The sequence below is a fragment of the Crotalus tigris genome, unplaced genomic scaffold (genome assembly GCF_016545835.1).
Source record: "Crotalus tigris isolate CLP2741 ecotype Arizona unplaced genomic scaffold, ASM1654583v1 scf7180000018553.2237530, whole genome shotgun sequence".
Classification (NCBI taxonomy): domain Eukaryota; kingdom Metazoa; phylum Chordata; class Lepidosauria; order Squamata; family Viperidae; genus Crotalus; species Crotalus tigris.
This window is the reverse complement of record NW_024097074.1, coordinates 1,645,739-1,767,911: the sequence shown is the minus strand read 5'-3', so window position 1 is coordinate 1,767,911 and position 122,173 is coordinate 1,645,739. Positions and strand designations below refer to the sequence as shown.

At 42.1% G+C, this 122,173-nt stretch overlaps 1 protein-coding gene across 2 annotated transcripts; it reads left to right on the top strand.

Moving 5' to 3' along the window:
- The first annotated feature begins 23,029 nt into the window (after positions 1–23,029).
- On the top strand, positions 23,030–120,931 carry LRRK2 (leucine rich repeat kinase 2). Of its 2 annotated transcripts, XM_039354498.1 has the most exons (51): positions 23,031–23,539; positions 23,677–23,762; positions 26,748–26,857; positions 31,490–31,578; positions 35,511–35,645; positions 38,447–38,581; positions 40,498–40,629; positions 42,863–42,982; positions 51,206–51,336; positions 52,608–52,687; positions 53,991–54,097; positions 54,965–55,094; positions 56,491–56,615; positions 57,948–58,072; positions 59,748–59,892; positions 62,221–62,360; positions 62,596–62,724; positions 63,504–63,674; positions 64,917–65,175; positions 67,472–67,648; positions 68,429–68,541; positions 69,844–69,913; positions 71,084–71,304; positions 73,474–73,724; positions 75,292–75,440; positions 76,676–76,769; positions 78,607–78,793; positions 79,588–79,769; positions 80,871–81,100; positions 86,186–86,313; positions 88,113–88,331; positions 91,049–91,250; positions 92,101–92,189; positions 92,899–93,086; positions 94,554–94,708; positions 96,865–97,011; positions 97,165–97,356; positions 100,105–100,251; positions 102,242–102,342; positions 104,239–104,429; positions 105,324–105,484; positions 106,129–106,299; positions 107,077–107,177; positions 107,754–107,948; positions 108,999–109,192; positions 109,765–109,837; positions 111,299–111,483; positions 112,466–112,618; positions 114,584–114,792; positions 117,171–117,242; positions 119,656–120,931. In XM_039354498.1, the coding sequence occupies exons 1-51, from the start codon at positions 23,374–23,376 to the stop codon at positions 119,775–119,777; spliced, it is 7,584 nt and encodes a 2,527-aa protein (XP_039210432.1). In that variant the 5' UTR covers positions 23,031–23,373; the 3' UTR covers positions 119,778–120,931. The 2 variants fall into 2 exon arrangements, with proteins under 2 accessions (XP_039210433.1, XP_039210432.1); XM_039354499.1 differs by lacking the exon at positions 40,498–40,629 and having other exon boundaries at positions 23,030–23,539.
- Positions 120,932–122,173: the final 1,242 nt, after the last annotated feature.

Sequence of the window (122,173 nt, the reverse complement as noted above, 5' to 3'; positions counted from 1 at the left end):
TCTTAATTTCCTATTACATTAACCAATCTTTGCGCAGTAAAATTCTGCTCTTATCTGTTCCACAGTCAGAAGGGGATTAAAAACGGGCGTGAGCAATAAAAGGGAATCCTTACTCAAACAAATAGTGTTGTGATTGCACCTCATAATATGCCCAGGTTGTTAAGCACGGTTTGTTGAGGAAAAGAAGTCGAATTTGCATACTGTATTAAGTGAAGTTTTGTCTAAACTCGTTACATAGAATGAATCCCTAACAATTGGGTTGCATGATATGCCAAATCATAAATCATGGTTATTAAATCACTTCAACATGATTCATAGAGTCTCTGCACCAAAAACAAACATATATTTCAATGCAACGTGCAAACCCAATCCGTAAGTCTATTTTGAACTAGAGATTCTAAAAGGGAACTGTAACCATATATTTTTTTTCTTTTCTTTTTTTCTAGCCAACATGGAAGCGAATACCGATGGTCCTCAACTTACGACAATTCATTTTAGTGACTGCTCAAAGTTACAACGGCACTGGAAAAAGTGAGTTATGATCATTTTTTCACACTTAGCATCCCCGTGATCACGTGATTTACATTCAGATGCTTGGCAATCGGTTCATATTTATGATGGTTGCAAAGTCCCACGATCCCCTTTTTGCGACTTTGTGACAAGCCAAGTCAATGGGGAAGCCAGATTTGCTTAACGATGAACTCTAACACCTGCAGTGATTGAGTTCACAACTGTGGCAGGAAAAGTCGTAAAATAGGGCAAAACTCACTTAACAAATGATTTGGTCGTAACTTGAGGACTACCTATACTGCTAACAAAACCGATTGGTCGCTTTCTGGCATTTTGCCTGACCCTTTCTGACACATTCTGTGTCCCTCAGTTGAGTCTGAGAGGCTGATTCTGATCGTCTGCAGAGTCGTACACTTCCAGTGGCTTTTACGAATGTTATTTTCCCATGTATTATTCATACAGCCAACTCAGTCCTCAGATCATGGTCGTCAGCCAACAACCCGTTAATTTACCACCAATAAATTCAGAAGGAATACCACTAGAAAAAGTGGAAAGGATCACGCATCTTGGTTCTAATTTACATGAAAGCTGGGACATGACCGCTAAAGTAAAGACAAGGATAGAGGAAGCTCGAACAGCATTCTTCAAAATGAAAAAAGTCTTCTGCAGTCATGACATAAGCCTAAGACTAAAAATCGGGCTTGTCAGATGCTATATTTTTCCTATTCTGCTCCATGGAGTAGAGAGTGGGTCTCTGACAGAAGACCACCTGAAGAGACTAGAAGCATTTGAAATGTGGATTGACAGGCGGTTGTTACGTATAAGCTGGGTTGACAAGATCAGAAATGAGGAGGCGATAAGCCGCCTAGGAAAGCCAAGGGAAATCATCAAAACAATTAAAAAACGAAAGTTAGAATATTTCGGACATGTGACGCGACACTCAGAAAAATACGGCATACTCCATTTAATCCTCCAGGGAAAGAACGAAGGAAACGAGGTCCAGGCAGAAGAAAAAGATTGTGGCTTCAAAATCTAAGGGATTGGTTTGGACAAAACTCAGTAGCACTTTTTCGTGTGGCTGCTGATAAAAACAGGATCGCCAACATGATCGCCAACGTCTGATAATGGATATGGCACGAGAAGAAGAAGAAGAAGAAGAAGAAGAAGAAGAAGAAGAAGAAGAAGAAGAAGAAGAAGAGGAGGAGGAGGAGGAGGAGGAGGAGGAGGAGGAGGAGGAGGAGGAGGAGGAGGAGGATGAAGAAGAAGAAGAAGAAGAAGAAGAAGAAGAAGAAGAAGAAGAAGAAGAAGAAGAAGAAGAAGAAGAAGAAGAGGAGGAGGAGGAGGAGGAGGAGGAGGAGGAGGAGGAGGAGGAGGAGAGGAAGAAGAAGAAGAAGAAGAAGAAGAAGAAGAAGAAGAAGAAGAAGAAGAAGAAGAAGAAGAAGAAGAAGAAGAAGAAGAAGAAGAAGAAGACTCCCCTCCCCAGAAGTGACCAGCGGTAGACCCAATAAAACAATTTAGAATCTCATTGTTTCCATAAATCCTTTAATCTTTTCCTTATGTGTTAGCATTACCAAGGATTACACCGTGCGTATCGTTGCTTCTTTTTAATTCCCTGGCTTTTTTTGTTCTTTGTTTTTGGTTTTTGGTTTAACTGTGGTAACAGACAATTTGTGATAAATCTCCGATAGTCTTTCCGTGCCTTTTCTACCAGTGCAGTTATTCAGCAGGATTTTAAACACGCAAATCCCAGGAAGATAACGCTAGCAATATTTGTTCTCACCAGCAGGCATCGGGAGATTAGCAATTGTATCAGAGTCATGTATTATACTTGCAACTGTAAAATAATCACGTAGTAAACCGACGAAGGATTTCTTGGTGGTGGGCTCAAAGCTTTTCTGCAAAGACGTGCCAAAAGAGAGTGGGATGCATTTCACAGGCCGGCATTATTGTAATATAATGCACGAAAGATCAAATACATCTGGATAATAGAATCATGCTTAGTAATTGCTTTCGAAAAGAAAGCTCCAGCGCAAATTTTTCGACCAGAAGAAAAGAAGCTTTTGTGGTGGGTTTTTTTTGTACTGTTATAAAAACCGAACAGCGATTGTGTTTGGATGAATTGTTCTGTTCCTGCAGGGCCAAATCAAATATCTATAAGGACCCCACAGCTAGAGTTATGAAAGTACTAATGTAGTCGTGATAGGGAATTATTAGTTGCCTCATCTTGTGAGTTTTAATATATATTAAAAAAATCCATTAAAAGCTACCAAGCTGGGACTTTCACTTGCAGGAGCCCCTGTTATAATTTCATAGGACTATAGCAGTGGTGGTGAACCTTTTAGAGACCGAGTGTCCAAAATCTGGCCCTGTCCCCGCTCAACCCTCTGCCCCGCCCCCACCCCACCTGCCCGCAGGGCCACTCACTACCTCCAGGGCCCACCGCAGATTGCCCAGGCAGCCCAGCAGCACCATTGTGGCCATGCCCTCTGCCCGCGCCCTGCAGCATCAACTGTGTGCGATGGGGTGTGAGGGCAGAGTCTTGTCTACGCTGCCTGGCTGCCATGTCCTTGGCTGCGCTGCTCTGCATGGGCCACGCTTGGGGGCAACTCTCCTCCAGGGGGGGCTGCTGGTGAGGAGAGGGTCACGGGAGGAGGCAAGGCTGGGGCAACGGCACATGTGCCCACAGAGAGGGCTCTGAGTGCCGCCTCTGGCACGCGTCGCATAGGTTCGCCACCACTAGACTATAGAGTTGGAAGAGATTGTCAACTTAAATCTGAATTAAAACTTCACCTACAAATGGCCCTCGACCCTTGGCTTTGAATAGATCCACTGAAAGGGAATCTCCCAATAAAGGAAGGGGAGGGGTGAGAAGGGGAGGGGAGAAAAGGGGAGAGGAGGGTAATGTAGTGTAGTGTAAGGGATAGTAGGGGAGGGAAAGGAAAGGAAAGGAAAGGGAAAGAGGAAAGGGAAGGGAAGGAAAAGGAAGGGAAAGGGAAGGGAAGGGGGATGGAAAAAGAAAGGAAAGAGGACAGGGAAAGAGAAAGGAAAGGAAAGGACTTTGAACGGTCGCTAAATGAACTGTTGTAAATCGAGGATGATCTGTAATTCTCCCCAATTCAAGGAAGAACCTTGTGAAAAAAAGAGATCCCGATACATATGTTGTTTTTGGTAGTGTTGAAGGAAAAGTCTTCATCAGGGTTCAGTCCAAGCCGGGAATAAACAACATGGCAACTGCTTTAGAAAGAAGGTTGCAGTTTATTGAAGAGGAGAGCCAGACAGAAAAATGGCTTTGGAAGAAAAGAGAGAAGAGCACATGTAGGGAGTGGGTTTTTATACCCTCTGGAGCCTTTTGTTTGGAATTGTTCCTGTGGCATGAACTTTGACCTGACTGAGTGTGCCTTTCTGGTATTCTGATGGTGGTGGGTTAATCCTATTATGTCCCAAAGGTTATATCCTGCTTCCCTGGGGCTGTGGCTGATGACTGTTGGATTTTTTTGGTGTGAGGGATTGTTGATTCTAGGGATCTTTCTTCCTAATCCCATCTTCCTGATTCCAGTCTTTCTGACAAGATTAACACATCTGCATTTTTGCAGACCTGGTTTCTGCTTGGGACAGAGAGACTTGTAGCGGTGGTGGTGGTTTCTGCTTTTAAATCCTTTAGGGAAATATATTCTGTCTTTTAAATATTTCCAAAAATATTTCTTTCTCTGGAGGGGGGGCTGACTTCCCACAGTAGCTTTCAGAGAGTTCTACGTTAGGAAGAATTTGATCTTTTCAAGCAAAAACCAGCCAAATATTTATTTCAGCAGCAAGACAAACTGATCATACGTTCAGCTGCTGTGTATAATTTATGAGTGACATATCAATAAATTAGAAAATGAATGTCCTGCCAAAGTTTATTTTTTTGTTCCAAATGTTACCTATCTTAAAGAACGAACGTAATTTAGATGAATGGCAAAAAGGTATTAATAAATTTGTTTGGGCAGGGAAAAAACCAAGGGTGAAACTTAAAATAATGCAAGATTTTCGTGAGAGAGGTGGACTCAAGGTACCAAATATGAAATTGTATTATGATGCTGTAGTATTGACATTGATTAGCGATTGGGTGAATTTAACAAATACAGAAATACTTCATTTGGAAGGCTGGGACCTATTTTTTGGATGGCATGCCTATTTAATATTTAATAAAAAAGTGGATTGGGTTTTTAAGTCTCATATTATAAGAAACTCTTTGCTAAGAGTGTGGAGAAAGTATTATAAAAGTGACTTCAAAATACCATTATGGGCTATACCTCGGCATGCCATAGAAGGTATAAGGAAAGGGGTAAATATGGACAAGGTCTCTTACGTACAGTTATTAAGATGGGATGGCCAAGACTGGCAGTTAAAATCTTTGGAAGAATTAACACATGAAAACTTAACTTATTCATGGTTCCAATATAGACAAATAGTGGATAGATGGAAGATGGATTGTAAAATGGGCTGGCTTAGAGAAGATGGAATTTTTTTAAAACAAGTAAGAGATCAAAGGCCAACCCATATTAAGAGAGTTTATGGGGTTTTAGTGGAATTAGATTCAGAACTTGAACTAGTTAAAGATTGTATGATTAAATGGGCACAGAATATTGGTGAAACGATTTCAATGGATACTTGGGAACTTATTTGGATAAGAAATGTTAAATTCACACAAGCGCAAAATTTAAGAGAGAATTTTTATAAGATGTTTTATAGATGGCACCTTGACCCAAAGAAAATGTCCATTATGTACCCTAATCTACAGCCGAAATGCTGGAGATGTGGATATTTGGATGCTACCTATTACCATATTTGGTGGACGTGTAAGCATATAAAAGCTTTTTGGATTAAGATATGGTGGAATATTCAAAGAATTTTTAAAAGAAGGGTAAAATTTACTCCGCAATTATTTTTACTAGGTATTGTTATTGACTGTGATGCTAAGGAGGTTATATTGATGTTAAATTTGATTACAGCCGCTAGGTTGTTAATAGGACAATATTGGAAGAAGGAATCTTTGCCTACTTTACAAGAATGGTTTCATAAAGTTTCGTATTTGGCAGAAATGGCAAAGATTTCGGCTTTCTTAAAGGAGCAATCTCAAGAAAAATTTTTTGCGGTATGGGAAAAATGGATAAATTTTATACAACATAATTTGGATATGGAAAAATATTATTTAGCCTTTTTATAATTTGTAATGATTGTTTTTTCTTTCTTTCTTTCTTCTTTTTCTTTTTTATATATATACATTTTTAATGTATTATTATTCATATATTTTTTTTTTTTTATATATATATATGCTTTATTTTTCGTCTACTTTCTTCTTTCTTCTTTCTCTCTCTCTCTTCTCTTTTTATTTTTTATTTTTTTTCTTTTTTAGTATATATTATTCATTTTAAAGTTTATGTTATGTATATTATTTCTATATATATTATTACTGTGATTTTTATTATTATTATTAATTATTTTATAAATTGCAAATGTTATTTTTAAAATATTTGTTAAATAATCCTATATTCAGTTCTGGGAAGTCGGGGGGGGGTGGGGTGGTTGGGGAGGGGGGGGTGGTTTTATTTGTAAAACTTTTGAAAAATTTCAATAAAAAAAAAAAAAAAAAAAAAAATAAATTAAATTATTGGAGCAGGATTTGCAAAAGGAAGAGACATGGTGTCTGTCCTATCCTCTACACCAGAGATGCCACATATAATTTTTGTTATAAATACAGCCCAATTATCCTGTCAATGATTAATAGGGTCGGGTCTGCTGCATTAGGGCCGTGCTTTATTATTTTCAGGCCATGGAGAATTGCCTCTGAATGGCATTTTGGAGGGCAAGGTCAAGGAATTTACTGGCTCAAGAAGCGTTTTAATTTTTAGTCGACTTCCTGCACGGCAAACAAAAAGCCACCCGAAGTGTGTGGGAAAAAAACTAAAATGTACAACGACTTGATATCGGTTCATAAAATGAACACGAAGCAAAACACCATCATCAACTCGTTTGATTTCACGAGAAGGAAAACAGCTAATATTCAATTGGTTTGGATACATATATATATATATATATATATATATATATATATATAGAGAGAGAGAGAGAGAGAGAGAGAGAGAGAGAGAGAGAGAGAGAGAGAGAGAGAGAGAGAGCGCTAGCTAGCTAGCTAGCTTACGGTCCTTTGTTGCTTTTTTCTTAGGATGAAGTCGCAGTCCCCGACTTGGTCCTGCTTCTGTGTCTCCTGCTTGAGCAGGAGGTTGGACTAGAAGACCTCCAAGGTTCCTTCCAGCTCTATTCTGATTGATTGATTGATTCATTCATTCATTCATTCATTCATTGAATTTCAGTGGAGATTTTAAAGAAGAGATTGGGCAGTCACTTGTCTGAAATGGCAAGAAAAACGTGGCAAGAAAAAAACGTAAAATGGGGGCAAAACTTCACAAATGTCTCACTTAGCAACATACATTCTGGGCTCAGTTGAGGCCATAAGACGAGGCCTGCCTGTATTATTAGTATTGAGCTACACGCTTTGCTTTTGTTGTGAAAAGCTGTTTTAGAATACAGAGGCACACAGAGGCAGCACCTCTCGTCAACTCTTTAAAGCAGCTGCGTCTTTCGCAGGATTACGCAGCAGCCTGCCGGAGCCCTGCACAGCCCTATTGTTTCCAACTTACCACCGAAGGAAAACTGCATCCTTTTTTGAGGATGTAAATTTACACACTTCCTTCTGTGTTAACGGAAGTGAGTTTTTCAGAAGTCTATTTGCGGTGAGAACTGCTGCCTGTTAGTTTTGTAAAAGTTTCAATAACAGACGTATTTGTTTATCCTCGCCAGAACTTGGATTTTTTTTTATTGCCTCCTTCAACTGCCAAACGAACATTTTAAAAACACCACGTTTGTCAAATTCTACCAGTGGTTTAATTTTGCCTAAAACAACTGAAAATCAAATCTAGATCAGTTGGCTACTTGGTAAACGCTTCTAGAGAATTTTCCTGCCTTAGGTGATATGTATTTTGATCAGCAAAAGTAGAGTTTTTCGTTGAAGTATCTACTTATTTTAATGTAGTTTAAATATACTCTAACTTTGTGATAATCAGTGAAAGAGAAAGTAGTAATAAAGCCCACCTTCGCATTTCAGAGTCTTCGATGGATGTCAGAGAGAGCAACACCTGTGTGGCAACACAGATTGTGTTATAACACAGCCACCCCATTACAAAAATAGCTATTTTTGTACCTGCAGGGCCAACAATCTTAGTAGTGGCGAAATTGAATGTAACTTGTATTGCTATTTATGCCTATGCAAAGGAATCTTCTCAACTAACGGTTAGCACCTGCTAGTAGTTAGATAAAAGTTAATGAAATTCAAGTGACTTAGTCCATTTGTGACTACGTAGGGATTCTAGGCTGATCCTTGTCTTAACTCTGCCCCCCAGATTCTGCTACTCCTTCTCCTACATCAGATGACTAGATAGGCTGTAATTTTAGGAACTCATGACATGGAAGTTTACAACTAACTATTTACAGCCTACCACTGGCTATTTATTTATTTATGGCTATCTCCATAATTTTTATTGCATCGATAAAGGCAAGGAACACTAGTTTTGTCCTACTCACTGTGTAAGATCTGTTCTTTTTTTTCCCCATTAAAATCCAGAACCAGGAGTATGTTCTGGGTTTCAATTCTGTCGAGTTACAGTAGAATGCCAAAGAAAGAGGGGTTTTTTTCATATTTGAAATACGTATTTCTACTACATTCTGCTCTAATATCAATGCTGGATCTGTTATGTTTTGACTCCTGGCATCATCTTTTTGTCGTAATTTATTCCACAGGTTTTATACAGCATGGATGTTGTTAATCCCTACTCAAAAACCAGTTACATGCTGCAGGCAAAACTCTCATTGCTGCGTCTTAATAGGCAAATGTCATTGGACAATTATTCGTATACGAGTTATTAAAAGATGACCGTTTGCAAGAAAAGGTGCCTCATATTTTGCAAGTTAAAATCATCATAAATCTTAGTTTCATAAATTGCCATTTTTTAATAAGGTATTCTCTTTAATGCCGCTGTCAAGATGGGCTTTGAATTGTCTGAATGCGAAGAAGGAACGTCAAATGAACATCCCAGGTCTTTCCAAATGTTAACAAGGGCATATTGCACTGATTTTTTTTAATCAAAAATACAGATTGGGAACATTTGTTTTCCTTCTGTTAATTCAGTATTTCTTTTATGATTCACTGAAAGCATAATTCAGATCAGTTTTGCTAGAACAAGCTGTGATTATTGAAGTCTGCTGACAGACTGCTGCTAACTCTGTTGTTTAATTGATGGGGAAACTCATGCAATTTCTTTGACTTATGGAATGAAACAAAGGAGGGTTTTGAAGCCAAGTTAAGAGTGAGGCAAACCACCCCCATCCTCAACTTTTATTTTAAAGAGTAAATAAAGCCAGAGATGCTGTTTAATCTACTGTATTGGGGATGTTATGGAAATACAGTTAATCAAAGACCTTTTTCATGTTTTGAATGAGACAGATCTTTCTGCCTTTTGAAAGAATAGTGTTTTCTTTTCCAACTTCAAAGTAAGACTGTAAGGAGCTACTACTCCCGAACATGTGATATTTCTTTTAGCATTTTTCCAAGCGTGTTTCAGTTACTTGAAAGAACTGATTCCATTGTCTTTAGCTACCCAACGATTACATTAAGAGTCAACTTCCTTTCACCCAACATGGCAGGAAAAGGTCAACAAATATTTGAAATAAGTCAGAACACCGTAACTTGGAAAAGAGATGATCAACTTACAACAGTGGTTCTCAACCTGTACTCTGCGGATCCTTGGGGGTGCCCGCGATGTTGTCACAGAGGCCCCATGAATATTTGACGCAGTCTAGTGCTTTAAATGCTGGGAAATATTGAGGGCAATAGAAGAAGGGGACGACAGAGAATGAGATGGCTGGATGGAGTCACTGAAGCAGTAGGTGTGAACTTAAATGGACTACAGAAGATGGTAGAGGACAGGAAGACCTGGAGGAACGTTGTCCATGGGGTCGCGATGGGTCGGACACGACTTCGCAATTAACAATAAGTGCTTTAAATCTTGAGTTAATTCTTGGGGGGGTCCATGGCCATAGTTCGTGGCCACAAAAGGTATTTAAAGGGGGTCAGGGGTGAAGAAAAGGTTGACAACCATTGTCTTACAAAAACCACAACAAAAATAATAATAATAAAAACCCTTCCTTTTGCTCCGGCAGCTATTTTCTAGGTTTAATTATGGCACCAGAGCAGCTGGGGAAAAAGCATTTGTAATACTTTTTACAGTTTTGTCATCCAGGAACATTTGGTCTCGTTACAGTTCACTCCAACCGTAAACCATTAAACTTAAATTAAATGTCTTTTAATGTTTTTATGCTGTAAGCCGTCCAGAGTTGTTTGATACTGTTGGAAGAAAAGTCTTTATCATGGTCCAGTTCAAGCTGGGGATAAACAACATGGCGACTGCTTTAGAAAGAAGGCTGCAGTTTATTGAAGAGGAGAGCCAGACAAAAAGAGAGAAAAAAGGGCTGAGCGCATGTAGGGAGTGGGTTTTTATACCCTTTGGAGCCTTTTGTTTGGAGTTGTTCCTGTGGCATGAACTTTGACCTGAGTCTGAGTGTGCCCTTTGGTATCTGTGGGTTAATCCTATTATGTCCTGTCTTAGAGTTTGGGTGGGGTATGTAGATTTTAAGAGTCTTTGTCTTCCTAAGCTTCTAGCTTCAACCTTCCTGATGGTTTACATCTGCATTTCTACAGAGCTGGTTTCTGCTTGGGGAAGGGAGACTTGGGCTATTAAGAAAAACTGGGCATGCTTTTCTGCCTCTTTAAGATCCTTTGAGGAAATATATTTTTCTGCCCTTCTAATATTTTCTTCTCTGGGGGGCTCACAATACAAAATGGGTGGCAAATAATTTCATAATAAATAAATAAAAATAACATAAATAAAGAACAGAAGGACAATCTATAACAAATCAAAAACGGCTTAACCTCCTTGACTGAAAACCTGGAACTTAGTTTCATTGATTATAATGTTTTGGGTCTACATTTTTTCCCCAAAAAATTCTTGACATCTAAAGTAAGACTCATAAAATGCAGGTAGTTTTCAATGACTGTAATGAAAAGAATGAACTAGAGCCAGCTGTTTATCTAGTATGATCCCGTATTCTAGCCACTGTATTCTAGCCACTGGAGGTTTTTAAGAAGAGACTGGGCAATCATTTGTCTGAAATGATATAGGGTTTCCTGCTTGAGCAGGGGGTTGGACTAGAAGACCTCCAAGGTCCCTTCCAACTCTTCTTCTATTAATTATTATTATTATTATTATTGATCATCGCACAGTCAGCCAGATGTTCAGACTGGATTTGGCATTTTTGTCTACCTATCGAGTCCTTACCAAGGACGTGGGATAGGCAGATATGGATGTTTGATGGTATTACAGTTATCATCGCAGGATGGAAGCAGTTCCTAGTAAGGCTGCCTTTTTGCAATTGACTAATGGCGAATTTGTCAATGCCAACGATGTTCAAGTGGTGCTCCAGTTGTTTTGGGATTGCACCCAAGGCGCTTATTATTATTATTATTATTATTGTTGTTGTTGTTGTCGTCATCATCATCATCATCTCTCTTCATTAGCAGCTCTGGTCCACTTTTGTTTCTCGTGGGTTGGAAGTCTTTGCATCTCATTCCTTGAATCTGATTCTGATTTTAATGCTATATGAGGAACATAGGACAGACATCTGGCTGGGAGGCCTTTATTGCTTTTACTGAACTCCTGATGGAAACCTCTTGCGACCTGGTTTCTTCCTTTATTCCATGTGGACAGTCTTTTTCAGCTAATTTCTTTATTATATCAGGACTTCTGTGTCCAAGTTATCTGTGCCACGTGTGTGAATGCAATTTTTCCAGTTCTTTTCTTCTTAGGCGCTGCTTTAAAACATTTGCTGTTCTGGCCTTTTCCAACAGCTGCATTGCCTTCAAAGGGAATTTCTTTGCTTTCTCCAGCATGAGGCTGCTCTTAAGCTTTCAGGTGAAAGGAAATGAGGGGAAACAGCACGGCGATTTTTTTTCTCTCCCTTTCATAGCCAGCCTCTCGCAAAATCTGATTATTTTTTTTTCTAATTGAGAAAAATCTGTCGATTTCCACGTGCAGAGCTGCCGGTGGAAAGAGTTAACCATGCCAGACACCCACACCTACCATCTGGTATGGAGACCGAGGGAAATTGTTCTCCTCAGTAAAAGAAGCTAAATGCCCATACTTCAAAATGGAAGGGGAAAAATGCAACAAAAATAGAATTTAAATAATAATAACAACAGCAATTACCAAAAGGAAAAAAATAGCCAAGGGGCAAAAATATGAAGACATTTGAAAGGGTACGTTACAGACAAGGAACCGTTGAAAGCTGGACTTTTATGTCTCAACTTTAAAAACATACTCTTTAGCCCTTTTTTTATTGGTTTTAATTTCATAATGTAAAAAGGGGAATTGTCCTATCTGAGACAGACTCCTGGGCCAGACAATGCTGAACAAAACGTGGACACGTATCTTGAGTAGCATCATGTAGGTCGTCCTCAATTTACGATCACGATTGAGCCCAACATTTCTGTTGTTAAGTGAGACATTTGTGGAGTGGATTTTGCCCCATTTTATGACCTTTTTTTGTCCCAGTTGTTAAGTTTAGTCACTGCAGTTGTTAAGTTAGTGACATGGCTGTGTGGGAAGTCAGCCCCCCTCCAGAGAAAGAAATATTTTTGGGAATATTAAGAGGCAGAATATTATATTTCCCCAAAGGATTTTAAAGGCAGAAACCCCATCCTCCAAGTTTCTCTGCCCCAAACAGAAACCAGGTCTGCAGAAATGCAGATATGATAATCTTGTCAGAAAGATTGGAGCCAGCAAACTGGGATTAGAAAGAAAGATCCTTAGAATCAACAATCCCTCACACCCCAAAAATCCAACAGTCATCAGCCACAGCCCCAGGGAAGCAGATATGACTTTTGGGACTTAATAGGATTAACCCACCACCATCAGAATACCAGAAAGGCACGCTCAGACTCAGATGAAAGTTCATGCCACAGAAACAACTCCAAACACAAAAGCCCAAGAAGGTATAAAAACCCATTCCCTACATGTGCTCACCCTCTTTTCTTCCAGAGCCATCTTTCTGTCTGGCTCTCCTTTTCAATAAACTGCAACCTTCTTTCTAAAGCAGTCTCTGCTTTGTTTATTCCCAGCTTGGACTGGACCCTGATGAAGATTTTTCTTTCAACAGTTGTAAAATGAATCTGGTTTCCCCATTGCTTGTCAGAAGGTCGCAAAAGGGGATCACATGAACCTGGGACGCTGCAACTATCGTAGATACGAGTCAGTTACCAAGTGACTGAAGGTAAATCACATGAACTCAGGACACTACAATGGTCGTAAGGGTGAAAAACAGTCATAAATCAGTTTTTTCAATGCCGTTTTCTGGAAAACTGCAGTGCCCTGCCAGGATTCCCGTCCACCCCCACTCCTTCCTCCAGGTGCACAGTTCATCAGAGCATGTCCTGCTTAAGCAAGCATTCTGTGACAATGAAGCATGCTCCTTTGTAAAGATTTTAAGCATGGATTTCTGCTCAGGTGAAGCTCTGCTGATTCCTTCTGCCTATATGCGGATCGTGTAATTACGATTATGTAACACTGACAGGGATTGTAGGGAACGGGTGATGAATATAACCACTGGAAAAGAAGAACGAAAAATATCTTTGATTTAATGCATGCTCTTTTATCCAGAGAAAGTAAGTATTTAAGGAAAAGCAATTGTTGCCATGTGTGTATGTGTATGTGTGTGTGAGGGGGGTTGTTGTCTTTTGTATTTGCTTCCTGAAAAAACATATATCTATAGTAAACATCACTCAAATAGAAAGAAAATGCAGGGACTTAGAAATGCAGGATAAACATTCTTTCAAGTTGATAAGTTTACGTTTTGGTTGAACAATGGGATTTCATTCAATTGCACACCGATAGTGTTCCATGGCATCCAGGGAGAAGAGGAATGCATTGATTGACAGGATCGCACAAATCACAAGTATTATGTAATTGTGTCAGCTGCATCGTGACATGGAACTCAAGTCATGCAAATTCCAAAAGCCACATCTTTTGTGCAGCAACTTCCAGATGTGCGGGATGTCATTTTGGAGTACAATATTTTTTTCCCTCCAAAACCAGATGGTTGTAATCTTGCTGAATTACAGAAAAGATACATTACACCTTTTGCTGTATTCTGTCAGGCTCCAAAATCAAGAAAGACACGTGGTGATTTTTCCAACTAGATAGTAATAGTAATAGTAGTAAAGTTGGAAGGGACCTTGGAGGTCATCTAGTCCAACCCCCTGCTCGGGCAGGAAACCCTACACCATTTCGGACAAATGGCTGTCCAGTCTCTTCTTAAAAACTTCCAGTGTTGGAGCATTTACTGCTTCTGGAGGCAGGCTGTTCCACTGATTAATTGTTCTCATTGTCAGGAAGTTTCTCCTTAGTTCTAGGTTGCTTCTCTCCTTGATTAGTTTCCACCCGTTGCTTCTTGTCCTGCCTTCAGGTGCTTTGGAAAATAGCTTGATTCCCTCTTCTTTATGGCAGCCCCTGAGATATTGGAATACTGCTATCATGTCCCCCCTTGTCCTTCTCTTTGTTAAACTAGACATACCCAATTCCAGCAACCGTTCCTTATATGTTTTAGCCTCCAGTCCCCTAATCATCTTTGTTGCTCTTCTCTGTACTCTTTCTAGAGTCTCAACATCTTTTTTACATCGTGGTGACCAAAACTGGATGCAGTATTCCAAGTGTGGCCTTACCAAGGCATTGAAGAGTGGTATTAATACTTCACGTGATCTTGATTCTATCCCTCTGTTAATGCTTTTAATGTTTTTATTGTTTCACACTGATAGACAGAATCTTGTCAAAGTGAAGCACCCTACTATCTACAAGGAATAGCCACATTTTGTGAACTGTTAGGGAGGAGCTGTCTTCGCCCTCTTTCTCTCACACGAACTATCTGCCTCTTAGTCCTATGGAATGCACCCTTCCTTCCTGGGAATCCAGACTACATTCCATCACAGTTCTGGCATCCGTTTGTAGATTTGCACGCCTTGCAAACATAGGCTCCTGCTACCTCAGGCCAGTTGTTTTAGTCCAGCAACTTTACCTGGAGCTCCTGTTCCTATCCAGAGGTGTCTTCAGAATGTCATCAAAGCTCTGCCCAATTTTCATGAAATGCATGTGTGATGGACATAAAGAACAGATGGGATTTGACTGCACCACTGTGGCCATATTTTTTATTGTATTTTTACCACATCCTGAGAGAATCTCTGCTCTTACCGTATCTGTGTTGGGAAGCACCCAACCTGGCCAGGAGGAGGAGGAATCAAGTTGGGAGCTAGCCTGGAGTCACTGTGTAACCACAAAAGGGCTAGGACTGCCGCTCCCTAAGTTTCTTGGAGCCTTGTCTAATGGTTCCCAGGCATAGGCTTCCCAATTGGGGAGATTCCTGTATTATAGGCTGAACATAATAAAGTAGTCAGCTTGAACTCTTCATGTGTGGGTCTGATTGTTCACACCTGACAATCTTGTACCTGACAATCTGAAAGCTATTGTCTTCATCCACACTCTTTAACTGCCCTTTATCAACTGCCCAGTTTTCCAAATGTCGCTGTTTAATTGTCACATCGATCTTTTCGGTTTTTAACATCCTGCCTAGAACTTTCAATTATCAATGTTCACAATGGATATTTTGTGTGAATGTAGTATTTTTTCCCCCTTTAATCGTGATTTTTCAAGTCTTCCTGTTTTATATGCCCACCACCTCAAAGAACAACACAACAAGGCCTCAGGCCCACCAACCCTAACCCACTTCCAAGTAATCACCAACAAATAACTACATTCGCTTGAGGGTCCCTGACTTGACCTCCCCCCCCCGTCCCCAATCTTTTTCAGTGATGTTAACAGATTTCATTCATGAGGGAAATCTTTGGCACATGCGGATCAAAACATTGCGTCCTTCTAGGTGGTCCTCACAATATCATCCATTTATTTATGGGAATTGGCCATGGCTAAAATGATGTTAATTTTATTTTCCTAAGATTCCAGTTTTTGTGAGGAAACTCAGGGTGCGATTCGGTAGTTTTTATAGTTCAACTTTTCTCAGGACAGAAATTCTGATCTCATCTATATGTCAGTTTTTTCCCTCCCTCCCTCCCTCCCTCCCTCCCTCCTTCCTTCCTTCCTTCCTTCCTCTCCCTCTCCTCCCTCCCTCCCTCCCTCCTTCCCTCCCTTTTTCTGCCCTTTCTGCCTTCCTTCTTTCCTCCCTCCCTCTCTCTCTCTCTTCCTCTGCTCTGCTCTCCTTTCCTCTCCCCTCCATTCTTCCTTCCTCTCCTTCCTCCCTTCCTCTCTTCCTCTGCTCTCCTCTCCTTTCCTCTCCCCTCCCTTTTTCTGCCCTTCCTTCCTTGCTTTCTTCCTTGCTTCCTCCCTCCCTCCCTCCCTCCCTCTCTTCCTCTGCTCTCCTCTCCTTTCCTCTTCCTTCCGTTTTTCTGCCCTTCCTTCCTTTCTTCCTCCTCCCTCCCTCTTCCTCTGCTCTCCTCGCCTTTCCTCTCCCCTCTGTTCTTCCTTCCTTCCTTCCTCTCCTTCCTTCCTCTCCTTCCTCCCTCTCTTCCTCTGCTCTCCTCTCCTTTCCTCTCCCCTCCCTTTTCTGCCTTTCCTTCCTTGCTTCCTTCCTTGCTTCCTCCCTCCCTCCCTCTCTTCCTCTGCTCTCCTCGCCTTTCCTCTCCCCTCTGTTCTTCCTTCCTTCCTTCCTTCCTTCCTTCCTTCCTTCCTTCCTTCCTTCCTTCCTTCCTTCCTCTCCTTCCTTCCTCTCCTTCCTCCCTCCCTCTCTTCCTCTGCTCTCCTCTCCTTTCCTCTCCCCTCCCTTCTTCTGCCCTTCCTTCCTTCCTTCCTTTTACAAATTGTCCCAGTGGAGCAGCCCATTTAGTAAGTTCTGCTCAGTGCTTTTTTTTTTTTTTTAAATGCCTTCTAGCCACTGTATTTTAGACTTTTTATTCTATCTCCTTCCATTTAAATTAATTTTGTTGATTTCAGAAAACAGTAATAGATCTTTCTGAAACAGAAGGAGGTATTGGTGGAGACTGCTTAGTCAGCCCAGATAAAATCCAGATGAAACTGTCTTTGCATGAAAATTCATTGATTTTTTTTTTGAAAGCACATGAATCTCTTCATTAATTAATATGCCAATAAATTTTGCTACAGGTTATGAGGCATAGAATAAAAAAGGTGATCTCAGCAGAAATTATGAAAGCTGGTATATTTATTTCCAAAGGTACTGTTTAATTTTTTTTCCTCTCTTTTGCTTGCCGACGCAGCTCTCGTATAAACTTATCTTGATGCTAAATGATTGCTGGAATTCTACCACAGTGTTGTTAACAGGACGCTCTGAACCTTGGATTCATTTGTGTAGAAGTGGCATACAGGTTGTCCTCGACATACGGCCACAATTGAGTCCAAAATTTCTGTTGCTAAGTGAGACATTTGTTAGGTGAGCTTTGCCCAGTGGTGGGATTCAAATACCTGAACAACCGGTTCTCTTATTGGATGCAGGCCTGGGCCTCCGAGGCCTAGAACGGACTTCCGGAAGTGGCAGCCATGCACTTCCGGTGGGCCGTTCTAGGCCTGGGAGACCTCCTCCAGGCCTCTGAGGCTTGGAATGGACTTCTGGAAGTGGCATCCATGTACTTCCGGCAGGCCGTTCTAGGCCTGGGAGGCCTTCTCGAGGCCTCCAAGGCCTAGATTGGACTTCCGGAAGCAGTGTATATTCAGCTGGTTCTCTGAACTCAGCAAAATTTAGCTACTGGTTCTGCCGAACCGGTGCGAACCGGCTGAACCCCATCACTGGTTTTGCCCCATTTTGCGACCTTTCTCGCCACAGTTGTTAAGTAAATCCCTGCAGTTGTTAAGTTAGCAACACGGTGGTTAAGTCAATCTGTCTTCCCCATTGACTTAGCTTCTGAGAAGGTTGCAGAAGGGGATCATTACACCTCGTTGGTTCTCCATGAGTAAATGAAGCCAAGAAGCAATTAACCAGTGGGATAGCTTGCCTTCAGACGTTGTGGGTGCTTCATCGCTCAAGGTTTTTAAGAAGAGACTGGACAATCACTTCTCTGAAATGATATAGGCAGTGGTGGGGTTCAAATAGGCGAAAAACCGGTTATCTGTGTGGATGCCGCTTCCAGAAGTCCATTCTGGGCCTGGGCAACAAAAAAATTAGCTACCGGTTCTGCCGAAGTGGTACGAACCAGCTGAATCCCACCACTGGATATAGGGACTTCTGCTTGAGCAGGGGGCTGGACTAGAAGACCTCCAAGATCCCTTCCAGCTCTATTCTGATTATTATTAAACCCTAATCATCAATCATTCCAGGGTCCTTTTGATATTGTTCTCTGATTCATTATTAATTAAGCCCTTTTAATTGTTTGCATACTCCGATGGATTTTTCTTCTCTATCCTGTTTGTGTCCCCTTGTTCGGTTATGACGGCACCTTCTCCACATCACAATCAGCCCTGATTTGGCCTTTTCCATTTATTCTTCCACCCACTCCAGTTACAATCAATCATAACAATCTCCCGCAATCCCTTATAATTTGCGATAGCGTTGGGGCTACTGGACGGAGCTGAGCATTTGCTGGCTGGCTGCCCTTCCTGACACCTATGCGGAGTTCGTAACAGATATTTTTTTTCTTTGGGCCCTGATCGAGAAACATCTGCCGCTCTCTAGGATTGAACTCTCAACCTTCCAAGTGGGAGGCCAATGTTTTCACCACTAGGCCACCGTGCCACTCTAGTTATCGTCAATATTAATTGGTTATTATATCTGTTCAAAGAAGGCATCTACCTCATTTATTATTCTATTTGTTGATTTATTCAGGAGTTGGTGTTCTAAAATTGACAAAAGGCAGGATTCAGCAAGAATGCCGGAATCAGATTTGTTAAATATAATTTTTTTTTTAAAGGCCTTTTAAAATTTAACTGAGTACTTTGAACCACTAGGAGGCATAGCCTTCTGATTATTTTCAATTAGAATTTCAGCAAGCTGTAGAAACAATGGTTGTGTAATTAAAATGTTTCATCTGTACTGTTTATTGTGTAATATTTTAAGTACAGTCAGTCATGGGATTATGGATCCAATCCAGAAAGCAGGTTTCATAAGAGGTAGCATATTTTGTTTATTTTGGGAGGGAAATGACATTATTTCCCGCATGTTTATAAAGGTTCTGTGTTCCCCAGTCCTAAGAGGCTCTTCTAACCATGAACTGCAAACAAAGTAAATAACACACAAGCACAATAGGCAGAACAATTGAACTGCTATTCAAGTGTAAAACAATCCTTCTGAAACGCAACCTACATATTGGATGGGCACAAATACACAGCACTGTTGATAGAAAACCACACAACACTAAATTAAATATAAAACAAGTATTATTATTATTATTATTAATAATAATAATAATAATAAAGTTGGAAGGGACCTTGGAGGTCATCGAGTCCAATCCCCTGCTCAGGCAGGAAACCCTACACCATTTCGGACAAATGGCTGTCCAGTCTCTTCTTAAAAACTTCCAGTGTTGGAGCATTCACCGCTTCTGGAGGCAGGTTGTTCCACTGGTTAATTGTTCTAACTGTTAGGAAGTTTCTCCTTAGTTCTAGGTTGCTTCTCTCCTTGATCAGTTTCCATCCGTTGCTTCCTATCCTGCCTTCAGGCGCTTTGGAGAATAGCTTGACTCCCTCTTCTTTGGGGCAACCCCTGAGATATTGGAATACTGCTATCATGTCACCCCTAGTCCTTCTTTTTATTAAACTAGACATACCCAATTCCAGCAACCGTTCCTTATGTGTTTTAGCCTCCAGTCCCCTAATCATCTTTGTTGCTCTTCTCTGTACCCTTTCTAGAGTCTCGACATCTTTTTTACATCGTGGTGACCAAAACTGAATGCAGTATTCCAAGTGTGGCCTTACCAAGGCATTGTAAAGTGGTAGCAGTTCATCTTGATTCTATCCCTCTGTTAATACAGCCCAGCACTGTGTTGGCTTTTTTGGCAGCCAATGGATCCGGCAGCTGAGTCTGAGGAAAATCGGATGAGGAGGAAGGTCCTAGAGTGACATCAGAGTTAGGAAGGCTCTGAGGAGCTCCAAGACTTACAGTTGGACAAGGAGCCTGGCCCCTCTACTCACACTCAAGCTGAGACACAGCTGTGCTGGGAGCCTGAGTTGGACAGTGATGAAGAACAGCTGGGACAAATTCTGGATGCACGATTGCACAGGCAAGAGAAACGAGTAGGACAGAGGATTGCAATGGGGTGGCTCCAAAGGCAAAGGAGAAGGCATTAGGAAGCCATGCCTTGGCTGAATTATAAAAGGGAAGGTGTGGGAGGTGCTGATTGCCAAAGGCAACCGTTCGTGTTGAGGATTGAGTTTCTGTGGACTGTGTTTGTTTGCCTTGGACATTGACTCAGATCTGTGAGAATAAAAGGGGTTTTTTTTTTCTTGCGGTTCTTGCCTGTTTCTTGGAAGAAGGCTTTCTCTTTGTGAGCATAACAAGGACTCATGTAAGCTGGGACAGAACAGTATTTACCAACTCTAGCTTCCTATCTATTGAATAGAATTCAGAAATCCAGTAGTAAATTTAAGGTAAGCAGTAAAAGCCAAAACTGCCATTTTTGCACATATTCAAAATAGAAGTGCCCACGAAAAAGCTTCACGGCAACGAAGGGTTTGTGTCAGAGAGGGGTGTAGTAAATAACACACCAAATATCAGGACTAGCCATGTCAATCTGCTGGATATGTTCACTCTGTCTAGTCAGTTAAAATAACTTTGCCGCCGCGTTCAAAATAAGCTGGGAGTTTTAAAAGCATCCCGTATAATTATGGCATTACATCAACCCTTGTGGTCAAGAAATGAACATTATGCAGTGAATTGCATCTGACCTCTTAAAACAGGGGTGTCAAACTCAATTTCATTGAGGGCCGCATCAGTATTGCGGTTGCCCTGGGGGGGGGCTGGGTGGGTGTGGCCTACTGGGTGGGTGTGGATGGAATGGGTGTGGCCTACTGGGTGGGCATGACCAGCTTTACATCGTTCGTGTCAAGGGGGCCTGTGGGGGCCTGGGCAGGAGTGGGACAGATCTGAGGGTCTCTGACAGAAGGGGGTGGGACCAGGGCAAGCGCCAAGGCATGGTCCATTTCTTCATTCCTCACAAAGGGGGACACCTCCCCAGCATGCACCCAGGGGGCGGGGCCGACACAGCAGGGGCTGGTTCCTCGCTGTTTCTGGATGGCCTTGTGGAGCTAAGACCGAATGCGTTTCAGCATAGAGGGCCACCACAAAATTGTACATTGGCTCCCGGCCGGCCTGGGCCAGGGCCAAGGCAGCGGGGGCCGTTCCCTCACTGTTTCCAGGATGGCTTCGCGGGCCGCATGAAACCACTTTGCGGGCCGCATCTGGCCCCCGGGCCTTGTGTTTGACCTGTCTGTCTTAAAAGCTCCAAGCCTGCATTTAAATGTTAGTCTGTAATTTCAGGGCTGAAGTGTCCTAAGATTACTAGAGGAGCCACATAAGGTAAGCGTTGTCTGCTTTCCTGAATCCTTTCTTTGTTAAAGGAACCTGAATGCAAGAAGATTGATATCGTTAAACAAGGTCAAATTATGCGAGGAGCAGAATGGGTATCGGTTGAGAGTGGAGTGCAGGAAAATACAGGAGTGGCCAAAGTTGTGGAAACCTTTTGGGAAAAGTGTGTTTTTGAGGTTGGATGGCTAATAACACCACTTCTTTTTTTTTGGAGTAATAGTACCATAAAATGATATATCAGTGGAAAGATAATTTAATCAAGAATGTAAGGCAACAAAGTGTGTTCAATTATCTGTACTGTATTCTGTGAAACGTTATAGCAGTGGTTCTCAGGACCCCATTTGGGGTCGAACGACCATTTCACGGGGGTCGCCAAACAACGCAGTCTGCCATTTCCCCCCCCCCCTTTTCCTTAGCTGTGCTACTCCCTTTTATTCTATTGGTTTTTGAAAGCCAATAGAATAGACTGTCTTGAATAGAGTCTAATTCTATTGGCTTTCAAAAGCCAATAGGAATTGTCCAGGCTGCCTCTGCCCTGCTGAGCCCGCCAAAAGTCCCAGTCTGCAAACGGTGCTGCACCAGTTGAATAGTCCTCGACTTACGACCGGCTGAGTAGTCCTCGACTTATGACCGGTTGGGGGGGGTGTCGCGGCATTAAAAAGGTTGAGAACCACTGCGTTGTAGCCAAATAACCAGAGAAAGGAAGCACAACTTGCTTAGGCTGATGAGCTGGAGTGGGAAGTTGTGTGAATGCAACATGCCACTGGAGCACCCAGCAAGCCAAGACTCACTGTGTGTGTGTGTGGAATTGAGGAACACAAGGAGTTGTATTCACGCACCCGTCGCTCTCTCTCTCTCTCTCTCTCTCTCCCCCCTCCCTCCCTCCCTGTCGTGATTTGGGGAGAAAGCGAGGGGGGGCTCTTTTGCGCCCCGTCATAAACTCCCGGAGGAAAAGCGGGCACTGAACGGGACCAGGGGCGCCGAGCGAATGCAACGCCCGGGCCGGGAGGCTGAAATCCTTTCCGGCAAACTTTCGCTCCCAGAAACTCGGGAGCTTTGAGCTGTCCGACTGAGCCTGCATTTTCTAACGGTCCCAGCTGTTTCTCGGGGGCGGAAACTTTTGTGGCGAAAGGAAAGGAAAGGAAAGGAAAGGGGAGAGGGGAGGAAAGGGAAGGGAAGAGAAGAGAAGAGAAAAGGAAGGAAGGAGAAAGAGAAAGAAAAGGAAAGAGGAAGAGAGAAGGAAGGAAGGAAGGAAAAGAGAGGAAAAGAAAGAGAGAAAGAAATGAAAGAGAGAAAGGAAGAGAAAGAAAGGCAAGAAGGAAGGAAGGAAGGAAGGAAGAAAGAAAGAAAGAAAGAAAGAAAGAAAGAAAGAAAGAAAGAAAGAAAGAAAGAAAGCAGCTGTTTGAAAACGCCGGAACAGCAAATGTTTTAAAGAGCTTAAGAAGAAAGAGCGGGAGGGAGGGAGGGAGGGAGGGAGGAAGGAAGGAATGAAGGAAGGAAGGAGAGAGAAAGGAAGGAAGGGAGGAAAAGAGAGGAAAAGAGAGAGAGAGAAAGAAAGAAATGAAAAAGAGAGAGAAAGGGAGAGAAAGAAAGGCAAGAAGGAAGGAAGGGAGAGGGAAAGAAAGAAAGAGAGAGAGAGAGAAAGGAAGGAAAGGAAAAAAGAAAGAAAGGAAGGAAGGAAAGAAAGAAAGAGAGAGAGAGAAAGAAGGAAGAGAGAGAAAGAAAGAAAGAGAGAGAGAGAGAGAAAGGAAGGAAAGGAAAGAAAAGGAAAAAAGAAAGAAAGGAAGGAAGGAAAGAAAGAAAGAAAGAAAGAAAGAAAGAAAGAAAGAAAGAAAGAAAGAAAGAAAGAAAGAAAGAAAGAAAGAAAGACTGCCTAGATAATCCTCCCTCCCTCGGTCAGCCTTCGCCCCCGGCTCGCTTTCGCTCGGGATAGGGAAGCGGCGCCGTCCAGCGGCCCAGCGGCTTCCCCTCCTTCTTCCTCCTCCTCCTCCTCCTCCTCCTCCCTGCCGGGGAGGGACCGGCGGCGCCATCTAGGGCGTCCTCCTCGGCTCGCCTCCCCCGACCGGGCCGGGGCGCCAGGCGAGCGGGACAGAGGAGCGAGCGGGGCGGCCGAGCGAGCGCGGGAGGAACTTCTCGGCGCTCCGTCGGGCGGGGAGGAGCCGCTTCTCCGCCCGGCCCGCGGCCATGGCCAGCGCCGCGCCGGTCTCGCCGGCCGAGGCGGACGAGGAGCGGCGGGAAGCGGCGCTGCGGAAGCTGCTGGTCCGGCTGCGGAGCCTGCAGGCGGGGAAGCAGCTGGAGAGCCTGGTGCAGACGCTGCAGGACCTGCTGGCCTTCGCCGCCCTGCCCGGCGGTAAAGCGGCGGCTGCTCCCCCCTCCCCCGCACGAGAAGCTCCCGGGGTCGTCCTGAGGGGATGGGGGGGGTCCTGCGGGGCTCCGGGCGGAGGGTCCCTTCACGGCCGTCCCGCTTCTTTCTCTCCCTCTCCGCAGGAGCCAGGCTCTTCGCCGACGGGAGCGCCTACGTGCCTCTGCTGCTGGTGCTGGTCTCCTACCTGAGAGTGGGGCGCGTGCAACAGGTAAGCCGGCTTCCCTCCTCCTCCCTCCTCCTTCTCATACCCCTGCTTCTCCTTCTGTCTCCTTTCTGCTCCTCCTGCTGCTTCTGAAGGTGCTGTCTGCCTTCTCCTTCTCTTCTTTCTCCTTCTTCTGAAGCTACTGTTCCTCCTCCTCCTTCTCTTTCTCCTCCTCTTCTATCTCCTTCTCCTTCTGCCTTCTCCTCCCCCTCCTCCCCCCTCCTCATAGGAATGCTTCTCCTTCTGTCTACTTTCTCCTTCTTCTGCTTCTGAAGATGCTGTCTGCCTTCTCCTTCTCTTCTTTCTCCTTCTTCTGAAGCGACTGTTCGTCCTCCTCCTCCTCCTCTGTCTCCTTCTCCTTCTGACTGCTTTCTCCTCCTTCTCCTCCTCCTTCTCCTTCTGAAGGTACTGTCTCCCCCCTCCTCCTCCTCCTTCTCCTCCTCCTCCTCCTTCTCCTCCTCCTCTGTCTCCTTCTCCTTCTGACTGCCTTCTCCTCCTTCTCCTCCCCCTTCTCCTTCTGAAGGTACTGTCTCCCTCCTCCTCCTCCTCCTCCTCCTCCTCTGTCTCCTTCTCCTTCTGACTGCCTTCTCCTCCTTCTCCCCCTTCTCCTCCTCATAGGTATACTTCTCCTTCTGTCTACTTTCTCCTCCTTCGCCTTCTGAAGGTACTGTCTATCTTCTCCGTCTCTTCTTTCTCCTTCTTCTGAAGCTACTATTCTCCTCCTCCTCCTCCTCCATCTCCTCCTCCATCTCCTGTCTGCCTTCTTTTCCTTCTTCTGAAGGTACTGTCTATCTTCTCCTTCTCTTTCTGTCTACCTTCTCCTCTTCTTTCTCCTTCTTCTGAAACTACTGTCTATCTTCTTTCTCCTCCTCCTCCTCCTCCTCCTCCTTGTAGGTCTCTTTCTCCTTCTGTCTGCCTCCTCCTCCTCCTCTTCCTGAAGGTACTGTCTCCCTCCTCCTCTTCCTCCCTCCTCTTCCTTCTCGTCCTCGTATGTCTCCTTCTCCTTTTGTCTGCCTTCTCCTCCTCCTCCTCCTCCTTCTGAAGGTACTGTCTGCTGCCTCCTCCTCCTCTTCCTCCTCCTCCTCCTCATACATCTCTTTCTCCTTCTGTCTGCCTCCTCCTCCTGTCTGTGTTTGCAAGATCGACATCCCAACATTCCCTCTCAAGCATTGTCAGCTTCCTTCTTCTCCAACAACCACCTTATGAGGTAGGGTGGGCTGTCAGGGGATCGTCCACAGTCACCCACTCATCTCCCACCCACGGGGGACCCTGGACCACAAAAGGTGGTTCTCAAACTTGGCAACCTGAAGACAGATGGACTTGAACTACCAGAATCCCCAAGCCAGTAGGTTTTAGGAAAGATAAAATCTAAGAGAAGATTAGATTTTCTAAGAGAGATATTTGTTTGATTGTTGGTTGGTTTGTTGGTTGGTTTGTATCCTGCCTCTATTGTTTTACCTGCTAAGGAAGGAAGGAAGGGAGAGAGAGAGAGAGAGAGAGAGAGAGAGAGAGAGAGAGAGAAAGAAAGAAAGAAAGAAAGAAAGAAAGAAAGAAAGAAAGAAAGAGGAAGAAAGAGAAAGGAAGGAAGGAAAGAAAAAAAGTCTAGAGAGAGATGGAATTTTTCAGAATTTAATTTCTATTCTGTCCTGAGCAAAAAAAAAAAAAAACCTTCCTATTTTGAAATAGTTTTGACTGTATGACAGAATTTCTGTTTTTATTTTTTATTTTAAAGAAGTCTGTCTCTGTTCTCTCCTTGTGGTTTTGAAAAGATGCATAAAATAAGAATTTAACAGGTGGCTTTGGGGCTGCTGTTTGATAAGCAGCATGTTACTGTAACAGTGGCCTAACTGTGGGGAAATATTATTTTATGGTTTAATTATCATAAAAAAAATATTATGCAAGTAAGACTAGGTGGCAGATGAAGAGCTCCACTATAAATGTCACTTAAATAAAAATAGTGTTTTTTTACTTAATAGGCTATTTATTAAATTGGACAGGATGTTACAGAAAGCAAAGCCATTTACTTGCATAGGTTTAATTTATTTGGTACTGAAAACAATAAATCACCTGTGCCCAAATAAACTTGCTAGAAGGCATCCACATAGTTTGATATTTATCCGTTTCCACTCCGTCAACTGATTTAAATAATTTCGATTTCAAGAATCTCTTTGCATGCTATACTGCATAATGAACAAGATAGAGCACGCTTCGAGTGGTGTTTTTAATTGAGGGATCAGCTGAAACGTAGAAACAAACGCCAAAATAATGTAGTGCGAGACACACATAAAATGAACAGATTTCAAGACAGCATCCATTTTGTTTTGTCCAGACGTCTGTGGGTGTTGTGCCTGTTGCTGTTTGTCCCTGTAAAAATCACTCCATTGTCAACCACAAACCCACAACCTTTCAGTCAGAAATAAAACTCTTGTTCCCTATTTGTAATTACATTGCTAGGGATTTTGAGGCCTTGTGGACAGCGTAATGCACAGCGAGTCCTCGACTCACAACAATTTGTTTAGTGACGGCTCAAAGTTACAACGGCACCGAAAAAAGAGACTTTGTGATCACATTTCACACTTACGACCATTGCAGCATCCCCAAAATTCAGACGTTTGACAACCGACTCGTATTTATGACGGTTGCAACGTCCCAGGGGCCGTGTGATCGCCTTTTGGGATCCTCTGACAAACCAAGTCAGTGAGGAAGCCAACCGTGTGACTAATTTTGACAACTGCAATGATTCACTGTGCCAAGAAAGATCGTAAAATGGGACAAAACCAATTTAAGAAATGTCTCGTTTAGCGACAGAAATGTTGGGCCCAATTGCCGTACTTTATACTCGGGCATCCTTTTTTGGCTCTGTTCCTGCAATACAAGTAGAGACATGGGCTTATTAAAAATGTACCATTTGGCAAATTTTTTAAGCAGGACCTAAAGGAGATTGGTGTGCTGTACTCTTTAAAAACCAAACATATTTTCTGTTTTTTTTAGGTGGGTTGGACACTTCTCTGCAAACTTATTAAAATATGCCCAGAAACTCTGCATCGTTTAGCAGGTCCTCAAGGAGTGGGGAAGGACTGGGAAGTTCTCGGTGTTCATCAGTAAGTATGCTGTGCACAGTGTGTATTACACATACAGTAGTGGCCAAAATTGTGGAAGCCTTTTGGGAAAAGTATATTTTTGAGGTTTGATGGCTAATAACACCACTTAACATCTGCAGTGATTCAATTAACCACTGTGGCACGAAAGCTCGTAAAATGGGGCGAAATTCACTTAACAAATGTTTCACTTAGCAACAAAAACTTTGGGCTCAATTGTAGTCGTAACAGGAGCTCTCGGAGCAATACGCAAAGGGCTGCCTAGATACATGGACGTTTTGAACTCATCAAACTTGAATATCCTGACTTTGCAAAAAAACCCCTCACCCTCCTCGGAACTGCCTATATACTCAGAAGTTACTTAAAACAGCTCTTAGATCCTTGGTTAGGACTTGAACTGTTAAGTTTTTACCAGTCCCAGACAGTGAATTGAATGGAAGATCAAATCTTAAATAATAATTATTATTATTAAACTGTTAAGTTTTTACCAGTCACAGACTGTGAATCGAATTAAAGATTAAATCTTAAATGATAATAATAATAAGACAAAAAAGTCTGGATAGTGGACATGGCAGTGCCTGGAGACAGCAGAATAGACGAGAAAGAACTGGAGAAGATAACAAAATACAAAGACCTACAAATAGAAATAGAAAGACTGTGGCAAAAGCAAGCAAGGGTAGTACCAATAGTAATAGGCGCCTTGAGTGCAATCCCAAAACAACTGGAGCATCACTTGAACACCATTGGCATTGACAAATTTGCCATTAGTCAATTGCAAAAGGCGGCCTTACTAGGAACTGCTTCCATCCTGCGATGATATCTGTAATACCGTCAAACATCCACATCTGCCTATCCCAGGTCCTTGGTAAGGACTCGATAGGTAGACAAAATGCCAAATTCAGTCTGAACATCTGGCTGACTGTGCGATGAGCCATAATAATAATAATAATAATTGAACTGTTAAGTTTTTACCAGTCTTAGACTGTGATTCGAATTAAAGATTAAATCTTAAATAATAATTATTATTATTATTGAACTGTTAAGTTTTTACCAGTCCCAGATTGTGAATCGAATGGCAGATTAAATCTAAGTAATAATAATAATATTCCTCAAGGCTGAAGAGAGCAGTTTTGATGACAAGTAAGTTTCTCAATGCTGGAAAAAATGTCAGTGTTATTTTGGTCACACAGCTTTAAGAAAATAGAGAAGTGAAAACTTTCAACTTTCAGAAGCTGGAGGGAAAGCTGGAGTCAGCGTCCCTTTCTCTGAATGGCTGTTGGTCTTAAGGAATGATGGCAGTTTGTTGAAATCTTTCTCCCTCTCGCCTACCTGAGATAGGGTGGGGTGAGGGAGAAAGGCAATTAAATCAGTTAGCAAGTGAGACTTAGAATAAATCTGTGTCTCTGCAGAAATGGACTACTGAGCTTATTCCATTTTTAAGTGAGGACTATGTGTCACAAAGTGAGGAGCTCACAGGACTGCAACTTGTGATTTCCTGCCGGCTTCCCACAAACAAGATCGCTGGGGAAGCCAGCAGGAAATTGCAGGTCCCCAGCAAACAAAAAAATGGGTGGCTGTAGAGTGTAATAATAATAATAATAATAGTTAATAGACGAGAAAGAACTGGAGAAGATAACAAAATACAAAGACCTACAAATAGAAATAGAAAGGCTGTGGCAAAAGCAAGCAAGGGTAGTACCAATAGTCATAGGCTCCTTGGGTGCAATCCCAAAACAACTGGAGCACCACTTTAACACCATTGGCATTGACAAATTTGCCATTAGTCAATTGCAAAAGGCGGCCTTACTAGGAACTGCTTCCATCCTGCGACGATATCTGTAATACCATCAAACATCCACATCTGCTATCCCAGGTCCTGGGTAAGGACTCGATAGGTAGACAAAACGCCAAATCCAGTCTGAACATCTGGCTGACTGTGCGATGATCCATAATAATAATAATAAAGTTGGAAGGGACTTTGGAGGTCATCTAGTCCAACCCCTGTAGAGCAGGGGTCTCTAAAAAGAAAAGTATTTATTTCAAATAATTCAAATGGGCACATATACTAATAAAGAAAAGTATTCACTTTATTATGTTGTCTAACATGGTAGAATCTGTGCAAAGTTTCAAAGAGCATCAATCGTGTTGGATTTTAGAATGAAATACACCCAAAGGATCTAATTATTACTTTCATCTATACAAGCAGTCCTCAATTTACAACCACAGTTGAGCCCAAAATTCACGTTGTCCAGCAAAACAGTTGTTAAGGATGTGGTGCCCCATTTTATGACGTTCCTTGCCATAGCTGTTAAGTGAATCATCACAGCTGTTAAGTTACTAACACGGTCCCTAAGTGAATCTGGCTTCCCCAGCAAATTTGCTTGTCAGAAGGTCGCAAAAGGAGATCGCTTAACCGTGGGACTCAGCAACGGTCATAAATAGCAGTCAGTTGCCAAGTGTCTGTATTTTGATCATGTGACTATGGGGATGTGGCAATGGTCGTAAGTGTGGAAAACGGTCATAAGTCTTTTTTTTTCAATACCATTGTAACTTCGACCAGTCACTAAATGAACTACCTATATATGATTCTGGGTGGCTACAAGGAATAGCAACAGAGAAAACATTCACAACAAAAGCAATAAACAACATATACAGATAGTCCTCCCTTGATAACGATCATTGGGACCCCATCACTTAGGGATGGCAATCCTACCAGTCCTTGTTCCATTTTTAAGTGAGGATCACGTGTCACAAAGTGAGGAGCTCACAGGACCGCAACTTGTGATTTCCTGCCAGCTTCCCACAAACAAGGTCACTGGGGAAGCCAGCAGGAAATTGCAGGTCCCCAGCAAACAAACCAATGGGTGGGTGAGTAGAGTGTAGAACAGGGGTCTTCAAACTTGGCCCTTTTATGACTTGTGGACTTCAACTCCCAGAATTCCTCAGCCAGGCAGGGGGGAAGCCGGATTCACTTCACAATCGTGTCACTAACTTAACAACTGCGGGGATTCACTTAAGCAACTGTGGCGAGAAAGGTCGTAAAATGGGGCAAAATTTACTTCACCAATGTCTCGCTTAGCAACAGAAATCTTGAGCTCAGTTGTGTGGTAACTCAAGGACTACCTGTATTCTACTGGTTAGGAGTAGGCAATCTTGTCTCTTGTTTATGACTCGTGGACTTCAACTCTTGAAGTCCATGAGTCATAAAAGAGCCGAGGTTGCCTACCCCAATGGAATGCTTTAATTTTTGTCTTCTCTGAATCTTCCAATAATTATAACAAATGCCTTAATGTTTTGACCCACACACATATACACATATACAACATTCTCCCTGCAGTGTTATCCAGATGGTTATAGACCTATTCTCTGTACGTGAGGTTTTTTTGTTTTTTTTTGCTCTAATTTGCATCACTTTGCACAATCAAATAGGTTGGGCGTATGCTTTGTTTTTTAAATTACTCATCGTGTATCAAGATATCCGGGAATTATTCACAAACCAATTTCAGTTTCACTATTATGAATAGTTTAGCATCATCCCACAGGCTCGGCCTACTGACCAGTTTATTCCTAAACCCAAACAATTTGTGAGGAAGCCAAACACAATTCTTTTGGGACTCTTTTGCTCCTTGTTTTTCTCTACGTAGCACAGTCAGATCAGCCACGTGTTCCTATTTTTTGCATTCTGTTTTTTTTAACCAGCTAGCAATTTTTGACTGGTTGATCACTTAAGTTTACTCAAGAGCCCTGCTGGAGAAACATGATCCCACAGGTTTTTTTTTTTTTTTAAATCCAAGCATTCAATACGGACATAACTAATTTTGCCTGTCAATGCTCTCAAACAAATTCTAATTTTGGGAGGCAGGAGTTCCAGAATCTGCACTTATTTTGCTTCAGCTTGTTCTCCTATTTGCATCATTAGTTTTTCTCTAATTACCGTTTCTGCTACTTGGCCTGTACGTGTAGTCCTCAACTTACAACAGTTTATGTAGTGACCGTTGGAAACAGATAAATATTGCTTAAATATGTCTAGGATAATGTTCACACACACACACACACACACACACACACACACACACACCTAAGCCACAAACAACAAATCACATTATAGTTTAGCACAGGGGTAGTCAACCTTGGCTCTTTTATGACTCGTGGACTTCAATTCCCAGAATTCCTCAGCCAGCTTAGCTGGCTCAGGAATTCTGGGAGTTGAAGTCCACGAGTCATAAAAGAGCCAAGGTTGACTACCCCTGGTTTAGCATGATGTGTAAATCCAATCATGGACTATTAAAAAAAAAGGAATAATCACCGATTGTGGAATAAAAATTTCAATTGCTTACTTGTATACAGGAATATTATGTTTATCTGAATCCACAAGTATGCCTCCTTCTCCTCCTCCTCCTCCTCCTCCTCCTCCTCCTCCTCCTCCTCCTCCTCCTCCTCCTCCGCCTCCTCCTCCTCTTCTTCTTCTTCTTCTTCTTCTTCTTCTTCTTCTTCTTCTTCTTCTTCTTCTTCTTCTTCTTCTTCTTCTTCTTCTTCTTCTCCTTCTCCTTCTCCTTCTCCTTCTCCTCCTCCTCCTTCTTGTGGCTAATATATTTTGGACTGCAATTAAATTTTTCCCCCTTCTTTTTACCTTAGGCAAATTCTTAAGATGCTTAAAACCCACAGTGCTGATGTGGATCTTTCAACTGTGGGCTTGAAAACATTAAACCTGCTTCTTTCTTCAGGTAGATATTTTTCTTAAAATGTTATAGGCACATGATATTGTTAGTGGTCTCAGACCTTCATTATTCTCAGCGTATTTATTGTTCTTTGAATTCTTGCATATGAAATGATGGGGGGGGGGGAAGATTTTTCTTTTTAATTTGTACTTGATTGATTAAATGCTACTCCTATTGACTCTTAGAAACCACATAGATAGAATTTTATTGGGTTCTTGGTGCTCTCTGACTTAATGGCTTTCTTGCAGATATTTCATTACTAAGCCAGGTAACATCATCACCCCGGATTATCTCTTTGTCCCCTACGGATTCCAGTAGAGTACAGTAGAGTAGAATGCAGAATGCAGTATAGAATAGAATAGAATGCACAGAAGAGTAGAACAGAACAGAAGAATAGAATAGAATAGAATAGAATAGAATAGAATAGAATAGAATAGAATAGAATAGAATAGAGTAATGAAGAACAGAGTAGAGTAGAGTAGAACAGAACAGAACAGAACAGAATAGAATAGAATAATGAAGAATAGAATAGAGTAGTGTAGAGTAGAATAGAATAGAATAGAATAGAATGATAGAGTGGAGTAGAGTAGAGTAAAGTAGAGTAGAGTAGAATAGAATAGAATAATGAAGAACAGAATAGAATAGTGTAGAGTAGTGTAGAGTAGAATAGAATAGAATAGAATAGAATAGAATAGAATAGAATGATAGAGTGGAGTGGAGTAGAGTAGAGTAGAGTAGAGTAGAGTAGAATAGAATAGAATAGAATAATGAAGAACAGAATAGAGTACTGTAGAATAGAATAGAATAGAATAGAATAGAATAGAATAGAATAGAATAGAATAGAATAGAATAGAATAGAATATTTTATTTGTCCAAGTGTGATTAGATACACAAGGAATTTGTCTCAGGTGCAGAAGCTCTCAGTGTACATGAAAAGCAACAGAGTAATGATAATCATAATCATAATACTAATAAGAGGGAGCAGTAAAGAAGGTAATAATAATAATGACGACAATGATGATAATGATGATATATCCATACAACATGAGTAAATGTACTTTAGGCTGGATGGTTAGAGAGATTCCGACATATAACCTATGTGTGACTCATTAAAGCAGCTGCATCCTTTTCTAGGTTGATCCCTGGTTGCAAAGTTTTTCCCCCCTAGTGAAGAAATGATGGAGAAGCAAAAGGGCGGAGAGAGTTGGAAACATATTTCTCACGTGACCAAAATTCAGACGCTTGTCCACTGACTCGTATTTATGACGGTCGCAATGTCTCGGGGTCACGTGATCCCCTTTTGCGACCTCCTAAAAAGCAAAGTCAGTGGGGAAGCCAGATTCACTTAACAACTGTGTCCCTAACTTAATAACTGCAGTGATTCACTTAACAACGGTGGCAAGAAAGGTCGTAAAATGGGGCAAAACTCACTGAACAAATGTTTCACTTAGCCACAGGAATGTTGGGGCTCAATTCTGGTCCAAGGCCGAGGGCTTACCTGTATACAGACATACCAAAAACATGTAAAATATTAGTTACACCCTTTAGGTTTCCAGTCATTTTGTTATCAACAATGGTGGTTTAATAACGAAAGCTAAAGAGGAATTTGGTTAAGACACAGAGATGTTTTATTTCCCAAAAATCACATGAGCTCACAGATGGGATGTCCACTGTGTGATTCATGCGTTTCCTGATGCTCTTCTCTTCACCTTTTAATCTTCCTGCGTTTTCCCATTTCCCTTCTGTCATTATCACAGGAAATTAGGGAGTGCATAATACAGTATTTGGCTTGGTACAATAGCCGTAGGAATCCTATACATAGAAATATCCTTACAGTAGTGGCTAAAATTATGGAAACGTTTTAGGAAAAGTGTACAGTAGAAATGCCACCTTTGGTTAAGTTTCCTCCCATTTTTCTTCTAATTTCTTTATAACTGTAGCCTTGTTCACTTCATAATACTATTTTACATTGCTTTCTGGGCGACCTGTCAACTCTTTGCACCATTCCTTTAATTTTATTACGTTTTACAAGCTCATTAAATGAAAGAACACAAAAAAACCCCACCAACTTGATAGAGAGGACATCACACCCTGACAAATGTCCTCCTCTCAGCTTCAATACAGGACATCAATAACTGGATCCTACTGTGATCTGATTGGCTCATGGCCAAAACAAGATGACACCTGATTGGCTCTCTAAACACTCGCACTCATTGGCTACAATCAGATGAAAGAAAGCTACCTGAGATCAACCTAAGCAAGTTGTGCTTCCTTTTTCTGGTTATTTGGCTATAACTTTTCACAGAATACAGTAAGATAATTGAACAAACTTTGTTGCATGACATTCTTGATTAAATTATCTTTCCACTGATATATAATTTTATGGTACTACTCCCCAAAAAAAGTGGTGTTATTAGCCATCAACTCTCAAAAATACACTTTTCCCAAAAGGTTTCCACAATTTTGGCCACTACTGTATTGGCTATTAAATGATGCTGAATTCAACAGTGCAGTTGTTGACTTACAACTACAATGGAGCCCAAAATTGCTGCTGGTAAGCGAGACATTTGTTAAGTGAGTTTTGCTCCATTTTACGACCTTCCTTGACACCGATGTTAAGTGAATCATCGCAGTTGTTAAATTAGTAACCTGGTTGTGAAGTGAGTCTAGCTTCCCCCATTGACTTTGCTTGTCAGAAGGTCTCAAAAGGGGATCACGTGACCCCTGGGACACGGCAACCGTCATAAATATGAACCGGTTGCCAAACGTCTGGATTTTGATCCCGTGATGCTGCAACGGTCGTAAGTGTGAAAAACGGCCATAAGTCGCTTTTTTCAGTGATGTTGTAACTTCGGACGATCACTAAATGAATCTTTGTAAGTGGAGTATTTCTAAATAGAACCTATGGGATTAACGTCATTTACCCATCTTACGTATACGGGCAGTCCTCAATTTACGACCTTTCGTTTAGTGACTGTTCGAAGTTACAACGACACTGAAAAAAGGGACATGAGCATTTGTCACATTTATAGCCTTTGAAGCAGGGGTCTTCAAACTTGGTCCTTTTATGACTTATGGACTTCAACTCCCAGAATTCCTCAGCCAGTGTGCCTGGCTGTGGAATCCTGGGAGTTGAAGTCCACAAGTCATAAAAGGGCCAAGTTTGAAGACCTTTGTGATAGATGATATAGATAGATGATAGATAGATAGAAGATGATAGAGATAAATTGACTAGATAGAGATATAGAGAGATAGAATAGATAGATGGATGAGGGAGAAATCTTGGCCCTTTTATGACTTGTGGACTTCAGCTCCCAGAATTCCTCAGCCAGTCTGCCTGGCTGAGGAATTCTGGGAGCGGCCTTCAAACGTGGCCCTTTTATGACTCATGGACTTCAACTCCCAGAATTCCTGAGCCAGCCTGGCTCAGCTTGGAAACCTCTCCTTTTCCCCTCAGCATGGCTGGATGAGGAATTCTGGGAGTTGAAGTCCACAAGTCATAAAAGGGCCAAGTTTGAAGACCTCTGCTTTGAAGCACCCCCAGGGTCACGTGATCAAAAATTCGGCAACTCGCCAACTAACTCATAGTTACGATTTGAGTCATGCGATCACCTCTGGCGAGCTTTTGATAAGCAAAGTCAATGGGGAAGCCCGATTCACTTTACAACCATATTATTAACTGCAGTGGTTCACTTAACAACTGCGGCAAGAGAAGTCGTAAGACGGAGCCGAACTCACTTAGTAACCGTCTCGCTTAGCAATGAAAATTGTGGCCGCAAATCAACGACTACCTGTACATTTCTGCGAGTAACACCTTTTCCTTTGGGGAGATTTATTTTTGAGCAGAAATAGATGGAATTGTTTTGACGGAAGCAAAACGAAAAGAACATTTGTGAGCAAATGATCGGCAGAGTTTTTCTTGCATTTTTTTGTTTTAGATGAAATCACACTTCTTCTCTTAGAAGAAGGGACCGACATATTTTTATTGGTATTTGATGCCATGGATTCCTTTCCCGATAATGAAAAGATCCAGAGATATGGATGTAAAGCTTTGCACATGCTTTTAGAAAAAGGTAAGCAATATCGTGGTCTGCATAAATTTTCGCCGTTTTGCTGGAGCTGGAAGGGACTTTGGAGGTCATCTAGTGCAACCCCCTTGCTCAAGCAGGAGATCCCGTACCCTTTCAGACAAGTGGCTGTTCAGTCTCTTCTTGAAAACACTCCAGTAATGCAGTGCCCACAACTTCTGAAGGTAAGCAGGTAAGGTTCTACATTTAGGCAAGAAAAACCAAATGTACAGGTATAGTATAGGGGGTACCTTGCTCAATAGTAGAAACTGTGAGAGGGATCTCGGAGTCCTAGTGGACAATCATTTAAATATGAGCCAGCAGTGTGCTGCAGCTGCCAAAAAAGCCAACACAGTGCTGGGCTGCATTAACAGAGGGATAGAATCAAGATCACGTGAAGTATTAATACCACTTTACAATGCCTTGGTAAGGCCACACTTGGAATACGGCATCCAGTTTTGGTCACCACGATGTAAAAAAGATGTTGAGACTCTAGAAAGAGTACAGAGAAGAGCAACAAAGATGATTAGAGGACTGGAGGCTAAAACATATAAGGAACGGTTGCTAGAATTGGGTATGTCTAGTTTAACGAAGAGAAGGACAAGGGGGGACATGATAGCAGTCTTCCAATATCTCAGGGGCTGCCACAAAGAAGAGGGAATAAAGCTATTTTCCAAAGCGCCTGAAAGCAGGACAAGAAGCAATGGGTGGAAACTCATCAAGGAGAGAAGCAACCTAGAACTAAGGAGAAACTTCCTGACAGTGAGAACAATTAACCAGTGGAACAACCTGCCTCCAAAAGCGGTGAATGCTCCAACCCTGGAAGTTATTAAGAAGAGACTGGACAGCTATTTGTCTGAAATGGTATAGAGTTTCCTTCCTGAGCAGGGGGTTGGACTAGATGATCTCCAAGGTCCCTTCCAACTTTTTTATAATAATAATAATAATAATAATAATAATAATAATAATAGGAACTGCTTCCATCCTGCGACGATACCTGTAATACCATCAAACATCCACATCTGCCTATCCCAGGTCCTGGGTAAGGACTCGATAGGTAGACAAAATGCCAAATCCAGTCTGAACATCTGGCTGACTGTGCGATGATCCACAATAATAATAATAATAATAATAATAATAATAATAATAATAATAATATAAGCAGTTCCACTGGTTAATCAATCAATCAGAATAGAGCTGGAAGGGATCTTGGAGGTCTTCTAGTCCAGCCGGCTTGCTCAAGCAGGAGATCCTATACCATTTCAGATAGAGGGCTGTCCAGTCTCTTCTTCAAAACCTTCAGTGATGGAGCATCCACAACTTCTGGAGGCAAGCTGTTCCACTGATTAACTGGTCTCACTGTTAGGAAGTTTCTTCTTAATTCCAGGTTGCTTCTTTTCTTGATTAGCTTCCATCCATCGTTTCTTGTTTCACCTTCTGGTGCTTTGGAGAATAAGTTGACCCTCCCCCCCTCTTCTTTGTGGCAGCCCCTCAAATGCTGGAAGACTGCTATCATGTCACCCCTAGTCCTTCCTTTCTCTAGACTGGCCATTCCCGAATCCTGCAACTGTTCTTCATAATGTTTTTGTCTCCAGGCCTTTGATTGTCTTAGTTGCTTTTTTTCTGCGCTTTTTCCAAAGTCTCAACATCTTTTTTGTAACGTGGCGACCCAGACTAGATGCAGTATTCCAGGTGTGGTCTTACTAAGGATTTATAAAGCGGTACTAATACTTCATGTGATTATATTCTTTTTGATTTAAAGAATATAATAGATTAGGATGATTGCTATAAGAAAAGGTACTTCTGTCTTTCAATGAGGAAGGAAAAATGTTAAACTTGCTGGGAATAAACACTGCAATATTTAAGGAGTGTGGTCTATTCAAGACACCTTGCCGGCTTAGAATTTGAATCATTATGGCATAATTGCAGCGTTTCTGCAGTAGTTATTAAGCTCTTTGGTGGTTAACCTCTTCCAAACCTCCCTTTAGTGCAGCTCTGCCCTAGCTGAGTGTTGGTTTTTTAAAAAAAATAAAACAGTGATTGAGAAATAACAAAGTGAAGCAACTTCTCTTCAATCTCACAGTTTCACAGAGGATGTATACTTGTCAACAAGTATTGAATTAGGCTAGGGGTGGGGAACCTTGGCTCTTTTATGACTTGTGGACTTCAACTCCCAGAATTCCTGAGCCAGCATGGGGAACTATGGCCCCCTTTATGACTTGTGGACTTCAACTTCCAGAATGCCTGAGCCAACATGCACGCTGGCTGAGGAATTTTGGGAGTTGAAGTCCACAAGTCATAAAAGGGCCAAGTTTGAAGACCCCTCCCAAAATTCCTCAGCCAGGTACACTGGCTGAGGAATTCTGGGAGTTGAAGTCCATGAGTCATAAAAGGGCCAAGCTTGAAGACCCCTCCCAGAATGCCTGAGCCAATGTGCACGCTGGCTGAGGAATTCCGGGAGTTGAAGTCCACAAGTCATAAAAGGGCCAAGTTTGAAGACCCCTCTGAGAATTCCTCAGCCAGGTACACTGGCTGAGGAATTCTGGGAGTTGAAGTCCACAAGTCATAAAAGGGCCAAGTTTGAAGACCCCTGTCTTAAATCTAACAAACAAAATGGAGGCTGGCTGAGGAATTCTGGGAGTTGAAGTCCACAAGTCATAAAAGGGCCACATTTGAAGACCCCTGATGTAGATGATAGACAGGTGACTCTGACCTTTGCTCCTTTTGCCTTCTGAGAATTGAAATTTGTTAAAGACATTATCAAAGCCAAGTCTTGACTTCCTTTATGCCGTTGTCTTGTAATTCAGTTCCTGAGGAGCAGCTGATTGAATTTGTGGAAGCGAACGATCACATGATTATACTAAGAGTGTTTAAACAATTCCCAGAGAAGGAGAATATCATCTGTTTGGCACTTCAGTCCTTGTATCTGTTGGCTGGACCACGTAAGTAGGATTATCTTATCAGAAGATACTGCTGGGGAAATAAATACGTTGGTCAGTAATCATTTATTTATTTATTTATTTATTTATGAGACTTATATACCGCTTTTAACTGCTGCGCCACCTCGGCTCATCCTTGTGCTGGCATTATAACTTGGCCACCAATGCATTTACTAAAGAGATTCCTTTCCTGTAGTACAAACTACGAAATGTGTTTGCAATTCCAAAATGATTGGCAAGAGTGCCACTAACACAAACAACTATGTGTTTTCGTGTGTGTGGATTTTATTTATTTATGTGTGCACATATGCTCCGTATAGCTTAGATTCCCATTTCATGTGAAACTATGGTCTGATTTACAGTGGTTAGTGAAATAAAAAGCATCTATGTACTAATTCACTTAGAACTCTCCTTTCCAGCAATCGACACCCAGAGAATAGAATAGAATAGAACAGAACAGAACAGAACAGAATATAATAGAAAATATGGAATGAAATAGAATGGAATGGAATGGAGAACAGAATAAGAATAGAATAGAATAATAATAGAATATAGAATAAAATAGAACAAGAATAGAACAAGAATAGAACAGAACAAGAACAGAATAGAATAGAATAGAATAGAATAGAATAGAATAGAATAGAATAGAATAGAATAGAATAGAATAGAATAGAATAGAATAGAATAGAATAGAAATATGGAATGGAATGGAATAGAATAGAATAGAATAGTAGATGGAATAGAATGGAAGAATAGAATGGAATAGAATAGAGAATAGAATAGAATAGAGTAGAATAGAATAGAATAGAATAGAATAGAATAGAATAGAATAGAATAGAATAGAATAGAATAGAATAGAATAGAATAGAATAGAGCAGAGCTGGAAGGGACCTTGGAGGTCTTCTAATCCAGCCCCCTGCTCAAGCAGGACAGCCTATACCATTTCCTACAAGTGACCTTCCAGTCTGTTCTTAAAAACCGCTGTTAGACCACCCATGATTTCTGAAGGCAAGTTGTTCCACTGGTTAAGTGTTCTCACTGTTAGGAAGTTTCTCCTTAATTCCAGGTTGCTTCTCTCCTTGATTAGTTTCCGTCCGTTGTTTTTTGTCCTGCCTTCAGGTGTTTTGGAGAATAGGCTGACCCCCCCCCTCTTCTTTGTGGCAGCCTCTGAAATATTAGAAAACTGCTATCATGTCACCCCCTAAGCCAGACATGTCAAACTTGTGAAGTCGCGCAACTTTCCGATGACGCGTTCGGCCTGTGGGCCACCAGTTTGACATCCCTGCCCTAAGTCCTTCTCTTCATTAAACTAGACACACCCAATTCCTGCAACCGTTCTTCATATATTTTAGCTTCCAGCCCTCTAATCATCTTTGTTGCTCTTTTCTGCACTCTTTCCAGAGTCTCAACATCTTTTTTATAGTGTGGTGACCAAACCTGGTTGCAATTTTCCAAGTTTGGTTTTACCAAGGCATTATAAAGTAGTATTAACACTTTACATCAGAGGTGTCAAACTGCCGGCCCGCGGGCTGGACGCGTCATCCGGAAGCCGCGCCCACCCCATTGCCGGCAATGGCAAAACCGTCCCGATACGTTGCGCGACGTCACGTGACGTCGCGAGTTTGACATGTCTGCTTTACATTATCTTGATTCCATCCCTCTCTTAATGTAGCCTAGAACTGTATTGGCTTTTTTGGCAGCTGCCGCACACTGCTGGCTCATATTTAAGTGATTGTATCATTCGGTTCACGATTTCTAATAGCTTATTTTATTTAATTAATGCTCATTTTATCGGCCTGCGGTGAAAGGCAGCATCATTTGCAAATATTTCAAGAATTATTCATGATAATTTTAAAAAATGTCAGCATGCACAAATGGGATGTTTTTCTTACTCAAGATCGTTTTTATGCTGCTTTTAGTTAGCAATGCGGAAGTTCTCATGTCTGGAAATGTGCGGTGTTACAATATCGTAGTGGAGGTTATGAAAGCGTTCCCTGCATGTGAGCCAATTCAGGAAGTTAGCTGCTGTCTGCTGCACAAACTTACTCTCGGTGAGTCCTAATGAAATAAAATTATCTGTCTGTGGATTGATAGGAACATTATTACAGGAGAGAAATGAATAATGCAAAAGGAATTATGGGGGAACTCTGTACACTTAATAAAGCTTCTTTCTGAAATATTATTGAACTATCTGTCCGTCCATCTCTCTCTCTCTCTCTCTCTCTCTCTCTTTCTCTCTCCATCCATCTTTATCTCTCCATCCATCTACTATCCATGCATCCATCTCTCTCTATATCAGTGGTTCTCAACCTTTTTAATGCCGCGACCCCCAACCGGTCGTAAGTCAAGGACTACTCAACTGGATGTAAGTCAAGGACTACTCAACTAGTGCAGCACCGTTTGCAGAATGGGACTTTTGGCGGGCTCAGCAGGGCAGAGATAGCCTGGACAATTCCTATTGGCTTTTGAAAGCCAATAGAATTAGACTCTATTCAAGAGAGTCTATTCTATTGGCTTTCAAAAGCCAATAGAATAAAAGGGAGTAGCACAGCTAAGGAAAAGGGGGAAAAAATGGCGGACTGCGTTGTTTGGCGACCCCCGTGAAATGGTCGTTCGACCCCAAATGGGGTCCCGACCCACAGGTTGAGAACCACAGCTCTATATATATACATCCATCCCTCTGTCTGTCTGTCTATCTATCTATCTATCTATCTATCTATCTATCTATCTATCTATCTATCTATCTACATATCTCTCTCTCCATCCATCTTTATTTATCTATCCATCTACTATCCATGCATCCATCTCTCTATATATATGTACATCCATCTATCTATCTATCTATCTATCTATCTATCTATCTATCTATCTATCTATCTATCTATCTATCTATATCTGCCTATCTCAGATTTCAATATATTGGCATCCTGAATTGATTTAATGTTCCATGAATGAAGCTGAAATTAGAAAAAAAATCTTCATGAATTTTCAAATCACATACACTATGACAACTTCCTGCGATTCTAGCGCTTCTTCAGATAGATTATTCGTAACAGAAAATATGATAAAGGTGATGAAAACATTATTTTCAGGATTTCAGATTTGATTTGTTTTAAAGCTGCCCACCTATATGCTGTTTCTGGAGAAAGTATACAGTATTTGATTCCGATGTCCTTATTTCTATGAAAAAACAAACCACGGAAGGAAAAAATGGGGCATGAAATTGCATCCACTCAAAACTCCTAAAAAAAAATCCCTTATGTTTGCAAAAAATCATGCTAGGTTTTAGTATGGGGCAAACAACCTCTGTCCACATTCAGTTCTCCAGCATCCAACAGTATTCCAATATCTCAGGGGCTGCCATAAAGAAGAGGGAATCAAGCTATTTTCCAAAGCACTTGAAGGCAGGACAAGAAGCAACGGGTGGAAACTAATCAAGGAGAGAAGCAACCTAGAACTAAGGAGAAACTTCCTGACAGTGAGAACAATTAATCAGTGGAACAGCCTGCCTCCAGAAGCAGTAAATGCTCCAACACTGGAAGTTTTTAAGAAGAGACTGGACAGCCATTTGTCCGAAATGGTGTAGGGTTTCCTGCCTGAGCAGGGGGTTGGACTAGATGACCTCCAAGGTCCCTTCCAACTTTATTATTATTATTATTATTATTATTATTATTATCATTCATCGCACAGTCAGCCAGATGTTCAGCCTGGATTTGGCATTTTGTCTACCTATCGAGTCCTTACCCAGGACCTGGGATAGGCAGATGTGGATGTTTGATGGTATTACAGATATCGTCGCAGGATGGAAGCAGTTCCTAATATTATTATTATTATTATTATTATTATTATTATTATTATTATTATTATTATTATTATTATTATTATTATCATCTCAGGCTTAGCACATAGAGCATTGCAGAATTCCTTAAGGGAGAGAAGGAAATTTTGACGGTTCTGAAGAGGTCTGATTCAAGGTGGTTTGGATTTTTTTTAAAAATGATTCCCTCTTCTGAGGACTGAACATGAGTAAAAAAATTACGGCATGTTCCTCTCTGCAGGAAAGTCACCTTGCTTGGTGTATACTCCTATACTCCTACTTGATTGGGTGCTATTCTTTATTCTTGCAAATCATGTCCCCTCCTTCCTTGCCCAAACACTCTTTGAGAATAGTTTTGAGCTGGGAAAAAACTCCTTGTCATGAGTCTTTCTCAACTCCAGGTCAGGTAATCTTCTGTTTTAAATGTAGATTCAAGTTGCTTTTTTTTTTTTTTTAAATCTCCACAGAAAACTTTTTCAATATCCTCGTATTGAATTGTGTACACGAAGTGATTCTGAAGGCTGTAGAAACGTACCCTGGAAATGAGAAGCTACAGGCAGCTGGCATTAGTTGTCTGGCTCTCCTCAGTAAGTAATTAAATGAAAGAAAATGAAGTTCCCCAGGTGAATTTGCCCTCAGACTGTTTTTTTTTTTTTTTTAATGTGAAACCCACAAATGGATGTAAACATCCTTTGTTAAAAGGGAAACTGTTAAACTTCCTCTTTCTACAAGCCACCAAATATTGGTTTGTAACTTTTTCGGTTCCCGTTAGGCTGGGAAATCTTTGATTTGTATTTTCAACCCATGTAGCTGACATATATATATATATACACCCATTTTACGACCGTTCTCGCCACAGTTGTTAAGTGAATCACTGCAGTTAAGTTAGTAACACGGTTGTTAAGTCCACCTGGTTTCCCCCTTGACCTTGCTGTCAGAAGCAAAAGGGGATCACGTGACCCCGGGCCACTGCAAACCGTCACAAGTACGTGTCATTTGCCAAGCATCCGAATTTTGATCACGTGACCAAGGGCAGGGGTAGGCAACCTTGGCTCTCTTATGACTCGTGGACTTCAACTCCCAGAATTCCTGAGCCAGCCTGGCTCAGCTTGGAAACCTCTCCCTTTCCCCTCAGCGTGGCTGGCTCTGGAATTCTGGGAGTTGAAGTCCACACAATATTTAATATTTGTTTGTTATTTATATGTAGGGGTATGGGTCTATACCAGGGGTAGGCAACCTTGGTTCTTGTCAGAATCCAATTATATTTCATCTTTAATTATCAAACATAGAAACTCCCAATTCTGCCTTCTCTGGATTCTGCCATAAGAGGGAGAAAAGGGGGAGAGCAAAGGGGCTTTATGGCCCTCACTTCCTTCAGCACACTTCAAAGGACTGAATGTGTGTTTATTGTGGCCTCTAAGCGTTAACATATCAAAGAAGAGTAATTGCCTTTCATGTAGTTATCTGAAGTCTCCATCCAGACGGAAGAAGAAAGGGGATGGAATTGTGATACTTGAAACTATCACTGGAAGGGGGTTGATTGGGTGGGACTACTGGGGAACCCCTTAAAACCTTGAATGGGAGAGCTTGAACCCCAAGTCCTGTCTAGCATGCCTGCAACCATTTTCTCTTAATAAAGGATTCCTGTTGGAAGAGCTATTCCAAGAGTTCTGTCTTCTTAAGATGCAAAGTGGGGTGGGTCCTTACATTAGACAGGACTTGCAAAATTAATCCACCTGGAAGGTAGACCCTTGCCGGGGGATTTTGCAAAAAATTTACCATGTCAGACAACGAAGCAAGAGAGGGAGAAAACTCCCTGGAAAGAGAGCCGCTGACCCAGTTGGAACCTTGCCAGATGTTGGGATCCGAGAGGCCAGATTTCTCAGAAGAAGAAGTGGTGGAGACACAGGACCACAAGCCTCGCTGGTCGATGGGCGTTGGAAAGAAAAGCGAGTGGGGAAAGGAATCAAGAAAAGTGACCCTGAGACGGGGGACCAAGCAACCAGAATGGAAGCAGGAGATGGAGAAATCCCTGCACGCAAGTGAAGAGGGAGGAAGCTGTATGCCGTACTCAGACTGGATCCTAGAGAGAGCTATTGACCTGATGAAGAGAACTCTCAGCTCCCTAGGAGAGGAGATTCCTGAGCCCTACGCCCGCCCCAGTTCCTGGAGCCACAAAGGGAGAGACACCGAGGGGGACGTGGAACCTGCAACCCCAGGGACATTTACTGATCCAGGAGCTCCCACCCCCTACCGGACCACAGATGGAAATCTGGACGGAAGACACTACCACCCACAATGGAGGCACCGATCCATTCCAAGACGTCCACCGTTGGAGGTGAAATTCAAAGGGGAGCCAACACGCTTGGGGTTTTTCCTAACCCAAGTCCTCAGCTACATGGAGGAATATGGGCAGGACATCCCCAGCGACAAAGCCCGCATCCGGATCGTGCAATCTGCCCTGGATGGACCAGCTGCAGATTGGGTGGTGAACCTGCATGACTCCAATGCCCCAGAACTCAGTAACTTCAACCGTTTCATGTCCTCGTTGAGAAGACGATTTGAAGACCCCCTGGCTGATCGCAAAGCCCGTGAAAGAATAACAACGATGAGGCAGGGCAAACGCCCAGTGGCTGAGTATACACAAGAATTCCGAGCCATTGCCAGCAAACTGAATTGGCCAGAAGACATCCTCCTTGGCCGTTTCAAAGACGGACTAAACTATGATCTATATGATGCTTGCCTGCCCCGAGGAGACCCACATCGACTTGAGGAATGGTACGTCTTGGCAGAGGAAGCAGAGATCGACATATTGAAGAGGCATCGCCGAGGAAAACAATGGAGCCGCCCCCCGCCTGAGCTGACACACCAACCGGTGAAATCATCGGATACAGCCAAGAAGCAGATGGGGTGTTTCAAGTGCGGAAGAGAAGGGCATCGAGCTGTAGAATGCCGCTCAAAGGCCCCCCAGCACAACCCAGACAGATCCCCAATCAACAAACCCAGAGGGTATTCAGCTAAGCCAAAAGAAACAGCCATGAAAATGATGGAAATTGCAGAAAACCCCACCTCTGCTCACCAAGGGGAAAGAACTCCAGCCTACACCACAGGGACGGTGGATGCCTCAGATGACAGCTCGGAAGGCGAACCCCTGGTAAGTGGACGCATCACACCCATCTTCAAAACAGTGACTATATTAATCCCCCCCATGCCCGAAGCTGTGAAGGTGAAAGCCTTAATAGACTCTGGCTGCACCCGCTGCCTCATTAGCCCAACACTAGTGGGGAATCTGGGCATCCCATCCAGGAGACTGGAACAACCAATCTCATTTGGCCAGCTAGATGGATCCATAGCAGGGGGGGTGCCAGCTACCCTAGCCACTTGCCAATACACCTCTCCCTGGGCAACCATGAAGAGGACTTAACGTTTGTGGTGACCCCAGGTATGGAATGCCCAATGATTCTAGGGATGGAATGGTTGAAAAAATGGAACCCCTGGGTAAATTGGAGGACGACAGAAATCAAATTCCCGAAGGGGGACCCTATGGACTTAAAACCCCAAGAGAGGCTACCAGAATCAAGAATAGAAAAAGCATCCATAGGAGAGGAAAAAAGATTAACAGAAATACCAGAGGAATATAGGGACCTTGCTGAAGTCTTCAGTGAGGAGAGGGCGAATGAGCTTCCCCCCCACCGACCCACAGACTGTACCATTGAATTCAAGCCTGGGGCAAAACTCCCGAAACCCAGATTATACTCCATGAGCCCAAAGGAGAAGGAGGAAATGGAAAGATTTATAAAAAAAAACCTGGAGAGAGGTTTCATTGAACCAGCTAAGCCTAAAGTGGCTGCCCCGGTCCTTTTTAGAGAGAAGAAGGATGGCTCTTTACGTTTATGCGTGGATTATAGGGCCCTGAACACAATCAGTGAAAGCAACCTATACCCGCTGCCCCTCATGAAAGACATGCTGTCACACCTATCGAAAGGGAAAATTTTTTCTAAACTAGACTTAAGGGAAGCTTACTATCGCGTGAGAATCAAGGAAGGGGACGAATGGAAGACTGCATTTAACTGCCCCATGGGGTGCTATCAATTCAAAGTCTTGCCATTTGGATTACAAGGGGGCCCTGCAGTCTTTATGCAATTAATCAATGACGTTCTAAGGGAGCACCTGTTTAAGGGGGTCCTTGTTTACTTGGACGACATTCTTATCTTTACCGAAACAAAAGAAGAACACGTCAAACTTGTCAGAGCGGTTTTAAAGAAGCTGCGAGCCGCTCACCTATATGCCAAACTCTCAAAATGCGAATTCCACCAGGAAAGGATAGACTACCTAGGCTATCGCATATCCCCACAGGGCATTGAAATGGACCCAGAGAAGGTCAGAGCAGTATTAGAATGGGCACCACCCCGCACAAGAAAGCAACTACAAAGTTTCCTGGGCTTTGCAAATTTTTACCGCCAATTCATCCCCTCATTTGCACAGATAGCCTTGCCCCTCACTAACTTACTAAAAACGAAGGGAACATCCTCAGTAAAACCTAGCCAGCCACTAACATGGACAATGGAGTGCCAAGCAGCGTTTGAGAGACTAAAGAGACTTTTTTCTGCCGAACCAGTACTAAGGCACCCAGATATGGACAAGCCCTTCATAATACAGGCAGATGCAAGTGATGTGGCAGTGGGGGCTGTGCTATTACAAGAAAATGATGATGCAGTATTGCAACCCTGTGCATATACATCTAAGAAACTCACGGAAACAGAACAGCGCTGGCCCGTATGGGAGAAGGAGGCTTATGGGATACGTTGGGCATTACTCACGTGGCGACAGTTCCTGGAAGGCAACAAAATCCCCTTCCAGGTGTGGACTGATCACAAAAATTTAGAAGCCCTGAAAACTTCCAGGAAACTCAATCCCAAACAAGCCCGCTGGTCCCAGCATTTTCACCAATTCCAATTTAAGCTCAAACATTTACCAGGAAGAAAGAACTTCCTGGCAGATGCACTATCTCGCATGCCCCAATATAACAGCGCACGAACCACAGACTCTAGACCAATAATGGCAGAATCACAACTGGCAGCGCCAGTAACCACAAGAACCCAAGCCAAAATAAAACCACAACTGGACAGCCAAACTGGGATTGAATTCAGAAAAAGTTTGGAAACAGATGATTGGTTCCAGAAAAACAAACATGTGTGCACAATGAGAGACGGATTGCCTTGGGTAGGGGAAAAGTTATATATACCAACAACTCAAAGACTAACTTTCATGCAACTTTGCCATGACACAAAATCAGCAGGGCATTTTGGATTTGTAAAAACTTTACACTTAATTAAACGGCAATTTTGGTGGCCATCAATAAAAAAGGACATAGAAAGTTATGTTGCCAGCTGCCCAACCTGTGCATCAGCAAAGAGGTTGCAAGGGAAATCGCCAGGGCTGTTACAACCAGTGGCAAGTCCCTCAGCCCCCTGGAGGGAAATAGCCATGGATTTTATAGTGGAATTGCCTGAAAGCAATGGGAATACTGTTATCTGGACAGTCACGGACCTATTTTCCAAACAGGTGCACTTTATCCCTTGCCAAAAAATTCCCACTGCAAAGGCCTTAGCAAAACTTTTCATCCAGCACATTTACAGATTGCACGGGGCACCCCAACGCATCATCTCTGATAGGGGAGTGCAATTTACGTCTGCATTTTGGAAGGAATTTTTATCCCTCTTAGGGACCACTCAGGGATTGACATCTAGCCACCACCCTCAAGGAGATGGACAAGCGGAACGGTGCCAGTCGGTACTTGAGCAATATTTGAGATGTTTTTTAAATTTCCAACAGAGTGATTGGACGGACTTACTTCCTTTTGCAGAAGTTGCCTACAATAATGCAGTCCACTCCAGCACAGGCTACACTCCTTTTCAAATAGCCAACGGCCAAAGTTTCAACCCTATGCCAGAGTTAACCCCAAAAGAACCAACGATCCCTTCACTGAAAGAATGGATGGAAAACCTACAAAACACCTGGCCAATAGTCAGAAAATCACTAGATGAAGCTAGGCGGGCATACAAAGCACAAGCCGATAAAAAAAGGGTTGAGCCTACACCATTCATTATAGGAGAAATGGTGTACTTATCTACAAAATACCTAAAGTCCCTACAGCCCTGTAAAAAACTTGGACCAAAATATATAGGACCTTTTCCAATTAAAAGAATCATAAATCCAGTAACAGTAGAATTAGAATTACCCAAAAACCTCAGGCAAATACACCCAATTTTTCATTGCAGCTTGCTGAAAAGAGAGCATCAGTCACCTCTACGGCCAAAAATCCCCCCCCCACCACCTCCAATCATGGTGGAGGGGGAACAACACTTCGAAATAAAAGAGATCCTTGACTCTAGGAGATATCATGGAACAACTCAGTACCTAGTTGCCTGGAAACACCTCCCTGCCTCACAAAATGAGTGGGTCCATAAACGTCACGTCAGAGCTCCGAAGCTATTGAAGAAGTTTCACACAGAGTATCCTAACAAGCCTAACTAAATTCTTTACTTGTGTTTTCTTTCAGGTGGATCTCTCTTATTGTTAAGAGGGGCCGGATGTCAGAATCCAATTATATTTCATCTTTAATTATCAAACATAGAAACTCCCAATTCTGCCTTCTCTGGATTCTGCCATAAGAGGGAGAAAAGGGGGAGAGCAAAGGGGCTTTATGGCCCTCACATCCTTCAGCACACTTCAAAGGACTGAATGTGTGTTTATTGTGGCCTCTAAGCTTTAACCTATCAAAGAAGAGTAAGTGCCTTTCATGTAGTTATCTGAAGTCTCCATCCAGACGGAAGAAGAAAGGGGATGGAATTGTGATACTTGAAACTATCACTGGAAGGGGGGTTGATTGGTTGGGACTACTGGGGAAAAAACCCCTTTTTTTATTGTTTTTTTTTTTTTTTTTTTTTATATTTCTTTTTTTTTCTTTTTTTTAATTTTTATTCTTTTTTTTTTTTTGGCTTTTTTTTTTTTTTTCCTTTGTTCTTTTTTTTCCTTATTGTCTTTTTTTTTTTTTTTTTTTTTTCCTTTCTTTTTTAGTTCTTTTTTTTTTTTTGTTTTTTGTGTGTTTTTTTTCTTTTTTTTATCTTCTTTTTACATATTTTTTCTTTTTTCTTTTTTCTTATTGTTTTCTTTTTATTATATTAGTCATTTTTTTTATTTCTTTTGTTTCTTTTTTTCTTTTCTTTTTTTTTGTTTTTTGTGTTTTTTTTTAATTTTTTTTTCTCGTTTTTTTTTTCTTTCTTTTTCTTTTTTTTTTACTTTTTTTTTTTCTTTTTTTTGCTCTCCCCTTATTTAAACTTTTCTAAAACCTTGAATGGGAGAGCTTGAAACCCAAGTCCTGTCTAGCATGCCTGCAACCATTTTCTCTTAATAAAGGATTCCTGTTGGAAGAGCTATTCCAAGAGTTCTGTCTTCTTAAGATGCAAAGTGGGGTGGGTCCTTACAGTTCTCTTATGACTCCTGGACTTCAACTCCCAGAATTCCTGAGCCAGCATGGCTCGGCTTGGAAACCTCTCCCTTTCCCCTCAGCGTGGCTGGCTCAGGAATTCTGGGAGTTGAAGTCCACAAGTCGTAAAAGAGCCAAGGTTGCCTACCTCTGGCCTAGGCCTAGGCCGCTTTCTGACTCGTGGACTTCAACTCCCAGAATTCCTGAGCCAGCATGGCTCAGCCTGGAAACCTCTCCCTTTCCCCTCAGCGTGGCTGGCTGAGGAATTCTGGGAGTTGAAGTCCACAAGTCATAAAAGAGCCAAGGTTCCCCACCCTTGCCCTATATCAGGGGTCCTCAACCTTGGCAACTTTAAGACTCGTGGACTTCAACTCCCAGAATTCCTGAGCCAGCCTGGTTCAGCTTGGAAACCTCTCCCTTTCCCTTCAGCGGTGGCTGGCTGAGGAATTCTGGGAGTTGAAGTCCACGAGTCATAAAAGGGCCAAGGTTGTCTACCCCTGACCAAGGGGATGCTGCAACAGTCCTAAATGTGACAAACGGTCGTATGTCACTTTTTTCAGTGCCATTGTAACTGTCACTAAATGAACTGTTTTAAGTTGAGAACTACCAGTATTTGTTTAAGTTCACGATAACTGAGCAGCAAAAACTGGAACCTCTCCTAGTTACATAGCCGGGATGGGGCTGAGTAGGTTTTTCATTCTGACTGATAATAAAACAGAAGGTTGACGGTTGGAATGCAGGCTCTTAAATTAATAGCCTTGTAACCAAGGCATCAGATGCAACTTAGGTGCCGCAGTTTAATTATGCAACGTCCCCGTTACCCTAAGGCTGTGATGGGATTCAGCCCGTTCGCATCAGTTAGCGAACCAGAAGCTAATTTTTTGTTGCGTGAGCCCAGAATGGAGTTCCAGAAGCGGCATCCACACAGATGTTCACATATTTGAATCCCACCACTGCCCTAAGGGAATTTCACGTGAAGAAAAATCAATGTAGAATTTTAAGAGTAACAAGTCAAATTGTTAAAATGCTTTCTGGTCTTTTTTTTTTTTTTTGGCTGATGGTGAGTAATTTGGTTCAAAAACAAATGGAGTCGTTGTTGCTCATCTGTGTGGGTGTGGGTCTATACATATGTCGTACATAGTATGTTTAGGTGTGTGTCATGTATGTGTTTCACTTTGAGAACGGGCAACTAAATTTAATTTTTGATGTTTTGCCGTTGTGCCCACTGTACAAAAAATGACAATAAAGGTTATCTTATCTGTGCTGTGAAAATAGACGTTTACGTTCTCAGACTTCAATGAATGATCCCTTTTCTCCCAAGCGGAAACCATCTTTTTAAACAGAGATTTGGAAGACAAAAAGGAAGAAGAGGAAGATGAAGAAAATAAATTCTGTTGGCTGGAGGCCTGCTATAAAGCATTAAAATGTCACAGAAGAAATAGAGGCGTACAGGTAAAACCCTAAAAGCATGGGACTAAGGCCATTAAATATGACTTAAATTTTGTCTAAGGGAAAAAAAGCTGCCAATGCTTATTTTATTTTATGTCCTTCTTAAATACCGAATATACCTATTTTTAACTGAAAAGGGATATTGATTTCTGTGCAGAAGCTGCCTAGATCCTCACCACAGCAAGGAATTTTTTTTTTTGCTCTTAAGTTTTAAAATTAGGTCCTTGACTTACAACCACAGTTGAGCCCCCCAAAGTCCGTTGCTAAGCGAGACAGTTGATAATTGAGTTTTGCCCCATATTATGACCTTGCTGGCCACAGTTGTTAACCGGCTCGCTGTGGTTGTTAAATGAGTAACAAGGTTGTTAAGTGGCTTCCCCTATCTGACTTTGCTTGTCAGAAGGTCGTAAAAGAAGGGAATCATGTGACCCCCTGGGACGCAGCGACCGTCATAAATGTGAGCCAGTTGCCAAGCATCCAAATTTTGATCAGATGACTAGAGGGATGCTGCAACAGTTGTGTGAAAAACAGTCATCAGTCACATTTTTGGTGCCGTTGTAACTTTGAACAGTCATTAAACAAATAGCAATAGCACTTACACTTATATACCGCTTCATAGTACTTTACAGCCCTCTCTAAGCGGTTTATAGAGTCAGCCTATTGCCCCCAACAATCTGGGTCCTCATTTTACCGACCTCGGAAGGACAGCAGGCTGAGTCAACCTTGAGCCAGTCAGGATCGAACTCCTGGCATGAGCAGAGTTATCCTGCAATACTGTGTCCTAACCACTGCACCACCACAGTTTAGATAGCAATAGCACTTAGATGTATATTCCACTTTACAGTGCTTTACAGCCCTCTCTAAGCAGTTTACAGAGTCAGCCTATGGCCCCCAACAATCTGGGTCCCCATTTTACCGACCTCGGAAGGACGGAAGGCTGAGTCAACCTTGAGCCAGTCAGGATCAAACTGTTGGCAGTGGGCAGAGTTAGCCTGCAGTATTGCATTCTAACCACTGCGCCACCACCATTGTAAGTCAAGGACTATCTGAATTAATGACATATTTCTGAGAGCCCAGAATCTTTTCATCTCTGTATGTGATTAACATTAAAATGGTATCGGGTTGTAGTTGTTGTTTTTTTTTTTAAAAAAAGTATAGGTTTTGAACCTTTTCCACTTAGCATGAGTCATGCCCGCGCTTCTTATTAGTCTGCTCTGAAATTAGAAGTGCTGTGCCAAATAATGACTTATATTCTGTTATTCTGCATTCTTTAGGAAGCTGCTTGCTGGGCATTGAACAATCTGCTTATGTATCAGCCTACTCTTAATGAGAAGATTGGGGACGAAGAAGGAAAGTTAGTGCAATCTTTTGCAATAGCTTTGTCAGCTGCACCTAGTTTTTGTTTACATTTCTCTTTCACCTGTTTCCCTTAAGATGCACAATCTTGCTAGGAGAGAAAAGCATGTTCCCTTTGTGCTTCCTGGGTCACATTTTTGAGATGGGATCCTTCATATGAATACTGGGGAAAGCACAGAAAACCGCTTTTCTGCCTCAGATTGCTTGATCCCTAGATCTTTAAAACAGTACAAGTACAGGCCATTCCCAACTTAGGACGACAACAGAGCCCCAAAATTGACAGTGGTTCAGGGGAATTTGCCCCACTTTACGACCTTTCTCGCCACGGTTGTTAAGTGGATCACTGCAGTTATTCAATTAGAGACACTGTTGTGAAGCGAATCGGGCTTCCCCATTGGCTTTGCTCGTCAGAAGGTCGCCTAAGGAGATCACGTGACCCCAGGACACGGGTAGCGTCATAGGTACCAGTTACCAAGCCTTGAAATTTTGTTCACGTGATCACAGGGATGCTGCAACGGTTGTAAGTCTGAAAAATAGGCGATAGGTCGCTTTTTTTCAGTGCCGTTGTAACTTTGAAGAGTCACTAAACGAACTTTTGTAAATTGAGGACATTCTGTAGAAACGCTTAACATTGAAGGGCATTCTAGATTTTGCAATTTGGGAAAATCATTTTTTTTTCCCCTTAACCCAGTGCCTTTCCATTACCAGATATGAAAGGGAGAAGATTCCTAATCCTTCATTCTTTCCTCCAACCAACGTTAAAATAAATCTCAAATTTGGTAGTAGTCTGTATCTTCTTTATCTTTCAGTCTCATAGTTAATCTGTCCGTCTCTGCACATTCCGATATTTTTCTAATTAGTTCTTCTTCTGATGGCAATCCTTCATTCTTCCAGTATTGTGCGAAGATTATTCTCGCTGCTGTAGTAATGTGTAATATTAAATATAGACTCTGCTTATTAATCTTTTCAGGCATTATACCTAGTAAAAAAAGTTCAGGTTTAAAATCAACATGTTCACCTAATACGTTATCTAACCACCTATGTATCTTTCTCCAATAAGCCTTAGCTTTGCCACATGTCCACCAAATGAGGTAATACGTTCCTATATAATGCTTACATTTCCAGCATCTATCCGACATATTTTTAAACATTTATGCTAATTTTGCTGGTGGCAAGTGCCATCTATAAAACATTTTATACAAGTTTTTTTATATTTGCTTTTATTCCCGATTGAATAACTTAAAAATAAAACACGATGATACGACGTTTCCATTGAAATTGCTCTGTCCTTTTTGCGTTAGGTACCCAGCGCACAGAGAAATGATGCTGGCTATGTTGATGTATTCTTCTTCCAAAGAAGTGTTCCAGGCAGCTGCCAATGCCTTAGCTACTCTCGTGAAGCAAAACGGTAAAGAAATTGGACTATGCTTAAGTGGAGAAGGATGGCATTGCAAAACCAGTCCCTTAATACTGGAGTTTGCCCTAGGCCCAAACGCTCAGGAGGAGAATTAGCCTAGACCAGGGGTAGGCAACCTTGGCTCTTTTATGACTCGTGGACTTCAACTCCCAGAATTCCTGAGCCAGCCATGCTGAGGAGATATGGAGAGGTTTCCATGCTGAACCATGCTGGCTCAGGAATTCTGGGAGTTGAAGTCCACGAGTCATGAAGGGCCCATAATTTCCCCATGCTGGCTCAGGAATTCTGGGAGTTGAAATCCACTAGTCCTGAACGGGGCCATAGTTTCCCCATGCTGGCTCAGGAATTCTGGGAGTTGAAGTCCACGGGTCATGAACGGGGCCATAGTTCCCCCGTGCTGGCTCAGGAATTCTGGGAGTTGAAGTCCACTAGTCATGAAGGGGGCCATAGTTCCCCCGTGCTGGCTCAGGAATTCTGGGAGTTGAAGTCCACTAGTCATGAAGGGGGCCATAGTTATCCCGTGCTGGTTTTCATTTAGTGAGCCTGTAAAATGTAATAAAATTAAAGTCATGGTGCAAAGAGTTAACAGGTTGCCCAGAAAGCGATGTAAAATAGTAGTATTAAGTCAACAAGGCTACAGTTATAAAGAAATTAGAAGAAAAATGGGTGGAAACTTAACCAAAGGTGGCATTTCTACTGTACACTTTTCCCAAAAGGTTTCCATAGTTTTGGCCACTACTGTATAGGAAAGATCCTAGGAAGAACCCAACTTACTCTAACGAATAATCCAATACCCAGAATTCTCAGCATATAGCAATAGCAATATATACTTTCTTTTATTTTTTTGTCTTACTATAGCAAATGCTAGAAGAATTCTCTTGGCGAAAGGTATACACATCAACGTGCTGGAGATCATGAAGAAATATTCCAATTCTCCCGAAATTGCAGAAGGTGCCTGCCGATTGCTAAACCATGCTTTCGAAGGAAGGTAAGTAAATCTAAAGGCTGAACAACTAGTTACTAGTAGATCCCAAATCAGCACTCCTCTGGGTTGATTCTGACTTGACTTTGTGCTTCTTCAGGGATCGTTCCCATGTTCCTAAAATTAAGCCCTCTTTAAGTGCTTGGTTGGGGGTACACCAGAGTTTTAGGTTAGGCACTGGAAAATTGTAAAAAATTGGAAATTTTTTGTACAGTTGTCAAGAAGAACTACACGTGTGCCCGTGAAATTGCCAAGAGTTGGTCCTTCCAACTTAATAATAATAATAATAATAATAAATAAATAAATAAATAATAAACAGACAAGCACCTGCAACATAACACCCCAGATTTAACAATTGTCGATAAGAAAGACAAAAAAGTCTGGATAGTGGACGTGGCAGTGCCTGGAGACAGCAGAATAGACGAGAAAGAACTGGAGAAGATAACGAAATACAAAGACCTACAAATAGAAATAGAAAGACTGTGGCAAAAGCAAGCAAGGGTAGTACCAATAGTAATAGGCTCCTTGGGTGCAATCCCAAAACAACTGGAGCACCACTTGAACACCACTGGCATTGACAAATTCACTATTAGTCAATTGCAAAAGGTGGCCTTACTAGGAACTGCTTCCATCCTGCGACGATATCTGTAATACCATCAAACATCCACGTCTGCCTATCCCAGGTCCTTGGTGAGGACTCGTTAGGTAGACAAAATGCCAAATCCAGTCTGAACATCTGGCTGACTGTGCGATGATCCATAATAATAATAACAACAACAACAACAATAATAATAATAATAATAATAATAATAATAATAATAATAATATAATGTGGTGGTGATGATGATGACGGAAGGGACCTTGGAGGTCATCTAGTTCAACCCCCTGCTCAGGCAGGAAACCATATACCATTTCGGACAAATGGCTGTCCAGTCTCTTCTTAAAAACTTCCAGTGTTGGAGCATTCACCGCTTCTGGAGGCAGGTTGTTCCACTGGTTAATTGTTCTAACGGTCAGGAAATTTCTCCTTCGTTCTAGGTTGCTTCTCTCTTTGGTTAGTTTCCATCCACAGCTGTGCATATACAGTCTCCGTAAGCAAGCCTCCCTTTTTTTGAATGCAGAGAGGTCTATCAAATGTATAATCGAACAAACAAAAAGCATGCTGAGTTTATGTTTGAGGAAGCATGTGTAGGAGTAGAAGGCGTGGACGCCGGGGGTGGAGTCAAGAGAGGAATCAGCCTGAAGTCATTACGTTCCCACGAGTGGTCCAGATCAGCCACCCTTGAATTCTTTGCACTAGAAGACCTCCAAGGTCCCTTCCAGCTATGATTCTATGTTCTAATAAATAAAGAGGTTACCAAGGAGTTGACATATTTTCATATTTCCATGATTTATTTTCTAGTTTCTTACAATTGGATATCATGCTCGCCGCTGCATCTGGAAGTGTGCAGACCATGAAGAAACATAAATCTTTGCCATCCGTCCAGTTGGAAGCACTTAAAGTGATTTTACGTTGCATGGCTCCAGGTGAGAGACTTTAACAGAAGACAGTAGCATCAACTAAGCCAAAAATCTACAAATAAAGACTCTTGTTTATGTCATTGTTCTTTTTTTATTTATTTTATTTTTATTTTAATAAAAATTAAAATCGTCATTCCACAAACCCTACTCCCTTCCAGCACTGATGATGTTACCTAGTTGGGTAATGAAACGTCTGCAAGGAAACAGCCAAGCTCAGAGAGCACCAGGGACCACCAAAATTCTGAGTTTCACTTTACTCTCAGCTACTGCATATGTGTTCAAATGCATGTTTGTATAAAAACTCAGATTGAAAAATCACACCCACCAAGATGTAATTCCTGTGTTGATTTCTTGAAAATAAGCCCCACTGTTTCCTTGGAATCACTTCGAATAATGTTTATAGAACAGAAGCCATAGGACCAGTCGTCTGAACGCATAACAGCGGGACATTTATAATTAAGCACAGTTAAGATCAAAATTCTCATCTGTTTCTATCATTAAAAAGTTGTTTGCAATCACCAAGCAAACAAATATGTAGTTTTCCCAGCATGGAACAAGTTTTGAGAAAACTCAGTGATAAAGTATTGTCTAGCTTTTGAATAATTTATGTTTAAGGTAATGATTAGAACTATTGTTTTGTTTTGTTTTTATATATTGGAGTTAAAGTATTTAAAATTTTGTTGTTGTTTTTTGAATGTATTTATAATTGTTTGATGTTTATTTAAGTTGTAAGGTTTTTGTTTTTTTTAGTTTTTATTAACCCTGTATTCAGCTCTGGGAAGAAGGTGGGAGGATGATGGGTGGGAGGGGTGGGTGGGAGAGGGGGATTATTTTATTGTAAAACTGTAAAAATTTTCAATAAAAAAAAAACTCAGTGATGGTAATTTATTTGCAATAATGATTTCTTTCTACCTCGCATTTTTAGCATGATAGCATCTTAAAATAAATTTATCTATTCCTTCTTTCTGTTTTAGTCGGCACTTACCATAATTGTTCTCATTATTGAATCACTGGATAGTTTTTTTAAAAAAAACATACTTCAGGATTGAAATATGATGGTTCAGTTTGCTGTTTTCAATACTTATTTCATAAATCTATTTATATACACAAAAAGATTGCCTGGCCACTTTCTTTGAGCTGCCTCACCACAAAACATGGGTTAGGAATCTGTTTAATAGCACTTAATAATTAAGAATTCACTCCAAAGAGTTCTTTATGTTCATACTGCATAAGATTTTGAACTATGAAACTGTCTCTGTATGGGGATGTGTATTCACGTATCTTTGATGTATTTGAATTACAATAATCGCTTTTACAAATCCTTTCTGTGTGTTGCAGGTATACTAAACAATCAGCAGCACGTTGGTTCGGAAAACCCTAACCTGCAAACAGAGTTAACATTTATGAAAAATAACTTTTTCTTAGAAGATGGCCATTCTCTTGTCCTTGGTGCTCTGAACACGGTACAGTTCATTTCTTTTACGTCTCTTTTATCGTAGTCGCCATATGTATTAATAGGTTACTCTTTTCAATTCTACAAGCTAGTTATAATATAAGAGCTAAATAAGGACTGAGTTGCAAAGTCTTCACTGAAGTGCTCAGCCTAACTCGACCAAATGCCTAATCCTAATTGTCTCTTCATTTTGCCCAAGTGGAAAAAATTTTGCGCCTGTTTTTAAGGTGTCTAAAATTGGTCTCTTTTGTTTATTTTTCTTTTAAATCAAATTTTGGAAGAAGAAAACCCCCATCTCCCTCACAAAAGGACTCTGGGCAGCATATATAAATAAAATATGAAAACATTTTTTAAAAGTGTGTAAAATTTAAAAAGAGGTGAGGATGATTAAAATTCAACATTAAAAGTTAATTGATCGGTGGGAGGGAGGGTTTTTAAGGGTGCTAAACAGCCCCAGAGTGGGGTCAGAAGGGGGGGGGCACCTCACCCTTGGGATTGAGAATTTTCCACATTGATCTCACCTTGTATCCTAATAATCCAAGGGTAGGCAACTTTGGCTCTTTTATGACTTGTGGACTTCAACTCCCAGAATTCCTGAGCCACCATGGCTCAGCTTGGAAACCTCAACTCCCAGAATTCCTGAGCCAGCATGGCTCAGCTTGGAAACCTCTCCCTTTCCCCTCAGCATGGCTGGCTCAGGAATTCTGGGAGTTGAAGTCCACGAGTCATAAAAGAGCCATGGTTGCCTACCCCTGTGATAATCCTTGACTCACAACCATTTGTTTAGTGCAGTGGTTCTCAACCTTTTTAATGCCGCGACCCCCAACCGGTCGTAAGTCGAGGACTACCCAACTGGTCGTAGGTCGAGGACTTTCCCTACCCGGGAGCGCTGCGCATGCGTGGTGCCTCCCCCTGCGCCGGCCGAGGCGTAGCTGGCAAGGGGCAGCGATGGCGCAGGGCAACCACCGGCTGGGCCACCAGCTGGCCCAGCCCAAGGGAGGTAAGGCACCCGCTGGGCCCCACGCAGGAGTAGCACAGCTAAGGAAAAGAGGGAAAAAATGGCAGACTGCGTTGTTTGGCGACCCCCGTGAAATGGTCGTTCGACCCCAAATGGGGTCCCAACCCACAGGTTGAGAACCACTGTTTTAGTAACTGTTTGAAATCATAACAGCACTGAAAAAAGTGGCTTATGACCAGTTTTCACACTTACGACCGCTGTAGCATTGCCAGGGTCATGTGATCAAAATTTGGACGCTTTGCAACCGGCTCCTATTTATGACGGTCGCAGTGTCCCGGAGTCACCTTCTGACAAGTAAAGTCAAAGGGGAAGCCAGACTCACTTAACAACCATGGTTCTGACTTAACAACCGCAGAAATTCACTTAACGATGGAGAGAAAGGTCGTAAAATGGAGCAAAAATTCACTTAACAAGTATCTCCCGTAGCAACAGAAATTTTGGGGCTGCATTGCTGAGGACTTCCCGTATTTGCATCGAAGCTCAATAAATTGAAGATTTATATCAGGGGTCTTCAAACTCGGCCACTTTAAGACTGGTGGACTTCAACTCCCAGAATTCCTCAGCTGAGGAATTCTGGGAGTTGAAGTCCACCAGTCCTAAAGTGGCCAAGTTTGAAAACCCCTAATTTATATCAACAAATCTAAGCATTTGTTTTCTTTGCTTCTAGTTCATTGGAAATCCAGGCATCCAGAGATATGGACTCCAAATACTTTCCTGTGTCAAAGAATCCTCCACTCTATTACAATTGTTATCAAATCTAGGAATGACAGATACTGTGCTCCACACGCTACAGATGTACCCGGATGATCAAGGCGAGCAGAAAACAAATTTATTTTGAATCTGAAAATGTCCTGTCATCAAATTAACCTTTTGTCCAACTTGGACAATGTGCAGATATGGGAGATAACGCCTGGGATGTTCTGTAAATTGTTATGAGATACGTATGATGGATAGCCGTATTTCAGAAGGTTGATTTAGAAAGTTTGCATGCAATGCTTAGCCATATTTTTAGATTTGTGTGCATGACCCATTGTTAGTTATTTCCAGCCAAATGTAGAAGATAGAACATAGAATAATCGGGACCTCGGAGGTCTTCTAGCCCAACCCCTGCCCATAGCAGGAGATCCTATTGGAAAAAGCCCTTTTCAGCTAACTATAACCTGAATGACTGAGAATCCTCATTGACATTAAGTTGAATAAGGAGTTCAGGCTACGATTCTCGAGAATTTTGATTGAATTGCTTCTAAACAAGTCAGCTCCTTACAAATTCACAACTCAGCGCCGTATAGGATCAAACCCAGAACTTTGGATGAAATATAATTTTCCTAATATTTCTTTTTTTCTGAAGAAAAGCCATAACTTCAACTTCAGCATATTGACCAGTGAACATCTGCCTCCAGAAATTAAGTTATACAATAAATGGAGAAACTTAGAATACTGCCTTATTATATTTCTTTTTGTGCATAGAATATAGGAAATATAGTTTGCTAGAATGAAGATTTGTATTCAAAATGCAGGATCCAATCTGGGTCGATCACCGAGACCAGAAGTTTAATCTTCTGAGTTTTTGGACTCGTGCTTAGACCTAAACCTATTGGTAGCTTCACATTCCAGTGAACAAGGACATACGTTCAATTTCGAAGCTACTAAGATTGTTGGCTGAGCAGGTACAAAAACAGGCAGGGAAGCGATTGAAGCCGGGGGCCCTTGTCATTGAACAGGAGTGCCGATTTACTACCAGCTTATCACGTACTTAGGAGCCAAGGAATGGGCAGCACAAGGAAACAATAGCCAACAACCTAATAGCCAGCCATCAACACCCATGCAACAACTAAAAAGCTACATACAACTAGGCACTACATAAATACTATGCCTAGAACAACCCAAAACATACAGAAGTTTCCTGAGGATGGGTTCCACCATGAGTCCGAAAGCTTGGAAGACCAAACCTCTAGTACCAATGAACAACACAGATTGGATCATGCAACATTATCTGGGACATGTATATTTTCCTTCATTCGTGTATTAACACTATATACACACACATGAACCTATATGTGGATAACAATTAGCTCAGATGGAAGGTTAAGAAGAAAGAGAACTGTGGTGACACAGTGGTGAGAATGTGGTATTGCAGGCTAACTCTGCCCACTCCCAGGAGTTCGATCCTGACCGGCGCAAGGTCGACTCAGCCTTCCATCCTTCCGAGGTTGGTGAAATGAGGACTCAGATCATTGTGGGCAATATGCTGACATTTGTAAACAGCTCAGAGAATACTATAAAGCAGTGGTTCTTAACCTTTTTGAACGAATCGCCCCCTTGAGCCAATGAGGAAGTTGTCATCGCCCCCCCTCCCCCAACATAACCTCTCAATCACAACATAGAAAATAATTCTTCAATTTATGCAAACACTTGTTTTATTTTCTTTAAAATTGTCATCAGGACATATCGATGCAAATAATTTATTTCCAATCTTTTTCCCATATCTCAACTGTGTGAAAAATTTTGGTGCCACCCGTCACTTTATTCCCAAACTTCGGGATACATATATTTCATTATTATCTTATTTATTCAAGACACTTAAATGTAATGACCACTTTGAAAACAAAATTCAATTGCAAGAAAGTGAAATGCCCGAAAAGAAAAACAGTAATATTTAATGATTGAATTACAAGTGAAATTTAAGACGCAAAAAGAAATATAAAAAGGGTAGAGGCTGCTGCGCAACGCGCATGAAGATAAGCAATGCCTATTCACATATGTATGGCGTTCTGTACTGAAGCTAGCTGGAAGAACATTTGAAAACACAATTCAATCCACTAATAGTGAGCAATCTGATGTTTTTGTACGACAGATATGCAGCCATTCACTGTACGAAAAAGTCTCAAAAGTGTCCCCAAAACTTCTCGCTCCATCGCCCCCATATCGCACCCTTTTCGTTCCTTCGCCCCCATGTCACCCCTTTTCATTCCATGGCCCCCCCTGAAAAATGAAATCGCCCCCTGGGGGTACAATATCGCCCTGGTTAAGAACCACTGCTATAAAGCACCTTGAAGTGGTATATAAGTCTAAATGCTATTGCTATTTTCTGCTTGATAAACATTTCCATGGTAATATTCCCAACTTTCTTTTCTTTCTAGAAATACAACACTTAGGTTTAAATCTTCTGGGATCCCTGGTATCAGGAAAGAGATTGTGTACAGTTACTTTCTATGTCCTGGTATCACCCTTGGTTTCGACATTACGACGCTTTAAGGATGTGGTTGAAATTCAGACTCAGGTACACCCAAATGCAACACGCCTACTAAGGCAGGAGGATTATTTGAGGAAGCTTAAATTCAGATATTTGGGCTTTTTTTTCTCTCCTTTGCGTTGAACCAAATGAATGCACAGGTAATCCTCAATTTAAGTCCGTGACAGAATCTGCCCAGAAGGAATGTTTTCGCCTCAAACTCTCCATTTTGCGTGTATTAATGGTACATTTGAAGTGATGCTACATTTTCGTTGAATTATAGGGATATCAAATTATTACAACCATACTCGACTCGTCCCCTTGGTTTGCAAACCTGCTCATCCAGGAATCGTTTGATACCTGTCTCTTCTATCAACTCTCCACATGCTTTAATGAGCAAAGAGATCAGCAGGTAACTCAACGTTTGCGGTGCACAGATAGTCCTCAAGTTACAGCAGTTCGTTTAGCGACCGTTCGACGTTACATCGCTGGGAAAAAAAAAGTGACTTTCCCAGGAACTGTTTTTCACAGTTCCAACCGTTGCTGCAGCATCCCCATGGTCATGGGATCCAAATTTGTCTGCTTGGCTACTGATTCATATTTCACCGTCCCGGGATCATGTGATTCTCCTTTTGATCTTATGACAAGCCACGTCAATGGGGACGCCAGATTCGCTTAACAGTAATACGTTCCTAATTTAACAACTGCAGTGATTCACTTAATAATTGTGGGAAGAAAGGTCGTAAAATGGGGCAAAATTCGCTCAACAACTGTTTCACTTAGCGACAGAAATTTGGGGCTCCATTGTGGTCGTAAAAGGAGGACTAGCTGTACACTCTTTTGCTCCTTCTGTCTCTGTCTCAGCCCTTCAATTCATTTATTTTAACAGTCCTGGGAAGGCAGTCTTTAATTTATGAAGTGTGTGAGTTAAACCAGGGGTCCCCAATCCCCGGTCTGTGGAGCGGCACCGGGCTGCGGCACGCCAGCCACCGGTCCACACAAACAAGCAAACCCCCCCCCCTCCATCTGTGAGATGCAGGCAGCACACAAAACCACGCACCCTCCGGTCCGCGGAAAAACCTCTCTCCACGGAACTGGTCCCTGGTGACCCAAAGGTTGGGGGGACCTCTGAGTTAAACCCTGAGGCAAATTTGACACCTTGGTTTCAATCCTCTTTCATCTCCCTTGTAGCTTCAAAGTCTTTGTTGTAAATGCTTTGCGAAAATAACTCAACACGAGGACTTGAAAAACGTGATGTTGGAGAAGGCCTGTGCCGAAGGCAACAGCGTTATGGCCGAATGTTTGCTGCTGCTGGGTGCCGATGTGAACCAAAGCTCGAAGGAGAAGTCTTTAATTTACGAAGTACGTAAGTCAAAACCGCAGGCCAGTGTGCTCCAAGGTAAAAAATGGCATGGTTTTAGTGCAGAAGTAGTCAACCTTGGCTCTTTTATGACTCATGGACTTCAATTCCCAGAATTCCTGAGCCAGCTTAGCTTTTAAAAGTACTATGTTATTTCCTCTGTTCTGTTATTACTGCTTTCTTCTATTCTCTTTTATTTTTTATTTTATTTTATTTTTCTTCATTTTTTCTCTTTTCCCCTCTTTTTTTACCAATATATTTAAAACTTAAGACACATAAAAATGTGGGATGGCTTATATGGAAAAAATAGAATCAAGTTTGTCAATGTAAATGTAACTAATTGTCACCAGTAAAAATTACTTAGAATTTGGTGGGAGAAATAAACTAAAATAAGGACTGTAACAGGATATATGATAAGGCAATTTAAATGAATGGAAAGAAAAGAATGCATTAATATGATGATTATTTTTTTAGGAATATTGGAAAAAAATATATACCAAATTGTCACTTATTAAAACAATAAGAATTATATTAATGTAATGTTTGCAAAAAAAGGATGTTTCAGGGAAAGAGGAAAGTAAACAAAATTAATATATGAAATACAGACTATAGAAATTAATTATTAAGGATTGTTTTTACAAATGTAACCCAGACATCACACTGTTTACCAACTATTGTGACTTATGTTTGTGCAAGTTTGTCAATGTAAATGTAACTAATTGTCACCAGTAAAAATTACTTAGAATTTGGTGGGAGAAATAAACTAAAATAAGGACTGTAACAGGATTGATGATAAGGCAATTTAAATGAATGGAAAGAAAAGAATGCATTAATATGATGATTATTTTTTTAGGAATATTGGAAAAAAAATATACCAAATTGTCACTTATTAAAACAATAAGAATTATATTAACGTAATGTTTGCAAAAAAAGGATGTTTCAGGGAAAGAGGAAAGTAAACAAAATTAATATATGAAATACAGACTATAGAAATTAATTGTTGAGGATTGTTTTTACAAATGTAACCCAGACATCACACTGTTTACCAACTTTTATGACTTATGTTTGTGCAAAAAAAATTAATAATTAAAAAAAAAGGAATTCTTGGGAGTTGAAGTCCACGAGTCATAAAAGAGCCAAGGTTGACTACCCCTGTTTTATTTCAAACATTTATTTTTGTCCTCCTCCTCCTCCTCCTCCTCCTCTTCCTCCTCCTCCTCTTCCTCTTCCTCCTCCTGTCATAGGTATGTGAGAAAGGAAGCAACCCAAAATTGGTTGAACTACTGCTCAACAGCGGTGCCCGGGAACCCGATGTTCGAAGCGCTCTGACAGTCAGCATCAAGAAAGGAGACAGTGGAATCATTAGCCTGCTTCTTAAAAAACTTTGCCTGGATGTGGCCAACAGCAGCATATGTCTGGGAGGATTCAGCCTTGGGCAAATTGAGCCTTCTTGGCTGGTCCCCTTGTTTCCAAGCAGACCTCTGTCCTTCCGGAAGCAAACCAGTATGTGTTCATAGAAATGGGTATTAATGTGAAGATGTGTGTAGGTGTCAGGCGCAAAAAAAACAATCCCCACATGTGTAGAATTCAAATTAGTACTTTAATGTTGTCTGCCTATAATACAGGAATCTCCCTAGACTGGCAGCTTTTTTCAAGACTCAAAGGCAGTGATGGCGAACCTTTTAGAGACCGAGTGCCCAAACTGCAACCCAAAACCCATTTATGCATTGTTGAGTGCCAGGTGGGCGTGGCCCATTGGGTGGGCATGGCCCACTGGGTGGGCATGGCTGCGGTGGTAACGGCAGACTGGGTGGGACTAAAAAGTTCAATCAATCCCAACTTTGCGAGATCTTTCTTTTCCCTGCAAGAAGTTGAAATTGACTGATTGATTGAACCTTTCTTTTTTTTTTGTACACGGCGGCGGAGGCCTAAAGCGAAAAGGTTTTATAGAACCCAGCTGAAGGCCTAGGACTGGGACGATGGCATGCGTGCCCACAGAGAGGCCTCTGAGTGCCACCTCTGGCACCCGTGCCATAGGTTCGCCACCACTGCTCAACGGCATTCAGGGCTAGTTAGACCTTGCCCTCTTGTGTTTACGAAGTCAGTCCAGGCTAATTCCATGCTTGACTCTCCTCCTGACTGGGATGGCTGCTCCCCAAAAGGGGTAGTCAAGCCACCTGTATGCTATTTCAGAGCTCGCCGCTGAATAGGATAAGAGCCAACGGGTCTTTCACAGGCCACTGACTTGATACTTGTACTGTATATTCTGAAAATTCCGAGTATTGGATTGTTAGGCCGCGTAAGTTGGCTTGTTCCTAGAATCTTTCATACAGATAAACCATAGTCCTATGAACATGGATAATGGTTGTTTGCTGTGCCATCCTTTGATTTAGATTGCTGCCATAGTTATTTTGTTAGTAGGAGGGAGAAGCTGTCTGGAGGCAAAGAGCTTTCCATTGTTTGTTGTGAAATTCTGGAACAAGTCCCATTCATTTAGACTAGAAAGCAGTGGAACCTGAGTTCTAGTCCTGCCTTAGACATAAAGGCCAGTTGGGTGACTTTGGACCAATCACCAAGAGACTGTGACTTTTAGTCCCACCTTCGGCATAAAAGCCAACTAGGTGACCCGGTGCCAGTCTCTCTCTCTCTCTCTCTCTCTCTCTCTCTCTCTCTCTCTCTCTCTCTCTCTCTCTCTCACACACACACACACACACACACACACACACACACACACACACACACACCAACTAGCCTCACAGGGCTGTTGTGGGGAAAGTAGGAGGAAGAAGCTATGTTGGATATGTTCGCCATCTTGAGTTATTTATAAAAAAAAAAATCATAAAGGTGGGTTATACAGGAGTGGCCAGAATTGTGGAAATCTTTTGGGAAAAGTGTATTTTTGAGGTTTGATGGCTAATAACACCACTTTTTTGGGGGGGAGTAGTACCATAAAATTATATATCAGTGGAAAGATATTTTAATCAAGAATGCAATGCAACAAAGTTTGTTCAATTATCTGTACTGTAATCTACGAAATGTTATAGCCAAATAACCAGACAAAGGAAGCACAACTTGCTCAGGTTGATCTCAGGTAGCTTTCCTTCATCTGATTGTAGCCAATGAGCGTGAGTGTTTAGAGAGCCAATTGGGTGTCATCTTGTTTTGGCAATGAGCCAATCAGATCACAGTAGGATTCAGTGATTGATGTCCTGCATTGAAGCTGAGAGGAGGACATTTGTCAGGGTATTATGCGATGGCTATCAATTTGGTTGATTTTTTTGTGTTCTTTCATTTAGTGAGCTTGTAAAACATAATAAAATTAAAGTCATGGTGCAAAGAGTTGACTGGTCGCCCAGAAAGCAATGTAAAATAATATTATTAAGTGAACAAGGCTACAGTTATAAAGAAATTAGAAGAAAAATGGGTGGAAACTTAACCAAAGGTGGCATTTCTACGGTACACTTTTCCCAAAAGGTTTCCACAATTTTGACTACTACTGTCTATTTATTGTTCAACCAGTTGCAGAATGGCCCTCAGATTGAGAAGCAGGGCATCCCAGCTTCAGAATAAGGCATTGTACGAAGAGAAAAACTTACTGCCATAATCTCACTACTCTGCATTATTTTGAAGCAGATCATCCAAGCTTTCCAGTTGTTCTAAAATGGAAATCGAATTATGTAAACCAGAGCACGTATGTTTAAATTACTTATGGCTCTGAACACAGCCACTCTATGCAGCATGTACTCTGTCCGGTATTTGTGAAATAGTATTACATTTCTTTCTCGTATGTAAACTCCAGGTTCCGCGTTGGCCGTAATGGTCCTTCGATATCAGAGGACGAGTAGTTACAAAGATGAGTCAAGATCTGACATAAACAGCCAGACTGATGAAATGCAGAAATTTGATGAATGGACGTTCTTACCTGATCCTTTAGTTGACAATGTCTTCTCTTTGAGTGACGACGTCGAGAGCGAAGGTACATTTGCTTAATGAAATGAACAGATTTATTGCTCCGTTAATATATCAGCACACTTGTATGTAAAAAGAACACAGTCATTGGAGTTGAGGGCATGGGAATGATCTGTCTATAGCATGAGAATCTACAGTTTTCCAGTTTTCAATATTTAAGAAAATATTAAATATGACAATGTTATCTCTGCCTCTATTCCTCCAGCTGTAATGTGCAATAATCCAATCTGTTTTAATCTGCATAATCTATGCATTACGTAAAAGGTGGAACAGATTATTGTTTTAATGAATTTCACTGCAACTCAGAATTTACAAGTCGGACCTGGCAAGTGATTCTGTTCATTTCACAATTGTGGCAAGAAAGATCATAAAATGGGACAAAAGTCACTTCACTCTTTCACTTAGCAATATAAATTTGGGGCTCTATTCTGGTCATACTGTAAATCAGGGGTCCTCAAACCTGGCCACTTTAAGACGTGTGGACGTCAACTCCCAGGATTCCAAAGCCAGCCATGCTTGTGGACTTCAACTCCCAGAATTCTGAGAGTTGAAGTTCACAAGTCTTAAAAATGGCCAAGTTTGAAGACCCCTGCCATAAATCAAGAACTATCTGTAAATTGATTGAGGCTACAATATATTTTGGGGGGTTGCATCATGCCACATTTCTGACATCTGGATTGTTATTAGTGGAAGTTTGGTTGGTTTTCTTTTTTTAGTTTCTTTCATTGCCCTGTTATGAATATATAAGTGTGATTTATTTTAATCGTTTTTTTCCTTTTCACCTCAGGCAGTGAAAGCTCATTTATGGTAAGGCAGAAATCTTACTCCGTGGCGGCCGCAGACCTCCAGAAACCTCTTCAGGCCTACTCTCCTCCCCTCCAAAGACATTCCAGATCTGTGGTGAGACAAAGGGTTTAAATGGGTTCCAACTGTATAGGGAGTCCTCATTTAACGACGGCCAGTTCAGCCCTCCTTCCAAGTTACAATGGCTCTGAATGGGGGGGGGGGAACTTAACGACGGGACCTCGTCATTGCAGGCTTTGCAGCATCCCTGTGCTTACACAATCATGATTCAGGCACTCGGCAATCACAAATACAACATTGCAGCATCCTGTGGTCACCTGCAGGCTGTTGTGAGACCTTGACTAGGGGTTTCTGATGAGCAAAATCAACATTTAAATTTAGGACAGACTTGGAAGGGGCTTTGGAGGTCTTCTAGTCCAGCCCCCTGCTCAAGCAGGAGATCCTATACCAGGGGTAGGCATCCTTGGCTCTTTTATGACTCGTGGACTTCAACTCCCAGAATTCCTGAGCCAGCACGGCTCAGCTTGGAAACTTCTCCCTTTCCCCTCAGCGTGGCTGCCTCAGGGATTCTGGGAGTTGAAGTCCACAAGTCATAAAAGAGCCAAGGTTCCTGACCCCTGTCCTATATCAGGGGTCCTCAACCTTGGCAACTTTAAGACTTGTGGACTTCAATTCCCAGAATTCCTGAGCCAGCCTGGCTCAGCTTGGAAACCTCTCCCTTTCCCCTCAGCGGTGGCTGGCTCAGGAATTCTGGGAGTTGAAGTCCACGAGTCATAAAAGAGCCAAGGTTCCCCACCCCTGCCCTATATCAGGGGTCCTCAACCTTGGCAACTTTAAGACTTGTGGACTTCAATTCCCAGAATTCCTGAGCCAGCACGGCTCAGCTTGGATACCTCTCTCTTTTCCCTCAGCGTGGCTGGCTCAGGAATTCTGGGAGTTGAAGTCCACGATCATAAAAGAGCCAAGGTTGCCTACCCCTGCCCTATACCATCTCAGACAAGTGGCTGTCCAGTCTTCTCTTAAAAGCCTCCAGTGATGGAGCATCCACAACTTCTGGAGGCAAGCCGTTCCACTGATTAATTGTTCTCGCCGTTAGGAAATTTCTCCTTAATTCCAGGTTGCTTCTCTCCTTGATCAGTTTCCATCCATTGTTTCTTGTCTTGCCTTCTGGGGCTTTGGAAATAAATTGACCCCCTCCTCTTTGTGGCAGCCCCTCAAATACTGGAATACTGCTATCATGACCCCCCTCCTAGTCCTTCTTTTCTCTAGACTGGCCATTCCCAAATCCTGCAGCCGTTCTTCATATGTTTTAGCCTCCAGGCCTTTAATTATCTTAGTAGAATATCCTTAAAAAGTGTTCAAAAGTCCCGCTTTTGGTTTTTTTTTTCTTTTCTTCAGGGGCTTGGATCACCTTACGAACCATTAACGAACCAAAGAAGAAAAAATGTGTTTTCTGAAGAATCCCACAGTAAGTAGAAAATGATAATAGATATTAAAGTTCTTATCAAAGTTCTTATCTTATCAAAAGCACGCCTGATCGAAAATAGTTCAAAACAAAACGAAGCTGTTATCATGGTGCGGAATACTAAAATACGAGCAAGACTGTTCATAGTGTTACTATTATTGGGGCTATGCAAGTTTAATGTGGTTTGGTTTGTGCGTAATGGGGTGTGCGAACCCACGTACTATGGTTTGCATACAATAATTTAGCTTGTTTACTCCCTACCGTGTTTCTCCAAAAATAAGACCGGGTCCTATATTAATTTTTGCTCCGAAAGACTCATTAGGGTTTATTTTCCAGTTAGGACTTATATTCAGGGAAATACGGTACTCAATGCATCCATCCAGCTGATGATCTTAACCGGGGCTTATTTTGGGGGGGCGGGGCTTATATTACGAGCATCCTGAAAAATCATCCTGGGGCTTACTTTCCTATTGGCTCTTATTTTCGGGAAACCACAGTAATCCCTTTATTTCTTAGTCCCATGTGCCAATATTTAAATGCGTGAACGTGTTACCTATTCTCGGTACAGGTAGTCCTCAGCTTACAACAGTTCATTTAGTGACCGTTCGAAGTTACGACGATCCTGGGAAAAAAGTGACCTATGACCTTTTTTCACACTTCATGACCGTTGCCGCATCCTCGCGGTCACGTGATCGAAATTCAGACCCCCCTGGCAACCGACTCATATTTATGATGGTTGCTATGTCCAAGAGTCATGTGATCGCGGCAGTATCCCCATGGTCACGTGATCTGCATTCGGATGCTTTTCGAGTCACTCACATTTATGACGGTCCTTTTTGTGACCTTCTGACCAGCGAAGTCAACGTGGAAGCCAGATTCACTTAACAACCATGTCACTAACTTCGTAATGGCAGTGATTCACTTAACAACGTTGGCAAGAAAGGTCGTAAAATGGGGCAGAATTCACTAAACCACCGAAACGTCGGGCTCAATTGTCATAAGTCGAGGACTACGTGTATTTTAAGGCAACTGTTAGACATTGCTAAACTCTTTTAGACATTTAATCTAAAAGTTTTTAAGTGTTTGGTACAGCTTGCCAAAATCCGATGAAACCAGGGCAACAGATGTTGCTAAAGAAATTGAATGTTATTTTTTTTTTTAATTATAAATTAGAAGGCACGTCTGTCTTCCAATCAAACCTGAAGAGCTCGGACAGTTTTTCTTCCCTGGTCTCTGACAGAGAATATATTAAATCCCTCGACCTGTCTTCAAATGAGCTGGAGAACGTAGATCCCATCAGTCAAAGTCTTTGCTTAATTACCCACTTCGAACATCTCGACAAATTGGAACTGCATCACAATCAGCTTTCCTGCATTCCAAAACAACTTTGTGAGGTGAGTCTCCCAAATGTCAGAAGAGAAGGATGAAGGAATCTGAAAATATTTGATTTCAGTCCGAAAAGCAATTAAAACACAAACTGGAACAACTTTAATAATGATAATGAATAATAATAATAATAATAATAGTAATAATAAAAGTTGGGAGGGACCTTGGAGGTCATCTAGTCCAACCCAAATCAATTAAATAAATAAATAAACCCCCTGCTCAGGCAGGAAACCCAACACCATTTCGGACAAATGGCTGTCCAGTCTCTTCTTAAAAACTTCCAGTGTTGGAGCATTCACCGCTTCTGGAGGCAGGTTGTTCCACTGGTTAATTGTCCTAACTGTCAGGCAGTTTCTCCTTAGTTCTAGGTTGCTTCTCTCCTGGATTAGTTTCCATCCGTTGCTTCTTGTCCTGCCTTCCGGTGCTTTGGAGAATAGCTTGACTCCCTCTTCTTTGGGGCAGCCCCTGAGATATTGGAACACTGCTATCCTGTTCCCCCTCGTCCTTCTCTTTGTTAAACTAGTCCCTGGTCCCATTAGCTGTGTGATTAAAAACATTAAGAACATGGTTTCTAGGAATGCTACAATTTTCTAGCTGGACTGTATCCTCTTTGGAAGAATGTTAATCTCCAAACTTGGATAAGCCGTTTGAAAGAATGTGAGATAGGATATGTTTTTGCAAAATTTGCAAAAATTAGAAGGCAACGGGAACGCGATCTAAGAAAAAGTTTGAGATGGTTTCTTCTGTAATGGAATAAGCCATTGCTAAGAGTGAATGTTTTATTAGGTACAATTAAAGTTATAAAATATCTCTGTAGAATAGAAACAGTTCTAGATAATGTGATTTTTATAAAAACATAGGAAACTGAACAGAAAAAAAAAACTAGTGGTCCATCAGACCTGTCCTGTTGTTTTTGTTTTCTTTTTTATTTATATATGTTTTTTAATTATTTTATTTTTTACCGTTTTACTGTTTTATTTAGTTTATTTTTTTTTGCCGACGACGGACGTGTGTTTATCCCAAGCACACGTTCATCACCTGACCAAAAATTTAAAACATGAAAAATAATTTTAAAAAACAATAAAGAAATACATTTACATATTACTAACTACATTTCTTCAACAAAGAAAGTCTGTGTCCCCCTTAAAGGGCCAGGCTGATTTGTGCAGTGTAGTTTTAAATTATTGTAAGGGCCCGCTCCACATTCAAATGGTGGCAAATCAGGTTTTTTTGCTTTTCTCTGATTTATTAGTTACATTTTATTATATAAATTACAAGGGCTTCTTTCTCTCCTTGACAGTATATAATCAAAATGATATGAAATTAAATAAAAAGTAAGGTGCATTTAATTCCAAATGGTTTGTTTTAGCCAACATAATGGGTAATTTGTAGAACCTGGACTGAGAAGAGATATAATTGGGGGGGGGCATCAATGAAAAATCTGAAATTTCATGAAGGATTCAATGCGTTGAAGAGTTTTGTTGTTGTTGTTAGTTGCGAAGTTGTGTCTGACCCACCGTGACCCCATGGACAATGTTCCTCCAGGCCTTCCTGTCCTCTACCATCTTCTGGAGTCCATTGAAGCTCACGCCTACTGCTTCGGGGACTCCATCCAGCCACCTCATTCTCTGTCGTCCCATTCTTCTCTTGCCCTCCATCTTTCCCAGCATCAGGCTCTTCTCCAGGGAGTCCTTCCTTCTCATTAGGTGGCCAAAGGACTTGAGTTTCAACTTTAGGATCTGGCCTTCTAAAGAGCAGTCAGGGTTGATCTCCTCTAGGACTGATCGCTTTGATCGCCTTGCAGTGTTGAAGAGTTTGGAGGCCTCTAAATGCTCCATCATTGGAGGTTTTCAAAACTAGCCTGGACAAGCATTTGACTGTGATATAAGGTCTCATGCCTTGAGTAGGGGTTGGACTAGAAGATCTCTGAGGTCCCTTCCAGATTTTATGTTCTGTCTTCTATCCTCTCTGACTAGATTAAAGTAAAACGGCGTTACGATAAAACTGGGGAATCCATTTACGTTCATTAGAGGAGTATCCTTGAGAGAAACGTGTAACCATTTTGGCTTTTTTCCAGATAGATACTTCTCTCTCAAGTCATCCCTTAAATAAGCTATTTTTGTACCGTGTCATAATTTATTAAATAGGCTCATTTGTCGTAATTTTTCTTCTTTTAGACCTTGAAATGTTTGACTTATCTCGACCTGCACAGCAACCGCTTGAAGTCTTTCCCACAGTGTCTCTTGGAAATGCCTCAGATCGCTCACCTCGACGTTTCGCGCAATGAAATTGGGCCTACCTTATGTTTCAATCCAAAAGTCACCTGTCCGACCTTAAAATTACTCAATTTGTCATACAACCAACTGTCACACATTCCTAGAGATCTTGGCGATGTTCTGATCAAGCTGGAGCATCTCATATTGGAAGGGTGAGAACGTAGGCCAAGGTGTTTATATATTTTTCTCCAGAGTTAGCATGAGTAGGGAGCGGTAAGATGAGGAAAGTGCAGGTAAGTCCTCAACTTAGAACAACAATTGAGCCCAGAACATATGTTGCTAAGTGAGAAATTTGTTAAGTGAGCTTTGTCCCATTTTACCACTTTTCTGGCCACGTTTGTTAAGCAAATCCCTGCAGTTGTTAAATTAATAACGCAGTTGTTAAGGGAATCTGGATTCCCCATTGACTTTGCTTGTCAAAAGGTCGCAAAAGAGGACCATATGAACCTCGGACCCCGCGACCGTCATAAATATGAACCAGTTGCCAAGCATCCAGATGTAAATCGCCTGACTACGGGGATGCTGCAATGCTCATAAGTGTGAAAAATAGTCATAAATCGCTTTTCCCAGCGTTGTTGTAACTTTGAATAGTCAGTAAATGAACTGTTGTAAATCAAGGATGACCTGTATGGGATTAAGTGTGTCAGGCCCAACTTTCACAACCATCCTGCAAGAAGGCTGTGATTGACCATGTCTGTAACACAGCCAAGAAAACCACACGGTTGCTTTATGTCAGGGATCTTCAAACTTGGCCCTTTTATGACTTGTGGACTTCAACTCCCAGAATTCCTCAGCCAGGCACGCTGGCTGAGGAATTCTTGGAGTTGAAGTTCACAAATCATAAAAGGGCCAAGTTTGAAGACCCCTCCCAGAATTCCTCAGCCAGGCACGCTGGCTGAGGAATTCTGGGAGTTGAAGTCCAGAAGTCATAAAAGGGCCAAGTTTGAAGACCCCTGCTTTATGTAGTCATCAGAAGCTGAGGCTAACTTGAATATGAGTATTCTTTGATTTATGACCACAATTGAACCCAAAATTGTTAGCGGAGAGCTAAATGAGTTTTGCCCCATTTTACAACCTTTCTTGCCTCAGTCGTTAACTTGAATCATTGCAGTGGGATAAGTTAGTAACCCGGTTGTTAAGTGAATCTGGCTTCCCCATTGACATTGCTTGTCAGAAGGTCGCAAAAGGGGATCGCGTGACCCCGGGACATTGCAACCGTCATAAGTACATGCCAGTTGCCAAGTGCCTGAATTTTGATCATGTGACCATGGGGAGGCTGCAAAGGTCGTAACGGTGAAAAAAATGGTCCTAAGTCACTTTTTTTCAGTGCTGTTGTAACTTTGAACAGTCGCTAAATGAACTGTTTTAAGTTGAGGACTACTTATATAGGAGAAAAAATCTGTGGGATGGCGTTTGTATTTTGGTGGGATTTTATGGGGTGGTTTTTTAAAATGTCATAAGCCCCACTGGAGCCGTGAGTTGGGCAGCCATATAAAATGCTTTAATAAATAAAATAAAATAAACAAATTGAGCAGTCAACCTCGGGCCTGTATCAAGATAGCTGTTTGGTGCGACCTCTGAGGTAATGTTGGGCAGCCATATAAAATGCTTTAATAAATAAAATAAAATAAACAAATTGAGCAGTCAACCTCGGGCCTGTATCAAGATAGCTGTTTGGTGCGACCTCTGAGGTAATGTTCTTCCTTTCTTTTCTCCTAGGAACAGACTTTCAGCGTTAGTTGGGCGCCTAGGTTTAAAAGAACTGAAAAGTTTAAACATTAGCAAGAATGATATATCGTACCTGGATACAGAACTTCTGCAGGAGTGTTTGAAATTGGAAATACTCAATGCAGCTGTAAATAGAATTGGTGAGTATGTAGCATTAGATGGTGTGGTGTTAGGAATGGGAGCAAATAAAATAAAAATTAAAAAACACGCAGACCACAACATATTGCTGAAATTATATTATTAACAGAATAACGGAAGAGACCTTAGAGGTCTTGTAGTCCAACCCACTGCTCAGGCAGGAGGCCCTACACCATTTCAGACAAGTGGTGGTCCAATCTCTTCTTGAAAACCTCCAGTGTTGGAGCACCCACAACTTCTGGAGGCAAGCTGTTCCACTAGTTAATTGTCCTCACTCTTAGGAAGTTTCTCCTTAACTCCAGGTTGCTTCTCTCCTTGATTAGTTTCCATCCATTGTTTCTTCTCCTGCCTTCTGGTGCTTTGGAAAATAGGTTGATCCCCTGCTCTTTGTGGTAGCTCCTAACACTATTGAATAGTGTTCCAATATCTCAGGAGCTGCCACAAAGAAGAGGGAGTCAAGCTATTTTCCAAAGTGCCTGAAGGCAGGACAAGAAGCAATGGATGGAAACTAACCAAAGGGAGAAGCAACCTAGAACTAAGGAGAAACTTCCTGGCAGTTAGAACAATTAACCAGTGGAACATCCTGCCTCCAGAAGTGGTGAATGCTCCAACACTGGAAGTTTTTAAGAAGAAACTGGACAGCCATTTGTCCGAAATGGTATAGGGTTACCTGCCTGAGCAGGGGGTTGGACTTGATGACCTCCAAGGTCCCTTCCAACTTTATTATTATTGTTGTTGTTGTTGTTGTTGTTATTATTATTAAATATTGGAACACTGCTATCATGTCACCCCTAGTCCTTGTTTTCACTAGACTAGACAAACCCAATTCCTGCAATGGTTCTTCATATGTTTTAGCCTCCAGCCCCCTAATTATCTTTGTTGCTCTTCTCCGCACTCTTTCCTAAATATCAACATCTTTTTTATGATATGGCGACTAAAACTGGATGTAGTATTTTAAGTGTGGTCTTACAAAGGTTTTGTAAAGCTGTACTAATACTTCACGGGATCTTAATTCTACCCTTCTGTTAATACAGCCCAGGATTGCATTGGCTTTTTTGGCTGCTGCTGCACACTGCTGGCTCATATATAAATGATTCTCCACTAGGAACGATCACTAGACAAATTGTTGAGGACTACCTGTATAGGATATCTCTTTGGTAACTGCTTTTTTAAGTGGTCTTATGAGACAATAATTTTCCAAACCAATTAATAACATGTTTATTTCTATATGTTTTAGATGCCATATACACCTTGCCTTCTAACATAACCACATTGAAACTAGCTAAGAATGCTTTTATCACTGTTCCACCGGCAATTCTTCTTTTACCACAGTAAGTGTCAACGCTGCTAACATCGGATGTTTTTGCATTGACAACTGATGGAAATGTAGCCATCTTTTACCTTTTAGAGTTAGATGATGCTGGGAGGGGGGATGTGAACGAGAGTCCAGCTAGACATAACAAAGACTAAACCTAGTGTGAGAAACAAGGTTATTGTAACCAGAGCTGATAAGGAATTGGCGGGCTGGAGAACTGGAGAGGAAGCCCGAGCTTCAAGCTAATTGGGGAATGTGATTTATGACTGTTAATTGGAGGAGGGAATTGTGCTTTGATACTATATGCTCAGGGGAGGGGAATTCAGTTTTTGGCTTCGATTATGCAGTGCCAATATTATGCTACTCAAAATAAAGATTCTTTAAGGTAATCAATGCCTCGAAGTTCTTTTGAAGAGTTTCATCTGTCAGAACCGTGACAGTAAGTTACTAGGATATATACATTAAAATTTGCATTCTCCTGTTCTTGTACCAATTGATGGGCTAGTAAATCCCAATATCTATTTCAGAAGTCTCCAAACTTTGTGGATTTGCAGACTGATGGCCGTGGAGGGAGGGAAGAGAATGCTTCCGTACAAGCAACGGTCAAGCAGATGTGCGCATGCAGTTCCATTTGTGCAAGCGGCAGACACGCATACCCTCCGCTCACACAAATCGAGCTGCCCACGCTTGCCTGCCCGCTGTGGGCGCAAGTTGAGCTGTGCACACATTCACATGTCGCTTCCACAGCCTGGTTCTGAACAGGCTGTGGCCCGGGACTTGGGGAATCCCTGATCTCTTGCATTTATTGCTTGGAGAAAAAACACATGCCTGTCAGGTTTCTTATTTGTGACGAAAGATTTCTAACCGGTATTTTTTTTGGTTTGGAAGCTTTTTTTTTTCCAATCCATAAAAATGCCCCAAATGCATAAAGTTGGTTCTGAACGATTGATTGTTAATGGTGACAAATGACTGTAAAACCGTAATATTTTGTTTTGGGGAACAGCTGGCAAAGTTGACTATTGGATCTGCCCTGCCTTTTCTTGTCCATCTATAACAGTGGTTCTCAACCTGTGGGTCGGGACCCCATTTGGGGTCGAACGACCATTTCAAGGGGGTCGCCAAACAACGCAGTCCACCATTTTCCCCCCCTTTTCCTTAGCTGTGCTACTCCCTTTTATTCTATTGGCTTTTGAAAGCCAATAGAATAGACTCTCTTGAATAGAGTCTAATTCTATTGGCTTTCAAAAGCCAATAGAATAAAAGTGGCTTTTTAGATGTTGATTGGGGTATGTGGATGGCTGGCTTTGAAGTCATTAGCTGTTGTTTGCTTGTGCTGCCCAGCCCTCCTCTCCTAAGTATTTGATAGGCTGGGTGTAAATCAGCATCTTATTGATTGTTTCCCAGGCTTCAATCACTTTCCTGGCTGTTTTTGTACCTGCTCGCCCAACACATTTAGTTTTGCAGCTATTAAGATTGTCGGATAAGCAGGCACAAAAACAGCCAGGGAAGTGATTGAAGCTGGGAAACAGTCAATAAGATGTTGATTTACCCCCAGCCTATCAAGTACTTAAGAGGCGAGAACTTGGCAGCACAAAGGAACGACAGCTAATGACTTCAAAGCCAGCCAGCCACACCCTCCAATCAACATCTAAAAAGCCACGTACAACAGGCACTTAAATACCACACACAGAACAATACACACTTTGTTAGAGCAGAGGTCCTCAACCTTTGGGGCACCAGGGACCGGTTATGTGGAGAGAGATTTTTCCGTGGACCGGAGGGTGTGTGTGGCGCAAGTTACAAAGTCCGACTTTTAACTTCATAGCACTTGTATTCCTGTCTCTCTTTGCCAGTTTGCGATCGGTGGATTTAAGCAGCAATAGCATTGGAATTTTACCTGATCCTGCATCTTGGAAATCTTCAAATTTAAGAGAATTGATATTTAACCGCAATCAAATAAGCATTCTAGACTTGAACGACAAAGCTGCTTGCTGGGCTGGGCTTGAAAAACTACACCTGTCTAACAACAAATTAAGAGAGGTAACGCAGAACAAGATAGTAATTGTTTCGACTTTATCCACTGTGCCTGCTTTTCTTCATTGGGTCAAAATACTTTTCAGGAATGTTTGAAGCAATTGCTCTTTCCCGAAAATCACATTTCTTCAGGCCTGATTGCATTGGACTTAAAATACACTTGAGGCGATCAGCTCTGATTTATTTTAAGGCGGAGAAGCAGAACAGAATTCTGGGAGTTGAAGTCCATGAGTCATAAAAGGGCCAAGGTTCCCCACCCCCGCCCAATATCAGGGGTCCTCAACCTTGTCAGCTTTAAGACTCATGGACTTCAACTCCCAGAATTCCTGAGCCAGCATGGTTCAGCTTGGAAACCTCTCCCTTTCCCCTCAGCATGGCTGGATGAGGAATTCTGGGAGTTGAAGTCCACGAGTCATAAAAGAGCCAAAGTTGCCTACCCCTGCCCAAATGCCTGAATTTTGATCATGTGACTGTGAGGAAAAATATTTAAATATTTAAACTAGGGGTCTTCAAACTTGGCTCTTTTACGACTCGTGGACTTCAACTCCCAGAATTCCTGATCCAGCATGGCTCAGCTTGGAAACCTCTCCCTTTTCCCTCAGCGTGGCTGGCTCAGGAATTCTGGGAGTTGAAGTCCACAAGTCGTAAAAGAGCCACGGTTGCCTACCCCTGGCCTAGAATTAACTAGCTACATTTGATTAACTGGGCATGTAACTGACATTTATAACCGATAAGATTAACTATATATATATATATATATATATATATATATATATATATATACTTTTTCTTTTGTCTAGATTCCTCCAGAAATCGGGTTCCTTGAAAACTTGACATCTTTTGACGTTAGTTACAATCCAGCAATACGGTGTTTTCCAGATGAAATGGGGAAATTGTCGAACATCTGGGACCTTCCTTTGGAAGGGTTACACCTTAACTTAGATTTCAAACACGTGGGAGGCAAAGCAAGGGATATTATCAGGTGAGTTTATCCTACCATAGTTCAGATTTATTTCTTATTTGTCTGATCTAACCCAAAGCTTTTGTTAGCTGCTCCAGGAAAAAAAAAAGAGAGAGAAGGGAAGCGTATCTTCCCAACGCTCACTTGAGTTTATTATTGTAAGAAAGAAATGACTACAACTCATCTAAATTTAGTTTTATTTTGGTCAGGCCTTTGTCTTGGCTGACAATGTTATTAACACAAATGTGCCTTTTTTTTTTTAAAAAAAAAAAACTGATTGTAACACAAGTAGTTGTCGACTTTCAACAGTTTGTTTAGTGTCTATTTAAAATTACAGAGGCACTGAAAAAAGTGAATATTTTTTACACTTATGACCTTTCCAGCATCCCCATGAGCATGGGATCAAAATTCAGAGGCTTGGCAGCTGACTCAAACTTACGACCGTTGTTGGGTCCCAAGGTTATGTGATCCACTTTTGTGACCTACTCACAAGCCAAGTCAATGGGGAAGCCACATTCACTTAACAACCGGGTTACTAACTAATCAACTGCAGTGATTCACTGCAAGAATCATCATAAAATGGGGCAAAATTCATTTAACAAACATCTCACTTAACAACAGAAATTGAGGCCGTAAGTCAAGGACGACCTGTAGAAGGGGAACTTCTCTTCCTAAGACTCACTTGAGTCTTAATTTTGTAGGAAAGGAATTACTACAGCTCATCACAACATCTAAACTCAGCTTTGTTTTGGTCAAGTTTTTTGTCTTGGCTGAAGGTATTCCTAACACAAATTGGACTTTTTTTTAAAAAAAAAAAATTGAATCGGTGGTTATAATATTGAGACTGAAAGAAAAAGAAGAAACAGAATACTATCAAATTTGGGACTTATTTTATCGATGGCTAGAGGAAAGAATAAAGGATTAGGAATTAAATATATATTAGCGAATGTAAACTCAGACAGCACGTTGGTTGAAAAATTATTACTTGTATGTATGGGAAAAAAATAAAAACTTTTTAATGTGTTTTTTAAATGTGTTTTTAAATGTGTTTTTTCCCCCGCGAAAGATTATTTTTTCAAATAATTCTATAATTAAAAAAACTTTCCATCTCTTTTTTGCCAGATTCCTTCAACTGCGCTTGAAGAAGGCCGTTCCCTACCACCGAATGAAGCTCATGATTGTTGGAAACGCCGGCAGCGGTAAAACAACCTTGTTACGACAACTGATGAAATGGAAGAGGCCAGATTTGGCCCCTCAGACTCCAACCATCGGCATTGATGTGCATGACTGGAAGATTCCCCGAAGGGGCAAAATCAAGAAAGACACAATTTTAAACGTCTGGGATTTTGCAGGTATTTTCTCTCACGCGTGGGGGGGTCAATCAAAAACGGTGTTCAGAATTTAGGACTGAGTTACTCGGCTATAAATTCACAGATTTTCTGGAGGGAAATTTAAACTAAACAGCGGGGACAGGGAGTTAATTGATACGGAACAACCCTGTCCCCGGCAATTTAAAAACTATAGGGCTATCAGTGCATGTAGCACAGATGTGTGTGTGGACAAGAATACCAACCTTGCTACCAATCAAAATGAAGCCTCTAATAGCGAGTGCCATATAAAGTGCACTAACCAAATAGGTGGTAAGACAATAGGGGAACTCAGGCACCACACAGGTTATGTAGAAAGGAAACACAGGGCCACCCACAAAGGACTCAAATGTTTATACACCAATGCACAAAGTATGAACAGCAAACAGGGTGAACTAGAAATTCAGGTTAATGAGGGCAGATACGATATTGTTGCCATTACGGAAACATGGTGGGATGAAACTCACACATGGAACACACAGCTAGAGGGATTTAAATTATTTAAAAGAAACAGACCAAATAAAAGAGGAGGTGGAGTTGCTCTCTATATAAGAAATAACTACATCTTCACAGAAATAGAGTACAACAATGATAAAAACTGTCTTGAATGCATTTGGGTCAATATAAAAGGGGGGGGGAATGACATTGCCATAGGTGTATACTACAGACCACCCAACCAAACAGAGGAAATAGATGAACTTTTTGCTAGTCAGCTAACTAAGGTATGTAGGAAGCACATCACAATAGTAATGGGGGACTTTAACTACCCTGACATCAACTGGGAGACAAACTCCGCACCAAGTGGAAGATCAAACAGGTTCCTGGCAAACCTAGCAGACAACTTTGTCTCCCAAAAAGTAGAGAATGGAACTAGGGGATTAGCCATTTTGGATCTAATTCTCACTAACAGAGATGAAATGATAGACGGTGTTGGAGCCATAGGAACCCTGGGAGGAAGTGATCATGCAATATTAGAATTCAACATTATAGAAGCACAACCAATAGAACACAGTCAAACTAGAGTCTTGGACTTCAAGAGAGCTAATTTCAATAAACTTAGAGAGGGCTTGGGAAGGATTCCATGGATGAGAATCCTCAAGGGGAAAACAACTCAAGAAGCTTGGGAAATTTTGAAAAATGAGATAATAAAAGCACAGTCTAGCACAATACCAACAAAGAGGAAAAATAACAGCTCTCAAAAGAAACCAGCATGGCTGCATAAAGAACTCTCTGACAAATTGAAAGATAAAAAGGACAAGTATAGAAAGTGGAAAGAGGGGAACATAACTAAGTCAGAATATCAGCAAATAGCCCGAGCCTGCAAAGATGAAGTGAAGAAAGCCAAGGCTCAAAATGAACTGAGGCTTGCGACCAAAGTCAAAAATAACAAAAAAAGCTTCTTTCAACATGTAAAAAACAAGAAAAAAGTGAAGGAAATGATTGGTCCATTAGTGGGTGGAAGTGGCAAGAAGGTGACAAGCAACAGGGAGAAAGCAGAACTATTTAACTCATTTTTTGCATCTGTCTTTACACAAAGGGAAAAAACAGACCAACCTATCAAAAATAGTGCCACAAAAAACAAAACAGAAACACAAGTTAAGATAGGCAAGAAAATCGTTAGTGAGCACCTGTCCAGCCTAGATGAGTTCAAATCGCCAGGACCAGACGGATTACACCCCAGAGTTCTCAAGGAACTGGCAGATGTGATATCGGAGCCACTGAACTATATTTTTCAAAGATCCTGGAACACAGGGGAACTACCAGAGGACTGGAAAAGAGCTGATGTAGTTCCCATCCTCAAAAAAGGAAAAAAAATGGATCCAGGAAATTACAGACCTATCAGCCTGACCTCAATACCTGGGAAGATCCTGGAAAAGATAATCAAACAACGAATCAACGAACACCTAGAGGCAAACAAAGTCATTACTAAAAGCCAACATGGGTTTGTCAAAAATAGATCATGCCAGACAAATCTTATTGCATTCTTTGACCAAGTGACAAAATTAGTGGATCAGAGGAATGCTGTGGACATAATTTACTTGGACTTCAGTAAGGCATTTGATAAAGTAGATCACAACCTACTACTTGACAAGATAGAAAAATGTGGGGTAGACAGAACCACCACCAGATGGATCCGTAGCTGGCTGACCGGCCGTACTCAGCGAGTGGTCCTCAATGGAACTGCATCTATATGGAGGGAAGTGTGTAGTGGGGTGCCCCAGGGCTCTGTTCTGGGCCCAGTACTCTTCAACATCTTCATCAACGATTTGGATGAAGGGATAGATGGGGAACTCATCAAATTTGCAGACGACACCAAGCTGGCAGGAATAGCCAACACTCCAGAAGACAGGCTTCAGATACAGAAGGATCTGGACAGACTTGAACACTGGGCACTAACTAACAAAATGAAATTCAATGGTGAAAAAAGCAAGGTTCTACATTTAGGCAAGAAAAACCAAATGCACAAGTACAGCATAGGTGGCACCATGCTCAATAGTAGTAACTGTGAGAGGGACCTCGGAGTCCTAGTAGACAATCACTTAAATATGAGCCAGCAGTGTGCTGCAGCTGCCAAAAAGGCCAACACAGTGCTAGGCTGCATTAACAGAGGGATAGAATCAAGATCACGTGAAGTATTAATACCACTCTTCAATGCCTTGGTAAGGCCACACTTGGAATACTGCATCCAGTTTTGGTCACCACGATGTAAAAAAGATGTTGAGACTCTAGAAAGAGTACAGAGAAGAGCAACAAAGATGATTAGGGGACTGGAGGCTAAAACATATAAGGAACGGTTGCTAGAATTGGGTATGTCTAGTTTAACGAAGAGAAGGACAAGGGGGGACATGATAGCAGTATTCCAATATCTCAGGGGCTGCCATAAAGAAGAGGGAATTAAGCTATTTTCCAAAGCACCTGAAGGCAGGACAAGAAGCAACGGGTGGAAACTAATCAAGGAGAGAAGCAACCTAGAACTAAGGAGAAACTTCCTGACAGTGAGAACAATTAATCAGTGGAACAGCTTGCCTCCAGAAGCAGTAAATGCTCCAACACTGGAAGTTTTTAAGAAGAGACTGGACAGCCATTTGTCCGAAATGGTGTAGGGTTTCCTGCCCGAGCAGGGGGTTGGACTAGATGACCTCCAAGGTCCCTTCCAACTTTACTACTATTACTATTACTATTACTAGGAGAATAGCGCTAGGACTAGGACCAGCAATTAGACTTATATACCGCTTCACAGTGCTTCACGGCCCCCTCTCTAAGCGGTTTACCAAGTCAGCATATTTGCCCCCCAAAATCTGGGTCCTCATTTTACTGACCTTGGAAGGATGGAAGTCTGAGTCAATCTTGAGCTGGTCAGGATCTAACTCCTGGCTGTGGGCAGAGTCTGCCTGCAATACTGCATTCTAACCACTGCGCCACCATGACAGGAAGGAAGGAAGGAAGGAAGGAAGGAAGGAAGGAAGGAAGGAAGGAAGGAAGGAAGGAAGGAAGGAAGGAAGGAAGGAAGGAAGGATGGATGTTGGATATTCTGGATATTTGGGAACTATTTTCTTCTCTTTTTCTCTTCTGCTGGTTAACGACCACAATAAAGTTATTTGAATTTGATTTACGATGTTTGGTTTTGTTTTTTGTTTTTTGCTGGAAATTGGCATTTACTTTTGGTCTCTGGCAAAAACCACTCAGTGCGGACACTGGATTGGTAGATTCCCTATGGCCATAGTGATTTGCTCAAAGACCGCTGCAAAAAGAGTCATAAAATTGTGTCAGTCACGTGACAGCTTGCTTAATGACCAATTACAGTTGTAAGCTGAGGACTATCTGTACTTTGCCGTGGTAAAAATTAATATAGTCGTGTGAATTATTACAGAGGAAGGAAACCTGGAGCCTGACTTTAGATCTAGCATATAGTGCCATGAGAATAGGGGAACTATCAGGGTCTAAGAATCAGGGCCAGATGTTAATTTGCTATTAAACTGATTTATTGCTTATCTCAGAGGTCCCCAACCTTTTGGGCACCAGGGACCGGTTCCGTGGAGAGAGGTTTTTCCGTGGACCGGAGAGTGCGTGGTTTTCTGTGCTGCCTGCATCCTGCGGATGGGGCTTTGCTTGTTTGTGCAGACCAGTTGCTGGAATGCCGTGGTCCAATACTGGTCCACGGACCGGGAGTTGGGAATCCCTAACTTATCTAGTCAACTAACAGAGAACCTAGTCAACTAACGGTCAGCACTAAATTGGTGCTAATTGAGAGTCAACGGAATTCAAGAGGGGATGGACTTAAGACTGTGAGAACACAAGAATGCCAGGCTGATTCCTCTCTTGACTCCCTCCCCAGACGTTGCCTGTTCTTCTCTTACAGCAGATATGTCAAACACAAGGCCCAGGGGCCGGATGCGGCCCGCGAAGTGGTTTCATGTGGCCCACGAAGCCATCCTGGAAACAGTGAGGGAACGCCCCCCGCTGCCTTGGCCCTGGCCCAGGCCAACTGGGAGCCAATGTACAATTTTGTGGTGGCCATCTTGGCACTTGCCCCGGTGGACCATGCCTTGGCACTTGCCCCAGTCCCACCCCCTTCTGCCAGAGACCCTCAGATCTGTCCCACTCCTGCCCAGGCCCCCACAGGCACCCTTGACACGAACAATGTAGAACTGGCCACGCCCACCCAATAGGCTGCACCCACTCTGGCCACACACCCCCAGCCCCCCCAAGGGTAACCGCAATGCTGATGCGGCCCTCAGTGAAATTGAGTTTGACACCCCTGTCCTACAGGAATACGGTTCTTGTTTTTTCTAAACCTTTTTAGAAAAGGTTTAGAAAAAAACTTTTTGTAAACCTTTCCGCTTTGGCCATTTTCCTACTATATCTCTGCATTGTGTGAGGGAGGAAATTTGAAAACCAGCTGTTTCCTCACGACCTGTAACATGTTGTTCTTGTTTTTGACTGCAGCCTGAAATGATTTAAACTCTGTTTCAATTTTCTTCTCCCTTTGCTGATGACTGGAAGTCACACAGAGCGTATGTGGGCATGCATAGCAACTGCCAATTTACTGCTGTACTTGCTATTTTGCAGGTCAAGAAGAATTCTATAGCGCTCATCTCCATTTTATGACTCAGCGAGCTCTCTACCTCGTGGTTTATGACCTTAGCAAAGGGGAATCAGAAGTGGATGCCATGAAACCGTGGCTGTTTAATATCAAGGTAACATACTTTCTTTGAAAAAAAAAACACACACTGATATGATAGAGAATTTGTCAGGCACAAATAACCAGGAGCATTCGTCAAGTTCAAAGCAGAGAAGAGTTTATTATTGCTACCCATACAGAAATATCTAGTCAACTAACAGTCAAAGCTAAATTGGCGCTGGATAAAGGTCAACAGAATTCACTGAGATTGGATGTGGGTCTCTTGTGGCTGCACAATGATTCCAAACTAATGACATCTTTAACGCCGCCTTCCAGCTCAGCCTGCTGTTCTCCTACAGAATTTGTGAGCCTGATTATGTCAGGAGAAGTGATTCTGTGGCTCTCCTAAGCTTGCACAAACACAACTTCGGACAGCCCCGGCCATATGGTGGAAGTCCTCAGGACTGTGGACTCCAACCCACAACTTACTAGCCTTATTCAATGTTTGGGACCTGGGGGATAACTTCTGTCAGCACTTTTTTGGTGGGAGTAGGTGAAATTTTGGCTTTAACCAATGTCTATAGAAATGTGTGAAAACCCAAAGGGAAGATTGTTAATTTAAAAAGGTAGGAGTGTTCAGTTTGGATGAAATACAATTGAGAGATCTCTTCCATTGTCTAAACCAGAGGTAGGCAACCTTGGCTCTTTTATGACTCTAGGCTTATTCCTCTCTTGACTCCCTCTCCAGTGGAAACTTACAACTTCCAATCTATAGGGTTTTTTTTTGTTGTTGTTAGTTGCGAAATCGTGTCCGACCATCACAACCCCATGAACAACGTTCCTCCAGGCCTTCCTGTCCTCTACCATCTTCTGGAGTCAATTGAAGCTCACGCCTCCTGCTTCAGTGACTCCATCCAGCCACCTCACTCTCTGTCGTCCCCTTCTTCTATTGCCCTCAATCTTTCCCAGCATCAGGCTCTTCTCCAGTGAGTCCTTCCTTCTCATTAGGTGGCCAAAGTATTTGAGTTTCAACTTCAGGATCTGTCCTCCTAAAGAGCAGTCAGGGTTGATCTCCTCTAGGACTGACCGGTTGGATCGCCTTGCAGTCCAGGGGACTCGCAGGAATCTTTTCCAGCACCAGAGTTCAAAGGCCTCAATTCTTTTGCACTCAGCCTTTCTTACGGTCCAGCTTTCACAGCCATCCATTGCAACTGGGAAAACCATGGCCTTGACTATACGCACTTTTGTTGGCAGCATGATGGGGTGATGTCTCTGCTTCATTGCAATTATTACATTAGATTGATTAATTTCCCCAACCCCTTACAAAGCTTACTTACAAATAAAGTAGGGCAAACGGTCCCAAATTCACTTACAATTTCTCATCTTTCCTCGCTGCGAACTTCTTAAGAGAAATAGATCCTTGTTACGTTTGGCTGACAGCATTCCAGTGATCATAAAAACCTCCTGGATGATTTGCAATTGTAAAAGGTTCTTTTGTTAAGGATTCTTTGTGAAGTGTGAGAAGCAGGCCTTGAGAACAGGAACAGAATGTTTTTCCTTATTTAATCAATCAGAAAGAAATTATCTATTTCCCTTTGAGCTCTGTTACACAGATGTGTACTATTCTGGTCAATGGGAATAAGGAATTTGAGGATCTTTCTTTTTTTTTTTAAGTAATTAAGATTTTATTCCCCGGGCTGTTTAATGATGGCACAGTGGTGAATGAGAATTCTAAACGGCTTGTCAAATCTGAGGTGACAGCTGGTTGCAAGGTGGCTAGGATGGAGGCTAAAGTGGAATAAAACCAACTGCAGATAAAAGGGTAACTATGGGAGAAAAGCCTTCAACTAGAACTTTGCAACTCCTGTTTTCTAGACCCGAGCGTCATTCTCCCCTGTGATTCTCATCGGGACTCATTTAGACATCTCTGCCGAGAAGCAGCGTAGAGTTTGCATCGATAAAATCACCAAGGAGTTGATGAATCAGAAGGGATTTCCCAAAATCCACGACTATCACTTTGTGAAAGCCACCGAAGAGTCTGAATCGATGACTAAGCTTCGACAAATCATCATCAAAGAATGCCTGGAGTTTAAAGTAAGCCGTTTCGCTTTAATATAAAGAGTAATAGCACTTATATATCGCTTTATAGCCCTCTCTAAGCAGTTTACAGCAGTGGTTCTCAACCTTTTTAATGCCGCGACCCCCCAACTGGTTGTAAATCGAGGACTACTCAACTGGTGCAGCAGCGTTTGCAGAATGGGACTTTTGGCAGGCTCAGCAGGGCAGAGACAGCCTGGACAATTTCTACTGGCTTTTGAAAGCCAATAGAATTAGACTCTATTCAAGAGAGTCTATTCTATTGGCTTTCAAAAGCCAATAGAATAAAAGGGAGTAGCACAGCTAAGGAAAAGGGGGAAAAAATGATGGACTGCGTTGTTTGGCGACCCCCGTGAAATGGTCGTTCGACCCCAAATGGGGTCCTGACCCACAGGTTGAGAACCACTGGTTTACAGAGTCAGCATGATGTCCCCCACAGTCTGGGTCCTCATTTTACCGACCTCAGAAGGATGGAAGGCTGAGTCAAACCTTGAGCCGGTCCGGATCGAACTCCTAGCAGTGAGCAGAGTTTGCCTGCAATACTTCATTCTAATCACTGCACCAGCCATAATTAAATGGTTGATAAGTTCATGTTCGCAGGCATATTTGCATCAAATCTTGCTCAGTTGGCCACCAGGGAAGCTACTGCTTAATGTTCAGTGCAATTCTTTAATGTCATAAATACAGATTTGGTTTCCCCGGATAGTTTAAAGAAGACATCTACCCCGTTCTGGGTTCCTTCACCTTGGAACTAAAGAGCCATTTCCTGACAGTGAGAACTATTCATCAGTGGAACAGCCTGCCTCCAGAAGTTGTGGGTGCTCCAACACTGGAGGTTTTTAAGAAGAGATTGGATAGCCACTTGTCTGAAATGGCATAGGGTTTTCTGCTTGAGCAGGGGGTTGGACTAGAACAGGGCTTTTCAACCTTTTCACCCATGGTACCACTTTTAGGATATGGCAACATCTGAGTACCACCAGTCGCCTAGCAAGGTGTCTGTAAGGACCCACCCCACTTTGCATCTTAAGAAGACAGAACTCTTGGAATAATTCTTCCAACAGGCATCCTTTATTAAGAGAAAATGGTTGCAGGCGTTCTAGACAGGACTTGGGGTCCAAGCTCTCCCATTCAAGGTTTTAAGGGGTTTCCCAGTAGCCCCACCCAATCACCCCTACTTCCAGCGACAGTCTCAGGCATTACACTCCCACCCCCTTTTCCTTACTGCCGGCTGGATGGAGACTTCAGAGAAAACTACATGAAAGGTAATAGCCCCCTTTGTTATGGTTAGTCCTTTTGGTGATACACACATCCAGTTCCTTTCTTCAGAGAAAACTACATGAAAGGTAATAGCCCCCTTTGTTATGGTTAGTCCTTTTGGTGATACACACACCCAGTTCCTTTGAAGTGTACCAAAGGAAGTGAGGGCCATAAAGCCCCTTTGTTCACCCCCTTCCCTTCATTGTATGACAGAATCCAGAGAAGGCAGAAATGGGGTTTTCTATAATTGATAACTAGAGATGAAATATAATTGGATTCTGACAGTGTCAAAAACTTGATGACCAAAAAAAAAAAGGAAAAAAGTGATGAAGTACAGGTAGCCCTCGCCTTACAGCAGTTCGCTTAGCGACTGTTTGAAGTTACAATGGCACTGAAAAAGTTCCCCAAGGCACAGCCGAGCAAGACACCTGCCTGCCCGCCCGGCGGCGCTCTTCCTCCTGTCTGAGGTTTTCATTGTTGTGAGCGTTTCTGTTGAGGATTGGCAGCGGGGATGGGGTAAGGGGGTATTTGGCTTTTATTCCCCCCATCTGCTGGGTGGTTGCAGCAGGTTTTGGTCGCTTCACATGACCCTGGGACACTGTGACCGTCATAAATATGAATCAGTTGCCAAGCATCTGAATGTAAATCACAAGACCCTGGAGAGGCTGCAACATTCCAGCTGATTGGCGCTTCTTCTGGGCTCAGCAGAAGCGCCAGGATGTGCTGCTTTCCAGCGGATTGGTGCTTCTTCAGGGCTCAGCAGAAGCACCAGGATCAGCGCCGAGCTCCAGCTGGAGCCTGGCACTGATCCTGGCGCTTCTGCTGAGCCCTGACAGCCCTGCAGCTCCAGCCATCTCTTGCAGTGCTGCCCTCGGTTCAGCTCATTCCCCTTCCCCGCTACCACGTTTCTAGGATGGTCGCGTACCACCTGCCAGGTGCCAATGTACCACAGGTGGTACCCGTACCACTGGTTGAAAAGCCTTGGACTACAAGACCTCCAAGATCCCTTCCAACTCTGTGATTCTGTTATCACTGCAGAAGATATGACTTAACTACCGTAGCAATTGCTTATTGACTAGACCAGATTCACACCACCTTGTAAAGCCACGAATCATAGTTTTCAAGACACAGTAGCTGGATTTGCATGGCACCCTAAACTAAAATGAAACAAGCCACCTTCTGGCTTATTTCGAATGCCTGATCCTTCTCAATGGCTCAATCTCTTCCATCTTCAGGAAGGCAGAATTTTTTCAAGAAGAGTTTGGACAATCATTTTTCCAAGATAGCTTCCCTTTCAACCCAGTTATTCCACGTTTTACTGTCTATTCTAGACCGGCCCAAACTACAATCCATATTTCGAGGAGAAATGATCGACTAGGAAAGTACAATTCATCCCTAAGGCATTCATCGAAATATCGGAACAACATTTTGTTTGTTTGTTTGTTTATTCCCTGCAGATCAGAGATCAGCCGGTGATTGGCCAGTTAATTCCAGACAGCTACTTGGAACTCGAGAAGAGTATTCTGGAAATACGCAAAACGTTACCGGCTGAGTTCCCTGTGATCTGCCAGAGTCAGCTTTACGAATTGGTGCAAGAAAACCAGCTACAATTGGACGAAAATGAGCTTTCGCACGCGGTGCATTTTCTGAACGAATCGGGTAAAACAAAACAAAAAAGTGTGGCGGTTGAACTGCGACAGTCCGTGGCTCCACAATCACTTTTTTTGTTGTTTAAACAAAAACGTTATGCTAAGTTGGGCAGTTTCGTTTTGTGTGACCTTTATTTATTTATTTATTTATGAGACTTATATACTGCTTTAAGTGCGAGCACTCTCTAAGCGGTGTACACCAGTAAGCAATGTATGTATATATATATATATATATATATATATATATATATATATATATATATATATATATATTTACATTGCCCCCAACCATCTGGGTCCTCATTTTACCTACCTCGGAAGGATGGAAGGCTGAGTCAACCTTGAGCCGGTGAGATTTGAACCGCTGACCTGCTGAACACAGTCAGCTAAAGTGGCCTGCAGTACTGCACTCTAACTGCTGCGCCACCTCGGCTCTTTATTACTTATATAAACCTTTATTACTTATATAAACCCAATAGTCCAGGGGTCCCAGGGGTCCCAGTCCATGGACAGGCACGGGGCTGCGACATGCCAGAAACCGGTTCACGCAAACAAGCGAAGCTCCATCCCCAGGATGCCGGTGGCACGCGAAACCACACCACCTCCGGTCCACGGAAAAACCTCTCTCCGTGGAACCGGTCCCTGGTGCCCCAAAGGTTGAGGGCCGCTGTTATAGTCCTTCCTCCTCTTATTTTCCCCATAACAACCCTGTGAGGTGGGCTGGGCTAAGGGAGGGATGGGGGATCCCCCACTGAACAAAGGGTAGTGAGCGATAAAGTAATAAACAGTGCTGTTTTTAAATGTTCCATATTCACTGATACTTATATACTAAGCAGACTTTTTTTTTTTTTTAAATTTAGGTGTCCTCCTCCACTTTCAGGATCCCGCCCTTCAGCTCCGAAATTTGTATTTTGTCGATCCCAAGTGGCTGTGTAAAATCATCGGCCAGGTGGGTCTTGAATGGAGTTCCAAGCCAGGTTTTCTGGATTGCCCCCTTTTTGATTTTATAGTAATAATAATAATAATAATAATAATAATAATAACTGCTTCCATCCTGCAACGATATCTCTAATACCATCAAACATCCACATCTGCCTATCCCAGGTCCTGGGTAAGGACTCGATAGGTAGACAAAATGCCAAATTCAGTCTGAACATCTGGCTGACTGTGCGATGATCAATAATAAAGTTGGAAGGGATCTTGGAGGTCATCTAGTCCAACCCTCTGCTCAGACAGGAAACCTTATACCATTTCAGACAAATGGCTGTCCAATCTCTTCTTAAAAACTTCCAGGGTTGGAGCATTCACCACTTCTGGAGGCAGGTTGTTCCACCGGTTAATTGTCCTGGCTGTCAGGAAATTCCTCCTTAGATCCAGGTTGCTTCTCTCCTTGGTTAGTTTCCACCTGTTGCTTCTTGTCCTGCCTTCAGGCTCTTTGGAGAATAGCTTGACTCCCTCTTCTTTGGGGCAGCCCCTGAGATACTGGAACATTGGCTATCCTGTCCCCCCTCGTCCTTCTCTTTGTTAAACTAGACATCCCCAATTCCAGCAACCGTTCCTTATGTGTTTTAGCCTCCAGTCCCCTAATCATCTTTGTTGCTCTTCTCTGTACTAAGCGAATCGTAGTGAGGTTTGTGAGACTGCTTTCTGTTCCATAGATCTTGACCGTGAAGGTTGATGGCTTTACGAAGTACCCCAAAGGGATCATAAAGCGTTCTGATGTGGAAAAATCCCTGCTAAAGAATAGTAAATTTCCTGAGATCTGCAAGGGCCAATACTTCAAGCTGCTAGAGAAGTTTCAGATTGCTTTGCCACTCGGAGAAGATCAACTGCTTATTCCGAGCAGGTAAACAAAAAAAATTAGAACCCGTTGTTCCCTGAGCATTGGCAGGGGGAGGGAGAGTGTGGGGGACAAGTAACCTCTCATATGTTATGACTTCATTATAGACGATGTGAATTATTTAATTTGTGGGGTCCTTGGTGCTCTCTGAGCTTGGTTGTTTTCTTCCAGATGTTTTGTGACCCAACTAGGTAATATCATCAGTGCTAGAAGGGAGTAGGGTTTGTGGAATGATGGAGGAGGAGGAGGAGGAGGAGGAGGAGAACTGTGGGGTCCTTGGTGCTCTCTGAGCTTGCTTGTTTTCTTGCAAACATTTCATTACCCAACTAGGTAACCTCATCAGTGCTAGAAGGGAGTGGGATTTGCAGGGAAAAGGAGGAGGAGGAGGAGGAGGAGGAGGAGGAGGAGGAGGAGGAGGAGGAGGAAGACTGTGGGGTCCATGGTGCTCTCTGAGCTTGCTTGTTTTCTTGCAAACATTTCATTACCCAACTAGGTAACCTCATCAGTACTAGAAGGGGGAAGGAGGAGGAGGAGAACTGTGGAGTCCTTGGTGGGCTCTGAGCTTGGTTGTTTTCTTCCAGATGTTTCAGGACCCAACTAGGTCACAACATCAGTGCTAGAAGGGAGTGGGATTCGCTCTCATTTTATATACCAGTGGCAAGCCCTGTCAGTGTTGGTAGGAGCAATATGGGTGATTCTTTACTGGGTTATTTTACTGTTAGTTTATTTGTCTGAGCTGGGAGTTGCTTGCCTCCTTTGCTTCTTGATTGTTGGAAAGGAAACAAAATCCCAAAATACCTGCTCACCAGCAATCAACAGACAGAGGAACAAAGATTAAACCTAAGATTAACATGAGGCCGACAATCAAGAAGCAAGCAATATAAATCTCACTTCTTACTAGCACTGATCATGTTACCTAGTTGGGTCCTGAAACGTCTGCAAGAAAACCACCAAGCTCAGACAGCACCAAGGACCCCCACAGCTCCACCTGAGCTATAAATATTCTTCTTTATCGGTGTGTTGGTAACCGTTTCCTTTCTTTAAAGGGTGATACATGAAATGGCTATTAGCAGTAGGTCAAAACTATAGATTGGAAATTGTAAGTTTCACTGGAGGGGGAGTCAAGAGAGGAATAAGCCTAGAGTTATTATGTTGCTGCAAGTTCAATTCAACTCTGAGCTATAAATATTCTCTTTTATTATTTAATTTGCATCAGGGGTTACCGAAGCAAATTTGTGTGTTGGCTACCCTTTGTGCAATAATTCCAAAGTGCCCAATAGAACACAGGGACTTCTTATGGACGCTTGCTCAATGTTATATAGTGTCAGCCATTAATTATAACTCAGTGAAAATCTGCACCTTTTGACTGTCACCCCATTGCCAACCTGGGGAATGAAAAAAATGAAAAAGGGGGGGGGAAATAGCTCCCTTTTTAAATTACTTGATGAATTTGTTGTTTTTTTTCTCTTGAAGCTTGTCAGATCAACGGCCTGTGATAGAATTACCTCACTGTGAAAACTCTGAGCTTATTATCAGATTGTATGAGATGCCCTATTTTCCTATGGGATTCTGGTCCCGGCTAATTAATCGACTGCTTGAAGTGTCTTCATACATGCTTTCGGGAAGAGGTACAAGAGTGGAAGGAAATCAATTCAATCTTGTTATGAACAAATTAGCCGAGTGACCACAGATGTTTGTCTTTTAGTTGCTTAATTCACCTTACAGTGTGGGGGGGTCAAACTCAATTTCATTGAGGGCCGCATCAGCGTTACGGGTGCCCTCGGCGGGGCTGGGTGGGTGTGGCCAGGGTGGGTGCAGCCAATGGGTGGGCAGGGATGGAGTGGGTGTGGCCTACTGGGTGGGCGTGGCCAGCTCTACATCGTTCTCTGGGGGGCCTGTGGGGGCCTGGGCAGGAGTGGGACAGATCTGAGGGTCTCTGGCAGAAGGGGGTGGGACTGGGGCAAGCGCCAAGGCATGGTCCACTGGAGGAGCCTCACTGTTGCTCTCAGGCCATGCGTGGGGGGCTGGATAGTGGCACGGGCTGCCCGGAGCCCTGGGCAGCAGAGGTCAAACGCCTAGCCTGGCCCTAGTCTGTTTCCAGACAGACTTGTGCAGCTAAGACTGAATACGTTTCAGTAGAGATGGCCACCACAAAATTGTACATTGGCTCCCGGCCGGCCAGCTGGCCGGCCTGGGCCAAAGCCAAGGCAGCGGGGGCTGTTCCCTCACTGTTTCCAGGATGGCTTCACGGGCCACATGAAACCACTTTGCGGACCGCATCCGGACCCTGGGCCTTGTGTTTGACATGTCTGCCTTACAGTGTTAGCATGAACTCTTGAGAAGCTGTAGGCCGAACCAAATTTGATACAGAAAATATTGCTTGGATTTGTCCAATTTCATGGGAACCGCTTTCAAGTAGAAACAGATAAAGGTCAGGTTGTTATATGACGTTTTGGGATTGCTATCCTGCTTTGTCCCAAAGAGACACTTCTATGGATTGGAGGTGTTGGACAGGAAGGAGGTAGATAGATTATGAATATTTATAAATGCAAACCCATTTAAAGGGTTTCATTTAGGGATCTAGAACATGTGTGTTATTTACCTAAGACCCCTTATGCTTGGAATCCTACATACCCCCTATGAAGGATCTCAAGACTTCCTATGTCTCAGTACTTTTACAATAGTAGGATTCCAAATGATGTTAATTTATGGCAGTAGAAATAATTTGAGCCAAGGTAGATATTTAGATCAGTATGATGATCAAAAGCTAATGTTTAAGCCTTAAGGGACGAAGTGCATTTTACTTCTCATATTTGAATTGATCTCATGATGGTTAACTATTGAGAAAGCTTCCTGACCTGGGATTTGAACCTGGGGTTTGTTCCATCTTTCCCTATTCTTGGGCCCAAATTAGCCATGGTAATTGAGATTACAAAAATCTATAATCTAGTATAGGCCGGGAAAGATGGTTGTATTTCTTGTTTTTGCATACCTGGTGTTTCTAACTCTCCTCTTCCTAAAGAACATTTTTTTTCCCAATCCATGGTGACAAATATATAAAAAAGGCTATCCGATTTGGATAGATTGAGAATATAAATTTATCCAATGCATAAAATCGTGTCAGAGAAAGGGATCGTATGTGAATTTAGAAAGAGGACTTCACTTCTCGTTCTTACGTACTTTGGGCTTCTAACTTCCTTCTTCTCAAAGAATATTTTTATCCCAATCCGTGGTGAAAAATATATATATTTTTAAAAAAGTATCCTATTTGGATAGATCGAGAATATAAATTTACCCTATGCAGAAAATCGTGTCAGAGAAAGGGATTGTAAGTGAATTTAGAAAGAGGATTGCACTTCTCGTTCTTGCGTACTTTGTGCTTCTAACTTTCTTCCTCTCAAAGAATATTTTTATCCCAATCCATGGTGAAAAATATATATATTTTTAAAAGTATCCTATTTGGATAGATCGAGAATATAAATTTACTCTACGCAGAAAATCATGTCAGAGAAAGGGATCGTAAGTGAATTTAGAAAGAGGACTTCACTTCTCGTTCTTACGTACTTTGGGCTTCTAACTTTCTTCCTCTCAAAGAATATTTTTATCCCAATCCGTGGTGAAAAATATATATATTGTTAAAAGTATCCTATTTGGATAGATTGAGAGTAAGTGAATTTAGAAAGACGACTGCACTTCTCGTTTTTGCATATGGGATTGTATGTGAATTTACAATGGGAAAAAAAACCCCACAATACATACTTAACACCCCTCCTTTTCTCCTTAGAACGAGCTCTTCGTCCTAACAAGATGTATTGGAGGCAAGGCATATATCTGAGTTGGTCTCCGGAAGCTTACACCTTGGTGGAATCTGCAGTTCTGGAAAACAATCTCAACAGCTTTTTAAAAATCACGGTCCCTTCTTGCAGAAAAGGTTAAATTACACCTCCCAACCTTCTGGAGGGTGGGGGAAAAATTAAGACGTTGTTGGTTTTGCTCAGCGGAAAACCTCTGAGTGTATTTCTAATTATAGATGCAGCAAACCACAAATTTTTAATCACATTTTTTTTCCCCGTGCTTTCCGAAGGTTGCATTATTTTGGGGCAAGTTGTAGATCACATCGATTCTCTCATGGAGGAGTGGTTCCCGGGTCTATTAGAAGTAGATATTTGTGGCGAAGGAGAAACACTGTTGAAAAAATGGGCTTTGTACAGTTTTGAAGATGGAGAAGAACATCGGAAAATATTGCTTGACGACCTACTTAAAAAGGCAGAGGAAGGTAATCTGTACTATGGTATTTCGACCAGTCCATTCCAAAATACTTTTGGGGGGATACAGTAATAAATAGACAGTAGTAGCCAAAATGGTGGAAATCTTTTGGGAAAAGTATACAGTTGAAATGCCACCTTGGGTTAAGTTTCCACTCATTTTTCTTCTAATTTCTTTATAACTATAGCCTTGTTCACTGAATAATTCTATTTTACATCGCTGTCTGGCCAACCAGTCAACTCTTTGCACCATGACTTTAATTTTATTACATTTTACAAGCTCACTAAATGAAAGAATACAAAAAAACCCCAGCCAACTTGATAGCCATCACATAACACACTGACAAATGTCTTCCTCTCAGCTTCAATACATGACATCAATAATTGAATCCGATTGTGATCTGATTGGCTCATGGCCAAAACAAGATGACACCTGATTGGCTCTCTAAACACTCACACTCATTGGCTACCATCAGATGAAGGAAAGCTACCTGAGATCAACTTAAGCAAGTTGTGCTTCCTTTTTCTGGTTATTTGGCTATAGCTTTTCGTAGAATAAAGTACAGATAATTGAACCAACTTTGTTGCATTACATTCTTGATTAAATTATCTTTCCATTGATATATAAATTTATGGTACTATTCCCCCCCAAAAAAGTGGTGTTATTAGCCATCAAACCTCAAAAATACAATTTTTCCAAAAGGTTTCCACAATTTTGGCCACTCCTGTATACCTCATTGTCAATGTCACAATATTTTTTACATCAAAATGACAATCTCTGGCACGGAGCAAGAGTTAATAATAATAGCGTGCAGATTCTGCACAGGTTTATTGAGTAGACAAACTTCCAAAGCTGCTATAGGTAGTCCTTGACTTACAACGGTTTGTTTAGGGACCGTTCAGAGTTACAACGGCACTTTAAAAAAATGAGTTATGACCTGTTTTCACACTAAACAACTGTTGCAGCATCCCCACGGTCACGTGATCAGAATTCCTCGCAGTGTCCCGGGCTCATGTGATCATATTTTGAGACCTTCTGACCATGATGATATGGTCAAAATTCAGTTGCTTGGCAACGGGTTCACATTTATGACGGTCGCCGTGTCCTGGGGTCACGTGATCCCCTTTTGCGACCGTCTGACAAGCAAAGTCGATGGAGGAAGCCAGATTCACTTAACAACCGTGTTAGCAACTTAACAACTGCACTGATTCCCTTAGCAACTGTGGCAAGAAAAGTCATAAAATGGGGAACAACTCACTTAACAACTGTCTCAGTTGTGGTTATAACTTGAGGACTACCTGGATAAGATCTCTCTCTCTTCCAAATAACTCCTAGACAAGGTTCGGCTTTGATTATACCTTTGTTCTAGAACACGGGTAGGCAACCCTGGCTCTTTTATGACTCGTGGACTTCAATTCCCAGAATTCCTGAGCCAGCCATGCTGAGGGGAAAGGGAGAGGTTTCCATGTTGAGCCATGCTGGCTCAGGAATTCTGGGAGTTGAAGTCCACAAGTCATGAAGGGGCCGTAGTTCCCCCATGCTGGCTCAGGAATTCTGGGAGTTACAGGCTTAAGCCAGGGGTGGGGAACCTTGGCTCTTTTATGACTCGTGGACTTCAACTCCCAGAATTCCTGAGCCAGCCACACTGAGGGGAAAGGGAGAGGTTTCCAAGCTGGGCCATGCTGGCTCAGGAATTCTGGGAGTTGAAATCCATGAGTCTTAAAGTTGCCAAGGTTGAGGACCCCTGATATAGGGCAGGGGTGGGGAACTTTGGTTCTTTTATGACTCGTGGACTTCAACTCCCAAAATTCCTGAGCCAGCCACGCTGAGGGGAAAGGGAAAGGTGTCCAAGCTGAGCCATGCTGGCTCAGGAATTCTGGGAGTTGAAGTCCACGAGTCATAACAAGCCAAGGTTGCCTACCCCTGTTCTAGAAAAACATTTGTTCGAGAACATCAAAAAGCTTTACAGGGCCAATGTGAGTTGGATATGATGTCTTCTTATTCTTAATTCTATTAATCATGTTAATGTTAGTTGCCTGCTTCCATATCTTGACAGGAAAAATGTTAAAGAATTTTGTTTGGTGCACACAGGGAAAAAAGAAGAATGACAGCTAATACAGAAGTGGTAACTTGATTTTGTAATTTCATGGTTCTCCTAACCTGCCAATCAGTTAGAAAACACAGGCTTTTTTTGCTTAAGAATATTCGATTTTGTCCATTTGTGTGGCATGAAACTGTTTATATGTTGTAGTGACTGCACCAAACAAAATTCTTTAACATTTCTACTGCCAAGGTACGGAAGTAGACAAGTAACATTAACACAATGATGAATAGAATTAAGAATAAGAAGACATCGTATCTAATTCACATTGGCCCTATAAAGCTTTTTGATGTTCTCGAATAAATGTTTTTCTACAACAAAGGTGTGCATGTATGTAGATCCTGATTCTTGACCCATTTCCCAGTATAATCTGGAACTGTTAGAGTTAAATATTTGTCTTACTTTACTGAAATGAGTATACGATGATTTTTTTTTAAAAAACTGAGGGGAGATAACCAATATTCCCAAATGGATCATGGTAGCTATGCATCCTTATGATTGTGTGGATCACATCATTTGTCGTTACATACATGACATAAACTACAGTGGGATTTGGTCTGTTGTGATTCAGAAAGTACAGCGAAGGTTCTACAGTACTAGTTTATCTTTTCGTTTAATCGGTTACCCTTCCATGTCTATTATTCTTTATCCATCAAGGTGACCTCTTAATAAATCCAGATCAACCCAGGTCTACTGTTCCAATTGCTCAAATTGCTCCTGATTTGATTTTGGCGGATTTACCCAGAAACATCATGTTGAACAACGATGAGCTGGAATTCCACCAAGCTCCAGAGAACCTTCTTGGTAAAGACAGTTGTAGCGTTGCTTCCTGCAGCTAAGAAAGACGAACACTTGTAGGAAAGATGAATGAATGAATTGCAACACAAACACCTGAGGCCAAAAGCTACATATAAATTAAATTAGGCATGTTAACATAATCGTTGTTTATTAATAAAGTGGGGGAAGAATTTCTGAATGCTGCATCAGACCCTGGTAATGATATTCCTTAATTTGTAATCAAATCTTAAAAATAGCAATATTTTGCTCTTTTTGACCTTCCATCCTTCCGAGGTCAGTAAAATGAGGAGCCAGATTGCCAGGGGCAATAGGTTGACTCTCTAAACCGCTTAGAGAGGGTAGTAAAGCACCGTGAAGCGGTATACAAGTCTATTAGAGGACTAAGTCTAAGTGAAGTGGTATACAAGTCTATTAGGGGACTGGCGGCTAAAGCATATAAGGAACGGTTGCTGGAATTGGGTATGTTTAGTTTAATGAAGAGAAGGACGAGGGGGGACATGATAGCAGTGTTCCAAAATCTCAGGGGCTGCCACAAAGAAGAGAGAGTCAAGCTATATTCCAAGGCGCCTGAAGGCAGGACAAGAAGCAACGGGTAGAAACTAAGCCAGGAGAGAAGCAACCTAGAACTAAGGAGAAACTTCCTGACAATGAGAACAATTAACCAGTGGAACAACCTGCCTCCAGAAGAGGTGAATGCTCCAACACTGGAAGTTTTTAAGAAGAGACTGGACAGCGATTTGTCCGAAATGGTATAGGGTTTCCTGCCTGAGCAGGGGGTTGGACTAGATGACCTCCAAGGTCCCTTCCAACTTTACTATTATTACTTATTACTAAGTCCTATTGCTATTGTTGTTTAAGCTGTGATAGCGCAGTGGTGAGAATGGAGTATTGCAGGCAAACTCTGCCCACTGCCTGGAGTTCGATTCTGACCAGCTCACGGTTGGCTCAGCCTTCCGTCCTTCCAAGGACGGTAAAAGGAGGACCCAGATTGTTGGGGGCAAGATGCCGACTCTGTAAACCTCTTAGAGAGGGCTGTAAAGACTTACGAAGCTGTAGATAAGTCTGTGTGCTAGTGCTGTGGCCAATATTTTAATCTAACTGGTATTGTTAGAAATATTGTATGAAGTTAGGCATTTCATTCAGTAGGTAACGTCGAATTATTTTGGGATGCCCTCAATATGGATACGAAAGTTTTGTGTAATTTCATCATACTATTTCTTCCAGTTTCTCTTCACGTATGGATGAATAAGATACCTAGCATGCATTTTTGCCTTAATGTGCAGATGGATTAGTGCTGACAATTGCAACCTGTGTTTAGAACTGAGAATTCAGAAAATTCTGTGGGCTATATTTATTTGTTCCTTTGTTTTTATTTTTTTCATTTTGAAAAATTTTAGTTGATTCAAAGAAGATTAAAATACAAAACCGCCAAAATATTTAAAAAAACAACAAAAGAAAAAAAAAAGACATTGACCAAAAAAGTGTCTTAAAAAAACCCCTAACACACATACACATAACATCCTCCCTAAATTGAATGCTGATTAGTATAACACAACAATGTTGGAAGGAATGTTATAATCTTCTACCTGAGTAGGGGGGGGGGTGGACTAGAAGACCTCCACGGTCCCTTCCAATTCCCTCCTGTTATCCAGTATGTTTAACAAATCCATCCTTGCTGGTTTGAAGGGAATTCTATCAAATTAAAAATTAATTCTTTCAGCTATGGTATGATTTCTTAACTTAGAATACGCCAGGGGTCTTCAAACTTGGCCCTTTTATGACTAGTGGACTTCAACTCCCAGAATTCCTCAGCCAGGCACGCGTGCCTGGCTGAGGAATTCTGGGAGTTGAAGTCCACTAGTCATAAAAGGGCCAAGTCTGAAGACCCCCTGGAATATGCCAAAACAGTGTTTCATTATATATGTAATTATCCTCCTATAAATTCAAGGAACATTACCGACTCTTTTAATATTGTCTCATATTTTCTATCGAAAAGGCGACGGCGGATTTGGATCTGTGTACCGCGCAGTTTACGTCGGCGAAGAAGTAGCTGTAAAGATTTTTAATAAGCATACATCCCTTAGGCTCCTGAGACAGGTGAGTCAATGCACAGCCTGCTCATAAATCACAAAGCCGTGAATTTCTGTTTGGAATTCACAAGGGCCAGGATTCGGCAACCTAATCCATGGCTGCTGACCTCCTGGCCGAGAACAGTCATTGATTATTTGTTGCAAATGTCCACCTGCTCGGGTCTCGGTCCAAAGCATTTTTCAAGTGGCCTATCGTTGCGTGATTCCGGAAGAAAAACTACGGTTTGCTTCTCGGGTTTTTCCCTTTGGCTGATTTTGGGGAATCGCTTGAACGACTTATTTATTTTCAACTTTCCCATTTTTTTTTTTAATCTCTGATTTTTCTTGGTCGACTGTCGATTGCAAAAGCCTTAGCAGCTTCTCTGAAACGATTTGTGACGCTTGGGATCTGTGAGGCAGAGATTTGAAAAAAATCTCTTTCGTTAGCCTATGCTACAAGCATAGCATGATCTCCATGGAGATTCTCAGTCATCCAGGCCATAGTTGTCTCAAAGAACCTCCTCCTCCTCCTCCTCCTCCTCCTCCTCCTCCTCCTCCTCCTCCTCCTCCTCCTCTTCTTCTTCTTCTTCTTCTTCTTCTTCTTCTTCTTCTTCTTCTTCTTCTTCTTCTTCTTCTTCTCCTCTTCTTCTTCTTCTTTCTCTCCTCTTCTCCTCTTCTTCTTCTTCTTCTTCTTCTTCTTCTTCTTCTTCTTCTTCTTCTTCTTCTTCCTCTTCTTCTGCTTCTTCTCCTTCTTCTCCTCCTCCTCCTCCTCCTTGTTGTTCTTTTTCTCCTCCTCCTCCTCCTCCTCCTCTTCTCCTCTTCCTCCTCCTCCTCTCCTCTTCTTCTTCTCCTCCTCCTCCTCTTCTTCTTCTTCTTCTTCTACATCTTCTGCTTCTTCTTCTTCTTCTTCTTCTTCTTCCTCTTCTTCTTCTTCTTCCTCTTCTTCTGCTTCTTCTCCTTCTTCTCCTCCTCCTCCTCCTCCTTGTTGTTCTTTTTCTCCTCCTCCTCCTCCTCCTCTTCTCCTCTTCTTCTTCTCCTCCTCCTCCTCCTCTTCTTCTTCTTCTTCTTCTTCTTCTTCTTCTTCTTCTTCTTCTTCTTCTTCTTCTTCTTCCTCTTCTTCTTCTTCTTCTTCTTCCTCTTCTTCTTCTTCTTCTTCCTCTTCTTCTGCTTCTTCTCCTTCTTCTCCTCCTCCTCCTCCTCCTTGTTGTTCTTTTTCTCCTCCTCCTCCTCCTCCTCTTCTCCTCTTCCTCCTCCTCCTCTCCTCTTCTTCTCCTCCTCCTCCTCCTCTTCTTCTTCTTCTTCTACATCTTCTGCTTCTTCTTCTCCTCCTCCTCCTCCTTGTTGTTCTTTTTCTCCTCCTCCTCTTCTTCTCCTTCTCCTCCTCCTCCTCCTTGTTCTTTTTCTCTTCCTCCTCCTCCTCTTCTTCTCCTTCTCCTCCTCCTCCTCTTTCTCCTCCTCCTCCTTGTTCTTTTTTTCTTCCTTCTTCTTCTCCTCCTCTTCTTCCTCCTCCTCCTCCTCTTCTTCTTCTTCTTCTCCTCCTCCTCTTCCTCCTCCTCCTTCTCCTTCTTCTTCTCCTCGTTCTCCTTGTTTTTCTCCTCCTCCTGCTCCCCCTCCCCCCTCCTCCTGAAAAAACAGCCCAGTTGCCTTTTGAAAAAAAAAGCACCTTTGAGACAACTATGGCCTGGATGACTGAGAATCTCCAAAAACAGCCATACACTTTGGGGTGAACACCCCTCAAAACCTATCATCCCCCCCCCCCCGCAACCAATGAAACTTCTTGGATGAGAAGCGAAATGTCGTCTTCTTGTTCCTCAAGGGGAAAAAAAACCAGTCCAGTTGCCTTTTGAAAGGGGAAAAAAAAGCCCCTTTGAGAAAACATAGCCCGAGTGTCGCTGTCATTTCACTTTGATTTTGCTGTGTCCAGGAACTTGCTGTGCTTTGTCATCTCCATCATCCTAGCTTGGTATTCTTGATGGCTGCAGCTGTGCGACCCCGGATGCTTGTCATGGAATTAGCCCCAAAGGGGTCTTTAGATCGGTTACTGCAGCAAGAAAATGCATGTCTAACCAGAACCTTGCAGCACAGGATAGCTCTGCATGTTGCAGATGGCCTGAGGTAAAAAATAATAATAATAATAGAAACCCCTTCCTTTTTCAGTATGTATGAATGAATGTCTCTCTCTCTCTCTCTGTGTCTCTATATACAATAATCTATATCTATATAGGGTGTCCAGTCATGGTAACTTCAACACCTGTGGACATCAACTCCCAGAATTCATGACTGGCTGGGGAATTCTGGGAGTTGAAGTCCACAAGTCTTCAATTTGCCAAAGCTGGACACCACTGCTTTAAATCTTTGGGATATAAGCACCCATTAGGTAGGTAGGTAGGTAGGTAGGTAGGTAGGTAGGTAGGTAGATAGATAGATAGATAGATAGATAGATAGATAGATAGATAGATAGATAGATAGATAGATGAGAGAGAGAGAGAGAGAGAGAGATATGTTGGTAGATAGATAGATAGATAGATAGATAGATAGATAGATATAAATATAGATAGATTTAAATACAGATAGATATAAATATAGATAGAGATAGAGAGATAGAGAGATAGAGAGAGATAGAGATAGAGATAGAGAGATAGATATTGGTAGATATAGAGATATATAGAGATAGATATATAGAGATAGATAGATAGATAGATAGATATAATTAGATAGATAGATAGATAGATAGATAGATAGATATAAATATAGATAGATATAAATATAGATAGATATAAAGATAGATAGATATAGATAGATAGATAGATAGATAGATAGATATAAATATAGATAGATATAAAGATAGATAGATAGATAGATAGATATAAAGATAGATAGATAGATAGATAGATAGATAGATAGATAGATAGATAGATAGATAGATAGATAGATAGATAGATAGATAGATAGATAGATAGATAATGTTATTTCTAGTCGTTTCAGTGCATCTCTTTCTTCCTTTTTCAGGTACCTACATTCTTCAATGATCATTTATCGTGACTTAAAGCCCCACAACGTCTTGCTCTTCACGCTTTATCCCAATTCAGCAGTCATTGCCAAGATTGCCGATTATGGCATTTCCCAATATTGTTGCCGGATGGGAATAAAAACCTCCGAAGGCACACCAGGTATCAACGACTTAGTAGCTCCTACCTCCGGGTAACGAGGGCTTTCCAAGGCACTGGGGTGAAATTGGAAGTTGCTTAGCTAGTCGAATAAACACGAGCAGATTCAATGAAGAGAAAGCCAATGAGCGGTTGACTTTCCTGGCTCAGCCCTTTAATGAATTATTTAGCCAATTACTTTCTTCATATTCTGATAGACCTGTATGTTAGGGCTGTATAGCAATCAAGATCTAGATTCAGAAAGAAATGGCTATTTGTAATGGGGTGTAAGTACTTGTTATTTTTGTTCCCTTCTTTTGGCTTGTTGATTGTCTCTGTTGCACCGTATGTAGACGTTGTTTACGTCTACGTGTCTATTGATGCTACCAACATACAAGGTTTCTAAATCACCTGGCTCTATTATGGAGAAAGCAGATCCTTGCCATTATTAACTGATCCAACAGTTTTCTTTTCTTAATTACCTTCTGGAGAATTTATGTATCTTTTACGCCACAAATGATATTCCGATTTTCTTGTTTAGGTGATCCGAAGGCATTTAACAGCATTTAAAATTCTGAAATGAAAACAAGAACAGCATCTGCCTAGTAAAGACCGTAATAATTAATGATTCGTGGATTGTTTTTCTTTATTTTTCTTTTTTTTAAAAGGATTTAGAGCACCAGAAGTCGCAAGAGGAAACGTTATTTACAATCAGCAAGCTGATGTTTATTCGTTTGGCTTGCTGCTATATGACATTTTAACAGCTGGTGGGAGAATATTAGAGGGCATAAAATTTCCTCATGAATTTGATGAATTAGCTATCCATGGGAAACTGCCAGGTATGCTCCCTTTTCTTGGTGTCTGGTTATTGTACGCACAATACATTTGTACCCTTTGGAATAATCTACCTTATATTAGTCTGTCCAGCAAATGTAAAAACAAAACACAGAAACATGTAAATTGTCAATCCTAATTTGGATGTATTTGAATTTCATTTGTTTTTTTTTTTTAAATAAAGGCAAAAATTTATAATGCAAAAAAAATCTGGATTACAAGGAAAACTAGTATCTTAAGCCCCCTTTTTTTTTAAAAAAAAAATTCAATCATATCCAATAATATTTGTAGCTCAGGGTTGAACTGTGGAGTCCTTGATACTCTCTGAGCTTGGTGGTTTTCTTGCAAACGTTTCATTACCCAATCAGTAAGCATCACGAGGACCCCAGCACTGATGATGTTACCTAGCTTGGTAATGAAATGTCTGCAAGGAAACCTGTTGGAATTCATTGTTGGAATGTATTTCTATGCAACAACTACAGTAGTATTCAACAAGTAGAATGACAGTGTTTACAAGTTTGGATCTATAGTATATACTCTTGTGTTCTTTTGTTCTAAGTAGCCTTTCCACTTTCCTGTTACAGTTAAACAGTTGAGCAGTAAAGCACATGGTGACGGTACTATTTGTTTGGCCTGTGGGGCTATATATAAACAGAATTTCCAACAAAACCACCAAACTCAGAGAGCACCAAGGACCCCTTAAACAGTTTGTGCTTCTGTAAGACAAATGTTAGTCCCTGTAATGCGATTCTCCAAATTAAGCTCAGAAATATCTATTTTAGATCCCGTCAAAGAGTACGGCTGTGCCCCTTGGCCAAGATTTGAAGATTTAATTAAGAAATGTTTGAAAGAAAATCCTCAAGAAAGACCTACGTCTGACCAGGTAGGCCTAGTCAATGTCAATAAATGAGACACAGATGTTCCAATGCTACATATTTTAGCTGTCATGGTTCTACCAGATGAAAATCTTCAAAGAACTTCGAGGCATTGTTTACCTTAAAGAATCTTTATTAGAGGAGCATAGCATCGGCACGTACATAGGCAAAGCCAAAATCTGAATTCCCCTCCCCTGAGCACATAGTATCAAAGCACAAACCCCTCCTCTAACTAACAGTCATAAATCATATTCTCCAATTAGTTTGAAATGCAGGCTTTCCCTCCCGTTCTTCAACCTGCCATTTCTTATCATCTCTTATTTCAAAAAAACCTTTGTTCTCACACTAGTTACAATATTGTTATGTCTAGCTGAACTCTCATGCACATTCCTCCCCCCACCCAGCATCATCTAACTCTAGCTCTAACTCCAAGAGTAAAACATAAGAAGAAAATGGTTGCATCTCCAATTGTTCTCAAAGCAAAAACATCCAATGTTAGCAGCGTTGACATTAAGCACTAGGAACTTGTGCACGGAAAAACATTTAGCAGAAGACAGACGCTGATTAATACGGTGTCTCCACAGGTTTATGAAACGTTGAACTCTGCCGAGCTCGTTTGTTTCATGAGACACATTTCGGTGCCCTCTCCTTTGGCGTCGGAATGCATGGTGGCCACAAACCAAAGTAACAAGAAGACCGGGATCTGGATCGGGAGTGGCGGCAGGGGAGAGGCCCAGCTCTCGTTTGTCGACGTAAACACAGACGAACGCGCCTGCGAAGTAGGTTTCAACGTTGACATTCAAAATTGATGCTCCGTTATATGTTGTGCCGCTTCGGTGATAAAAGTGAATACAGGCAATCCTCGACTTAACAACCACAGCTGAGCCCCAAATTTCCGTTGCTAAACAAGACCGTGGTTAAGTGAGTTGTGCCCCATTTTACGACCTTACTTGCCACCGTCGTCAAGTCAGTCCCTGCAGTTGTTAAAGTTAGTAACACGGTGCTGAAGTGGATCTGGCTTCCCCCGTTGACTTTGCTTGTCGGGAAGTCGCAAAAAGGGGATCACACAACTCCAGGATGCTGTGACCGTCATAAATATGAACCAGTTGGCAAGTTGCCAAATTGGGATGCTGTGTGAACAACGGTCACGAGTCGCTTTTTTCAGTGCTGTCATAACTTCCAACAGTCACTAAACGAATCGTCATAAGTCAGAGACTACCTGTACTTTAATTCTTAGCCCTGAGACAAGTCCTTTCCATTTTCCTCTCCCCAATCCATTCCTTGTTGGGGATTTTTTTTTAATTTAGTTTTATTCATTTATAACTTTAAGACAGTTGGATTTCAACTCCCAGAATTCCCCCTATCTGACTGGAGAATTCTGGGAGTTGAACTCCATTTGCTTTAAAGCTGTCGAGATTGAGGGACGCTTCCTTGCACGCTTTAATTCAGGGGTCCCCAACACCCGGGCCACAGCCCATTTGGAACCACACCCACAGCTCCATTTCTGCAAGGGGCTGGCATGCATGGGAATATGTGAAGCTGCATTTGTGCAAGCAGCAAGCACGCACATCCTCTGCTTGTGCAAATGCCACTGTGCGTGCAAGCACGCTTGCCCACCGCTTGCGTGGCACCATTCCCTCTCCCTTCCTCTGCCACCACGCCACCGGTCCACAAAGCCAAAAAGGTTGGGGACCTTTGCTTTAACGAATGAAGCCACAGTAGGTCAAAGCCATGAAGTGCCTTTTAGGATTCCTATTTCTGTTTTTATTTTTTTTTATGGTTACGGACAGAGGTTCCCTCTTTTTTCTCTCTTTCCTCTCTTCCTACAGAACGTTGAAGACAGTAGAATCTTAAGTTTGGCCTTGGTTACCGTTTCCGCAGCGAAGGAGAACTGGGTGATTGCAGGAACCCAGTCAGGATCCCTCTGGTCCTTTCACACCCAAGATGGAGAACGCAGGCATCAGTTTCACACCATGTCAGATTCGGTCACCTGCCTTTACTGCAGTCCCTTGTCAAAGCATAAGTATGTGTCAAGCACAAAAGATCAGACCTATACCTGAAAGTCCAAGTAAACTGATTTATTGCTAAAAACCCATGCCCAGGAATCTTCTCAACGAACAGTTAGCACCTGGTTAGAGTTAGATGAAGGGTCAACTGAATTCAAGGTGGGCTGGGTTGAGTTTGCTTGTGGCTACGTAGGGATTCTAGGCCGGTGCCTCTTCTGACTCCGCCCCCAGATTCTACTGCTCCTTTTCCTACAATATGGCTGAATTGAGATTCCACTCCATACCGTACATTGCTTCAAAAATACAGAAATATTGATTTTTTTAAAAAAATGATTTACTTACTTTCACCCGTATTTTGACATTATTGTATGATCTGAGCACCGCGTGACCAGAATTGTTGCTGACTTTCGGCACAGGGCTAATTTGGGGGGGGGGGGGTTGAGGTTGACTTATCTAGCTTGTTCTTTTAACACATGGGCTGGCAATTTCAGCTTTTCTTATCTCCAGGGTTACACTTTTAATTGCATGGCTTAAGTGCTACAAGTCTTCTTTTGTTGACAAGTTTGTGCATTTTCTCCTTCAATTTCAGCAAGTACCGGAATATCTTTTTGGTGGGCACAGCCAATGGACAGCTGGCCATTTTTGAGGACAGAGCAGTCAAGGTATATATATTCACTACAGCCTTTCAAGAAATATGTAATTATGACAGATGTATCTTGTAATAAACACTGCCTTTGCGTTAATATAGGACAGGGGTGTCAAACTGCCGGCCCGCGGGTCAGACGCGTCACCAGGAAATCATGCTCACCCCATTGCCGGCAATGGAGAAAAAACTCTGATACGTCACGCGATGTTACGTGACGTCACAAATTTGACACCTTTGATATAGAAAGTTTATGCTTTCTTAAATCTTGACAGATGCTGTTCATAGCAGGAATAGAGGAAGTTATAATACGATATGGAATTGCATAGATTGTCCTCAAATTAGCAGTTGCTGGATCCACTGACTGGCGAGGAATCATAACAACTGTGTATCTCACAACGAAATTTAAGTGCTGTCCACAGTGCACACTACACACAAGCAAAAACCTCAAGTAAAAACACACATTATTTAGACATTCCATTCTTCACATTCCATTCACCCTTGTGCTGCCCTAATATCGCCCTTCAATGTCACACTGTGCAGTAGTATTTAATATGGTTACAGCTCTGAGATTAAAAACTATTTTTCAGTCTATTTCTCTTTGATTTTATTATGCTGTGGCTGAGGAATTCTGGGAAATGAAGTCCTTATTATGCTGTGGCTGAGGAATTCTGGGAAATGAAGTCCACACCCTTTAAAGTGGCTAAGGATGAGAGAAACACTGGTCCCATGAGATTTTTCTCCATAGACATACACTATATTCGGCTGATCTTCTACATTCTGAGCATCAGTTGTCCAAACCTGTCCCTTAGATTTTGAAGCCACGATGTTCTTCTTCTGCCTGGACCTCGTTTGCCTTCAATCTTTCCCTGGAGGATTAAACGGAGTATGCCGTATTTTTCTGGGTGTCGCATCACATGTCTGAAATATTCTAATTTTCATTTTTTTAATTGTTTTGATGATTTCCCTCGGCTTTCCCAGGCGGCTTATCACCTCCTCATTTCTGATCTTGTCAACCCAGCTTCTACGTAACAGCCGCCTGTAAATCCACATTTCAAATGCTTCTAGTCTCTTCAGGTGGCCTTCTGTCAGAGACCAACTCTCTATTCCGTAGAGCAGGATACAAAAAATATAGCATCTGACAAGCCTGATTTTCAGTCTTAGGCTTCTGTCGTGACTGCAGAAGACCCTTTTCATTTTGAAGAATGCTGTTCGAGCTTTCTCTATCCTTGTCTTTACTTCAGTGGTCATGTCCCAGCTTTCATGTAGATTAGAACCGAGGTGCGTGATCCTTTCCACTTTTTCTAGTGGTATTCCTTCTGAATTTATTGGTGGTAAATTAACGGATTGTTTGCTGATGACCATGATCTGTGTTTTTGAGGTGTTAAGCTTCAAGCCGTATTTTTCAGATATTTTTAAGGACACATGCAGCCCTATTAGTCCATGTTCTATGTTTATTTTCTTTATTTTCTCTCTGCAGGGCAAATGTGCTGGACCCTTAAGGACTTTTCTCATTGGAAGTAGCAGCACGCCACTGATGTGTTTAAGTGAATCAAGTTATTCATCCGACAAAAGTACACTCTGGGGTGGCTGTGGAACAAAGATACTATCGTTGTCCAGCGATTTGTCTACCCACAAACTCATTGAGACCAACACGAGTCAGCTGTACGTTTGTGTCGCTTACGTTTTACCAGGTTTTCTCTCTTCTATCTGCAGCCCTAAAAACACCACTTAATTTTTAATAGCTTCGCTTTTCCCACCGTCTGAAAATCTGCGGCGCCAATTAGCCTGCCTGCGTATTTCCCATAGATTTTTGAGGGTCCTTAAATTTATTCCGTTGCCTTCACATTCAAAAAAGAAAGAAAATAATGCCCCGACAAACAAAAATAAAGAAGCGGCGAGCAAGACCGTTCTATTTAATCCTTTATTTTGTGAAAAGAATTCCTCGCTCAATGATGGTAATTGGGACTGACAACTCTGTCACGAAACGGTGTGATTGTAAAACACAAACCTCGTGTGAATCCCTTAGGTGAATCCCACACCGTCACGTCTTCCTACCATGGCCAGCTTCCCCATTGACTTTGCTTGTCAACAGGGCAATCATCTTAATTGTGAGGTAGTTTCCAGGCACCTGAATTGTGATTATGTGATCGTGGAGATGCTACAATAGCCACAGCTATGAGGGATGGTTATATAGTGGACAGTCATTAAATATGAGCCAGCCGTGTGCTGCAGCTGCCAAAAAAGCCAATACAGTGCTAGGCTGCATTAACAGAGGGATAGAATCAAGATCACCTGAAATATTAGTACCACTTCATAGTGCCTTGGTAAGAGAGAGAGAGAGGGAGAGAGATTAAGAGAGAAATTAGAGAAATTGAGAGAGATGGAGAGAGATGGAGAGAAAGAGTAAGAGAGAAATTGAGAGATTGAGACAGATGGAGAGAAAAAGAGAAATTGAGAGAGATAGTGAGAAATTAGAAATTGAGAGAGAGAGAGAGAGAGAGAGAGAGAGAGAGAGAGAGAGAGAGAGAGAGATTATACTGTCACGGGATGTTGGTTTGCTTATCACTTTAATCACTTTATGCAATGGAGCCTGTGTTATAAATGCCATAACACCATTTTCCAAATTGCCTTTTTTGTGTTCCAGATTATGTCACAAGAACTACTGTGATGCCAATATTATTTCTATAGCAGTGGACAAATTTATCTACTTGGCCAAGAAGGAAAGCTATCTTGTTGAGATTTGGGACAAAAAAACGGAGCAGCTTTGTGAACTAATTGACTGCGTGCATCTACTAAAGTGAGTATCAAATATCCCACAGATTCAGCAATATCGCGGGTGGCTGAGATAATTAGGACAAATAAATGCATCTGATTTCCTCTCTGTGTGGGTTTTTTTTAAACATACTATCAGGTAAGTTAAATCTCTAATAAACTTATAAAAAGCCCTAATTAAGAAGAAAAGAAAGAGAGAGAGAGAGAGAAGAAGAAGAAGAAGGAAGGAAGGAAGGAAGGAAGGAAGGAAGGAAGGAAGGAAGGAAGGAAGGAAGGAAGGAAGGAAGGAAGGAAGGAAGGAAGGACAAATATTCGAGTCTTGCCAGCTCAGGTGATGTCATCAAATTAACTTTTCTCCCCATCCCTACCCTCTGCTAACTCATGGCCAGTTTTTTAAAATGAATTTATTTCCCAAGCATTCACAAAAAGGTTTTGCTTCTTTGTTTTATAGTATAATAAGGATGGGTTGGTGGAGGAGATAAAAAATCATGGTTGCGGTAACAGTTAATTTACTAAGCTTGCGTAGGCAGTGGAGATGTACCCTCTTCAAAAATAATTCAGGATACAGACTTTGAAAACTAGGAGTGCATCATCTCTGTCCTACTCATTAAGGCAGCCACATCTTTATCGACTTTTGTATGCTAGCATTCCAAAAGAGGTAGCTGCTTTAAGAGACACATTAGTAAATTTGAGGGAACTAGATATGATTCAGAGAACTAGATATGTCTAGTCAAGGGGTAGGCAACCTTGGCTCTCTTATGACTCATGGACTTCAACTCCCAGAATTCCTGAGCCAGCCACGCTGAGGGGAAAGGGAGAGGTTTCCAAGCTGAGCCATGCTGGCTCAGGAATTCTGGGAGTTGAAGTTCACGAGTCAGAAAGCGGCCTAGGCCTAGACCAGGGGTAGGCCACCTTGGCTCTTTTATGACTTGTGGACTTCAACTCCCAGAATTCCTGAGCCAGCATGGCTCAGCTTGGAAACCTTTCCCTTTCCCCTCAGCATGGCTGGCTCAGGAATTCTGGGAGTTGAAGTCCATGAGTCATAAAAGAGCCAAGGTTGCCTAATTCTGGCCTAGTCTATCGAAGAGAAGAATTAAGGATGATACGATAGTAGTCTTCCAATATTTGAGGGGCTGCCACAGAGAACAGGGGGGGTCAACCTACTCTCCGAAGCACCTGAGGGCAGGGCAAGAAGTAATGGGTGGAAGTTCATCAAAGAAAAACCCAATTTAGAAATAAAGAGAAATTTCCTGACGGTTAGAACAATCAATCAGCAGAACGGTTTGAATTCAAAAACTGTAGGTGCACTGGAGGTTTTAAAGAAGAGATTGGACAGCCCTTTGTCTGAAATGGTACAGGGTCTCCTGCCTGAGCAAGGGGGGTGGACTAGAAGACCTCCAAGGCCCCTTCCGACCCCCTTATTATGTTATGCTCTAAATCAGTGGTTCTCAACCTTTTTATACCGGCGACCCTGGTCATAAGGATGCGCCACGCATGCGCGGCACGCTGCACATGCACGACGGCGTCCTTATGCGCGGTGTGCATGCGCAACGACGCCCCATGCGCGACGCTCATGTGCAGCAGCGTTCGCATGCACAGTGCGCATGTGCAGTGCTGCCCCATGTGCTGCCCCATGCGCCGCCCCACACGTGGCGCACATGCGCGACGCGGCGCACATGCGCGGTGCCGCCAGCTGAGGAAAAAAATGGCAGATCGCGTTGTTTGGCGACCCCCGTGAAATGGTCGTTCGACCCCAAATGGGGTCGTGACCCACAGGTTGAGAACTGCTGCTCTAAATGAAACTAGCGACATCATTTTTCAAAGTTCAAAGCACTACTGCCCCTTCCTGAAACACATTTGTTTGTTTGTTTTAATCGGACCTCCCACTTGCAGATCAACGGCACGAGCGGACGCAACAAGCTGCTCCCAACCAAAGGGAAGGATATTATTTGACACAATTTGGACATAACCCGCTCTCTTATTTTTCCAGAGCGGAGGTCCCAAAGCTGAACAGGGAATCGAAACAAAAACTGGCGTATCCCGGAAGAGTGAAGAGTATTTGTCTTCAGAAAAATACGGCCTTGTGGATCGGTACAGGGGGAGGACACATCATACTACTGGACCTGTCCACGCGCCTCCCCATTCGGATAATTCACGATTTCTGTCGTTCAGTGAGAATGATGAGGACCACACAGCTAGGTAAGCGATGAAGCATATACCTGCAGTCCTCGACTTACGGCATTTAGCGACCAAAGTCACTGACAAAAAGGGACTTAACGACCATTTTTCACACTTACAACCGTTGCAGCCTCCCCGGGGTCACGTGATCAAAATTCAGAGGCTGGGCAACTGGCTCATATTTACGACGGTCGCAGCGTCCCAGGGGTGTCACGTGATCCCCTTTTGCGACCTTCTGACAAGCAGGAAGCCAGATTCACTTAACAACCGTGTCACTAACTTAACAATTGCAATGATTCGCTTAACAACAGTGGCAAGAAAGGTCGTAAAAACGGGGCGAAACTCACTGAACAAATGTCCCGCTTAGCAACTTAAATTTGGGGCTCAGTTGTGGTCGTAAGTCGAGGACTCCCCTGTGTAGGGAAAAACACTCTTGGTTGTAGGAACAAGGATTTTTTTACTTTTATGTTTGTCTGGTCTGCCTTTTGCCTTTGCTTTAAGTAACAGGAAGAAATATTGGACATTTTGGAAACGTAAGGCGTGAACAACCACAGACATACATGCAGAGTTTGATCTAAGTAACTACTTGACAACCGTTCATTTAGTGACTGTTTGAAGTTACCCTCATCACCCTGAAAAAAAGGGACTTAGGACCAGTTATGACACTTATGGCCTTCCTATCTCTCTCTCTCTCTCTCTCTCTCTCTCTCTCTCTCTGTCTATCTATCTATCTATCTATCTATCTATCTATCTATCTATCTATCTATCTATCTATCTATCTATCTATCCATTCATCTACAGTATCTATCTATCTATCTATCTATCTATCTATCTATCTATCTATCTATCTATCTATCCATCCATCCACCCACCCACCCACCCACCCACCCACCCACCTATCTATCCACCCACCCACCCACCTATCTATCTATCTATCTATCTATCTATCTATCTATCTATCCATCCATCCACCCACCCACCCACCCACCCGTCCGTCCGTCCGTCCGTCCGTCCGTCCATCCATCCATCCATCCATCCATCTATCTATCTATCTATCTATCTATCTATCTATCTATCTATCTATCTATCCATCCATCCATCCACCCACCCACCCACCCACCCGTCTGTCTATCTATCTATCTATCTATCTATCTATCTATCTATCTATCCATCCATCCATCCATCCATCCATCCATCCATCCATCTACAGTATCTATCTATCTATCTATCTATCTATCTATCTATCTATCTATCTATCTATCTATCTATCTATCTATCTATCTATCTATCCATTCATCTACAGTATCTATCTATCTATCTATCTATCTATCTATCTATCTATCTATCTATCTATCTATCTATCTATCTATCCATCCATCCACCCACCCACCCACCCATCCACCCACCTATCTATCCACCCACCCACCCACCCACCCACCTATCTATCTATCTATCTATCTATCTATCTATCTATCTATCCATCCATCCGCCCGCCCGCCCGCCCGCCCGCCCGTCCGTCTGTCTGTCTATCTATCTATCTATCTATCTATTTATCTATCTATCTATCCATCCATCCATCCACCCACCCACCCACCCACCCGTCTGTCTGTCTGTCTGTCTATCTATCTATCTATCTATCTATCTATCTATCTATCTATCTATCCGCCCGCCCGCCCGCCGCCCGCCCGTCCGTCCGTCCGTTCCATCCATCCATCCATCCATCCATCCATCCATCCATCCATCCATCTATCTATCTATCTATCTATCTATCTATCTATCTATCTATCTATCTATCCATCCATCCATCCATCCATCCATTCATCTATCTATCTATCTATCTATCTATCTATCTATCTATCTATCTATCTATCTATCTATCTATCCCTCATTGAACTGTTCACTTGTGGATCTGGTTGTTCACACCTGACAAGTGGTGGCCAAATATTTCTCTCATCCTCCCTAGCTATTTCTCCAAAACCAAAATCTTAAGTCACACATTGCTGAAAGGTATAAACAGGCATACATTAACCCTGATGACTTTGAGGCCTTATTTAAAAGGGATGCATTTAGCAAAAAAAACTGAGTAAACAGCCAATTATTTCTTTGGCTTTAAAATGTAACCTGTCTCATTTCCAGTGGGGAGACATTTCAAATTAAAATGGCTTCCTGGGCCACCACATGTTTCTCCCAAGCTTTAAATGCAGAGAATCAGCTGATGATATGCTGAGGCTGGGAGAGGCAAGATTTTCCTGATTTTCTCCAAAAGGGGGAAAAGAAGACCTGCAAAACCTCAGATTCCCCCTTCCTGATGCATGCAGAGGAGCATTTCTGCTTCGACGGAACATTTCCCATGAAGAATAACACGTGGTATTTTAATTTGCTTTTTTTTTCAATCAAAGGCACCCTCAAGAATGTTGTTCTGGTCTTGGGTTATAACCACGCGAAGGATAGTGAAGACGAACACATTAAAGGTAAAGCTCAGTCCGTTCTTCATCTGTTCTTCATTTTGCAGGTCTATCAATAGCACTTGCAAGGTGATCTGTAGGATGTGGTAAAAAAAAGGCAAAGCTTCAATCATAGCCATGGCTGCCATTTTGGATTTTTTTACCACATTCTGCAGACACTTCTCAAGTATAAGTTTATAGTTAAGTGAAGTTTGTTGCTGGTCCTCCTCCATTTCTGATTTAGTTATAGATAGTCCTTTAGTGAAGGCTATTTAGTAAACAAAAGTCAGTAGGTATTCACCTCCACAGTCCTAAAGAGCAATTTCACCACCCAGCTGTTATCTCAGCTTGTAATCTCTTTTAGATAATACCAAGGACAGATCTGGGTGCTGAGCAGGTCTTTTTGTCAGGAATATTCACTTGCTGTACCACGTTTCACCACAAGATGTCCTCGATAGCATTTAAAATCTTTCAAGTCCCTGGCTGGATTTTTATCCAGTTTAGGTTTTTTCCTCTTTTTTAAGGAGTAAATAGAGTAGCAAATCCCCGTAAAAGTAGGAACTTTTTGGTCCCAGAATATCAGAAAGAAGCAAATCCAATTATTTAGTAGATCTTTTCAAGGTTTTATGTCCCCTAGGTAGTCAAAAGCCGCCATTTTTAGAGGGTGGGAGAAAGACGTTCCCTTCCCTCTCTCCTCACAGGGGGAAGAAATTTCCAGAGGTTTTTTACAGGGAATATACTTGGGGTAAAAGGAAGGTAGGATCTCACCCAATTCCTCCGCGGTGCTTTCAAAGTGCTTTTTAGTGATTTTGGCCTCGGCTGGTAGTGGCTTGGTGATGAGCCATAGATGGCCGATTTTTTTCCCGTCAGTTCAAAGAGTTGCCCCGGGATCAAACGGGAGGGCTGCCGCCCTTCCACAATCACTCGGGAGTCCTCTTCACGCTCATCACCCCTCCAGGGCGACTTTCGACCCTTTTCAGGGTCCTCTGGTGGGAGAAAACGAGACGGCGGAGGGAGCGATCGCCCCAAACGTCTGCCAGTGCTGCGATCGCAAACCAGAAGCCACTCTGCAGACACTTCTGAAGACGTGTCTTACCTCAGGGCCCCTTCACTGCATTTTTGTACGATGATTGCGTTTGGCATGACATCCTCACCCGCAATCAACACTCAGATGAGCAGAAGTTAATAGCAAAATTAACAGCAGACCAACACTCAAAAAATAAACAATACCCTAATCAAGGAGCTACCAACTCAGACAAACAAGCTAAGAGTAAGCAACAGCCCAATCAAGGAATCGCCAAGAACATTCCCACCGATACTGACTGCGCAAGCCACTTGTATATAAAAATAAGAGCAATGCCCATTCCTTAATAACAACTGATGATGTTACCTAGTTGTGTAATGCAACATCTGAAAGAAAACAACCAAGCTCAGAGAGCACCGAGAAGCCTACAACAAGTTCTTACTCATTGTGAGTTCTGGGCCATCAGAACCAGTTACTAGCTTTTTACCTGTTGATTCTTCACCAGAACAAACTTATTTTTTTTCCTGCTACAAATAAAGTCTTGAATCCTCCTTTGAGTTCAGCTTAACTATTGGTTATTTCCACACGACGATAATGGGGATTGTGGCTTGCCATTGTTTTGTTTTGTTTTGTTTTCTCTCTGAAGGCGTTTTCTGTTCGTTTCCCATTCAAATATTTTCCAATTCCGATAGAGGAGAATATTCGTAGCTCAGATTTGAAATAAGGGGTCCTTGGTGCTCTCTGAGATTTTTTATTTTCTTGCAGACGTTTTGTTATCCAACAAGGTAACATCATCAGTGCAATGAAAAAAATCTAAGCAGGATTAGAACTAGTAAATGAAGCGTCCTTGGTGCCCTCTGAGCTTGGTTATTTCCTTGCAGACATTTCATTACCAAACTAGGGAACATCATCAGTGCTGGAAGGGAGTAGGATTTGTGGAATGATGATGGAGGAGGAGGAGGAGGAGGAGGAGGAGGAGGAGGAGGAGGAAGACAATCACTGTGGGGTCCTTGGTGCTCTCTGAGCTTGGTTGTTTCCTTGCAGACATTTCATTACCAAACTAACCAACATCATTAGTGCTCTCATCCTGCTTAGATTTTTAGAGAACAGTCAAGGCAATGGAGAAACAGCCATTTTTCACTTTAGGTTGAAAGATGAGCAGCATATACTGTAAATTTCATAAATAAACAAATAGCCATTTCTGGCCTGCATCAGAAAAAGAAAAATGCAAGAGCATGTGAATGAGAATAGATACAGGGGAGGAGGAAATAATATATTTTACAAGTCCTGGTCTGGAATAAACCTATTTTGGCTCCTGTTTGGAAAGACAGCGAATGCAAGAACTGAACAAATATGTCCAGCATTTTTGTGCGTGTGATAGCTTCGCTCATGATTTTTAAATGATTTTCTTCACAGGAATGCAATCTTCTGTGTCAATCTGGGACGTTAACCTGTCACACGAAGTGCAAAACCTGAAAAAACATATCGCAATGAGGCAAGAACTAGCTGAGAAGATGAAGAGTTTTTCGTTGGATTAGCTGGATTAATTCACGAGATTTACATGAGACTGCTGAAGTTAAGTTTCATTGGAGGACGGGCGACATCCTTGCTAAATGCAACATTACCACCGGCTTCCTTTCAAACGAAACAAAAATATTAATTGTACAGCAGTGTGCAATATTCCAGATTAAAGGGATAAGGTGCGGCAGCACAAAAAATATATTGCTTCTGGGTTTCAGATGCCATTAGGTTTAAATTAATTCTCTTTTGCTGCTTTCCCTGTTCTATTTATATCTTTCTGTAGGTATAATTCAATACGATTTAATTGTTTGAAGCACATTAGTTAAAATATAGAAGCTATTTAAACCCCAGGAAATGAAAGGCATTCTAAGTGTAATTTTTGATAGCACCCACTCACCCTTCGGGCACATTTGAAAATAATTTGGATGAAATACTTCATGTAAGCCCAATTCTTTTCTCTGGCTTTTTTTCAGCTCACGTTTCCTCCCCCCCCCCTCAAGCTTCTACCCAAGGTGCTACGGCTGCTTTAAGGATTTCACTTATTAAATTTAATGTGACCTTTAATAAAAGGTTACATCAATGCCAGCTTTGGGTGGAAGCCAGAAAAAAAGGAAGACTCTTTGAATGAATTGCAGGGAAGTGCTGGGCTCGCAGGAGATCGGAAACGTTTAAGATCGCATGAAGTGTTAGTACCACTTGATTCTGCGATGGTAAGATCACCCTGGGAATCCTGCATCCAGTTCTCGTTGCCATGAGACAAAAAAGTTGCTGAGACTGTAGAAAAGCATTCAGGGAAGAGTAGGGTATGACGGCCAAATTTTGCGATGAACAATTGGGGGATCTTGTCTAATAAAGAGGAGGACTAGGGGTGACCTGGTAGCAGTCTTCCAATATCTCAGGGGCTGCCCCAAACAAGAGGGAGTCAAGCACCTGAGGGCAGGACAAGAAACAACGGATGGAAACTAATCAAGGAGAGAAGCAACCTGGAATTAAGGAGAAACTTCCTGACAGGGAGGACAATCAATTCGTGGAACGAGTTGCCTACAGAGGTTGTGGGTGCTCCATCACTGGAGGTTTTTAAGAAGAGACGGGACAGCCACTTGTCTGGAATGGTATAGGGCAGTGGTTCTCAACCTTTTTAATGCCGCGACCCCCAACCGGTCGTAAGTCGAGGACTACTCAACCGGTCGTAAGTTGAGGACTACTCAACTGGTGCAGCACCGTTTGCAGAAGGGGGCTTTTGGCGGGCTGAGCAGGGCAGAGACAGTCTGGACAATTCCTATTGGCTTTTGAAAGCCAATAGAATGAGACTCTATTCAAGAGAATCTATTCTATTGGCTTTCAAAAGCCAATAGAATAAAAGGGGGTAGCACAGCTAAGGAAAAGGGGGAAAAAATGGTGGACTGCGTTGTTTGGCGACCCCCGTGAAATGGTCGTTCGACCCCAAATGGGGTCCCGACCCAGAGGTTGAGAACCACTGGTATAGGGTCTCCTGCTTGAGCAGGGGCTGGACTAGAAGACCTCCAGGGTCCCTCCCCACTCTGTTATTCTGTATTCCTTCCAAATGGTTTTCTCAGTGGGGAGGACAAATAGGTTCACAGTTACTGTTACGAATTTGCACATCTGAATGCTGCATCCTGCACCTGGCTATAGTGAGAAAGGTCTCTATCAATATATTGACTTTGGTATTATCCAGTTGTTTATGATCAATATGCAAAACCTGGCTGCGTTATAGACCTTTCCATGTTTTGCGAAAGCAATTATGATTTGGGTTAGTAGGGATCTGAATCTGGGTTGCAGTGTTACAACTAGTAACGATATATTTTGTCTGAAATGGTATAGGCTTTCCTGCCTGAGCAGGGGGTTGGACTAGAAGACCTCCAAGGTCCCTTCCAACTCATTATTATTTTTATTAACTATGTGGCTCTCCTTTTTTGTTTTTCACTGCTGGCCAGCTCTCTTGAACCCTGACACTTCAGGAATCAGGGACTGCTTTTTCCCTGAAAAAAAAAAAAAAGGGAATTATCAAGACGAGGGGGGAAAAAAAGTGCCAACTTCTTTGATTTTAGTGACACAGTCTGAAGAATAAGATGAGCCCCCAAGGCATTCTGGACGTTTAAATCCCCATCTGGAAGTATGAAAGAGGGGCTATTGTTTATAATGACTGTGTGGTTGCAGATCAATCACTTGGACCCTCTCGAGACAGCTTTATTTTTCCGCAACTGTTTTGTTTATATGGAAAAGTGCAATTTAAAAACCTGTGTGAACCGTATATATATTAAAATGTAACAAGCATTTCTGTACCTTAAACAAAGCAATTCGTTCTGTAAATTATTTGGGCCCTAATCTGTGCACTTAACGGAGTTTTATTCATGGTTATTTCCAATAAAATAAAATATTTTGATACCGATTC

Excerpts from the sequence above, each read along its gene's own strand:
- LRRK2 (XM_039354498.1), top strand. The coding sequence starts at position 23,374 with ATGGCCAGCGCCGCGCCGGTCTCGCCGGCCGAGGCGGACGAGGAGCGG. Across the intron at positions 78,794-79,587 it reads CTAACAACAAATTAAGAGAG|ATTCCTCCAGAAATCGGGTT; the intron begins GTAACGCAGAAC and ends TCTTTTGTCTAG. Across the intron at positions 109,838-111,298 it reads TTGAGGACAGAGCAGTCAAG|GGCAAATGTGCTGGACCCTT; the intron begins GTATATATATTC and ends TTCTCTCTGCAG.